This window comes from Pseudorca crassidens, chromosome X, assembly GCF_039906515.1.
Source record: "Pseudorca crassidens isolate mPseCra1 chromosome X, mPseCra1.hap1, whole genome shotgun sequence".
Classification (NCBI taxonomy): domain Eukaryota; kingdom Metazoa; phylum Chordata; class Mammalia; order Artiodactyla; family Delphinidae; genus Pseudorca; species Pseudorca crassidens.
Genome location: NC_090317.1, coordinates 21544304 through 21666199, shown reverse-complemented (window position 1 = coordinate 21666199; position 121896 = coordinate 21544304). Strand labels below are relative to the sequence as shown.

The 121896-nt window shown below is 45.6% G+C and overlaps 2 protein-coding genes across 5 annotated transcripts in view; one reads left to right on the top strand and one right to left on the bottom strand.

The window, feature by feature from the left end:
• The first annotated feature begins 3761 nt into the window (after positions 1 to 3761).
• On the top strand, positions 3762 to 60407 carry OCRL (OCRL inositol polyphosphate-5-phosphatase). Of its 4 annotated transcripts, none has more exons than XM_067724145.1 (24): positions 3762 to 3937; positions 4213 to 4283; positions 9813 to 9892; positions 12564 to 12602; positions 25886 to 25996; positions 26407 to 26496; positions 27165 to 27285; positions 27381 to 27542; positions 28744 to 28845; positions 29370 to 29484; positions 30600 to 30716; positions 30821 to 31008; positions 33741 to 33852; positions 35484 to 35593; positions 37118 to 37253; positions 41745 to 41855; positions 42489 to 42654; positions 42924 to 43159; positions 51950 to 51973; positions 55014 to 55130; positions 56053 to 56137; positions 56729 to 56856; positions 57610 to 57721; positions 57936 to 60407. In XM_067724145.1, exons 1-24 carry the CDS (start codon positions 3899 to 3901, stop codon positions 58058 to 58060), a joined length of 2697 nt encoding a protein of 898 aa, XP_067580246.1. In that variant the 5' UTR covers positions 3762 to 3898; the 3' UTR covers positions 58061 to 60407. The 4 variants fall into 4 exon arrangements, with proteins under 4 accessions (XP_067580246.1, XP_067580245.1, XP_067580247.1 ...); XM_067724144.1 differs by having other exon boundaries at positions 4204 to 4283; XM_067724146.1 differs by lacking the exon at positions 51950 to 51973 and having other exon boundaries at positions 4204 to 4283.
• Positions 60408 to 114337: 53930 nt separating this feature from the next.
• The window catches only part of APLN (apelin), a 9137-nt gene continuing 1578 nt past the window's right edge, over positions 114338 to 121896 (bottom strand). The window contains exons 2-3 of the mRNA XM_067722333.1: positions 117001 to 117172; positions 114338 to 116375 (exon numbers count right to left, since the gene is read on the bottom strand). Coding sequence (XP_067578434.1) covers positions 117006 to 117172 — 167 coding nt within the window. The 3' untranslated portion in view covers positions 114338 to 116375; positions 117001 to 117005. The remainder of the gene's footprint in view (positions 116376 to 117000; positions 117173 to 121896) is intronic.

Genomic DNA, 121896 nt, shown 5'->3' with positions numbered 1-121896 from the left:
TTTTTCTTGCAACCTTTCTGCCTCCCTCTTCTAGTATCTTAAACGTCCCCCTCTTCGTTAGCTCCTTCTCCTTTGCTTTAAAGAGGCTTCATGTTTTGTCAAGAATTTCTGTTCAACCCTTCTAACTAATTTAATTAAAATTGTATTTTTTTTATTTCCAAACTTCTTCAATATGTGGTCTCTCATCTCCATTTACTCAGGATATCATCTCTCCTCAATTCCCTGTAACCTTGTTGCTACTCTCTTACTGACCACTTATCAAAACCACTTATTTTGTGGTCTCCAGTGAATTCCTTGACACATCCAAGAAAGTCTCTCAATCTTCATTTTCCGTGTCCTGTTTTCAGCATTTGACACTGCTAACTCTCACCTCCATATTAATTCTTCATTTTTCATTTTCATTGATTGCAAACATTTTCAAATGTAGGAAAGTACATGGAATAACATAACCAGTATATGTACCCTCCACCCAGTTCTATCAAATCTGGCCAGATCCACTTTCAGATTGTGTTTAAAGAAATAAATATTTCAGATATAGTTATTTCTTCTATGCCCCTCCCCAGTCTCAATCCTCTCCCTCTCTTGAATTTGGTGATGATCCTGCCCTTTCACGTTTTATATATTATTACTATTGTATGTATGTAGCCATAAGCAACAGGTAATATTTTCAGACTATATACTGTACATGTTTTGTAATTTTCTCTTTATGCTCAACATTATATTTTTGAGATTTTACTCTGTTCATACATGTAGCTTGAGCTATTCATTTTAATTTCAAAATAGTATTCAACTTCATGAATACCATGATTTATTTATTCATTCACCTACTGATGGACATTTAATTTGCTTCCTTTTTTTTTTTTTTGAGATTACCAATCATGCTGCAATGAGCATTCTTTTACATGTCTCCTTGTGCACAAAGGTTAGAATTTTGCCCAGGTCTGTACCTAGAAATGGAATTTCTGGGTTGAAGGGTATTACCTATACAACTTTATTATACAATGTCAAATGGCTCTTCATAGCAGTTCTACCAACCTATACTCCTTATAGCAGTGATCAGAGTTCTATCTGTTCTACATTCTCAACAGCAGTTGGTATTGTCTGAATTTTTACATTTTTGTCAAAGCAATGATTGTTTCATAGTATCTCGTGGCTTGAATTTTTTTAAATTTTTACTGGGGTATAATTGATTTACAATGTTGTGTTAGTTTCAGGTGTACAGCAAAGTGAATCTATTATACAAGTACATAAATCCACTCTTTTTTTAGAATCTTTTCCCACATAGGCCATTACAGGGTATTGAGTAGAGTGCCCTGTGCTATACAGTAGGTCCTTTTTAGTTATCTTTTTCATATATAGTAGTGTGTATGTGTCAATCCCAATCTTCCAATTTATCCCTCCTCCCTTTACTCACTGGTAACCACAAGTTTATTTTCTACATCTGTAACTCTATTTCGGTTTTGTAGATAAGTTCATTTGTAGCCTTTTTTTAGATTCCACATATAAGCGATATCATATGATATTTGTCTTTCTCTGTGTGACTTACTTCACTCAGTATGAGTATCTCTAGGTCCATCCATGTTGCTGCAATAGCTTGAATTTTTCATTTCCCTGAGTAGTAATGAGGTGAAGCACCCTTTCATGTCCTTTTGGCCCATTTGGATTTCCTTGACTATGAATTGCTTATTCATATATCTTGTCAGTTTTTCTGCTAGGTTTCTTTCCTATTTTTCTCACTGATTTGTAGGGGTTCTTATACATTCTAGATACGAATTCATTCATTCATTTAATCATGGGACTTCCCTGGTGGTCCAGTGCTTAAGACTTCACTTTCCTATGCAGGGGGTGTGGGTTCGATCCCTGGTCAGGGAACTAGGATCCCACATGCCTTGCAGCCAAAAAACCAAAACACTTAATCAATATTTTTCTAGCATCTACTTTGTTCCAGGAACGGTTCTAGGCACTGGGAATGCAAGAATAATCCAAACAGATAAAAATCCCTGCCCTCATGGAACTTACATTCTAGTAGGGGAAGCTAAACAATAAACACAATTGATAAGTAAAATAGATAGAATAATGGATAATGATAAATCCTCTGGAGAAAAAATTAATAGGGAAGAGGGATAGGGAGCATGTGTGTATGGGAGTGGGAAAGGAAATTGTTGAACTGCAATTTTAAGTAAAGTTCTCTAGGAAGACCTCACTGAGAAAGTGAGTTTTGAGCGAAGACCTGAGAAGGTAAGAGTGCAGGCAGAGTGAACAGCAAGTGCAAAGGCCCTGAGGCAAGAGTGTGCCTGGCAAGTCCTAGGAATATCATGGAGCAGTGTTTGATTAAGCAGAGTGAGTTGGAGAGAGTGGTGGGAGAGGAAGTCAGAGAGGTGATGACAGCTAGAGTGTAGAACCTCATAGATTATCCTTTGTTAGTTATATGCATTGAAAACATATTTTCCCAGTCTGTGGCTTGTCTTTTAAGTTGTTTATGTTATCTCGAAGTGCATACATTTTGAAATTTAATGTAGTTAAATGTGTCAATCAATTCCTTTATTGTTTGTGCTTTTTAGTGTCTTAAGTAATCATTCTCGTTCCCTATTCCAAGGTCATAATGATATTCTATTTTCTTCTGAAAGTTGTAAAGATTTGCTTTTCACATTTAGATCTTTATTCCACCAGATATTGATTTTTTTTCTCTGTGGTGTGAGATAGGGATCTAATTTTATAATTTTCCATGTCGATTATCAATAGTTCCAGCACCATTTAGTGGATAATCCATTTTCCCTCACTGATTTGAAATGTCAAATATGCTGCATAACAACTTTCCATATATGTGTAGATCTGTTTTGGGACTCTGTATTTGGTTCCATTGGTCTGTCTACCTCCATACCACACTGTCTTAATTACTATCGGTTTAAATCAGTCTTGAAATATAGGTCATGGTAGATTCTTGAGCAAATGAATAACACAATTGAAACATTACTCTGGGAAGAATATTCTTATGACTGTCAACAGAGTAAAATGGTCAAAGGTGATATCACAAGGGCTTACGCTAAAGTGATGGCAGTTTGAATGGTGAGAAAACAAGGAACCTAAAAGTAATTCCAAAGAACATATTAACAAGATTTGTTGGCTGATTGGCTACAGAGCAATTAGGAGAGAGGAAGCAAGCACATGGCTTTGAAATTTCAAGCCCGGGTCACTGTGTGAAATAACGATGAGTTAGTTTTTTCATCCAATGCTTTGGTAACAATGGGTTATATTAGGCAAGGGATCTGGGCCAGAGATATATATTTGGTCTTTGCCTGCTTAGAGGTGACCTAGAGGGGGACCAAAGAAAGCAAAGGTCTGAGCTTTGGGGATTTTCCCTAGTTAGGTGGTGGAAGGAAGAAGTAGGGGGGGATATCTGAGAGGTATGGTAATCAGTACGGTGCATTCTATTAACCATAACAAGGATTTTTTGAATGGATGACGTAGGTCCTAGTAGCCCCAACACCTTTGAGTTCCCTCATTGGTATGACTGTGCTTTGGTTCTATGGCAATCTTCAAAGTCACCAGAACAAGTCTGTTGTCACAGGCAGCATTGAAAGCGTATCCCTTGCTGGATGTGGGGAAGACGCCCCCGGTCCGACGGGTCTCTCCCTGCAGTTCCGCAGGTTGGCCGCAGGGGGCGGAATCTGCGGCGGCCTGGAAAACTGGCGGGGGCGGGAGGCGCCGCTCTCTCTCGGGTCAGGCTCCCGGCTCCCGGCTCCCGGCTCCCGGCTCCTCGCGCCCGGCACCCCGTGCCCGGCACGGAGCCGTTTCTCTAAGGACGTGCAGCCGAAGCGAGGGGGTGTGAGGACGCGGGAGGCAGTGTCGTCGGATCCGCCCGCAGTCCGCAGCCCCGCCGAGCCTGGAAGCTGCCGGGATGGAGCCGCCGCTCCCGCTTGGAGTCCAGCCCCTTGCCGTATCCGCCTGAGAGAAGGGGGGAGGGGAGGCCGCGCGGGGCGGAGGCGGGGGTCCGCGGGACTGCGGATCGCAGCAGAGGGGCGGCTAGGGGCCGGTCAGGACCCGAGGCCGAGCCGAGCGGGGGAGGGGGGCCAGCGCGGGAGGCGCTGTCTCCGACCCTGGGGAGGGAGGGTGGGCTGAGGGGCGGGAGCTTCCCTCCACCCCACACCGCGGGTCCCCTTCCGGGCAGCGCTTCTAGAAGAGACCCTTGACTAGCGCCTGCATACTATCGAGGGTATGGAGATAAAGGGTCCTGTCCGGGAGCCCTGCGCCCTGACCCTAGTCCAGAGGAACGGGCAGTATGAGTAAGTAACCACCTGATACCCACAGAGAAGGGGAGCCTGCCATTACCTCCCAACCCCAAACCGCGACAAGCCACCCACCCTCCTCCCACTGAGGCTGCGCAGGCAACAGGTTCGGGCCCAGGTGTGACGTGCCATTGCTCTAACCACCGAGCTTTGTCCCCAACTTCCAAGCCGGTGGATTGATTGCTCCTGTCCTTGTGGCTCAGTGGAAGGACTCAATGGGCGGGGAAGCAGGAAGCCTGGGTTCTTAGTTCCTGCCCCTGCAACTGACATGGGTTGTGTAATCCTGGGCTAGTCAGTAAAGCTTTCTGGGCCTTAGTGTCCTCATCAGTTTAATAAAAACATTAACTGCTTTAATTTATAGCCTTTGGAGTTTTAACTGGGAGAATAAATGCGAAAGTGGTTTACAAAAAGTGTAAGTACTGTAGAAACGCTTCATTGTTAACCTTACAGAGGTGCCTTTTCTTAACCTCATTCAGCTGGTTCCTCCAGTCTCACCACCCCCTTATTCCATGTGCTTGGAGGCATATTCATTAATTCAGTAATGGTTTTGTGTAGGCCAGTAACTGCCTCACTTATTGACTTGACAGTTAGAAAAAGTAATGAAATGTGTAGAAATGTAGACATTTGACATTTCATCAGGGTGTGTTACCTTCCACTCTGCCTTGCACATAGGAGCTCAGTAAAGACTGTTGACTGATGGATCAAAAGATTTTGATAAGCCATCACTATACTGCTGATCTCCCTTGCCACTAATGCCTCATCTAAAGTATCCCTGATGACCATCACATATCATAGGTAGGTCCCTATCGCTGTGTGCCCAAGCCACTTCCCCTGGTTGTTCACTGGTTTCTTGACATCAGTGAAGAATTGTTGATCGCTGAAAATTTTTAAATTGTTGATCATTTAAATCCTGCCATCCCCCAACATTGGATTCTGCTTAAAAACAATTTTTCTCAGTCCCTGCTTTTAGATTGTCCAGACTCAGTCTTTATCTATGCTGTCCACTTTACAGAGAAGAAATTCACACTGGCCTAGCCTGCCCTTTTCTGAGGCTCTTGGTGCCACTCTCAACTGGACGTCAACTGGTTCTATGGAGGTAGCTCTTCCCTAGATCCTGCTTGGTCAGTTCTGTTGATGTGATAAATTCATTTTATTTTTCCCAGATTTCATCAAACCCTGGAAGACCAGTTTAATGAAAGTAAATTCAACAGAAAAGTGAATTGAAAAGTGGAACACCACTGCCACTTCCAAAGGCAAGAATAGGGTGGGAAGATGTAAGCCTTGGGCAAATCAGTAAATTTTTTGTGCCTCGGTTTCCTCTTCTTAAAAACAAAATTATAAGGATTAAATAAAATAGCTACATTGTTGAGATGACCACATCCCAGGATCTGGTCCCTTGGTTTGGTAGGTTTGGAACTCTATTCAGCTGATAAGGGAGTGAGCAGCTGGCCTTGAGGTAAAATGCCTCATTCTGTCTGGTCTCTTGTACTGGAAGAACTTTTAACCTTGCAGTGGTAGCTCTCCTGATTATTTGTGTCCTCCCCATAGAGAAATCAAATTCTGTATTCCAGTTCTGTAAAACTTAAGGGTATAGCACAACTAACACTCAATGGCTTGATGTGTATCAGGTACTCTTCTAAGCATTTCATGAATTAGTTCATTTAACCCTCATGTGAGGGTTACTGTGAAATTGTAATATCATCATCATCATCCCCCTTTTCTAGATATAGAAATTGAGGTGCAGAGAGGTTAAGTCATTTGTCTGAGTCATTACATTGTCTGAGAAGTTTCTTTTGAAATCATTTATTGGAGACACCTGATACTGTCAAACCATATATATATATATATATATATATATATATATATATATATATATATATATATATATATATATATATATATCCCTCAAATCCTGGTCTCTTGGGTGCCTTCTCTGACTTGAGTGTCCAGAACTTTTTTACTTTGGGCCTTTTTATCCTAGAACTTGAAGCCTATTGCATTCTTTAGTTCTGTAGTTCCTGCTATCAACCATGGGAGAAATTTACTTGAGAGACTAAAATTACAATTAAAGGTAAGGCTTTTTTGCACACAAGGAATCAAACACTAACATTCATTTTTTCAAGGCAAATGGATTATGATGCCACCTGTTGTTTCATCTTTAACCTTTCTTGAACAAATCAAAGTATTTCCTAGGGATAATGCTGGGTCTGCATTCACAATTTTTTACTCTTTTCTGTTTCCAACTACCAAATTCTGATTTCCATTTTTTTGCCATATACCTATTATTTTTCACCTTTCTGTGTTGAAAGGAATGATTAGATTTAGGTAGAATTTTTATTCTTATTCTTTGCCCTACTCTCTTGTTACAATTTATTTAGTGACTAACATGTAGTAGATATTAAATAAATATTTGTGGAATTAACTTAAATTCCCAGTTTATGTTTTGTGATGGGTATTTTTTTGGGGGGTTGCATTTCTTTTTTAAATTGAGAAATAATTGATGTATAACATTGTATTAGTTTCAGGTTTACAACATAATTACTTGATACTTGTATATATTATGAAATGATCACCACAATAATTCTTGCTAACATTCATCACCACACATAGTCAACAATTTTTTTCTTGTGATGAGAACTTTTTTTTTATAAATTTATTTACTTATTTTTATTTTTGGCTGCATTGGGTCTTCGTTGCTGCGCACAGGCTTTCTCTAGTTGCGGCGAGCAGGGGCTACTCTTCGTTGCGGTGCACAGGCTTCTCATTGCGGTGGCTTCTCTTGTTGCAGAGCATGGGCTCTAGGCACTCAGGCTTTAGTAGTTGTGGCACATGGGCTCAGTAGTTGTGGCACACGGGCTTAGTTGCTCCGTGGCATGTGGGATCTTCCTGGCCCAGGGCTCGAACCTGTGTTCCCTGCATTGGAAGGTGGATTCTTAACCACTGCGCCACCAGTGCAGCCCCGTTGTGATGAGAACCTTTAAGATTTACTCTCTCTCTTTTTTAAAAATAGATCTGTATTGGAGTATAATTGCTTCACAATACCCTGTTAGTTTCTGTTGCACAACAAAGCGAATCAGCCATATGCATACATATGTCCCCATAGCCCCTCCCTGTTGAGCCTCTCTCCCACCCTCCCTATCCTACCACTCTAGGTCATCGCAAAGCACCGGAGCTGATATCCCTGTGCTATGCTGCTGGTTCCCACCAGCCAATTATCTTTTTTTTTTTAAACATCTTTATTGGGGTATAATTGCTTTACAATGGTGTGTTAGTTTCTGCTTTATAACAAAGTGAATCAGTTATACATATACATATGTTCCCATATCTCTTCCCTCTTGCATCTCCCCCCCTCCCACCCTCCCTATCCCACCCCTCCAGGCGGTCACAAAGCACCGAGCTGATATCCCTGTGCTATGCGTCTGCTTCCCACTAGCTATCTACCTTATGTTTGGTAGTGTCCAGTTATCTTACGTTCGGTAGTGTATTGTATGTCGATGCTACTCTCACTTCGCCCTAGCTTCGCCCTCCCACCCGGTGTCCTCAAGTCCATTTTCTATGTCTGCCTCTTTATTCCTGCCCTGCAACTAGGTCCATAAGATTTATTCTCTTAAAAACTTTTAAATATACAGTACACTGTTATTAAGTATAGTCATCACGCTGTACATTACATCCCCATGACTTGTCTATTTTATAACTGGAAATTTGTACCTTTTGACCCCCTTCACCCATTTCATCCCCCCCACCACCACCTGCCTCTGACAACCACCAATCTGTTCTCTGTGTCTGTGAGTTTAGTATTTTGGTTTTTGTTTTTCGATTTCACACATAAGTGAGATCATATGGTATTTGTCTTTCTCTGTCTGACTTATTTCACTTAGCATAATGCCCTCAAGGTCCATCCATGTCATTGTCTGTTTTGTGATGGTTTTTAACAATACAATCCAGATGAATCTTTACTGCTGATGTTCAACACCATTTGTATACTATGTTACTTGGGAATTATATTGGTTTGTGTTCATTTTCCTCAAAGTAAGCTCATCCTCCTTGACCCTTGCTTTGTCAATCTTATCTACTTTCTGGTCTCCATCTGGGTTTATAGGATTCTCTGCTTGACTCATGAACTTTGCAGTTTGAAAAGGGTCTGCCCTATATTCTTGTAGTCACCTTAAAATATTAAACCCCTGCAAATTAGGCAAGCAGGATCAGAGCAGAAAGACAGCATCAACACTTTTATTTCCCTTAGTCCTGTCTAAGCAGTTCCTTTCCCCAAGTTAACTCCTTCAAAGTTAACACATTTGAAAAAAATTTCAAAAAGCTAAAACGATAAGCCTCCCCAAAAGACAACAAAATGGAAATCAAACCTTTCAGAACAATGCCTTCTAATATCACATGTTGAAAAGGTGTATTTAGAAATTCATCTGTTTATAGCTTAATTAAATGTTTGTTTATTCAACCAATATTTATTGAGCATCTATTAGGTAGGTGACAAAACTGAATATGATAGGGTCTTTGCTTTCAAGGAGCTCAAATCTGAGGGAAATAAATGTAACTATAACAGAATGTGTTAAGTGCTCTATTTGAGGGGCAGGCAAAGGGCATGAGGCCAAGTTTCACAGAGGAGGTGATAGTTGAGCTAGGTCTCAGGAACAAAAGAAGAGAGTTCCTGGCAAAAAGAACCACTTGAAGAGTGATTTGGGGGGAAGGTGGGAGATGTTCAGAATGGCCATTTACCAGTAGGTTATACCTTGACTGTGGGCCACTAAGAATAAGTAGTAAATGAAAATTAGTATTTCAGGAGTACATAGGAATTTAGAAATCTTGCATTTCATACTGGGGGGCCAAGTTCAGTCATGCTTACCAGAAGTACTATCATAAAATTAGAAACCATGGGAAAAACACAAGGGATGTAAAGGCAATCTGGTTGTGATATCTGCTACCTTATTGGTCACTGGGATTATTTTGACTGATTCAGCTGGCTGGGCACCTCCTCTTACTTCTCCATGAACCTGTATATTTGTTTGAAGAGATAGAATCATTCTTTGATAAAAGCCATGGGAATATAACCAGAAAGCTAATTGATGAAATTTATAATACATTTATTCAACAAACTTGAGTGACTACTATGTGCCAGGTACTGTACTAGGTGCTAGAAATACTATGGTGAAAAGACAGCCATAGTCCCTGCCCTCATGGACTTCACACCTAGCTATTAGTTCTTGTCTCTGGTATGCGTAATCTGAAGGTGTGTGCACTGTAATTCATGCTCTTAAGTTTGTAAACTGTTTTTAGGACATAGACTACTTTATGTTCTCTATGGCATAGAACTGTGGGTATTCAGATACTGATCACCACTAATATGCTTTTAGACCTAAAGCAATATCATCATGATACTCAGATCCAGGGAACAAGATACAGCAAGTCTAATAAATACAGACTAGATTTGTATAACAACACAGCAATGTATTTTGTCGTTAAATGTTTGAGTTTTTCAGTAGCTATTCGTTGATGCATTCTTCTGTTTCCTAGGCTAATAATCCGGTTGCACAAGAAGGAACAGCATGTTCAAGATATCATTCCTATAAATAGCCACTTTAGATGTGTTCAAGGTACTAGCTTTAATTGCTTAGCTAGTTTTATAATGTTTTTCCTTGGTCATTATTGCTTTGTATAATACCATACATATTTAAATTTGTCACTGCACATAAAATGAAATGTATTACACTCTGTGCAAAAAGATAACATTATTCATCTACCATTGAGAAGATGATAAATGCTTTGTTTAAGAACCCTGAAGGATTATATTGAAATATATATATTCTTACCTGCTACCCTGGCTGGGGTTAGAGATATATGTAGTCTGTTACCTATGTAGGTAGTCTTTTATGCTGATGAACCTATATGTGGATTTAAATCACATTCTTGGGTTTAACTGATACACTGCTCATTGTAAAGTATCAAGGTCACTTGAATTCACATGCGTTCAGCACTTTCTCCCCACACTATTTGAAATTAAAACATTTGGCAACAAGCCTTGCCAGATTGTAATACCTTACACTCAATTGTGCTGATTCTCAAACCTTTGCATTGGTGAATCATAAGAAAATCGACTCTGGGGAGGAAATATTTGGCTTCCTGCCTTCGAATTTGGGGAAAGAGAACAGAAAATCTGTTATTTCATCTGCTACAATGAGACTCAAAAATTGGGAGGTTTGTGTAGGAGGTGTTGCTTCTGTCATTTCACATTGCTCTAGAAAGGAAATAGATTATTAGAGAACAAATGCATTGTGTTTCCAGTGGGTTCATTGGCTTCATCAGACAGGCATTCTGTGTCAGCTGTAGCTTCTTGGAAAACTTGAATCCTACCTTGCATGGCTTCTTTCTTAAACTACATTCAACTTTTTTTTATCACCAAACTAATATATATATATACTGTAAAAAGTTTGGAAAGAACAGAAAATTATAAAGGAAATAAGTAAATTCACATCCTTCAGAGATAAACACCTAACATTTTCCTTTTTTCTACACCTGCAACTTTTAGGGTGGGTTGGACTCATTCTGTATGTAGATTTTTGTCTGTTCCACATGCCATCATATTATAAGTGCTTTTACATGCTATTAATAGCTGTATACTATTCCATTTTATGAATGGCCTATACTGTAGTTATTCCCGGTGTTTGACATTCAGGTTATTTTTTGTTAGTATAAATAAGTAACGAATCTTCCTGCATGTCTCTTATTTCCTTAGGATTTATCTCTGTAAGTAGAAATACTAAGTGGGCATGACCTTTTAAGAGAGCATGTATTAAGAATTAAAAATACCCACAGTGAATAGAATACACATTGTATAGAAGAATGAAGTCTTTTATTTAGCCATTTAGCCTGTCCTGTGTGAGAGAGACATATTGAACGAGGCACCTGCATGCTATAGTAAGTTACTGTGGTCACCTCACTTTTCATAGTATAGTACCCTTTGTTACATGCTCAGCCCTTTAAGGAGGAGAAAAGCCAAAGAACATGACGTTAGTATCCTATTAACTCTATACCTTTTTGTGCTATCAGTACTTCTAGAGTCTTGTTTACCCTGTTTCTCTTAGTCTTATTTTTAATAAGAAATAGATGGCAGGTTGCTAGATTGGAATCTAGGAAAATATGTGTGCACACACACAGTAGTTCCGCATGACAAAAGGAACGGTTACCTCCTTGAGTTTTCACATCCTTTGTTTCCCAACCTGTACATCTATTTTGAAAAGTCTCTAAGTACTTCGATTTTAAAGAATTAAAGTTATCAAAGAGCAGTTGTGAACATGTAATACCGATGCCCTGATGCACTGTTGTCCCTTGCTTCATTCATCATGCTAGTAAAAGTATCAAGACTATTCTCTAATATTAGACAACTTAGGTAATTATCAGTTGCTTCTGTTGCACCTGAGTAATGGAGCCAAATATACAATCCAGGCTAGTGAGGGAACTAGAAAAGGCTGAGCCTACTACATTTGGCCAAGGTAGATCCAAACGAATCCCAAGGAGTCAGTACCCAGAGTTTAACTAGCCAGGAGGGTCGGGCAGATGCCGTTGGCCAAATCCAGGGAAGTCAGAGAGGAAGAGATGGGTTGGGTCTAGACACTAGAGGTAAGGAAGGAAGTCCAGGTGAGCCATAGGAAAGAGGACTCTGAACTTGGAGACTGTTCTTTGGCCCATTTTATACTTCCGTGTTGGGTGTGGTAAGCCTTGGATCCACAAGTGTTAATGGTAGACTGAAGATAAAGAACTTCAAGTATTCTCCGCTCCTGTATGGGACAGGGGTGGAGGTAATGAGGTCCTTGGGAAATTTTCAGAGACTAGATTTGAGTTAAGAAGGTAATTCACCTTTAGGCCTTTGGGGTCACTTTCTCGGCTTTTTATAAGAATTATCTAAGTGATACAGTTAGATTATATTAAGTTAGTGTGTTATAGTTGAGGGGAATTAAACACCTTCACTTGGATTAACATGTTATATTCCCTACTATTGTCATTGCTTGATTTGCTTTGAGGCATTCCATGTGGTTACTTGTTCAGTTAATTTTTCTTTTAGTTGAATTGCTCATAGTCTTTAGAACGTAGTGCTGTTAAAATCCCCTTTAAAAATGCTAAACAAAAAAGCAAAGGATTTTTATAATGTGTTCTAAAACCTAGGAGTGGTGATTGAGAGAAGTAGTTATTTAGTTAGGTGTATACTTCTTTTGGTTGAAATGAATGGTTTTCTCTTCCCTGATTCTGTTCTTTCTTCTTTTCCTTCAGAAGCAGAAGAAACTCTTTTGATTGACATAGCTTCAAACAGTGAGTATCTTTCTGAATGGAGTTGATTTTCATTCAACAAATATTTACTTGAATACCTACTGTATTTAAGACACCTTTTTTGCACAACTTTTATCTTACCATTTTATCCTGTATTCTCCATTTTCTTAAGGCAGCCATACAAATTAGCATTACCTCCCAAAAACATTTAGCCTAAGCTTAAGTAAAAGCAGGTGGCTGGCAAGAATCTTTAAAAAGTTGAAAATATGATCTGCTTTTCTAATGCTGAACTTCTTTGAACTACCAGTATTGTTGCTATCAGTTAAGTCATTACTGTGGAATTGAAAATTGTAGGAGGGGCCAGAAAGTGTTTAAAGCACATAAGGTTTATGAGTGTTTTTTTCAACTGCTGTTATGTTTTAAGCTTTTCTCCCCCCATCCATTTTTTATTTTTGCATGTTAAATCATAATGTTTTCCTTTGTTTGTTATATTATTTGGGGAGACTACAGAGTCCCTCTTGTACCAGGGATACCTTTTTTTTTTTCTTAAAATAATTTTGGTCTTTTATTTAAGCCCATCCTCTCAAGGCATTTCTTTATCAGCGAGAACATGGTCTTCCTTCTCACTGTTTCTGTTCTCTCATTTTTATCTGTTTGAAGCAAATCATCACTGACTTTCTGTGCAAGCTGTTCTCCATTTATCATCTAAAATTGTACTCTGTTAACATAGGGAGGAGAAAATGGGCACTTGAAAGCTACTGTATCTACTCTGTGTTTGCTGTGGGAAAGAGTATATGACCACATGAATCTAAATCAAATGGGTTACCTTATCTCTTGGCTGAGTCCTTGGATGAGTGGGGCTTGGCCCTTAGCTTGGGACTATCAGTTTATACATAATTTTGCTTAGACACAGTCCCTGTCCTTGGCACTATTATTTTGTATTGCGAAGTTTAGATAGACTTTTTCTGGTTTGGGTTTATTAATTCTTTCTTTTGGTCATAGATTTTGGAAGTCTTAAGGGTTGATCCTGAAAGGCTGAGCACTTCCAGCTTCTAGCTTCTACTGCACATATCCAAGAGAGCAAATAACTTAATAGCTATGTCTTATTGTACAGAAAAAGCAGAAGGCAAGAACAGCACTAATAAAGCAAAATTTGAGCAAAGTTTGTTCAGCAGTGACTGACATTGCTGCTGAAATTAGATACCTAAATGTCCTGTTCTTAGTGTGGAAATAGGTATTTGATCCAAAGCTGAAAAGTTAAACTGAGCTGTGCCTTTACAGGTAATACATCCTCATTATGTACAATTTGGAAAATTCAGAAAAGTTTGGAGTATCAAATTAAAATTATGCTCCTGAGACTTAGAGATCACCACTGTAATTAACATTTTTATGTATCTCCTTCCAGTCTTTTATTTATATTTTTACATAGTTGGAATCCTCATATGTAGTTTTTATCCTGCATTTTCATTTAACAGTATATTGTGACCTTTTCTCATGTCATTTAAAATTATTTAAAAACATGATTTTTTTTCTTTTTTTTTAGTATTAGTTATTTTATTTGTTTGTTTGGTTTTTTATACTGCAGGTTCTTATTAGTCATCAATTTTATACACATCAGTGTCAAGCCCAATCACCCAATTCAGCACACCACCATCCCCACCCCACCGCGGTTTTCCCCCGTTGGTGTCCATACGTCCATTCTCTACATCTGTATCTCAACTTCTGCCTTGCAAATCGATTCATCTGTACCATGTTTCTAGGTTCCACATACATGCATTAATATACGATATTTGTTTTTTGCTTTCTGACTTACTTCACCCTGTATGACAGTCTCTAGATCCGTCCACGTCTCAACAAATGACTCAATTTTGTTCCTTTTTATGGCTGAGTAATAGTCCATTGTATATATGTACAACAACTTCTTTATCCATTCGTCTGTCGATGGGCATTTAGGTTGCTTCCATGACCTGGCTATTGTAAATAGTGCTGCAATGAACATTGCGGTGCATGTGTCTTTTTGAATTATGGTTTTCTCTGGGTATATGCCCAGTAGTGGGATTGCTGGATCATATGGTCATTCTATTTTTAGTTTTTTAAGGAACCTCCATACTGTTCTCCATAGTGGCTGTATCAATTTACATTCCCACCAAGAGTGCAAGAGGGTTCCCTTTTCTCCACACCCTCTCCACCATTTGTTGTTTGTAGATTTTCTGATGATGCCCATTCTAACTGGTGTGAGATGATACCTCATTGTAGTTTTCATTTGCATTTCTCTAATAATTAGTGATGTTGAGCAGCTTTTCATGTGCTTCTTGGCCATCTGTATGTCTCCTTTGGAGAAATGTCTATTTAGGTCTTCTGCCCATTTTGGATTGGGTTGTTTGTTTTTTTACTATTGAACTGCATTAGCTGTTTATATATTTTGGAGATTAATCCTTTGTCCATTGATTCGTTTGCAAATATTTTCTCCCATTCTGAGGGTTATCTTTTAGTCTTGTTTATGGTTTCCTTTGCTGTGGAAACTTCAGATGTAGCTTTAAAGTTTCATTAGGTCCCATTTATTTATTTTTGTTTTTATTTCCATTACTCTAGGAGGTGGACCAAAAAAAAAGTTGCTGTGATTTATGTCAAAGAGTGTTCTTCCTCTGTTTTCCTCTGAGAGTTTTATAGTGTCTGTTCTTACATTTAGGTCTCTAATCCATTTTGAGTTTATTTTTGTGTATGGTGTTAGGGAGTGTTATAATTTCATTCTTTTACATGTAGCTGTCATGTTTTCCCAGTACCACTTAGTGAAGAGACTGTCTTTTCTCCATTGTATATCCTTGCCTCCTTTGTCATAGATTAGTTGACCATAGGTGTGTGGATTTATCTCTGGGATTTCTATCCTGTTCCATTGATCTATATTTCTGTTTTTGTGCCAGTACCATATTGTCTTGATTACTGTAGCTTTGCAGTATAGTCTGAAGTCAGGGAGTCTGATTCCTCCAGCTCCGTTTTTTTCCCTCAAGACTACTTTTGCTATTCAGGGTCTTTTGTGTCTCCATACAAATTTTAAGATGATTTGTTTTAGTTCCGTAAAAAATGCCATTGGTAATTTGATAGGGATTGCATTGAATCTGTAGATTCCTTTGGGTAGTATAGTCATTTTCACAATATTGATTCTTCCAATCCAAGAACATGGTATATCTCTCCATCTGTTGGTATCATCTTTAAGTTCTTTCATCAGTGTCTTATAGTTTTCTGCATACAGGTCTTTTGTCTCCCTAGGTAGGTTTATTCCTAGGTGTTTTATTCTTTTTGTTGCAATGGTAAATGGGAGTGTTGCCATAATTTCTCTTTCAGATTTTTCATCATTAGTGTATAGGAATGCAAGAGATTTCTGTGCATTAATTTTGTATCCTGCAACTTTACCAAATTCATTGATTAGCTCTAGTAGTTTTCTGGTGGCATTTTTAGGATTCTCTATGTATAGTATCATGCCATCTGCAACCAGTGACAGTTTTACTTCTTTTCCAATTTGTATTCCTTTTATTTCTTTTTCTTCTCTGATTGCCGTGGCTAGGACTTCCAAAACTATGTTGAATAATAGTGGTGAGAGTGGACATCCTTGTCTCGTTCCTGATCTTAGAGGAAATGCTTTCAGTTTTTCACCATTGACAATGATGTTCGCTGTGGGTTTGTCGTATATGGGCTTTATTATGTTGAGGTAGGTTCCCTCTATGCCCACTTTCTGGAGAGTTTTTATCATAAATGGGTGTTGAATTTTGTCAAAAGCTTTTCCTGCATCTATTGAGATGATCATGGTCTTTATTCTTCAGTTTGTTAGTATGGTGTATCACATTGATTGATTTGCATATATTGAAGAATCCTTGCATCCCTGGAATAAATCCCACTTGATCGTGGTGTATGATCCTTTTAAAGTGTTGTTGGATTCTGTTTGCTAGTATTTTGTTGAGGATTTTTGCATCTATATTCAGCAGTGATATTGGTCTGTAATTTTCTTTTTTTGTAGGATCTTTGTCTGGTTTTGGTATCAGGGTGATGGTGGCCTCATAGAATGAGTTTGGGAGTGTTCCTTCCTCTGCAGTTTTTTGGAAGAGTTTGAGAAGGATGGGTGTTACCTCTTCTCTAAATGTTTGATAGAATTCACCTGTGAAGCCATCTGGTCCTGGACTTTTGTTTATTGGAAGATTTTTAATCACAGTTTCAACTTCATTACTTGTGATTGGTCTGCTCATATTTTCTGTTTCTTCCTGGTTCAGTCTTGGAAGGTTATACCTTTCTAAGAATTTGTCCATTTCTTCCAGGTTGTCCATTTTATTGGCATAGAGTTGCTTGTAGTAGTCTCTTAGGACGCTTTGTATTTCTGCGGTGTCTGTTGTAACTTCTCCTTTTTCCTTTCTAATTTTATTGATTGGAGTCCTCCCTCTTTTTCTTGATGAGTCTGGCTAATGGTTTATCAAGTTTGTTTATCTTCTCAAAGAAACAGCTTTTAGTTTTATTGATCTTTGCTATTGTTTTCTTTGTTTCTATTTCATTTATTTCTGCTCTGATCTTTATGATTTCTTTCCTTCTGCTAACTTTGGGTTTTGTTTGTTCTTCTTTCTCTAGTTCCTTTAGGTGTGAGTTTAGATTGTTTACTTGAGATTTTTCTTGTTTCTTGAGGTAGGCTTGTATAGCTATAAAATTCCCTCTTAGAACTGCTTTTGCTGCATCCCATAGGTTTTGGATTGTCGTGTTTTCATTGTCATTTGTCTCTAGGTAGGTTTTTATTTCCTCTTTGATTTCTTCAGTGATCTCTTGGTTATTTAGTAACGTATTGTTTAGCCTCCATGTGTTTGTGTTTTTTACGGTTTTTCCCCTGTAATTCATTTCTAGTCTCATAGCTTTGTGGTCAGAAAAGATGCTTGATATGATTTCAATTTTCTTAAATTTACTGAGGCTTGATTTGTGACCCAAGATGTGATCTATCCAGGAGAATGTTCCGTGCGCACTTGAGAAGAAAGTGTAATCTGCTGTTTTTGGATGGAATGTCCTATAAATATCAATTAAATCTATCTGGTCTATTGTGTCATTTAAAGCTTGTGTTTCGTTATTAATTTTCTGTTTGGATGATCTGTCCATTGGTGTAAGTGAGGTGTTCAAGTCCCCCACTATTATTGTGTTACTGTCAATTTCCTCTTTTATAGCTGTTAGCAGTTGCCTTATGTATTGCGGTGCTCCTGTGTTGGGTGCATATATATTTATAATTGTTATATCTTCTTCTTGGATTGATCCCTTGACCATTATGTAGTGTTCTTCCTTGTCTCTTGTAACATTCTTTATTTTAAAGTCTATTTTATCCGATATGAGTATTGCTACTCCAGCTTTCTTTTGATTTCCATTTGCATGGAATATCTTTTTCCAACCCCTCACTTTCAGTCTGTATGTTTCTCTAGGTCTGAAGTGAGTCTCTTATAGACAGCATATATATGGGTCTTGTTTTTGTATCCATTCAGTGAGTCTGTGTCTTTGGGTTGGAGCATTTAATCCATTCACGTTTAAGGTAATTATCAATATGTATGTTCCTATGACCATTTTCTTAATTGTTTTGGGTTTGTTTTTGTAGGTCCCTTTCTTCTCTTGTGTTTCCCACTTAGAGAAGTTCCTTTAGCATTTGTTGTAGAGCTGGTTTGGTGGTGCTGAATTCTCTTAGCTTTTGCTTGTCTGTAAAGCTTTTGATTTCTCCATCGAATCTGAATGAGATCCTTGCCGGGTAGAGTAATCTTGGTTGTAGGTTCTTCCCTTTCATCACTTTAAGTATATCATGCCACTCCCTTCTGGCTTGTAGAGTTTCTGCAGAGAAATCAGCCGTTAACCTTATGGGAGTTCCCTTGTATGTTATTTGTCGTTTTTCCCTTGCGCTTTGACTAATTTTTCTTTGTCTTTAATTTTTGCCAATTTGATTACTATGTGTTTCTGTGTGTTTCTCTTTGGGTTTATCCTTTATTGGACTCGCTGCACTTCCTGGACCTGGGTGGCCATTTCCTTTCCCATGTTAGGGAAGTTTTCGGCTATAATCTCTTCAAATATTTTCTCGGGTCCTTTCTCTCTCTCTTCTCCTTCTGGGACCCCTATAATGCGAATGTTCTTGCGTCTCATGTTGTCTTAGTGGTCTCTTAGGCTGTCTTCATTTCTTTTCATTCTTTTTTCTTTAGTCTGTTCCGCAGCAGTGAATTCCACCATTCTGTCTTTCCGGTCACTTATCCGTTCTTCTGCCTCAGTTATTCTGCTATTGATTCCTTCTAGTGTAGCTTTCATCTCAGTTATTGTGGTGTTCATCTCTGGTCTTTAATTCTTCTAGATGTTTGTTCTTTTATTCTTCTAAGTCTTTGTTAAACATTTCTTGCATCTTCTCCATCTTTGCCTCCATTCTTTTTCCGAGGTCCTGGATCATCTTCACTATCATTATTCTGAATTCTTTTTCTGGAAGGTTGCCTATCTCCACTTCATTTAGTTGTTTTTCTGGGGTTTTATATTGTTCCTTCATCTGGTATATAGCCCTCTGCCTTTTCATCTTGTCTGTCTTCCTGTGAATGTGGTTTTTGTTCCACAGGCTGCAGGATTGTAGTTCTTCTTGCTTCTGCTGTCTGCCGTCTGGTGGATGAGGCTATCTAAGAGGCTTGATGGGAGGGACTGGTGGTGGGTAGAGCTGACTGTTGCTCTGGTGGGCAGAGCTCAGTAAAACTTTAATCCACTTGACTGTTGATGGGTGGGGCTGGGTTCCCTCCCTGTTGGTTGTTTGGCCTGAGGCAACCCAACACTGGAGCCTACCTGGGCTCTTTGGTGGGGCTAATGACAGATTCTGGGAGGGCTCACACCAACGAGTACTTCCTAGTACTTCTGCTTCCAGTGTCCTTGTCCCCACGGTGAAACAGAGCCACCCCCCCGCCTCTGCAGGAGACCCTCCAACACTAGCAGGTAGGTCTGGTTCAGTCCCCCCCGGGGTCACTGCTCCTTCCCCTGGGTCCCGATGCGCACACTACTTTGTGTGTGCCCTCCAAGAGTGGAGTCTCTGTTTCCCCCAGTCCTGTCGAAGTCCTGCAGTCAAATCCCACTAGGCTTCAAAGTCTGATTCTCTAGGAATTCCTCCTCCCATTGCCGGACCCCCAGGTTGGGAAGCCTGACGTGGGGCTCAGAACCTTCACTCCGGTGGGTGGACTTCTGTGGTATAATTGTTCGGCAGTCTGTGAGTCACCCACCCACCAGTTATGGGATTTGATTTTACTGTGATTGTGCCCCTCCTACCGTCTCATTGTGGCTTCTCCTTTGTCTTTGGATGTGGGGTATCTTTTTTGGTAAGTTCCAGTGTCTTCCTGTCGATGATTGTCTGGCAGCTAGTTGTGATTCTGGTGTTCCCGCAAGAGAGAGTGAGAGCTCGTCCTTCTACTCCGCCATCTTGTTTCCTCCAAAACCATGATTTTTAATGGCTAATATTTCACCATAGATATGCACCAAATTTTATTAAATTAACTCCTTTATAAAATTAAGTCACTGTCAAGGAACATGGTATATCTATCTCTACTTACTCAGTTTCTCTTTATATCTCTCAGTAACATTTTGTGGTTTCTTCATAGCTATCATACATTTGTAGGTTAACTGTTTTTTGATGGATTTTATTTGTTTGCTGCTATTGTCAGTGGAACCTTTTTTCTCTTATCTTCTAATTGCTTATTACTAGTATACAGAGCAGCTGTTGAATTTTAGATATTTACCTTTTATCCAGCCACTTTACAGAAATTTATTTTTATTTTGGGGGGGCTGTTTATTTTCTTTTTTGGTTTTGATAGACAGCCCTAGTCATCTGCAAGTAGTAGTTTTGTCTCTTTCTAGTAGCTATAACTATTAGTTTTGCTTCATGTCTCATTACACCAACAAGAATTTGGAGATCAACGTTAAATAATGATGATGATTTATGTTTAGGTCCTGGTTTCAGTGAGAATGCCTCAAGTGGTGCTTCACTGTTGAGGATGTTGTTGCCTGTTGATTTGATAGGGTTTTTTAAAACCATGTTAAGAAACTGCATTTATTTCAAGTTTGTGTGGTTTTTAAAATGGTGAATGTATATTGAATTTTATCAAACGTCTTTTGTATTTATAGAGATAGTTATATTGTTCTTCCTTATTTGACCTATTGATGGACTGTATTACACTAATTCCCTAATATTAAACCCTCTTTTATTCATTATTCAACAAATATTTGTCGAGTGCCTTCTATTTGCCAGGCACTATTCTAAGTGCTGCACAATCAGTAGAGAACAGCATAGGTAAGGTTGCTCCTCCAGCCTTGGTTCTTGCTTCTGTGCTGTTTGATGCTAGTGTCACGTAGATGCCTATAACCCATTAATGCATTCCATAAACATGTGAATACCTTTCATGTGCCAGACGCTGTGTTCTGGGGATATAGCAGAAAGCAATGTAGTCATGGTACTTCATGAAACTTAGTGAAGGAAACAGAATTTAAACTGATAAGGTATAGTCGTATCATTGCAGGGGGGTTTTTTGGTTTGTTTTGGTGGGGTTATTTTGGCCACACCGCGTGGTTTGTGGGATTTCAGTTTCCTGACCAGGGATCAAACCCAGGCCCTCTGCAGTGGAAGCCCAGGATCCTAATCACTGGACTGCCAGGGAATTGCCCATAATTGCAGTTTTGATAAATGCTATCAAGGAGAAATACAGAGAGTTTATAAGAGTGCTAACTAAATTAGGCAGGGTACTCAGGGAAGGCCTCTTTGAAGAAGTGACATTTAAATTGAGACCAGAGGGGATAAGTAAGAGACAGGTGAAAATGGGGAAGAGTATTCCAGGTAAAAGGAACTGCATGTGAAAAGGCCCCAATTTGGGAAGTAGTTTGACACTTTCTTTGAAATGAAAGAAGGCCAGGATGCCTGAAAGAAGGCTCAGGCACAAGGTAGGACAGGCTAGGACCAGATCCAGTAGGGTCTCGTAAGCCATGATAAGGAATCTGGATTTACAGATTTCTAAAAATTGAAAGAATATGAAGGATTTTATGCCTATGTTTGGGTGCCAGTTAGGAGCCTCCTTCAGTAGTTTAAGCTAGAGAGTAAGAATGGAGAGAAGTGGACAGATCTGATAAATGTTTTTGGAGGTTAAATCAACAGAGGTTGGTGTGGGTGCAGGGGGTGAGCAGAAGTGTCAAGGATGAATCCGAGATTTCTGGCATGAATGTGGATGGTGGTACCATTTGCAGAAATAAGAACGTTGAAGGAGGAATGAGTTTTCCTGGGGTAGGGGTCACGAATTCAGTTTTAGCTATGTTTACTTTGAGATTTCTTTGAGACATCTGAGTGTAGGTGATAAATTGGCAGTTGAATGTATGCATCTGAAGCTCAGAAGTAAAGTCTGGGTCTCTAGCACATAGAGGGTATTTGAAACCATGAGAGATGATGTGACTGTATATAGAGCTGTGCTCTCAGATACCATAGCCACTAGTCATATGTGCCTATTTAAATTAGTTAGAACGAAATTAGAAAATCAGTTTCTCAGTTCCTCAGCACTCCTCAAGTACTCCTTAGCCACATGGGGTCATTGGCTACCATATTGGACAGTGCAGTTAAAGAACATGTCCATCATCACAGAAAGTCCTATTGGACAGTGCTGATACACAGTGAGAAAAAGGTTTAAGATTGAACTCACTCTACTTTTTAAAGTTCAGATAGAGGAGGAGATGCTTCAAAGGGCACTTAAAATTAGTGACCAAAGAGAGAGATAAACTAGATGAGCATGGTGTCATAGAAGCCTTTGGAAGAGACTGTTTCAAGGAGGGGTCAAGTGTTGATTTCTGCTGCTAGGTCTGATAAGATGACTGAAGAGTATCCATTGGATTTAGCACTATGGAGATCATTGGTGACCTTAACAAAGCAATTTCAGAGGGGTGGTAGGAGCCAAAGTCATATTGGAGTGGATTAAAGAGAGAAATGGCAGGTGAGCAGGTAGCAACTGTGTGTCTTTTAAAGCTTGACTGCAAAGGGGGAATGTAGAGGTGGACCGGAGTTGGAGGAAGATATGGGGTCCAGGAAGGTTTTTTGTTTTTTAAATGAGGAGGATTTAGAACATGATTTATTTTAATGCTGATGAGAAGGAGCCTGTGTGAGGAAGAGGTTAAAGCTACGTGGGGGAGGTGTCTAGAGAATGACTGTGAGATTCCTGAGAGAACCTGAGGGGTTGCAATTCAAAAAGAAGATGGCCTTTGATAGGAGGACTCCTCCTTCGTGCATCAGAAGAGAAAGGAGAAGATGAGTACAGATACAGGTAGGTTTCCATGTGATGGCTTCCGTTTCCTCTGAGGTATGAGGTAAAGCTCATAAAGTATGAAGAAGAGAGCTTGAGAAGAGGGGGATCCAAAGATTGAGGATAAATGAGAAGGTGTGAATAGTGGTTCCAAATAGTAGTGGGAGACAAGTGGACTATGGAAACTTAGATTGCTTCCTATCATATAGGGCCCCGTTGAGGTTAGCAGTCAATTTATAATGGTGTGTGTGTGTGTGTGTGTGTACGCGCACGTGTGTATGTATGTGTGTGCGTGTGTGTATGTGTGTGTGTGCGTGTGCGTGTACGTATGTGTGTGTGCGTGTGTGCGCGTGTGTGTGTGTGTGTGGTTTTACTCCCTGAGACGTAAGTACAGAGAAGGCAGTTAGTTTGATTTCTGAGGGTTGGGAGTTAGCCAGATAGGTGTTAGCCAAAACAGAGTGAGAGTGGTAAGGCAGTTCTGGGTTTTTGCAACAGAGTGAAACGATGGCATCTGTTTGATAAAAAGGGAAGTGAAAGCAGGAGGAAGTGAATGGATACTGAGAAAGTGGAGGGATCAGTGCGCTGGAGGTTCCCATAAGAGCAGGTAAGCTGGAAGGAGTAACAGTTCAGAGTGGGATATTTGAATTAGAGATTTATGAGGTGATGGTGTTTCTGTGATGAAAGGTCCAGGGTAGAACTGAGGCAGCCCCAGTAGGGACTGAGGGAGTAGGTGGCTGAGGTGGAGGGGCAAGGTCATTGGATGAGGAAGTTGAAGGTGTTGACTGAGCTTTCTGTGCTAATTTTTCAGGGACGCAAAGTTAAAGCAGGGCTGTGAGTGGAGAGGAAGTCTTAATCAGGCCTGGATTTGGAAGTTTCTGGGAAGTTGGTACATGATTCCATGGAGGAGGGAAGGGAAGAAGCTGGCATAGCCCAGTGGGTGAGCCTCAAAGGAGAAGGGATTTTTCATGAGGGAGGAGGAGAGGGAATGGTCTGGAGATGGCATTAGGACAAATAAGGACATCAGTCTTAAATTACATAGGGTGTGAAAGGCTATAAATAGCCTCTAGTTCAGAGGGCCACAGCGGGAGCTAGTCTCAGGGCCCAGCCAGTTTGCAGGTGACTCTGATTTTCAGTCTGGATGCACTAGACCACCTGGAGGAGTGTTTTAGAAACTCCCAGTGCCTGGGCTTCACCCCCAGAGATTCTGTTTTCTTGGCCTGGGATGGGGCCCCAAGTGGCAGTATTTCCTAAAAGCGCCTCTGGTAATTCTAATGCACGCTTAGTTGAGAACTACTGAGAGATGCAGGAGTATTCAGAGGAGAAATTGAAGATAGAGGAGTGTTTGCTGATCACAAAGAGGCCAGAGGGGCTGGAAGGGAGGAGAGTAGAAGGTTGCGTGGTGGGGGTAATTTGTCCTCTTTCCCATGCAACGTGGTGAGAGAGCATCTAGTGTTACTTTGTAAGCAATTTCTGGAATCTTTTGTCCGTTAAATGGGTCAGTTTATTTTTTATATTTGCTAAAATATATCTTTCAAGGATTGTGGGACAGAGAGAATATGTGTTCTTGTTCTAAGTCTGTATCAGGTAGGAACTGCTCTTTTTAAATTTTTTTCTACTTTTAATATAAATTATCTGAGAAAGAGAGGACTACTTGTGCCCTGAAGGAGGTTTTCCCATCGTATCTTCAAGGCTGCTCTAATTGACAGTCCTTATTCATGCCCCCTCTTTTTTTCTCCACTTTACAGTGGCACCCCCGTTAATTTTCTTATTGCTGGTCCTCTTGGGTGCCTTCTTTTTCATTTTTTCCTCTATGTTTATCTCTTTTATTCTGATCACTAAATATCTGTGAATACAGAAACTTAAAGAAATGCAAAGAAAGAGTCAAAGGTTCAGAAGTGGATTTCTACCATAAGAAACTAGGATTTTCATTTTATTTTCTCACCTCTTTGTTATTTACAAGTGTGAAAGAGTCCAGTTTGGGAGTCATTAAATGCCTTCTGTCTGTGAAGTCTGATGTCATTGTTATCAATAAAGTGACCGATGAGCCCGGTTTGCCTGGGACTTTCCCGGTCTTAGCTTTGGAAGTCTTGAGTCCTGAGAAGTCCCTCTGTCCCAAACAACCCTGGGAGACCATTGAGAGTGTTGTGTTGGATAACCGGTATGTGCAGCCTGCCTCTTGCCCTTAAGGAGCTTATCGTTTCCAGGGCCATGAGAAAGCAATAAATGTAATAAATCAGTTAAAATAAGAATGTAAACAAGGACATGGGTTTCCTGGGTCACCATATCCAGACAGTTGATGGTAAATAGAGGGCATTAGAAAAGGGGAGACAGTATGTTATATACATAAGAAACTAAAGTCCCAGATAACTTTGCTTCTAATTATACTGTTTTCCAACTGACTCTACTTGAACCAGACCACTCCTGGACATGGGTCATTATATTGTTTTTGTGAGTTTATTCAAGACATACATTTTTCACTTGAGGTAAATGAGGTATAGATGCTTCTTTTCAGAATAATTCAAACCAATCCCATTATGCTTTTTTTTTAATTAGCTTATAAATTCAATTGCCTGGGTACAGTCTGTACCTAGGAACAAACCATCATATTTCCTTTTTTCCCTTCACACTTCAGAGACTCTTACTATATGATTTGGATTTGAAGTGCTAGGAATTTCCAGCTAGGAGATGGGAGGAGGGTGGTTGAGAAATTGATCTTCTGCTAGATTTTGGAGGTTCCTACAGTGACATTTGAGCAATATATCAGAAAGTAGGAAACTGTGATTTCAGTACATACCATATCACTCTATCGGGCTGCTCATTTACACAGTTTATCAGCCTTCACTAGATTTTCCTCTGTGCATCACCCCCAGCACCACCACCACACCCAGTCCCTTGATCTTATAGGCATGCTTCACACGTTAGCGGTCTGGAATATTTGCAATCTGGACCTTCTCCTATTAAATTGGTAAGTTGAAAATATCCCAAGAAAACATTATTTTCCGTAGCTATATGTACATGGATTTCCATTCTTTTTAGGTGGCTGCAAAATTCGGATTCAGGGGGACTGGACCAGAGAGCGCCGCTTTGAAATCCCTGATGAGGAACGCTGTCTGAAGTTCCTCTCAGAGGTCCTTGCTGCTCAGGAAGGTAACTCAAGCCTCAGCAGTTTTCTTTCTACTACTTGCATGGGACATGCTGTACAGAGGCAAGTGGCCATTAGCAAAGTACCTCACCCCTAGAGCCTTGATAGGCGATTTTTTTTTTTCTTCAGGAATGGCCCCAGGGATAGGTTAGGGAATAAGTCTATTCAGCTTTAAGGACACTGAGTCAATTTCCAGAATCTTCAGTTTCATTCCTTGGACAGCTTACTGCAGACTGTAATCCTCCTTTGGTCCCCGATGATCCCAGAGCTGCCCTCATTTTCTTAGTCTCTCCCTTTGTGTTCAAGAATGGCGCTGGCCCCTGCACTTGAGTGCTGAGTGAATGGCCTTTGGTTATGGTATATTCCATTCAATGGAATAGTCATTCCATTCTGACTATGACCCTTATCTCTCCAGCGCAGTCACAACTTCTTGTTCCAGAGCAAAAGGACTCATCCAGCTGGTACCAGAAATTAGACACTGAGGACAACTCTTCTGTTTTTTCAGGTACTGAAAAGATTCTTTTTTTCCCTGGTTGCTATGATTATTGCAGAGTCAATAGATTTTATCTGGGCAGATAAGATAATGTGGATTAATGTCAGTGTCAGATACCTTCTCCTATGGAGTGGTTTTATCAAGTCCGTACCCACTGACTCACGTTCACTCCTGATCCTTTCTGTGGCACATTAGCTCTTTCAGTGCCAGCTTAGCAGAGGGGTAAAAAGTGCAGGCTCTGGAGCCAGACTACCTGGGTTTGAATCCCCGTTCTCTGACTTACTAGTTATATGACCTTGGTCCAATTACTTTGACAACTCTGAGCTTCTGTTTCTTTTTCTGTAACATAGGAAGATTTTTAATAGCACCTACCTCATGAGGTCTTTGTGACAATTAAGTGAGATAATGATATAGCTCCTTACTATCAACCAGGCATTGTGCTAAAAGTCTTCTATAAAGACTAGCTCTTATTATTCACGTTCCAAGTTAACGTAACTTACTGTCATTCTAGTTAATATGTCAGTGCTTCAGGGACAGATGTGCTTCTTCCCCCAATCTACGTTATCACTACTCTTATACCTTTCTGTTTGGTAACGCCACTGAGCACAAAGTCCTATCAATCCTGGATAAGTTGGATGTTATCTTTTCCCCCCTTCCACTCTGGGTTCTGTGTCCTTCAGGGCTTCTTGGATTTGAGGATAATTTTTCATCTTTGAATTTGGACAAGAAAATAAATTTGCAGAATCAGCCTACAGGGGTTCATCGGGAACCGCCACCCCCACCATCTTCAGTGAATAGAATGTAAGTCCTATGTTGAAACAGATTTCCCACGTGTGAGACACACATGGGAATTGTTTAAGGCAATTTCACTTTTGAATTCCTCATTTATTTGCTAGGCTTCCACGTGAAAAGGAAGCTTCTAACAAGGAACAGCCCAAAGTGACCAATACCATGCGGAAGCTCTTTGTACCAAACACCCAGTCTGGGCAGCGGGAGGGTCTCATCAAACACATCCTGGCAAAGCGAGAGAAAGAATATGTCAACATTCAGACTTTCAGGTTAGTCTCTCTTCTACTTACTGAGGCTAAACGTTAGTACATATAGGAAAAAATGGTCTTTGGGTATTTAAGGTATTAGTTTAATTAGCTTAATTCAGAATAAAAGCATAAAGAAGAGAATGGTGAGCTGATTCAAGCCCCTGTCTTTATGCTGGTCAATAACATACATATCCAAAATAATGCCAGTGCTACAATTTCCCTTGGATTTTCTAATTACTAATGATACCACCTCTACTAACCTTTCTATCCACTCTTAGAGAACCAAGTCAAGCTCACAAGTACTAGAGAATTGTCTCCTAGTACATTCCATAAGCAAGTGTGTTTATCTATCTGACCTGCTGAATTTCTTCTTGCCAATATTGGAAAATTAAGTCCGCCATTACCACTAGACTTTAATTTACCTACTTTGGGAAGTTAACTGAAGGAAGTTTCACCCAAGCATCTTGATTGGGAGGTCTATCTTCGATTCTTTCCTCTATTATATTTTTCATTTCATCTTGGTGATATCCTCTTTTCTGGACTCACTACGTGTGGTGTGTGTCGTGTATCCCGATGTTCAAAGCAGCAACGCTTTCCTTTGTTATTTTCGAACAGCATGTACCCTTTTAGTCCAAGATTCCAGTCCCATCTGCTATTCCATTATGCCTCATTTATTCTAATTCAGTCATGACTATATCCCTATGCTGAAACCTCCCGATCTTCAGATTTCCCGTGATGCTTATATTTGTATGTAAACAGTTAAGACAGTCATGAGTTTTCCCTTCTGCTTTCCCCCTTAATACTATATCTGTCTCAACAGAATTTCCTACACAGATGTCCTTGTAATCCTTCGGGAAGTGAGTTTTTGGATTTAACTACAACTCCTTATGGAATAGTTATCCATGTTAGACATCCTTATAGCATGAAGATACCTCTTTCCCATCCACAAGCTCTCCCTTCAGATATGAGTTTGGATGGAATGTAATAGGAAGGAAATGTGGTAGAGCAATTAAACTTGTGTTTTTTAAATAGAGACTTGGTTCCTTTCTGTAGGTTTACCTGATGTAAACTTTGGAGAGAATAAGCCCACTGCCTTTGTCTTCTACAGGCAAGAGGGTTTTGTGTGTGTGTGTGGCAAAACAGTTTGAGAAATTATGTTGCTTATTGTGACCATCCACACTTGACCTTTGTTTTTAAATTATGTTTTGGAATCATGTATTAGGTTCTTTGTTGGAACATGGAACGTGAATGGCCAGTCTCCAGACAGTGGGCTAGAACCTTGGCTGAACTGTGATCCGAATCCTCCCGATATCTACTGCATTGGGTAAAATGGCGTCTGGAAGTTCATTTTGGCTGTATGTTTGGTGTTAGTTTATGTGACATTTTGCTTTTTTCCCCCCCACCATTTGTAAAAACCTACTGTAGACTATATGTGAGAGTTAACTTGTGGGTCAAATTTGTGAGATCATAAAGGAACAGATACCTGAATTGGTGTAAGGAAGCATCTAATCCTCTCAAAACCCATAGAAAACTATATACTTCATAGAAACTGAGATTTGAGGTTAATTCTAACAGTGACTATTTCTAGGATATATAAGCAAAGCTCTACTGTTATCCCTTATGGAGGTTTTTTTGTTTGTGTTTTGCATAGCCTGTGCATATACCTGTGGCGGGGAGTCTTTTGAAAAGAAAACTACTTGTCCTTACTGATCACCTGAGTCAATAGAGCAGTTCTCTAAAATTTATCTTTTCCGCATTGTTTCATCTAATGTCTCAGAAAATGGGACAGGAGGTAGTCAGAGATAATTATGGGATGTGTGTAGATCCGACATCCTCTTGTTTTCTCAGATTCCAAGAGCTGGACTTGAGCACAGAAGCCTTTTTCTACTTTGAATCTGTGAAGGAACAAGAGTGGTCCTTGGCTGTGGAGAGGGGTTTGCATTCCAAAGCCAAGTATAAGAAAGTAAGCCGCACTGAATTATCTTTTTTAGTATACAACTAAGTAGAACTCACTAGAAGTTACTCTGTTATCTATAGCTTGTTCCAAAAGAGTGGTTTAATTGAATTCTTCCCCATGTGTAATACTGGAATAGGGCAGACTAATCCTTTTTATTCCTATTTCCTAGAAAAAGAATTCCCTAAGTTTCCCGATCTTATAGTTTCATTGCTTAGGTAGTTTTTAGGAGAAAAGAAGAATTTTATTGTCCTCATAGCAGTAATTAACTCAAATGCTGACACATAAGGTAAGTGATTTTTGCAATGAGAGTTTAAGATTGAAATTGTTCGCTGACATGGTCAGAACTGGCTGCTTTACAGAAAAGCAGTTTGAAGCATGTGGGTGCATAGGGCAAGCTTTGGAATTGGAGCAAGAACAGGAGTGTTGTGGAATTTCAATGAGCTCGAAACTTGGTTGTAAGTCAAGAATAGAGTTGACTTTAGCAAGGTGGCCCAATTTGTTGGTCTCTAGAAGGCACGTGGTAGAGGCTACCAGAAGAGTTATTTTAATTATGGGGCTACCATACCAAGCCCTTTAAAAGGAGTCATTTGTCTTAAGTAATTTTCATCTGCATCTTCTAGCAGCTGATATAGGTGATAAGACTCCTGAAGATGTTATTCCTCTCATATAGACTAATACACATTTCAGACATATTTCTAGTTCACAGACTTAAAAGTAAAAAGGAGTGTTATTTTATACATTTTAATTTCCTAGGAAATTGTAAATCAGAAACTAGGAAGAAGAGGCAAAAGGAACAAGCTGGGATAGAGGCTTTGTCATTATTATTCGAATTTTTTATGCTGCCTACTCACGGTAGGCTAAAAAGTGATTAAAATAATGAATCTAGAGCTGAGTGTACTCGTTGTCTCCAAAGACTTTTAACTCCTACTGGTCAGAGCCAGATTAAAGCTTTCCCAGAGAAGTTTTGTTTTCTCTTTATGAGGCCCACTGGGAAATTAGAGGATTTGGATTCAGATTAGGGCATGGTTATATCTTCTTGGTGGAAAATTAGTTGTGGGAATTCGATATGTGGCAAAGAGTGGTATTAACATGAACCTCTTCTAATTCCCTGCGACTCATAGGTTCAACTGGTCCGCCTCGTTGGGATGATGCTCCTGATATTTGCCAGAAAGGATCAGTGGCGATATATCCGTGATGTTGCTACAGAAACAGTTGGGACTGGAATCATGGGGAAGATGGTGAGTTACTTCGGAAATGAGCTCAATTATGATTTATGTCCATGTGAAGTTCAGGTGCTAGTTGCATCTTTGTACTAACTGTGGATCATTACTCTTGCTAACAGGGAAACAAAGGTGGGGTAGCTGTGAGATTTGTATTTCACAACACTACCTTTTGCGTTGTCAATTCCCACTTGGCTGCCCACGTGGAGGACTTTGAGAGAAGGAATCAGGATTATAAGGACATCTGCGCACGAATGAGTTTTGTGGTCCCAAATCAGACCCTCCCACAGCTGAACATCATGAAACATGAGTGAGTGGTTAAGTCTTCCTTAGCCTTTGAATAGTGGTGGTGAGAAGAGACTAAACGTGGTGAGAAGCTATAGAAATGTGAAGAGTGAAGAGATTATTGTTTAGGGATTGGGGTCACGAAGAAGGGGGCGGGTTTGAGGAATAGCAGATGAATTAGATTTTAGTCAGAGGAATTAGATTTGCTATCAGAGGAAAGGTTAGTTCTCTTAGTGGGCATCTAGAGTAATGGTAGAGGGGGGTCTGTCAATTGACATCAGTTTTTATTATTTTTTATTATAAAATAGAAATGTTCATTGTGAATGTAATAAAAGGTAAAAGTAAAAAATCCCTCATTTCTTACCTCTGCTCTCCCCAGCCAGTCCCTCCTTCCGAAGAAAAACACTGTGGACAATTCAGTGTGTATCCTTCCAGATCTGTGCTGTCCGTTATGACAGCCAGTAGCCATAGGTGGCTGTTGGGCACTTGAAAGTAGCTAGTCCAAACTGAGATGTGCTGTGAGCATATACACTGAATTTAGTAGGGAAAAAATGTAAAATATCTCAACTTTTTAAGTATTGATTACATGTTGAAATAACAAAAGTTTGCATATATTGAGTTAAATGGGATTTGGTTTTTTTTAAAGAAGGCATTGGGTTTTTTTTGTTTTGTTTTGTTTTATTTATTTTTGGCTGAGTTGGGTCTTCGTTGCTGTGCACGGGCTTTCTCTAGTTGCGACGAGCGGGGGCTACTCTTCGTTGCGGCACATGGGCTTCTCATTGTGGTGGCTTCTCTTGTTGCGGAGCACGGGCTCTAGGCGTGCGAGCCTCAGTAGTTGTGGCACACGGGCTCAGTAGTTGTGGATCACAGGCTCTAGAGCGCAGGCTCAGTAGTTGTGACACATGGGCTTAGTTGCTCTGCAGCATATGGGATCTTCCTGGACCAGGGCTTGAACCCGTGTCCCCTTCATTGGCAGGTGGATTCTAAACCACTGTGCCACCAGGGAAGCCCTGGAATTTGTTGTTAAAGTTATTTTCACTTGTTTCTTTTACTTTTTATATTCAGCTACTAGGCAATTGAAAATTACATTTCTTATGTGCGTCCTATGTCTTCTGTTTTTTTTTTTAATTAATTATTTAATTTAGTTTTATTTTTGGCTGTGTTGGGTCTTCGTTGCTGCGTGCAGGCTTTCTCTAGTTGCGGCGAGCAGGGGCTACTCTTCATTGTGGTGCACGGGCTTCTCATTGCGGTGGCTTCTCTTGTTGCAGAGCATGGGCTTTAGGCACACAGGCTTCAGTAGTTGTGGCACGTGGGCTCAGTAGTTGTGGCTTGCAGGCTCTAGAGCGCAGGCTCAGTAGTTGTGGCGCACAGGCTTAGTTGCTCCGCGGCATGTGGGATCTTCCCGGACCAGGGATCGAACCCGAGTCCCCTCCATTGGCAGGCAGATTCTTAACCACTGCCCCACCAGGGAAGTCCCTATCTGTTCTGAATAGTGCTGTTGTAGACTTTTGTCTATGCACACACAAACACACACATACTCATTATATAGGACTGTATTATCCTATTTATTGTGAATCTCTTTCCAAGCCAGTAAATATAGATCTACATTATTCTTTTTACTGGCTGTGAATCATTAAGAAAAGGGGCTGTGGAGATTTAAAGACACCAATGGATAATGTGAAAGGTTAGTGAAGAATGGGACTTAATAAGGATAGAAACAAAAATCAGTTGAGGAATGGATTGTTAGTAGAAAATGGTTATTTGTAGGGAAATTAATAGTAGTAATTGAAATTCTGAGAGGGTAATGAGATTTGGAATAGTGGTTTGAGATGTGAATTAGTAGGAAAACAAAAGATAATTTGTGGGTATTAGGATCAGTAGAGAGTGGGGTAATTGAGGAAAGAGTAGGGAAAGGTAGTGATGTTGGCCTCTTTCCATATTGTCTCAACAATTAGGATCATATAGAATTCTGTTTCACAGTGGTAAAACAAGGCCTTGACATCAGTAATCATAAAATTGCCCCGAAATTCCATAAATTTATTTACCCGGGACCTTAAAGATTGGCAAAGAGATCCATTTGGAACTTGAGATAGCTCACAAGAGAACCCATTTTGGTCTGGGAATTTCAGGGTCTCCCCTGGGCGGCTCTCAGCACACCTGGCGGTCTGTTGCTGTGATTGGGAGCCTGAGGCTCCCATGGCCTGCCATTCTCCTTCCTGCCTGGGACTTGGACTGCGGTTCTGGGGCAAGGGTAGACAGAGTGGCTGCAGCAGAAAGCCCTGGACCTACATTTGCTAGTGGGCCCTGCCCAAGAGAGCTGTCATTCAGACCATGCAGACCCTAGTGGAGAGCCTGCAGAACATCAGGGCTCAGAGAGGCAGAAAACGTTCAGATTCTCTTCCCCTAGAGACCTGGCAAGTAGCCAGGTGAAATTTTGAAGCTAGTCCAGCAAATAAACTACATGCTTCTCTCAAGGAGTTAACTCCTTGGTTTCTGAGTCCCACATATACACCGTATTTCCCTGTCTTTGTTCCTCATGTGTGCAGGCCCGTCCTCCTGCCTATTTTGTAATCCCTCGCCCCTCTCAGGTGTTGATAGTACTCGCCCCCAAAGGATAGTTATATCTTAAACCCCTAGTCAGATAGTGATAAATGAATGCTTATCAATAATCTCCCCATTTTCCTTCTCTCCATTCTCCTCTGATTGATTTTTATGCTCATTGCTGCTATTTCTGTTCATGTATTTCTTTATCCTCAGTGTTGTCATCTGGTTGGGAGATTTGAACTACAGACTTTGCATGCCTGATGCCAATGAAGTGAAGAGTCTTATTAATAAGAATGACCTTCAGAGACTCTTGAAATTGGACCAGGTAATAAAATTTTATTTTAAAAGGTACTTTCCTAGACAGCAGATAAAATTGTTAGGTTTATGAGTTAGACCCATGGGAGTTGTGTCTTACTCTAGAAGTAGATGGAAAGGTATCACTGTCTGGGGAAAACATTGTGACTAGTGATGGAGTGAGTACACACAAGGTTTGTAGTGCTTTTATTAAGTGCTTGGATGGGAGGAGAAGAGATAACGTTAGTGATAAAAAGTCAATATAACATTTATTCATTAAGTCTTTATCAAGAAGGGATTTCAGAGATTTGTATAAATGAGTTGGAGAATGGGTGGGGTTAATTGGAGAACACTTCCTGGAGGAAGTGGGCCTTCAGCTATGTTGATGTGGTTTGGCAGATGAAACAGGGAAAGCTGCTCTATGATTACTTGGCAGGCTCAGCAACAGCTTGGAGGTAAAAGAGGGAGGCCCTGTGAGGGGATTGGGAGGCACAGAAGAGAAGTTTGGGAAAAATAGCAGACTGTGGTCTAATGGGAACTGATTGAGAAGTTGGGGCTTGCTAGTTTATAGATGTTAAAACCTGTGTGAGAAGCACTGATATGGTAACATTTATATAAAACGATATTGAGGAACCTAGCTTTCTGTAAATTTGCCTTGGAGCCTGGCACAGGACTTGAATTTTTACTTTAGCATATGGATTCTGGCTGCTAAAAGTGAATGCTTCTTATTGAGGGAAGAAAATGTTTCAACTTGATTTGAATGTCTTTAAATCCTAACGTGAGACTTTTGACGTTCAGTCATAGTCAAAATTCCGGTGTTTTGCAGCAGAATGGTTTTTACAGTGAGCCTTTCTTGGCTGTGTCTATCTTCACATTGAGGTTGGCTGGCTAACTTTGCATTTCTTCCTCTGTCCTGCCTCCAAAGGGGGTACAATTGGAATAAGTTCTGAATCTTATGTAGTTCTGGTAAAATATTTGAGTGAGGGTAACTTTCAAAACGATCTATTGGCTTGGCCGAAAAGTTTGTTTGGGTTTTCCACAAGATGTTACAGAAAAACCTGAATGAACTTTCTGGCCAACCCAATATAACTATTCACTGAATTTGGCTTTTGGAATTATCCAATCAAAATTTGTGTGCTTTTTTAAAAAATTAAAACTGTGCCCAAACTATTATATATATAGGATGGATAAACAACAAGGTCCTACTGTATAGCACAAAGAACTCCATTCAGTATCCTGTGATAAGCCATAATGGAAAAGAATAGGGAAAAGAATATATATATATGTATAATTGAGTCACTTTGCTGTACAGCAGAAATTAACACAACATTGTAAATCAACTATACTTTAATAAATTTAAAAAAATCTGTGCTAACATCAGGGAACTTATGATTATTCAGGTTTCATTTTTCCATTTTACCTTGACCACCATTAGCAATAAAAAATTAGTGACATGCTCATATGAGCATCCTGTCTGTCGGTGAGCTTAGATGCTGTTGGAATGTCAAAATTTAATTCATAAGGCACAGAAATTTTATGTATGTGCTCCGACAGTTGCAAAAGATACGGAACTTAGATACTTAGAAATGGCTGATCAACCCAATTATCACTTCTGTTAAGATGGTGTTACCCTGCTTATATGATACGTTTTTCTATCTCTAGCTAAATATTCAGCGCACACAGAAAAAAGCTTTTGCTGACTTCATGGAAGGGGAAATCAAGTTTATCCCCACGTATAAGTATGATTCTAAAACAGACCGATGGGATTCCAGGTAAAAAAACAAGAACCTCCTCATGGAATAGGTTAAGCCCTGATCTTATTTCTGTCTCTCTGAATTGATGAAGGGCTGGGAAATTTTTAGTTCTTGCCAGAAACAGATAGAAAAACCTAATGGCTCAGTGCTATTACAGAAGAGGTTTCAGTTTGTGTGTGCTCACAGGTGAGCTCACCTTAGGAGAGTGTGGACTGCTCTGTCAGGCTGTTGAAGTTTTACGAGCTGCCTGTGATGCCTTATTTCTCTCACCTCAGCAGACTTGCTTCTTAGATTTTTGCCCTTCTGATCTTACCCCTATTTCCTTACCTGTTGCCCTGTTCTGGCTCTTTTCCCAAACTCTTTTTCAACTCTTTAACTCAGGATACCAGAGGTGAAAACAAAGAGCCATGAAAGGTTCTTCCAGAACAGTGGTTCTCGATCCTGAGTTCACATTAGACTCTTTTGCTGGACTTTTAAAAATACCGGTGCCTGGGCCTGACCTCCACAACTGCTGCAGAAAGCTGAGAATCACTGTCTAGGGGGCCTGTTGATTTCTCAATCACCCCTAGTAAAGTGCCCCTGTCAGTATGTGCCTGGTGACTGTTTGTCTTCTACCTACTATTTCTTCGTTTCCTATGGTTTCCTACCTGGCTGAGCCCAGAAGTTTGAAAGAAGAAAAGAATGCCTGGGCATAGTCAGCTTCTTTAGACTCAGAGAGCGCCAGGGTGGGGTGGGGAGGAGCCTGTCCCATCCTCCGAGGGAGCTGCTCAGCAAGTGAAATGTGACTCTGAGAGATCTTGTGCACATTGCCTTGTTTATTCCACTCACCTGACTTGAGAGTCAACTGAAGAGCTACTGATAAGAACTTTATTTGTGTCACCGTCTGGATCAGGTGTACAGGTGTTGCTTATTTTAATAGAATGATGAATAGGCTTTTTCCCTCCCCTTGGTATTCTTATGGGCTGTTATTTGTTCAGACTTGCATGCTTAGGTGTTAGTTCATCTTTATTAGAAGAAGCTCGACTTATCCATAAAAGTACAGGTTTAAAGAAATCTCTACTATTACCCATCTCCAGTGATTAAGCCCAGTCTAGGAATATAGGATTGGATTTTTAGATTTTATTAGTTGTCTATCTGTTGTGAAGCATCATTGCTGTTGATAGAGCAAATGAAGAGGAAGTGTTCTGAATATAATCCTGTCCTTCTGAGCGTATTTTAAGAAGGTGCTATTCTGTTTTCCCCTGGGGCAACAATATTGAAGATATAATCCTAATCTTAGGAGCACCGTTTATTCATTCATTAGATAACTATTCATTGAGCACCTACTTTACATCAGATACTGTGCTAGGGGCTGAGAATGCAGTGACAAACAAGCAGACACAGTCCCTTCACAGAGCTTGCAATATAGTAGGGAAGATAATAGCTGGAGTCGTTAGGGAAGGAGAAGCAGATAACAAGAGGGCCTAACTCAGGTCTGAACCAGTGTGGTAGGTATTCCGTTCTTGTGTGGTATGTTATTCTAATTCCTTACTTTTTTTGCAGTGGGAAATGTCGGGTTCCAGCCTGGTGTGACCGAATTCTCTGGAGAGGAATTAACGTTAATCAGCTTCATTACCGGAGTCACATGGAACTGAAAACCAGTGACCACAAGCCTGTTAGCGCCCTCTTCCACATTGGGGTAAACACTTGCTTGTTCATGCAGTCGTTTGTGTGTTAAGTATCTATTCTTAGAGCGTTATTTAGACTCAGAACGGGTCAGTAATTCAGTGAGCCATAATGTTTTCATAACCAAATTAACATTTGCAACATTGAGAAGTTAGTGCCCTTGACCCTCCTAAATGCTGTCCACATGGCCGTTTAGTGACACAGGTGTTTCTCATGCTGCATAATGGCTGGGTAGCACCCTTCACCTCCTAAAGTCATTATACATAAAGAAGAGTTCAAAGCTAGGTTTTAAAGGATGAGTAGGTCCTCATCAGATAAAATAGTAAGGAGTGGAAGCACCAGGAGAGAGGTTCCAGGTAGAGGGCTGGGGACAGCAGGAACAAAGGCACAGACCGGTCAGAATACAACATAATCTGTATATAATGTTAAGAGGCATATTGTTAGTTCTACTAACTAAGATAGTGAAGTCTTCCCATCCAGGAGCACAGGTTTGAAATTTCTCTTTAACTCTATTGCATCCTGGGCTGGATTAATGGCCAGATGTTTAATTTTTTGTCTCTGTTGTGAGTAAAGTTTTTGTTTTCTAGCTGTGTGTTATTAGTATGCAAGTTATATCTTGGGATCTTGTTGACTTACTTTATTACAGCTAGTACATTTAGATTATTTCTTGCAGTTTTTCCAGACCTACAGTCATGTAATCTGGCAGAATCTATATTGGGCAGTGCTTGATAGAATGGACGTTATAGCTAGACTACTTAAATTTGCCTCCCAGCTCAACCACTTTCTAACTGTAACAATGGAAAATTTATGTAACATCCCTCTGCCTCAGTTTCCTCCTCTATAAAATGGGAATAACAATGGTACCTACTTAAGAGGATTAATGAGGTAAGACATGCGAAGAGCACAGTAGGGTAGATTTCTTTCCTCTGGGTGTATGTTGATTATTTTGGCTTCTGAGATAGGTTCTCACCAATATGTCTTATCCTGCTCCTGTCTTAAAGGGGAATGACTTTGGGGCATTTCCTTTATGTACAAAATTTGTTCTTCATCTTAGAATAGATTCTAAATTTTATTGAGGCAATCATGACTTGACTTTATCCACTTTGAAATTTTAAAATAATAATAGTATGTGTTCCTCAAAAAGTAGCTAGTACGTGCCAGAGACTGTACTAGGCAATTTACACCCATCTCATTTACTCCTCACAGCAGTGCTTTGAGTTAAATATTTCTCATTTAACAGATGAGCAAGTGGAGAACCAGTGAGTTTAAATAAACTTCTTTAAGAGCATGCAGTTAGAAGGAGAGCTGAGATTCAAGTCTCTTAAGCCTGTTTAATTCCCAAACTTATAGATGTTCTTTCTCCTACCCCCACAATGCCTGCAGAGTTCCAGAGAACTTACGGACTAGATATACCTTCAGATACTACTTTTTTCTTTTTTTTCTTTTTTTTTTTTTTTTTGCGGTACGCGGGCCTCTCACTGTTGTGGCCTCTCCGGTTGCGGAGCCACAGGCTCCGGACGCGCAGGCTCAGCGGCCATGGCTCACGGGCCCAGCCGCTCCGCGGCATGTGGGATCTTCCCAGACCGGGGCACGAGCCCATGTCCCCTGCATTGACAGGTGGACTCTCAACCACTGCACCACCAGGGAAACCCAGATACTACTTTTAACCCACCTAATTTCTAGCTTGTGCTTGTGGACTGCCCTGTTTTCTTCATTTGAGTTCTCTTAATCCATTTTTAAAAGGATGTCTTTCCCCCAGACACTAACCGTTTTTGTTTCATCAGCTATGCTTAGCTTTTCTGTTTGTATTTCTTTTCAGAACCTCAGAATATTTGTAATACTCCATACATATTAATTCAGAGCTCCCAGCAGGATATTTACAATTTTTCCATGCTTTCTGTGTATTTTTGTGTATCTTTAATAAAGCTCTACCTTTCTAGTTTTTAATACTTTTTAAATCACACAGGAATTAAAATGTGTTTTCTCTTTAAAATAAAAATAGAAGTAAGCAAAATTCACAGATAAGGCTGAAGGTCTTCAGTGCCTCTTCTATCCCCCACTTCCACTTTTGCACTAAACCCCACTCCCTAGCCCGGCCAACTACCCTTATGAATTTATTTCTTTCTAGACCAGCACTGTCCAATAGATTTTCTGTGATGATGGAAATGTTCTAGATCTGTCCTGTCCCATCCAGTAGCTATTACCTGCAGGCAACTATTGATCACTTGAAGTGTGACTGAGAGAAATGAACTTTCAATTTTATTTAATTTGAAGTAATTTAAATTTAAATGTCCTTATGTGGCTACTGGCTATAATATTGGATAGCACAGTTCTAGACCTTTTCTGTTTACCCATACACAATATGGTGGTGTTTTGTTTGTTGGTGTGTATATATCATAAATGGTCTCATACTGTATGTGTTGGTCTGCAACTTTTTTTTTTAATTCAGTGGTGTATCTTGGAGAGCTATCCGTGTTATTACATAAAGATCTAGCTCATTGTACATATTTCTTAATTCCTAATTTTATTGGTAATCTCCTTCTCTAAAGTGGATGTATCAAGTGGTGACATTCTGTGGTAACATTTTCCCCTTCATTATCCTTACTGAACATTAAGGATTATGATCATGATAACCCACTGAGAAGAGCTTTGATTTTATTGGGTAACCACCCCATACTTTGGACTCTTGGGCACACTATGATTAGAGGCTTTAAGAACCACATTGTATTTCTTACCACCATTCACGTCAGTGACTGTTAACAAAGGGACCAAGTACTCAGGGGCCAATTAATTTCAGAAGACTTGCTGTGGGCTGGCTGAGATTAAGCTGAGATGGGGTTCCCACCCCTGCACTTGGTAATGGGATCTGTTGCATTGGTTCTTAGACTTTGGTGGACATCAGAATTGCCTAAAGAGCTTCAAAAGCATGGACCCCGCCCCCTGGAGATTGCTATCAGTGAGCTGAGGCATTTGTGTTTTTAAGACCTACCCCCGCCTCAAAAAAAAGACATACCCAAGTTGGTCCTGTCACATATCCAGTATTTTGGAAAGGGTCTTATGCTAGAGGTCCAGATATCACCTCTGCTATTAACTGTGGCAGTGAGCAACTTAGTTGATCTTTTTGTATCTTGATATTCTCAACTGTGAGAAGAATAATCCTTGCTTTGGTAGCCTCACAGGTTGTTGTGAAAATAAGATGACATATGTAAAATACTTTTTGAAATAAAAAGTTGCAAAGGGACTTACCTGGTGGTCCAGTGGTTAATATGCCACGCCTCCAATGCAGGGGTGCGGGTTCGATCCCTGGTCGGGGAACTAAGATCCCACATGCTGTGCGGTACGGCCAAAATAAATTAATAAATTTTTTTTAAAGTTGCAAAATGTTGAAAAAGAATTTAAAAAGTATAAAATTCCTCTTAATGTAACACTGTAGTGGGCACCCTGGTGACGCTAGTGATTGCTTACTCCTAAGTTCTCTAATCATTATGGTTCAGATATGTAAAAACCTCCACAGTCTTTGAGACTCAGCTTTGATGTTCTTATTTTCCACACTTTCTTTACAGCCTCTACTGCATACATCAATCTTTTTTTAAAAATTGAGTTTGTGAAGTTTTCTATTCTAAAAAGAAACTGGGGCCTTAATAAGTGAAAATGGTATGTTAATTATGTTTGTTTTGGGCATCGATTTGTATAAAGTTTTAATAGTAAAAAAAAAAAGCACAGCTGTGTCAGGAAGCCGAAAGTGCTGTGTCAGATGGGAGTTTTTTCGATCTATTAGGCAAGATGATTTGTTTATCATCATGCTTTTACTCTGATCTGGGACATTTTGTGTCGGCCGTTTTCTAAAACGGCCATAGGGTCTATTTACTAACATACTTTTATCATCATATAATCTGAGCATTGGTATTATATTGGTATTATGATTCTTGGCATCGTGCATAACAGCTAATAGAGTTAAATGCGTTAGTCATTTTTTCTGCTGTTTTAGCACTTTATGATCATTGTTAGAAAATGTGATAGGTATGTTTTGACACTATCAGTTTGTATAGTGCAGGAAATAAGTTTTAGCACAATCGTCACATTTTCTCCACCACCAAATTACTTAACAATGGAGCAAGAAAATATTCTTCCCAAATATTTATTATTGCCAAGCTTCGTAGCACAGAGGTTTAACTTTTCCAAGAAGTTAACCAATTAACCTTACCTTTACCTTACGGTGTGTGATCCCATAATTTATGTTTGTTTTAGTGGCCTTTTTAAAGATCGTTAGACTCTTAGAGATATATAAGTTGAGAGTACAAAAGACTAAAATAAGGATCTGTCTGTTTTTCTCAGGTAAAAGTTGTGGATGGAGCGAGATTTCAGAAAGTGTTTGAGGATGTTCTTTGCACCACAGTTTATTTGAAATGGTTGCTATAATGACCGGTTTTAAACTGTTAGGTAATCTTAAAGGAAGATGAGCTACACGCATGTAAGACTGAAAAGAGGGTTCATTTTCTTTCAGGTGAAGGTTGTGGATGAACGGAGGTACCGGAAAGTGTTTGAAGATATTGTACGCATCATGGACAGAATGGAAAATGACTTCCTTCCTTCCTTAGAACTCAGCCGGAGGGAGGTGAGGAAGCACACACGGCTGCCCATCTGCTGCCCATCGTGGTCGCACAGGGGAAACCATGTAACTAGGAGAAGGCAACACTGCAAAGTCATGAAGACTGTGTGAGCTGAAGGCAGACTGCCTCCACTTTGGTCCCAGCACTGCCATCTAGTAGACGTGTGGCCGTGGGCGAGTGTCTTACCCTCTCAGAGCCACAGTTTCCTTTTTTGGATAAAGAGGAGGTTGTGAGGATTACCCGAGTTAATACATGCAAAGCCCTTAAAACAGCACCGGGCACAAAGTAAGCCCTCAGATGTCAGCTGCTCTTATTTAATATTTCAGAGTTGCTGGCCAATTCATATCTCAGGAACCAGGACCTGGTCATGGGATGCATGCCCTGACCCCAGGTGGGGTTATACTCTTAGGATCCCAGGAACAATCAGAGTAGCCTAGAGAAGTAGCAAGAGCTGCCTGGCTCCTTCTCTGCTGTTGTGAGAGGGGACAGTGGGTAGCTGGCTCGCTTGGCGAGTGCATCCGGCAGTTAATAATGGTTAATAATGACCTCATTCTTTATTCATATTCTCTATGGAATAATCCAACTGACTTTCTTCCCCTACTAGTGATGCATGTTTGTGTCTGTCTGTTATTCCCCAGTTTGTGTTTGAGAATGTGAAGTTCCGGCAACTACAAAAGGAGAAGTTCCAGATCAGCAACAATGGACAGGTTCCCTGCCATTTTTCTTTCATCCCTAAGCTTAATGACAGCCAGTACTGCAAGCCATGGCTTCGGGCTGAACCTTGTGAGGGCTACTTGGAGCCAAGTGAGTTTTCCCTTTACCATTGTCTCTGCTCGCGATGTACCATCCCCTCATGACTGCCATTCCCTCCCTTTGATTAACTTCTTGTTTTCTAACCATACGTCTCTCACCTCCACTGTCGTTGTATTGGGGCTCCTCCCTCTTCCGTGTGTCCCATCTCTCCGTCATCACTTAATGATTTTTTTAGAGGACACTTCTTCTGTTGGTTCTCATCCCCTTTTTGCTTTTCCACTGGAAGTTTCTGTTATCATGTACCATCTCTTACATTTCAGATGAGACTGTGGACATTTCCCTTGATGTGTATGTCAGCAAAGACTCTGTGACCATCCTGAACTCAGGGGAAGATAAGATTGAAGATATTCTTGTCCTTCACCTGGATCGAGGCAAAGATTACTTCTTGACCATCAGTGGAAATTACTTCCCAAGTTGTTTTGGTACATCCTTAGAGGCTTTGTGCCGAATGAAAAGACCAATCCGAGAAGTTCCTGTTACCAAACTCATAGACTTGGTAAGAGGCATCCTAAGACATGCATCTCCTTTAGATAGAATTTTCGCAGTGCTTAACTGATGTCCTCCTTCTCTCTGTGCTTCCTCTTTTGTCAGGGCTGGCAGGGGAACTGGGGGGTGGATGGCAAGTGATAAATAAGAATAAGAATGTCACTTTAACACGCCTTTCATTGGATTAAGCCTAAAAGGAAAGAGGAGAAGGTAATATGTAATTGGCTCTTGTCAGGAATATGAGATAATACGAAGTTCACTGAATTAGATTAAAGCCTCCTTTCTCAAAGATTTATAACTTTGAGATATAAAGATATGCTTACTTGTTATGCTCTTCATACTTTCAAGTCATTTTTGTATAAATTAGCATGTATGTGAGGTCCAGTAACGGGGCGGGGGGGGGTGTGGTATTATCCTCATTAAATATATGAGAAAACTGAGGCACAGAGACAATAACTTGCCCAAAGTGGAATAAATTAGTGACAAATCTGTCACCCAGATTTTCTGATTTCCAGTCCAGAGCCCCTCACTATATCATCATATCTAATCCAAGTCAGACTCAGCTGCTTGTTGGAGCCCAGGCCATAAGTGAACCTCAGAGTACCTGCCTCAGAACCCCCAGAGATCCTTACACAAGTGCAGGCCCTTTCCCCCACTCACCTCTGGCAACGGAATCAGAATCTCAGGGTGCAAGGCCTGGAGATCTGCATTTTATCAGCATCCTGGATGATTATAATATGCACTGAAGTTTGATACAAGTTTAATGTGACTCACTCAAGAAAAGAAAGGAGGAGGATTTCTCTTCTCCGACACCAAGCTATAATATCAATGTCCTTATGGAGGAAATGCTTATTATCTTCAGGAACGAAAATTAATTTAGTAACAAGTTCATTCTGTTAAGAACCTTTCTTCTAAGTGAAAATATTGTTGGATTTGTGTGCAGACCTCTTCAGGCTATGAAAGTATACTCTTGGTCTTTTACCAAAGAAAATTAGATGGCATGACAGCCCTATGTTATCATTACCATTAGTATTCACATTGATCCTTTTGGCCTAGCTGGAGCAGTGATTGTATCATCTAGCGGGGAGGGCTAGACCGGCGGGCAGGCTGCTGGCTTGTCAGAGTGTGATCTGTTCTGTTGCCATGGAATTGTTTTAGTGATGACTCAGATGGCAGATTAAAACCCTTGAGTTCAGTCCCAGCATTCTTTCTTGGAATTATGCTTGTTTCCCTAGAGCCCTCATGACTGAGTGTATTAGCCCTGGTTGAGAGACAACCATTTTTTTTTCAGAAATTCATATCCTGACATTCTGTTATTTTTCATGATACTTATTTTTTCTTCTACCACCATATTCCTATCTTTTGAATGTATTATTTCACCTTTTAGAATATGTTCTAAATGAAGTAGTCTCCCTTTCTTTTCCCTACCCCTTGCCTCCATCCCAGACACCATTTCCCAGCTTTCTTTTTCCCACCTTTTATTATGAAAATGGCAAATGTGCAGAAGAATTGAAAGAACAGTACAGTGAACAACACCCACATGCCTTATACACATATACTGACATATACTTTTTTTTTTGCTATACCATTTGAAATTAAGTGGTGATGTGTCACTTCACCAGTGAACACTTTGGCCTGCCTCTCTTAAGAAAAAGAACAACTTCTATATCAGCACAGTGCCATTATGACACCTAAGAAAACTAGATACTCGGTATTCAGATTTCTCCAGTTGTCACAATAATTTCTTTCTTTTTTTTTTTTTTATAAATTTATTATTTATTTTTGGCTGCATTGGGTCCCCGCTGCTGTGTGGGCCCTCTCTAGCTGCAGAGAGCGGGGGCCACCCTCCGTTGCGGTATGCAGGCCTCTCACTGCGGTGGCCTCTCGCCGCGGAGCACAGGCTCCAGGCGTGCGGGCCTCAGCAGTTGTGGCTCGCGGGCTCCAGAGCACAGACTCAACAGCTGTGGCGCACGGGCCCAGCCGCTCCACGGCACGCGGGATCCCCCCGGACCAGGGACCGAACCCGCGTCCCCTGCATTGGCAGGCGGACTCCCAACCGCTGCACCACCAGGGAAGTCCCCCAATAATTTCTTTCATAGCTTTTGTAAAGCCAAGATCAGATCTGGGTTCATGCAGTACATTTGGTGAGGTCTCTGCAGTCTCTTTTAGAGTAGAACAGTTCTTTCCTTTTTCCTTTAACGACTTTGCCTTTTAAGAGTCCAGGGCAATTGTCCAGTCAGGGGTCTGACATTTCTTAAATTTGTCTGATTGTTTCCTCTTGGTAATTTTTAAACCTGTCTTTTTGTACTCCCTCCTCCCACCTTATTTCCTATAAACTGGAACTATTTGGTCAGAGTTGGCAGACGCATTATACTACCCTTTACTGCAATTGTCCCATATTAATTAAAGTGACAAGAAGGAGACTCAACCAGCATTAAAAATGTTTATTTTATTTAAAATATTATCAAGTAATTCAACCACATTTGACCATGAATAGGAAGTAGTCAAAATCTTTAGTGGAGTTAATGGCTCTATAGGAAGCCTTTTTTCTTCTTCTTGTGCACACATGATTCAAAGTTTTAAAAAATAGAACCCAGATCATTTTTCATTACAAAATTGCTGAGTTCTTCTTAAATTGTATGTGTGTGGTCACCATTTATTCTGTTAAAGCGTTTATTTTGTAGGATTTAGGGTTCTGATTCTTTTCACAGCCTGTTGCATTTAATAAATTCCTGGATCTCATTGATGAGGAAATTATCCATATTAGTGTGGGGCAGTAAACAAGAAATCTAAGATTATCTGTTCCCCATTTGTAATACCTTCCCACTGTGTTTTGGCTTGATTTTGACCTTCTGAAATGCTTTCTTAGGTTTGTTTATTCATGCTTGTTCCAAGACCCAAGATGATATTTCAAATCCCGTGAGACAAGGCTATTAATAATGATACCTGTTGTCCTTTTTTGTATTATTTACTCTAAAATTTGAGTGAAACCAAAAATGAGTTCAGTGCCTGTGTTGACTCTCCCTGTACTGTTTTCACAAAGATTCTTGTGCCACATGCTCTTCCCCCCAAATGCAGAATAAAGTAACTGGCATAAGTCCTTTTCATTCTTCCTGATAGTGACTTTGCCGCTACTAGAACTGTTGGGATTAGCACAGGTGGCAAACAGAGGAGAATCTGTTTGTAATTATCTTTATTCTTTTCCAGAATCAAGATAGATTCTTCTGGTTTATTAATTAGCATATTAAGTAGCATAAAATCGTCAATATTTATTCATTATACATTGGATGCAAAATATTATGGAGTTTATGTGGGTTCTTATAATTTAAGAAAGTTTACCTGTATGCACAATACGGCTAAATTCTAAATCGAGGTTAGTAGGGAGTTTGGTTACAGATAATCTAAACATTAACTACTTTTATTGGCTCATGTCCAGTGTGTTTAGTAAGTCAATATTTTGGAAAGTCACTTAGAATGAGAGTTGTGGAGCTTGTAATTTGTATCAACAATAGATTCCTTTCCTGTGCTGTTTACTCAAGCCCTTATATGCTATAAAAGCTTATTGATTGACCAGCTAATCTCTGTGAAAATCAGTCTCAGATTCAGCCTGTTTTGGTGGGTGAAGCTGGTTAAGTAGGGTGGGAGCAGTGGATAGAGTCTTTTTTTTAAATATTTACATGTTATTACTCTGTTTTATGTTTTTGGTTTTTTGTTTGTTTGGTGTTTTTTTTTTTTTTTTTTTTTTTTTTTGCGGTACATGGGCCTCTCACTGTTGTGGCCTCTCCCGTTGCGGAGCACAGGCTCCGGACGCGCAGGCTCAGCGGCCATGGCTCACGGGCCCAGCCACTCCGCAGCATGTGGGATCTTCCCGGACAGGGGCACGAACCCGTCTCCCCTGCATCGGCAGGCGGACTCTCAACCACTGCGCCACCAGGGAAGCCCAGTTTTATGTTATTTTTTAAACTCATTTTATTATATTTTATTTTTGGCTGCATTGGGTCTTCATTGCTGCACACGGGCTTTCTCTAGTTGTGGTGACCAGGGGCTACTCTTCGTTGCAGTGCATGGGCTTCTCACTGCAGTGGCTTCTCTTGTGGAGCACGGGCTCTAGGCGTGTGGACTTCAGTAGTCGCGGTGCATGGACTCAGTAGTTGCGGTGTGCGGACTGTAGGGTGTGCAGGCTTCAGTAGTTGTGCCGCACAGGCCCAGTAGTTGTGGCTCGTGAGCTTTAGAGCACAGGCTCTGTAGTTGTGGCACATGGGCTTAGTTGCTCCGTGGCATATGGGATCTTCCTGGACCAGGGATCGAACCCATGTCCCCTGCGTTGGCAGGTGGATTCTTAACCACTGCGCCACCAGGAAAGTCCCTTTTTTTCTTTTTAAATTAACACTTTTGCTCTTTTTTTTTAGTATTTATTATTTATTTATTTATTTTGGCTGCACCAGGTCTTAGTTGTGGCATGTGGGATCTTCACTTGCGGCATGTGGGCTTCTTAGTTGTGGCATGCAGGCGGGATCTAATTCCCTGTCCAGGGATCGAACCTAGGTCCCCTGCATTGGGAGTGTGGAGTCTTACCCACTGGACCACCAGGGAAGTCCCGGGGGATAGAGAGTCTTGAAGTCAACAGATGAGTTTATACTGGAGCCAGAGGGCATCTAGATCCACCGGAAGTCTTTAATGAGTTGTATGTGGCTGTAAATGGACATATTTGGAGGAACATTCTGGTTTGCATGTAGACTGGACTAGTGGAGAGGAGGCCAGGCTTGAACCCACCAGTTAAAGGTTTGGCTTGTAAATACAGAGGTGAAAAAAGTTGAGGGATGGGGGAACCAACTGTATTTGCTTGGGGACATGTCTATTAGGAGAACAATATCAAAAATTTGAAATAACACGAATAACAACTTGGTGATTAATTTGTTCCCAGTGATCTCTCCAAGTAGGTGTTTACTTTGTCTTACTGATCTAACAACACATTTCTTATCCTGTTAAGTGTATGGTTTGTGTTTCTTTTTATATTTCACATGAATGAGTCCTTTCTAGAACTTCAGTATCCATTCTGTTTTCTGCTTTTTATTTTTAAATTTGAATCTGCCTCTAAATGACTCTTTTTACATGATTTTAGCTGCATTTACTACTGGGAAAATTCCTCTAAGGGTGAATGCTGGGATGAAGAATGATTTGCAGTGCATTTGTAATATGCCAGTGTTGCCCCGCTGGGGACTCCTGAACGCTTTTCCCTTTTTTAATGTGATCAACACGTAGCCTTTTGCGGAAAGTGGGCAAGTCAGTTGAACTAAGTGATTAGCAGCAACCTTAGGACTACCTTAAGAGAATGCTCTTTATTAGTGAGAGCTAAGTGGTGTTTCTATTTTCAGAGTTGAACCTAGACTTGAAATAAATATAATTTACACCTACTTTATGCCTGAAGTCAGAGAAATAAACTCTCAGTGTAAATCTGCTGCCCCTCCACCAGTATCAAAGTCCTTTTGATTTCAGAGTTTTCTCTTGTATCCATTCATTTTTTAAAATAATTTTTTATCATATTATTTTTAATTGTATTTATTTTATTTTTGTCTGCGTTGGGTCTTCATTGCTGCACGTGGGCTTCCTCTAGTTGCAGCAAGCAGGGGGCTACTCTTCATTGCAGTGCACGAGCTTCTCATTGCGGTGGCTTCTCTTGCTGCGGAGCATAGGCCCTAGGCATGCAGGCTTCAGTAGTTGTGGCTCGCAGGCTCTAGAGTGCAGGCTCAGTAGTTGTGGTGCACAACTTAGTTGAGGGCTTAGTTGCTCTGCGGCATGTGGGATCTTCCTGGACCAGGGCTCGAACCCGTGTCTCTCCTGCATTGACAGGCAGATTCTTAACCACTGCGCCACCAGGGAAGCCCCATTCATTTTTGTTGTTGTTTTTTTTTTTTTTTTTTTTTTTTGCAGTACGTGGGCCTCTCACTGTTGTGGCCTCTCCCATTGCAGAGCATAGGCTCAGTGAGCCCGCTCCGCGGCATGTGGGATCTTCCCTAACCGGGGCACGAACCCATGTCCCCTGCATCGGCAGGCAGACTCTCAACCACTGCGCCACCAGGGAAGCCCCCCATTCATTTTTTAAAAAATATTATGTTCCCATTATTAGTTGAGGTGCTTGCTCTCTCCTGCTTGACCTACCTCAATAGCCTTTTAACAATTCCCTTCACCTCTATTTCTCTAGCCTTCTCTTTTCCCTCTTCAGGGCTGTCAGACTGATCTTTCTGTAATACAGCTTTGGGGCCTATCACTTCCTTGCTTAAAGTTAGGCATGCGGCTCCCCCATGCCTGCTGAATACGATCCAAATTGCTTTACCTGTCATTCAAGGTCCAGCAAAGTCTGACTTCAACACACCTTCTTAGATTTATTTCCTACTATTTTTCTTATTATCCCCTCCTGCTCCCCACGAACCAGATTACTAACTCTTCCCTAATCTCACCTTGTGATTTACCTTCTCTGCAACTTTGTTTATTTCTGTCCCCTCCCACTTGTAATGTCCCCACCCCATTTCTGCCCTTTTAAATCCTGTGAATCTTTCAAGGGCTAGTTAGGTTACATCACCATTGTGAAAAAGTCCCCTGACAGCCCCAGTTGAAAGCCATCTCTCTTTCCTTTGAACCCCTGGTTTTTTGTTTGTTTGTTTTAACCATTTATTGAGAACTCATATTGGTGAATTACAGTAGTGCCAGGCCATAAGTTCTGGGAATCCTTACCCCAATTCAGTTGTAAACCCGAGTCAGGGACCGTGTCTTTCCCCTCTCTGTAGCCTCACTTTTCATACCCCCCCTACCCCTCAAAGACATTTAGCTCACTGCCTTGCACTGGTAGGTAGTCAATGCCTGAAGAAAACCTTTTGGAGGGCTTGGTTTGACAGGTTAGTATATAAAAACTCTGCCTGGTTTTACTCATCATATCATGTGGCACATATTCATAGGAGGGAAAATAGAGAAGTCTGTCAGACAAGCAGATTCTCTCTTTGTTAATAAGTGTTTCTAAATTTTAAAAAAGGTTATGCTCCAAAATTTAGTTAAATTAGATGTTTGGCACTCAGAATTAACTTCCACATTAAGAAGTGTTATAATTACAATACTATGAATATTGTATACTTTTTAAAGCACTGTTACTCTGATTATTTTTATTTCATTCTATATATGGTATTTAAAAGTCTAGGTAAACCTACAAGAGCATGTTTAATTCATAATGTACCTAGTAATACTAAAAACCCTACCCAGCATATATAACAGTCATTTGGGACAAATACATTCAGCATTACTACTTGGAGTATCAGGGAACACATATTTCCCCACCTCCAACCTCCTGCACATCTGTGAAGGTAAGATCAGGATTTTTCCTTTTACTCTCAGACCGAGACGTGGGATTTATATCCAAGTTCTTGGTGGCCCATGGCAGGGTTGGAAGTTGCTGGGGAGTGCAGGGAACTTTGAGAGACCAGGCCTGCTGCTGGCATACTGTGTCACCACTGCCCCACACCCGCTGTGTTTTAGACTGCTTCTGTGTCCCTGTGAGGTACATGTTATTATCCCTGTTATAGAGATGAAGGAACTGGGGCTCTATGAAGTTTACTAACTTGCCTGCAGTCTGTACAAAATAATAAGAGGTAGCATGAAGATTTGTACCCAGGACTGTCTGACACCCATGCCTGTACTCTTTCCACTAACCCTGCTGCCTTATAACTGTCTTTAGCCTGCTGGGAGTAGAATACATTCTCCAAGCTTTCCCCTGCCTCTTTGTCTAAGAAGCAGTCAGTTTATCCTTTTCAAGTTATCTAAGGGAGCATAGTGGTAATGACTGTGGAGTCAGTCAGACCTGAGTTCTAATCCTGATTCTGCCACTTAATACCTAATAGTGTGACTGTGGGCAAATGATTTAATCTCCCAGAGCCTCAGTTTCCTCATCTGTAAAACGGGAATAATATCTACTTTGTGCATATGTGCAGACTAAATGACATTGTATAAGAGCCCATTGCAGTTACTGCTACATGGCAGATGCCTCCTAAGTGGTGGCAGTAGTTACTGTCGCTGTTGTCATTGTTACATTGTAATAATAGCACAAAAGACAGAGGCGATTAAAAAGGTACCTTTTTCCCTCTCCCCTGCTTCTCTTTTTTCTCTTATACTCTGTAGGAAAACCCAGTAGGGGATAATGATGGATCTTATGGTCCACAAAGGTCTGAAATGAAATGAATTTGCATTTCAGAGGGACTTCCATATTTGAGGACTTTAGGGGCCCTTGAGGAGGAGAGAGGGTACCGGGCGATGGAAAGGAGTGTGAGATACTGCTTGGGAGGCTAGCTATGGTGGTGAGAGGCATGGCAGTGGAGAGGAGAGAAGCTTACCATCTCCTGAATGGCCGCTGTCGGGCTCACAGCCAAATTCTTCCACTGAAGTGGCGTCAGGGTGAGCGAGATGCCACACAGCATAGCGGCAGGGCCTGCCTCCAGGCAGCACGGGAAAAGGAAGTATCAGTGGGTGTCTGGCTGGCTCAGCTGGCAGCTGCCAAAAGACACAAAAGTCTAGGACTGGACATGTATGTTTCTTGACCGATAGTCTCAATATACTGCACAAAATTTGAATACGCATGATAGAGAACTTTGCATATGAGAATGTGTTCCATTTTCAACAATCATGATTTATTTGAAGAATTTAAAATGTATCTAGTGAGGTAGTGCATTCTAATAATACTGATCTGTTTCTAATTCTGTAAATTAATTCTAATCATTTTCTATCTGTCAATGACTTTCTTTTCCTGCTCTGCTCTCAGGAAGAAGACAGCTTCCTAGAAAAGGTAATGCAATCCATTGGCGGTTATGTGTTTCCCTGTGCTTGATTAACATTTAGCCATGGTCCCTGGAATTTATCCCGAGGCTTTCCCATATCAGACACCTCTGACTGCATGAGAATCCCCCAAAGTCCTGCCAGCTGTCTTTAAGCGTGTCTGAAGTACAGGAAAGATATTTATTTTACTGCACCAGTCAAGTCATTGAGACCCAGTACGTAAAAGCAATAGGACTCAAGGTTTCAGATTTGTATTCTTGAAATAAGAAGTAACTAAAGAGCTGTCTTGATGTATGTGAAAGCTTGTGAGATGGAGGAGGGTACCGTTTGCCATTTTCCATTTCCAATGATAGTAAAAGCAGAAATGAATTTCTGTTGCATTAAGAGTGATTTGGGGGAAGTGATAATAGTGATTAATTACTGAAAGAATACACAGGTACGATCAAGAAACAGATCATAGACTAGAATCCTAGAGCTGAATGAGATCATAAGGGATCGTCTGGTAGAGCTCCCTGCCTTCAGACAGGGTAAGGTGTCTTCTCCATTCTAATAGACAACCAAGGCCCAAGAAGGTTAAAAACCTCGCTGAAGTTATACTGCTCCTGACATCAGGGGTATGGGGCAGAGGGAACTAGAACCTGGGTCTTCTGAATACCCAGTGAAGGAACCGAGTGAACGCTCCTTCTGCGGTGCTTTGCCACCTCCCCATCTTCAAGCTGGAGGGTGCCTGGCTCCACACAGGGCCATCCGGTAGAGAAACGTGGGCTTGAAAAACATTCTTAAAGTACTTTCACACAGTATCTAACGTGACCTCCCCATTTGGTGGAGTTTAATGCAGTTTGTTGGTGGAGATGGTGTACTGTTTTTGTGCTTCAGTTAATAGCACTAACGTTACAGAGTGTGAGCTTATCAGGCACTAAATGTGTCCCATTGAAAGAAGAAGACAAAGCATGCCTGGTTTCCCTTTGAAAATTAGAGTTCAGGATAATTTGTGGACTTTTTAAAAAAAGTATTGTTTCTTGTGCATAATCTTTCTCGAGACTTCAGAGATACAAGTATGACATTTCATATTATCACACATGAATTTGAAAATGGATAGTGGATGGTGTATATAACCTACTGGCATTTTATTAACCTTTTGAAACCACTAAGGATTGAGATGGCTCTGCTTCCCAGCCCTTCCCTGTTAATAGCAGGCCATGAGTCTTTTCATCTTGAACAGTGCCTTGTGTTGCCTTAATGCCTTAGTACAGGAAGAGTGCTAATTGGATGTCAGATTTTTTTAAAAGTACATGAATCAGTGCTGAATAATTTATATATGGTAAGTTTGAAGGTGTCTGCTAAGGAATCTGTACTTGTGTTGCACTTGGTCCAGAAAGTGAGCAGAGTGCATTATGGACAGTGTTTTGGCTCAGATATCATCTAGATGCCTGGATTTAATACTTGCAACTGGAAAGAAGTTAGTGGGTGAGCCACTGATAGAAGGTCTGGCAACTATAGGAAACGTGAATATCAAATGATAGATTCCCAGGGAAAGAAAGAAAGGAAGCAAAACGAATGTGAAGAAGATAGATTTTAAATGATAACCAACTGTCATGCTGCCTTCTCTTCCTTATTCCCTTAGAAAGGCGCACAGTGGCTTTAAAAGGTCACCAGTGCGTATTGAAGAACAGAACGTCAAGAAGAACCCTCTGCTCTGTTCTAGTGTACACACTATCTGGAAGTAATGAATTGCTTCTCTTCTTTCCCTTAAAGTGACATGGCTAAATAAGGGTTGTGGATCAAATTTACAGCATTTCCTAAATTTGAACATATATATGACCTTAAGCCGGAGGTGTAGGAGGGGGAAGATGCCAAAAATTGGTCACCATTTTCTCCACTAGATTTTTTATGAAGGCTGCCTTCAGATGCCTTTTAAGCTATTTAAGATATCTTTTCGGTATAATTTATGTTTGACTATATAAACATAAGGTAATTGAATTTATTCCCCATTTTCAAGTTCAGATTTAGTTACTGATCTAATTTAGGTCACTTCTGGGTTTTCCTCTGAGATTCTTTCAGGAGAATCTAACATAGAGTAGAAAGTTAGGTGAAAGGCGTCAAAGCCCCAAGAATTCTTTGCTGAGCTATTACTATAAAGAATAACTTCTGGACTCAGAGCCTAGACTTTTCATGGTATTTCTGGCTCTTGGTATGCTGTATTCAGTTTACTATTTTTGTATCTTAAGACTTTGAGTTTTAGTGCCTTAAGATTAGACCTTCTGGGCTTCCCTGGTGGCGCAGTGGTTGAGAGTCCGCCTGCCGATGCAGGGGACACGGGTTCGTGCCCCGGTCCGGGAAGATCCCACATGCCGCGTAGTGGCTGGGCCTGTGAGCCATGGCCACTGAGCCTGCGCGTCCGGAGCCTGTGCTCCGCAACGGGAGAGGCTGCAGCGGTGAGAGGCCTGCGTACTGCAAAAAAAAAAAAAAAAAATTAGACCTTCTATCAAGCCTGAAATATTCATATATGTAGGTCTAATGTGAATTGTCTTTCATTCCTGAGGACCAGAGAACGTCATTTAAATCAACAATGCAAGCTGTGATATTTGTGGTAAGATCTGAAAGAAGAATAAGTTAAAAGTCAACAACAACAACAAAAAGTCAGCAAAAACCTAAGTAGATGCTGCTCTCTCAAAGTGCTCTGTTGACAGTTAGTTGTAATTTAATGGTCCATGAGTCTCCGGTGGTGTGTGGGCTCTACCGTGACTGTATTGCTGGTTCTCAGTGTCACCCTTGAAAGGATTTACAGCACACAGTGCATCCACGTGATAAACATAATAAACCCAAGTGGAATGCTTAACGGTTAAGTGAAGCATCTAGAAAAGGAGATCATTTAACTGTGGGAATCCGTATCGAGTGCCTTCTGACCAGGAGTGTCCCAGTGAGAAAAAATGAAAAGTCTTAAGAGGTGAAGATCAGATTATACCCACATAAGCAGAATTTGAGGGAGATGGTTACACATAGAAATTTTCATTGAGACCCTTTTGATTCTCACCCCTTTTTATCATTAGGAGAAATCCCTGCTGCAGATGGTTCCCTTGGATGAAGGTGCCAGTGAGAAACCTCTTAAGGTCCCCAAGGAGATCTGGCTCCTGGTAGATCACTTATTCAGACACGCCTGTCACCAGGTGAGTGAGAGTGGGCCTGCCCTGCAACTTTGGAAGGTGTGTGAGTCCAGTGGGAAATGATAATACCTCATGTCAGTATATACAGTGCTTTTAACTTTCCCAAGCCACCTCCGCAGAGTAGCACTGTCATATCAGATTGCCTGGGCAGATGGAAGTATCCCCGTTTACAGATGTGAGAACTGAAGCATGCAAGCTAGGTGATTTACCTAAGACCACGGCATAAGAGTAATGGCGGAGCAGGGCCGAACTCCTCCCCTGTCTCCTGGCTACACATGCTTTCCCCTGGACTGCTGAGCACCTGAATCTGTGACGCCTGTTTTAGCTGTCATGGAAGCATTGCAGATTTCAAAGTCCAAAGCAAACTTCAAGCCCATTTCTTTAATTTGGTCCTCACTTTTCAATCCTATCTAAAATACCTGCCACCCCTAACCCATTCTTCCAAAAAAGAAAACTTTCTTGGGATTAAATTGAAAGATAATGTTGTCTCACCTATGGAAAAGTGAAGAACTTGAAGGCAAGGTTTGGTATGGACATGCCCTTTTAGTCCTACCCTAGCATTCTGTGTCTCAGTCTTTGAATGTGGTTCCATGTTTGGATTCTGCCTTCTACTTGTCAGGAGGCTAGAAGTGGGAACACCTGGTCTCCCCATGGAGTCCTCTGGTCCCCTGCCATATCAGGTACAGGCTGAAACCTTTGAAGATAATTTTCTAGTTTGAAATAAAATTTCAGACAGATGATAGAGATGATAAAGGGAAAAGGGGCCATTGTCACACCTTTTATATATTAGGAACATATTCGTGTTCCTAATCACGAATATGCACCTCACCCTGCCCTTTGCTTCCTGCTGCTCTCCTGATCCCTGCGTGATCGTCAGAACCTTAGTGCTGATGCTGTGTTCCATTCATTGTGACCTCTTTGGTAGGAGGACCTGTTCCAAACCCCTGGAATGCAGGAGGAGTTACAGCAGATCATTGATTGTCTGGATACCAGCATTCCCAAGACAATCCGTATCCTTTTCGACAAAGGCTTAGGAAGCTGGATGTGTACTTGCCCAAACTCTTCTTCCCACCTACATTTGATTTTGTTTTCCATCTTTATTTTCTTTGTAGCTGTCTTTTATTATAAGGTAATCATTGACTATACAGTTAATTCCTCTAAGGAACTTTCGACCTCTCTCCTTATCAGACTCTTACTAAAAGGAATCAAGGGTTAGATAATGGCGACTTTTAATTGGCATGGGACATAGGACCCACAGCCATGGGGCTGTTCTGCTTTAAGCCAATGATCACTCCTGTCACCAGGACAGGGAGGAGGATGGGAAACGGTGGTGACTAGTTTCCAGTGTGAACTGTCATTCTACAGGCCACATTCCCTTGACTTTCAAGTTGGGCCAAACCTCCCAAGAGTCTTTGATCAATTCTGTAACAACTCAGCTGCAGCATACCTGGACCAATAAAATATCAAACCCCAATTAGGATCAGGGTGCTCTGAATAAGAGGAAGGAAACCATCCCTGAGGGAGCTTGAGGAAGGGAGAAAATCGGGTCTAAGTGTGGCCTTTTCCTTGGAGCCTCTTTCCCTTGACGGGAGTCAATCCAGCTGGCAGTAATCACTCAGTGGCTGAGGCGCTGCTCATTTTCCTGGAAGCCCTGCCAGAGCCTGTCATCTGTTATGAGCTCTATCAGCGATGCCTCGACTCTGCTCAGGATCCCCGGATCTGCCGACAGGTGAATTTTATTGCTCTGAGAGTGCGTTTGAGGCATGTTCCCCCACAGAGAAATCATTGATTTTTACCAAACCAGCTGGGCATCCAGCTATGGGTAGGATGGGTCTGGATCTGTTGTTCATGGCAGGGCAGCAGCATTGAGAGTTGGGACCCTTAAATTTTAGGTTGTGTTATTTCCTATTATATTTGCCACCCTTTTCCAGTTGACCTATTGAGTAGGGTGGATACCTCTACTCTGGGGTAAGATTAGTGAAACAGATCGTACATGGGATTCTGGATGACATGACCAGGGAGTGTGGGTGACACTTGTGAGCCTTTCTTTTTGTCTTCTTGGTGTTTGTTTTTAATCTTGAAATGATTTTGATGCACAATAGCTGAGAATACCTCTGAATCAGACTAGTGAGTATCGGGAGGTGCTGCCACCCATGCTAAATGGCATTGCAGAGAAAACCACAGCCACCTGCCTAGGGAGATGGGAAAAGACCAGGCTAATACCCGTCTGCTCCTGAGGCAGGGCGTGCATGCGAATGTGTGATAACTGCGTGACCTGCTTATTGAGTGGACAGGGGCCAAACAGGATGAGCATTCTGCCTCGGGAGTTATCATTTGACAGGTACTATATTGGTCATGAGTAGATAAAGGAGGAGTCCTGTAAGGGTTGGATTATAAACTACTTTTATGGCAGCTGTGAGTTCTTCTTACTCCCTTCCTCCACCTGTTATCCTCACTGCCCACCCCCTTTTTTAAAAAACAGGTGATTTCCCAGCTTCCAGGATGCCATAGAAATGTTTTTCGTTACTTGATGGCATTCCTTCGAGAACTGTTAAAATTCACTGAGTACAACAACGTCAGTGCCAACATGATCGGTAAGAGCACTTCCTAAGAATGGCCACACGGGGGCGTTGGTCAGGACGGTCCGTGTACGGTGCACACGTGTATTCCCTCCCTAGTGTCCAGGCCTGCGGCAGTCACTTCCTCCCACTGCCCTCATCCCCTGGCCCCCCCAGCCCCCATCCCTGAGGCTTCGCTTAGGTTGTGTCTGACCAAGGGTTTTCTCCTTTTCTTTCTCTCGCCCTCTAGCTACTCTCTTCACTAGCCTCCTTCTAAGGCCTCCACCCAACCTTATGGCAAGACAGACTCCAAGTGACCGCCAGCGTGCTACCCAGTTCCTTCTGAGTTTTCTGCTTGGGAGTGATGAAGACTAATAATAAGCCTTTTCCTCTTACTACTCTACAAGATTCTAGAGGCGGAAGATCTTGAGCACCAAGTATTTCAGAATGATTTGAAAAGATATGCCACAGGAAGGGTCTGTTGCAGAATTTTGAGGCTGTTGGCATGAAAAAGTTCTGTTTCTAGTGCGAAAGGAAGCGAGTTTCCTAATCCCTCCCTTACCATACCCTACGCAGCAAGATACTTTTAGACTTATATTGCCAAGCCAAAGTTACCATATTTTGGTGTTTTTCTGTTCTCTCTTTGTAAGGCAAAGAAATCTGTATTTACACTTCTTTACCTGGGGATGTGTTTGTTGCCCTCCTGCCCAGCTGTCATGATTGTCCTTAGCACCTGAGGCCTAAACTCTGAGATGTTCCCATTCTAGGCCTACAAGCACTACTTGCTGTAGCTCAGACTTGTCTGTAGTCCTTCGTCTAAAGCACTTTGGCCCTACCCCCTCCCCGTATCACCCCCTTTGCTCTCTACTCTGCTAACACTATCATGTCAAAAGAAGTCTGGGTGAAGCTTAGTGACTCCTTGGGTGTCTCCAAAAGTGAGTTAACCATCTCCATGTGGCTGTTACATGCATTTGTGCATCTCTACTACAGTGGCATCTGTACATTGCTCTAACATTGGCCTATTATGCATCTGCAGTGGGTGGAACCATATTCTCTTGTCTCAGACCACACTTAGTAGCAGAATGTTAGGGACTGTTGGAGATGACATCTCATTGATGTGAGAGAATCACAGTCAGAGTGGAAGCACTTTGAGTGTTTCAAGAGTGAGAATATTCATGCTCAACAGGTCCTGCTTCCTACCATCCATTTTGGTTCTTATTCAAATTTTACATGTGAACCAATCCTGGGTGTCTGTGGGGCCCATCCCCCACTTAGAAATCCACCTCCAGAGCGACACTTGTACCACAGTCAAAAAGGGAGGCTGCACCTCAAGTGGGCCTCTCTGTAGAAACTGCTCCTTCCCCCAGCAGGGGCATTGAGGATAACCCTTAGAACCCCCCCTCCGGTCTTCTGAAGTACCAGGGGCAGATGTCACCCACTCCCTCATCAGGACTGATTCTGGGCTCTACAACCAGCTGCCCTTAGCTCCCAGTAACCTTCTCCAGTGCTGTGTAAAAGAGACTGTGCAGTAGGATGAACCAAGCACCTTCTCTCCCGCCCAAGACAACCTTCTGAGCTTGTCATTTACTCAAGCTCCTGCGGGGCAGCCCTTTTTAAAAAAAAGTAATCTATGTTGGTTGGCAAACCAGCCACCAGCCACTGACTGTAAAACTGCCTGATGCAGTTAGCTTCCTCCTGGTTTTCTTTCATTAAAACCACCCTGAGTTGACTCATTGTCACATGTTCACATGAAATCCCAGGAGCCTCGTGTATAGGCTCTGTGTGTGGTCTTGGGCATTGACTCTTCTACAGCATCAAAGGAGAGAGCTGCAGAAGCACCGCCATGAGTGGTTCTCCAATTCCCCCATCTCTTATGTGTTGAGTCCTTTGGGGGAAGAAAAGGTATGTATCCTGTGATATTCTGGCTAAAGCCTCTCCTGATTGGGAATTACAGAAGTAGGAGTCAAGTTACTGGTTGCCAAATAGCTGCAGATCTGTTAGGCCAGGGGCTGGGTGTTGAATTTAGTTAATGGCAGACTGAGCAGAAGAACAGTGTTGTCATCTCCACTAGTCCAGAAAGGGATCGCTGGAGAGGCAGATGATAGAAGCTGGGGCAGGGTCGTAACACAAAGGGAAATGCCTGTCCTAGACACATTTCCCAGTCTACTGCCACCTGGGGCCTTCAGGTGGTCAGGGATGTGGTTAGTGGGGCTGTGTGCGGCATCCGGCTCACTCTTCAGAAGGCAGATGCACTCAGTTGCTTTACTGCCTCAACCTTCCTTCCAGCTCTGGTCCTGGGATGTACACAGGGTTGAGGGTTTTAGACAATCTCTAGGGAGGGGGGACAAGAAATAGAGCAGACATAAGAGATCTGCTTCCCTGCTGTGCCTACTCCAGCCCCACCCTCTAACTCCTGAGTACCTCTCATGTACTATTTCCTAGCGCCTCTGAAGTAAGGAGTTTAGATCCAGCTGGTAGGGAAGGACTCTGAATCTATCGTTTTTAGGGAAAAAGCAGTTCAACCCCACGTGGTGGTGTTGCTATTAGTCTCCCTTTCACTGTTTCCTGATTCTTATTCTGTAATTGTTTGTTGTATTTCCCCCAAATGTCTTGGTCACTAGGCAAAGCTGCTAGTGGGATTCTGTATTTCATGTCATCTTTTTTATTATAATTTATTGCAAATTTTTTTTCTGAATAAATATATGTTGTGTGAAAAACCAAAGTGTGATCTTAGGAAGAACTGAGGAGGGAGACTTATGTTACTGGGTCCCACTTGACTGCTGCAGTCCCCACCGCTACGCCTGGACTGTCATTTCCTGTCTTACAGGGAAATATCGTAAGAATTCTCAGTATATTTGCCCTTGGAGAGGAGAAGCAGCCACATATTTTCAGAGGTTAATAAAGCAGTCACAGTGCTTTCAGAGGCCAGCCTAGGATTCTTGTTTTGACCCTAGGGATTCAGGCAACAAAATAACACTGTTAGGAGAAAAGATGTTGATTCTTAATATGCCCATAAATGTCACACTGGGTCAGATCCATGATCGCGCCAGCCCCAGGAATCTGACAAACTTCGCTGTCCACATTTTGGGAGAACCCAGTTGGCCTTGGCAACATAGCCTCAGTAGTGTAGACATGCCTCCCAAAGAGCCCGTTTTCACGTAATTCATTTTGCAACTTTTGAAAAATCAGTTTTGAACTTATATTACCTCTTGGGGTGACAAAGTCCATAAATTTAATTGTGTTTTTTCTTTTTTGGCTCTAATCTGAACTCTGAGACTTTAAGAGGAGATCCCTAATTGGAGCAGGTGCTTATTCCCCTGCCACCGCCGATCTCTAGTATGGATTTGGGCGTTCTGATTCCTTTCCCTTCGAGACCGAAGAGGCCTCGGCTGGAGGCTGCTTGACAACTAGGGCCTCTTACAGCCCCTTTGACTGTGAACTTGACCCTGGTGCTTGTGCTGATTCAGTGTTATGAACGGTTTTTCTAGCCCCACCCGAAGCCTTGGCAGAAGAAGGTGTTTCCTTTTGCGAGTGATTCCCCCCAGTGGACGGAGACTGACGGCCAGCAGTTTGTACACAGCAGCGGGCGGTGTGGCAGAGCAGCCTCAGTGACTGCCTTCCCAGAGGTTAGAAACCGCGTCCCTGGCTGCTGTTACAGGAGACCCGTGAGGGCTTTCCTGACCGCAGGGCAGGTTGAAGACCTGGCTCTTAGTGTAGCCTAATGATCTAAAGCTACATGCTGCCATGGCGAGATCACCATGAAATGTTAGGGAGAGAACCCTGGTGGTGATCTGATCCAATCTCGTTCTGATGGGCAAAGTCAGGCTCAGAGGGGACAATGAGTGACTTAATGTCATTTAGGTTAGTGACATGGCATGGCATAGTGGGAAAAAAAGAGCTTCAGCTTTGGAGTTAGACCTGGTTCTTTTTTCTATTTTTTTTACAAAATTTTTCAAACATATAGAAAAGTTGAAAGAAGGGAACAGTGAACACCCTAGACCCCTACCTGTGCTCACCAACTGTTAACATTTTGCCCGAATTGCTTTATCTTAGAGGGGGCGTGGTTTCAATCTGGGTTCTGCCACCGCCTCCTTACGCATGATCCTGGACTAGCTAACTTCTAGTTTCCTGGCCTATCAAATGGAGTGGGCATAGTACTGATCTTATATGACTTAACTACATCACTCTCATCACTTCCCTCTTAAAAACCCTCCAGTGACTTCCCAGCGCATTTAAGAAGAAAATCCAAACTTTCCCATGGCCCACCAGGCCTTGCATTATTAAATGAGAAAGAAAGGAAGTGCAAGCACGCTATCTGGCACGTAGTGGGTGCTAGGTAGATGTTAACCAGTCCCCGCTCCCCCCAGCTCCGCACCATACGGTATATGACCCTGGCTCTGCCGCACTGCCCTAGGCTTTTGGGACTTCACTTGATGTTGACAACCTTGTCAGCTCAGTAAATTCTAACCCCGTGCTCAGCCTGTCCCCCTTCCCCCACCACACACCATCGCGTCACCTTCCATACTTCCGTATTTCAGAGTTCGCCACCCATCTTTTGGAGAGGCGGGTGAAGTGTAAACTAAACGATGAATAATGAGCTGCCGTCACCAGCATGGAACAGCTGTCTGGTGTGAGCCTTGAACCTCGGGAGCCCCACCTGCAGTTCTGCCCGTCCCCGCCTCTCCCCATCAGCCTCCTTTTGCTCCTTCCTGCACCACGGTGCCCTGGCCTCAGTGCCAGGTTTCTAGCCCTTCTTCCTCTGCCTGCCCCTTGGATAAAGCCCCCCTTTAGTTTCCACCTTTGCTGCTCCTCACCCAAGTTCATTCTTTCCCAACCAATGCTCCCTTCTCCCTCGCCTCGGTCCTGTGGAAGCTACTCCCATGCCCCGGTTCCCTGAGAGGAGGCCAGGGCCTTGCCTGTTCCTCAGTCACACTTTGAAGCCATGGCTCTGTGCTGTTCAGTGAATGGTTCTCAACCTTGGCTACTCATTAGAATCATCTAGAGCATGTTTCTCAAAGTGTGAGCCCCAAACTAGTATCACCTGGAAATAGGTCTAAATCAGTGGTTCTCAACTCTGGCTGCATAACCTGGGGTACTTTACACAATACCAATGCCTAGGCTCCACCTTGGACTGTTTGAATGCCTACCAGTCACCCTCCCCCGCCCCCTGCTACTGTACTCTGACACTGTCCTTTCACTCCTCCCAATGAGCTAAGCTCTTTCCCACCTCAGGGCCTTTGCACATGCTGTTTTCTCTCCCCAGAAACCCCTTCCCTCACGCACTTCAGAATGCCTCAGCCTCCGTCTTTGCCATGCTTAATCCTGAGTCACAACCACCCACGTCTCCCGACCCATTCACTCTCTTTGCTCCCATTCCTGGGTTCCTGGCACAGCATGCTGGCTGGCTGGCTGCCCCTGGGCCTGCCATGTACCATTCATTCCACAGTCCTCCTCTTCATCTCTAGCTGACCCTTCATAGACCCGCACCTCAGGGACCAGGGAGGCAGGGAATTGTAGTGGTTCTTCACACAGGCTCCACCAGCCAGAGAGCCTGGGTTCAAATCCCAGCTCTGCTACATCTTAGATGTCTGACCTTGGGAAAAAGTTAATTGACTTCTCTGGACCTCAATTTCCAGATCTTAAAATGGAAGTAATGATAGTTCCTTTCCTCATAGAATTGTCAAGAGATGAAATGAGCTAATATGTTTAAAGGGCTTGGAACAGTGCCTGGTGCATAACTGCTAACTAAATGGCAGCTAGTATAATTATTCCAAAACCCTCTACTAGCCTCAAAAGCCAGACCCCTCTTCTGCTGCCCTTCAGCCCCCAGCAGGTAACTGCACCCTTTCGTTTGTGAAAATGTCTAAGCGGTCAGCCGAAGCAGCCCTCTCGAAGCCCTGCGCTGCATATAAAAAAGTCTCCAGCTTCCCCTCATCCCTCCCCTTCCCGCCTGTCTTGGAAGTAAGTGGTCCTCCTCCCCACCTCCTCCCACCCTCATTGGCCATGCTTCTGTCACCATCACCCCTCCTTTTGCATCTTCTACATCAACTATTCATTCAAGTATTTGTTGCGTGTCTCCTGTGCACCAGATGCTGTTCAAGGTACTGAGGATATAGAATTAAACACAGTAAAGTGGCTGCTCTCTCAGTGCTTTCTCTAGGAGGGTGGGGCGGGATGGGGGTAGACAGACATAAAAATAAACCGTGCACAAGGTAACTGGAGATCATGATGAGAGCTCTGGAGAAAATAAAGCAGGGTGATGTGCCAGAGGGCACGGCAAGGGGACTTCGTCAGCGATGGTTGCTTTCAGGTGGTGATGTTTGAGCTGAGACCTAAATCTCAGGAAGGCAAAAGATCCCGTACCTTGATTTGAATGAAGAATACACAGTATATACACCCACCTTTCCCACAAAAAACCTAGCTGCACAAGATCTGGCAAAAAACCTTCCAAAAAAAGGAAACAGCAAATGCAAAGGCCCTAAGGCAGCAAAGGAGCTTGCCGAGTTCAGGGAACAGCCAGGCAAAACACAGTTTGGGGTAGGAGGCGTGCTGGGCAAGAGGCAGGCAGGGACCTGATCACGTACAGAGCCCAGGGAAGGAGGCTGCCTTTTATTCGCTGTGCAGCAGGAAGGCATGACGGCTTTATTCGGGAGTCATATGATTTATGCTCCCTCTCCAAATCTTAATAATAGTAATAATAACAAATAACTATAGCTATCATTCATCCCAGGTGCTGTACGAATACACTTAACCTCACCTTTAGCCTTGAAAACCACCGTATAGGGTACTACGTTATCCCACTTTCACAGGTGAAAAAAAACAGGCTCAGAGACACTACCTAACTTGGTACTTGGCTAGTGGCAGACCAGAATATGACCACAGACCAAAATTTGTGTTCTGAAACACAGCCACTGGGGCGTGACCATGAGGAAGTCCCCTCAGCACATCCTTTACTATAAACCTGTTGGATTTTCCCCTCCTCCACTACTGATGATATATACTAATCCATCTTATTTTCCTCTAATAACCATGATGAGTGATAACTATGCTATCTGCAGGCCAGAGCTACAATGCAGCAAGGCTGACGAACCCCTCTAGGAATTAAGCCTGTTCTCAATCACGCTGGAGGTGGGGTGGGGGGGATGGAACCCAGCCTGTGACTTAATAAATAGAGATATTAGATCAGTTCATCATAATGGCGGATTCTGGTGACTACGACTGAAGTGTCCACATTTTAATCACAATAATAGCCATTAAGTGCATAAAATTCTCTGCCATTGCTGCACTCCGACGATGCAAAAATCCAGAGAGAGAAAAGTGGCCGCATCACTCGACAGTTTTCACTCTCTCATGAAGACTTACTGGAGGGTGTAAATGTGATGTGAGGACTAAGCTAAATCGTATGCCTCTGCTAAAGGAGTGTGGCACAGGGGAGTGCGATATTAATGCCGCCAGCAAAGTTAGCATAAAGTGTTCTTTGTTAATCAAATTAACAGAATACAGGCTTGTGAAATTAAGGCATGAAAATAGACACCATTCCGAATCTGGACAACACACAAAAGTAATTGCATAACAAGAGCACGGGCTGGACGTCTTATTGCCCAAATATTACCGTGCTGTTACCGGTGGGCTAAATCAGTGAGTTTCTTGGCCTAGGACAGTGATCCTGCACTTGAGAACCACTTGAGAGCTTAAACAACGCTGATACCCAATCTCCACACCCTGAGAGAATCATTTAATTGGCCCAGGGTGGAGTCCTGGGCATGGGATTTTTAGAAACTCCCCGAGTCCCTTGGTGGCCCGCCAGGATGGTGAAGCTCTGGGCCCAGGGCAAAGAGGCCCGAGGGACAAGTCAGACTGGTTTGGGCAACATACTCCACGAGGGGGCGCTCGGCTGCGTCCTTCGAAAAATAAAAGGGTGGGATTGCATGTTGTTTAAGGTGCATCCTGTGTCCCAACTGTTATCCTGTTTTCAGAAGAGCCTTTGTGAAATGGATAATATTCTAATCGTTTTCAAAGGGTTTCTTTTCAATTTTCTAAAATGTACACTATCGGGAATTCCCTGGAGGTCCGGTGGTTGGGATTCTGAGCTTCCACTTCAGGGGGCACGGGTTCCATCCCTTGTCAGAAAACTGAGATCCAGCAAGCTGTGCGGTGCGGCCAAAAAAAAAAAATCATAATAATAAAATATGAAATAAAATCTACAGGATCTTGGGATTTCAGGTTGAAAATTGTAGATTAAACACACCCATTTATCTCCATGCCATCCACAAAACCCCACTAAATGACAGTAAAGGAATGAAAAGAAAAATGATAAATTCATATTGACAAAAGTGGAAGAGCAGGCCTTCCCTGGTGGGGCAGTGGTTCAGAATCTGTCTGCCAACGCAGGGAACACAGGTTCCAGCCCTGGTCCGGGAAGATCCCACAGGCCCTGGAGCAAGTAAGCCCATGTGCCACAACTACTGAGCCTGTGCTCTAGAGCCCGCAAGCCACAACTACTGAGCCCGCGTGCTACAACTACTGAAGCCCGCGCGCCTACAGCCTGTATTCTTCACGCAACAAGAGAAGCCACTGGAATGAGAAGACTGCGTGCCACAACGAAGAGTAGCCCCCGCTAACCGAAACTAGAGAAAGCCCGTGCACAGCAAGGAAGACCCATTGCATCCAAAAATAAATAGATAGACAAATATATAAATAAACAAAATGTATTTAACAAATACAACCAAAAACAGCAGAACAGCTAACAGCAGCTAGGTGGTGACCAGGAGATTTTAATGCTTCAGAACACTGGAAAGGCTCAGGAATTCTAAGCTACCTCTGAAGGCCGAGGAAGAAATTGGTGTCAGGGTGGGCAACTGGCTGAGTCAGCCACAGTTTAAAGCAAAATGAAGCAAGAGCAGTAGAAGCGTATTATGAGATAGAGAAGCAGACAGATGAAACGGCTAAGGATGTAAAATGGTGGTTTCTGGGAAGTGGGAATTGGGATGGGGAAAAGCAGTTTGGGGTTTTGCTCTCCTGAAAGCCTTGCGTCATTTGACCTTTAAAATTAGGTATATACATCACTTAGATTTTTTTTTTAAAGCTGCTTTTGAAACGGGTATGGGGGGAAAGGCACGCAAATACTGCAGATGGCAATATAAACTTGTACAAGGTTGCCGAATGGCAGCTCGGTAATACGGATCAAAAATTTTCATGTGTGGAACATTCAGTCCAGCATTTCCACTCCTGGAATTTATTCTAAGGAAGTAATTGGACAACCGCTGCTTTGATTATAAAATAGAAAAATTGGAAACTATCTACATGCCTTGATTAGAACAAGTGATGGCTCATCCACACAGTGCAATTCTATGCCGACGCTTTAAACGATGGATTTGATACCTACCAGATGGTCAAAACTTGTGAAAGCCTGAGGGACTTCCCTGGTGGCGCAGTGCTTAAGAATCCACCTGCCAATGCAAGGGGCACAGGTTCGTGCCCTGGTCTGGGAAGATCCCACATGCCCCCGAGCAGCTAAGCCTGTGCGCCACAACTACTGAGCCTGCGCTCTAGAGCCCACGAGCCACCACTACTGAAGCCCGTGCGCCAAGAGCCACAGCTCTGCAACAAGAGAAGCCACCAGAAGGAGAACCGAGAGCCCCAGCTCCGCCACAAGGGAAGCCACCAGAAGGAGAAGACCGCGCACCGCAACGAAGACCCAGTGCAGCCAGAAATAAATACGTTTGTTTTTTAAAAAAAATTTGTAAAAGCCTGAAAACAGCAGGAGTTGCTCAGCATGTGAAAAACAACGTAATGTTGATATAGTGCTGGCGAGGGTACCCTGCTACAATCTCTTTGGACGAAAAAGCAAAAATTGGCATTAGAGAAATGAAAAGTGAAATACACACTTTGATCAATTTTTCTCACAGGAAGTCTGAAATGGTATGACTACTTAGGAAGAAAATAACCACTACTTAGTAAAATGGAAGCTAAATCGAAGGCCATGTCCGTCGTACCACTAGGTGGGACGTGCAAGAACATCTCTCATAGTGTTGAGAGGGCCTGAGGCTGCACTCAAGCCGAACGTCTATCAACAGAAAACGGAAATACAACAGTCCGTGATGAGCCGAGAGGCACACCGAACAGCACCACCCACAGTAACGCGAGAACATCTGCAGGGTTCGCAAACATTACATCTTGCGGAAGACAACAGGAAACCAAAGAAGGAATTCACCCATCTACATAACCTTCCACGTGCAGAAAACGACGTTACACGGAGAATCGGACTCGGGAGATTGAAAAGCACGAAAAGCAGTACTACCACCGCGAGAAATGCAGCTCCCGGAGCCTAGGTGAAGCCCGCGGCGCTTCCAGCACAAAGGCGTCATGGTAACGCCTGAGTCGCTGACAACTTCTCCTCAGGCTTTCTCTTAATTCCAGTTTCACCGGGTCGCGGTTGCGGCTCGCAGAGTGCTTCCGGGCGGCCAATGAGTCCCTTGCTTCCCAGGCGGTAGACCCACGCAGAAATACCTTCGTAAGAAAGCCAAACGAAACCAGAATAAACTCTGAGTCTGTGCACCGAAAGTGGCAGGGCTAACAAGTTGGCCAAACAGCAAGCTTTCTCGTTAGGTCTATTTTTTTTCACACACATCAACCCTGCTTATTTCTGCAAGGCCTCCAAAAATTAAGGTCTCTGTCTTGCTTTAGTCCTCAGCAGGCGAATCTTCTGAACAGAAGATTCACACGTGCTGAGGAGTAAGCATGAGGAGGTCTATGGCGAGCGGCCTCGGGAGACAATGCCAGGGAGATTGACCCCATTTGTACTGAGGGTGAACGTAAGCTCGGGTCAAGAGCTTGCAAAACTTCTTTCCGTTTAAGCGACTGAAGTCTCATTCTTTGAAATAATTGCTTTAAAGGAAAACTATGGCTTTCACTTGAACATATATCGCATTTCATTCTGGTTATGCAAATGAACGCTGAGTCCCCGCCCCCGAGATTCACGCCCAACGTGGGCCGAAGCCCGCTTCCAGTGGGCGTCTACCTGGGACCCTGACTACATGTCTTCTGCTCCTCGAGGCTCTGAGTGTGATTTCTTTGGGGTAAAGATGTTTCTTGACTGCTTAAGAAAACGTCGGAACTCTGCATTTGACACGAGAGACGGTTCACAACAGAATATTAAATGAAAGGTAAAAGACAACTACGAAACTATATTTAATATTAGACTTTTTCTTCCAAAAAGACATGTCTGTGTGTGCGTTGGGCATGTACATGCACAGAAGAGTGCTTACACCAAAATTATGCTTACGCTAAAATATGACTGGCCGTTATGCCTTTTGTTAACTCTTTATTTTCGTCTATGTTTTCAGAAATTTCTGTGCTTGACGTATGGAGAAAAAATAAGGAAATCAACAAAAAGATTTCATAATAAGCAAAGATAAAGGAATTACAAGGAAAGAATAATAAGCACAGTAGAAATAAAGACAAAGAATCAAGGAAGCCAAAATGAGTTTCAAACCATTTTTATTGGACTATAGTTGATGTACAATATTGTGTTAGTTTCAGGGGTACAGCAAAGTGAGTCAGTTATATATATATATGTATATATATATATATATATATATATATATATATCCACTCTTTTTTAGATTCCTTTCCCATATAGGCCATGACAGAGTATGGAGTAGAGGGCCCTGTGCTATACAGTAGGTCTTTATTAGTTGCCTGTTTTATATATAGAAGTGTGTATATGTCCATCGCAATCTGCCGATTCAGGCCCCGCAAATGATTTATTTTTTTTTTTTAAAGATTTCATCAAGGAAAAGAAGGCGCGAATAACACTAGGAATGAGATGTGGGATATAAACAAAGATACAAAAGTGCGGCCCGCCAGGCTGGCTCCACATCCAGTATCATTCCTCTCCTTCCTCCCTACTGAGTGTCTGCATGATAAGGGGCAGCAACGTGAGGTCATAGGTCAAAACTTCCTTACAAGTATTGGAAGATACAGTCGAGACCATCTTCTAGAAAATAGAGCCAAACAGGAGGTAGAAAGCTGGGAGCAAAAAGACAAAAACTAGGGGTTCGTTCCAGGATGTACTACATCTAACTAAAGGAAGTCCAGAAAACGAAAACAAAATAGAACGGAGAAAGTTAAGAAAGAATTAGGGTGCAAAATAGAGAGCTAGTGGGAAGCAGCCGCATGGCATGCCCCAGCTGGAGTGGGGGTGAAGGTGGGGATTCTCCTTAAAATTTCTCTCTCTTCTAGCTACATCCCAAGATTTCAAGTCAGCTGCCTAACCTGCCAGTAGCTCAGATTGACCCTGACATTGACCCTGCCCAACTTCCCCTGGCATCCTGCCGTCTTCCATCACCCAGGTTTGAATCCTTGGTTATTTTTGGCACCTGCCCTACTTCTAATCAGTCACCAACGACAAACAACAAATATTAATCAACCACCTGCTAAGTGTACGCCAGTATGCAAGGTTCGGAAGGAAACCAAAATGAGTAAGACTGGTCATCATAAGAGATATGTAATATTTTTTTGAAAAGAAGGAGAGAGGGAGAAAGGAAAGAGGGAAGGAGGAGAGGGGAGGGGAAGGGAGAAAAGGTGTTATGGGACATCCACAGAAGAGAGGCCAAGATCAAGTCGTTCAGTCCCCTCCATCCGGCCCCTCCTTGCCACTGAATTCAAACCCTCATTACTTCAGTCCTGGGGTAGCCCTCCTAATCCCTTTCTAACTAATTTCTCAGCTGCCAGTACTTCTCCCTTTCAGTCTATCCTACACACATCACTGCCAGACTTACCTTTCCAATGCACTGCTTTGATGTCATTCCCCTAATCATACCCACTCCAGACCCCTCACCCCCGCTTACCACAGAAGTACCAATTCAGCCTGGCATTAAAGCTCTCAATCTCTTCCGCCCACCTCTCCCCCAGAATGTCCCTCTCTTGACCTTCTCATGCTTGTGCCAGCCGCCTGGTCCAGCCCCTACCACTCCACCTGCCCAAACCCTATCACACCCAAATGTCACCTCCTCCTGGTAGCCTTTCCCCACGACTCATGCCTCCCCTGAATACTTAGAACCTTCCCTTGGTACCACTATTTTTAAAATGCCACACAACAAAGGGTGTTGTTGCCACTAGAAGCTTTTGCGTTTTCCCACAATGCCTCACAGACACCAAGTGCTCAACGATATTTGGTTAACAAATATTGTCCCTCAAAGCACTTAAAGACACAAGTCTGTATAAAATGGGTGTTCCCGAAATGTGTATACATTTAATTATTCATACTGAGCTCTTTTACCTTTGGAGGAGTTCACGTGTGTGTATGTACCTAGTAAATTATATTAATTTAGTCCAAGAAGATAATAGCTTTCAGCAGCTACACAGTACTATTTTTTATTGCTTTGTAGGCAACAGAATCAGCCTTGCTGAATTTGCTTACTAAAAGCGAATCTGAAAGTTACTCAAAAATTTAAAAATAGAGCTACCATATGATCCAGCAATCCCATTTCTGGGAATAGACCCAAAAGAATTGAAAACGAGGAGTTAAAGGGATATTTGTACCCCCATTATTCACAAGAGCCAAAACACAGAAGCAACCCAAGGATGCACTGACAGATGAATGAAGAAAAAAGACGTGGTATATACATGCAGTGGAATATTACTCAGCTTTTAAAAGGAAGGAAATTCTGACACATGGTACAATATGAATTAAGCTTGAGGAAGTAAGCCAGTCTCAAAAAGACAAACCTGTGTAATTACACTTATATGAGGCACCTAGAGTAGTCAGATTTATAGACACAGAAAGTACAATGGTAGCGGCCAGGGGCTGAGGGGAGGGAGAAAAGGGCAGGAAAAAAAATTAAGCAACAGTGATAAATTTTCTGTTAGTTTTTTTTACCACAATGTAAACATTTTTTAATTTAAAAAAAGTGATTCTCAGGACTTCCCTGGCGATCCGGTGGTTAAGACTCCACGCTTCCACTGCAGGGGGCGCGGGTTCCATCCCTGGTCGGGGAACTAAGACCCCACATGCCACGCGGCACAGCCAAAAACAAATGAAAAAGTGATTCTCAAAAGGCAAATTTGACCACACCACCACCCTTCTGTTTAAAACTTTTAGTGGCTCTCCGGAATTCTTCCCGGGACCTACAAGGCCCAGTGGGTCTGACTGTCACTGACTCTAGCCCCCTCCCACGTCCTGCCGCCCCCATTCTCTTGGCTTCAGCCACATGGGACTTCTGTCCTTGACTTCTCTCTGCCCGCTCTCAAGCCAAAGCCAACTCCTCCTGTGCTAAGCTCTCCTCACACCCTTTCCTCTCCCCCAGAGCACTCATCCCAGTTTGTAATTATACATTCATTATTTGATCAAGGTCGCTCTCTCCCACCACGTCAGGAACTCTGTGGAGGCAGAGACCACGTTCTTTTTTTAACTTTCCTTGCTATGGTGTTTCTAGCACGTAGTCTACTGCCTGGCATCCAGTAGCGTATGTCATTTATAACTCCAGTGCTGGCAAAGGCGAGGGAAAACAAGCATGTCTGCTGCTTGTCAAAGGGTAAATGAACATCACCTTGCTAGGGGCAATATGGCAATGTGTATCAAGAGCCTGGAAGCATTCATAGTAGTAATTCCGATCTTTGGAAATGATCCTAGAGGAGCACAGAGGCGGAAGTCCACAGAGGTTCATCCCAGCATACTCCATTAGGGCAAAAAACTGGAAACAAGCTACATAGCCTTCCTAACTGGAAGGTAGGTCAACACATTGCAGATTTTTATGGATAAAATACTATGCAGCCTTTACAAATAATGTTGCAGAGGAATGGTGACATGGAAAAATGCAAAGATGTAACATTGAGTGGAAAACGAGATATAAGCAGGTATGTACCGAATGTCCTAAATTTAAAAAATCAGATTTAAAGATAATACATAAAGATAAGACATGTAATGTACAGCATGATGACTATAGCTAGCAATACTGTATTGTATATTTGAAAGTTGCTAAGAGACTAGGTCTTAAAAGTTCTTATCACACACACAAAAAAATGCAACTCTGTACGGCGATGGACTTTTTTTTTTAGGCCGTGGCTTGTGGGATCTTAGTTTCCCAACCAGGGGTCGAACTGTGGCCCCCTGCAGTGGAAGTGCAGAATCTTAACCACTGGACCGCCAGGGAAGTCTCGTGTGCAGCAATGGATGTTAACTTATTGTGGTGATCATTTCACAATATATACAAACCTCGAATCATTATGTTGTACACCTGAAACTAATACTGTCATATGTTAATTGTATCTCAATAAAAAATAAATTTTAAAAAGGTAACACACAGGCACAAAAATGGTAGACAGCAGTCACCCCTAGGTGGTAGCACTGCAGGCAGCAGACCCTCCAGGAAGTCTATAAAGGAAGCTTTAGAAGCCATTGAAAGAAAGGCCAGGGACTTTCTCTTGAACTGCAAGCTGCTCTGCACAGCGAGCAGAGTTTTTCCTTAAACTGCATATGTATTTGCAGTGAGTTTTCGGGCGCTGATGGAGATTACGGTAAAGCCCCCCCAGGTCACCCTCTGGTGCCAACCTTACTTTTGTACTTGTTTGGTACATGTAAATGTTTTATAATGAGCATGCATTACTTTTTATATCAGAGAAAGATTAAAGAAAACATTATTTCATAAAAGAAAGACAGGTCTGTATGTCGGATGAACGGACACAGTGTCCTGTTCAGGCACACTATAGGCGGCTGGAGAGGGCCTCGCTGTTCCCTCGCATCCCAGGTCTGCTCTGTCCTTCGAATCTGCAGCCTTCTCTCCTCTGGCTTCTGGCACTTCAGACCAGAACACCACCAGGCAGCTGTGGGGCTCCCTGGCCGGCCAGGGTCCCATCTTGACTGTGGGCCTTGGTGCTCCACGAGACATGTCGCTCTAAGCCATGTCCACACACAAAGACACTTGCGAGGACCATTCAGTGATCCAGGGCCACTCCTCTACCTCTAACGGGGGCCCTGGCTCCAAAGAGCAAGGATCATTTACCGATTGTAGCTGTGGCCAGTAGATGGCAGAGAATGACTGTTCACAGTTGTAAAACAGGTATTTAAAGCTACAGTGACTTTTCTCGTTTCCTGATCATTTCTTTCTATTTTCAGGAGTTTGATTGACTATTCTTATAAGCTCTTACTTATGGCATGAAAAATCAACAAAAACATCTTTTTTCTTTTTTCTCTTTTTTGGCTGCATTGGGTCTTCATTGCTGCATGCAAGATTTCATTGCGGTGGCCTCGCCTATTGGAGAGCACGGGCTCTAGAGCGCACGGGCTTCAGTAGTTGTGGCACGTCGGATCAGTAGTTGTGGCTCGTGGGCTCTAGAGCTCAGACTCAGTAGTTGTGGCTCACGGGCTTAGTTGCTCCACGGCATGCAGGATCTTCCCAGATCAGGGCTCGAACCCGTGTCCCCTGTATTGGCAGGCGGATTCTTAACCACTGCACCACCAGGGAAGTCCAAAACATCTTTTCAAGACTGGATTGTAATCATCTAAAGTCCATGAAGGTGTCAGCCCTCCCTTTGGCTGAAAATCAGATGGAATTAAATAGCATTTTTCCTCTCTTGCCTCCTTCCCCGTCCCTCTTCCCAGTTATTTAGAAATTTTAATTGAGAGTGGGGAGATAATTTTTTTTATATACAGCAGGTTCTTATTAGTCATCCATTTTATACACATCAGTGTATACATGTCAATCCCAATCCCCCAATTCATCCGACCACCACCCCCATCCCCCACTGCTTTCCCCCCTTGGTGTCCATACATTTGTTCTCTACATCTGTGTCTCTCTTTCTGCCCTGCAAACCGGTTCATCTGTACCACTTTTCTAGGTTCCACATCTATTCATTAATATACGATATTTGTTTTTCTCTTTCTGACTTACTTCACTCCATATGACAGTCTCTAGATCCATCCACATCTCTACAAATGACCCAATTTCGTTCCTTTTTATGGCTGAGTAATATTCCATTGTATATATGTACCACATCTTCTTTATCCATTTGTCTGTCGATGGGCATTTAGGTTGCTTCCATGACCTGGCTATTGTAAATAGCACAGCAGCGAACATTGGAGTGCATGTGTCTTTTTGAATTATGGTTTTCTCTGGGTATATGCCCAGTAGTGGGATTGCTGGGTCATATGGTAATTCTATTTTTAGTTTTTTAAGGAACCTCCATACTGTTCTCCATAGTGGCTGTATCAATTTACATTCCCACCAACAGTGCAAGAGGGTGCCCTTTTCTCCATACTCTTTCCAGCACTTGTTGTTTGTAGATTTTCTGATGATGCCCATTCTAACTGCTGTGAGGTGATACCTCATTCTAGTTTTGATTTGCATTTCTCTAATAATTAGTGATGTTGAGCAGCTTTTCATGTGCTTCTTGGCCATCTGTATGTCTTCTTTGGAGAAATGTCTATTTAGGTCTTCTGCCCATTTTTGAATTGGGTTGTTTCTTTTTCTGTTATTGAGCTGCATGAGCTGTTTATATATTTTAGAGATTAATTCTTTGTCCGTTGATTCATTTGTGAATATTTTTTCCCATTCTGAGGGTTGTCTTTTCGTCTTGTTTTTAGTTTCCTTTGCTTTGCAAAAGCTTTTAAGTTTCATTAGGTCCCATTTGTTTATTTTTGTTTTTACTTCCATTACTCTAGGGGGTGAATCAAAAACGATCTTGCTGTCATTTATGTCAAAGAATATTCTTCCTATGTTTTCCTCTAAGAGTTTTATAGTGTCCGGACTTACATTTAGGTCTCTAATCCATTTTGAGTTTATTTTTGTGTATGGTGATAGGGAGTGTTCTACTTTCATTCTTTTACATATAGCTGTCCAGTTTTCCCAGCACCACTTATTGAAGAGACTGTCTTTTCTCCATTGTATACCCTTGCCTCCTTTGTCATAGATTAGTTGACCACAGGTGCGTGGGTTTATCTCTGGGCTTTCTATCCTGTTCCATTGATCTATATTTCTGTTTTTGTGCCAGTACCATATTGTCTTGATTACTGTAGCTTTGTAGTATAGTCTGAAGTCAGGCTGTCTGATTCCTCCAGCTCCGTTTTTTTCCCTCAAGACTGCTTTGGCTATTCGGGGTCTTCTGTGCCTCCATACAAATTTTAAGATTTTTTGTTCTAGTTTTGTAAAAAATGCCATTGGTAATTTGATAGGGATTACATTGAATTTGTAGATTGCTTTGGGTAATATAGTCATTTTCACAATATTGATTCTTCCAATCCAAGAACATGCTTTATCTCTCTATCTGTTGGTATCATCTTTAATTTCTTTAAACAGTGTCTTATAGTTTTCTGCATACAGGTCTTTTGTCTCCCTAGGTAGGTTTACTTCTAGGTATTTTATTCTTTTTGCTGCAATGGTAAATGGAAGTGTTTCCTTAATTTCTCTTTCAGATTTTTCATCATTAGTGTATAGGAATGCAAGAGATTTCTGCGCATTAATTTTGTATCCTGCAACTTTACCAAATTCATTGATTAGCTCTAGTAGTTTTCTGGTGGCATCTTTAGGATTCTCTGTGTATAGTATCATGTCATCTGCAAACAGTGACAGTTTTACTTCTTCTTTTCCAATTTGTATTCCTTTTATTTCTTTTTCTTCTCTGATTGCCATGGCTAGGACTTCCAAAACTATGTTGAATAATAGTGCCAAGAGTGGGCATCCTTGTCTTGTTCCTGATCTTAGAGGAAATACTTTCAGTTTTTCACCATTGAGAATGATGTTTGCTGTGGGTTTGTCGTATATGGCCTTTATTATGTTTAGGTAGGTTCCCTCTATGCCCATTTTCTGGAGAGTTTTTATCATAAATGGGTGTTGAATTTTGTTAAAAGCTTTTTCTGCATCTATTGAGATGATCATATGGTTTTTATTCTTCAGTTTGTTAATATGGTGTATCACATTGATTGATTTGCATATATTGAAGAATCCTTGCATCCCTGGGATAAATCCCATTTGATCATGGTGTATGATCCTTTTAATGTGTTGTTGGATTCTGTTTGCTAGTATTTTGTTGAGGATTTTTGCATCTATATTCAGCAGTGATATTGGTCTGTAATTTTCTTTTTTTGTAGGATCTTTGTCTGGTTTTGGTATCAGGGTGATGGTGGCCTCGTAGAATGAGTTTGGGAGTGTTCCTTCCTCTGCAATTTTTTGTAAGAGTTTGAGAAGGATGGGTGTTAGCTCTTCTTTAAATATTTGATAGAATTTACCTGTGAAACCACCTGGTCCTGGACTTTTGTTTGTTGGAAGATTTTTAATCACAGTTTCAATTTCATTACTTGTGATTGGTCTGTTCATATTTTCTATTTCTTCCTGGTTCAGTCTTGGAAGGTTATACCTTTCTAAGAATTTGTCCATTTCTTCCAGGTTGTCCATTTTCTTGGCATAGAGTTGCTTGTAGTAGTCTTTTAGGATGCTTTGTATTTCTGCGGTGTCTGTTGTAACTTCTCCTTTTTCATTTCTAATTTTATTGATTTGAGTCTTCCCCCTTTTTTTCTTGATGAGCCTGGCTAATGGTTTATCAACCTTATCTTGTCAAAGAACCATCTTTTAGTTTTATTGATCTTTGCTATTGTTTTCTTTGTTTCTATTTCATTTATTTCTGCTCTGATCTTTATGATTTCTTTCCTTCTGCTAACTTTGAGTTTTGTTTGATCTTCTTTCTCTAGTTCCTTTAGGTGTAAGGTTAGATTGTTTATTTGAGATGTTTGTTTTTTCTTGAGGTAGACTTGTATAGCTATAATCTTCCCTCTTAGAACTGCTTTTGCTGCATCCCCTAGGTTTTGGATCGTCATGTTTTCATCGTCACTTGTCTCTAGGTATTTTTTTTGATTTCTTCAGTGATCTCTTGGTTATTTAGTAACGTATTCTTTAACCTCCATGTGTTTGTGTTTTTTGCGTTTTTTCCCCGTAAGTGATTTCTAATCTCATAGCATTGTGGTCAGAAAAGACGCTTGATATGATTTCAGTTTTCTTAAATTTACTGAGGCTTGATTTGTGACCCAAGATGTGATCTATCCTGGAGAATGTTCCGTGCGCACTTGAGAAGAAAGTGTAATCTGCTATTTTTGGATGGAATGTCCTATAAATATCAATTAAATCTATCTGGCCTATTGTGTCATTTAAAGCTTGTGTTTCCTTGTTAATTTTCTGTTTGGATGATCTGTCCATTGGTGTAAGTGAGGTGTTAAGGTCCCAAGAGTGGGGAGGTAAATTGGTCACTGCAAGCTGAGGAGTTAGATCTTATCTGCAGAGGGGTCATCTGGGAAGGAGGGATGGAGGTGGTGAGGCAGCCGGAGGAGGGGGATGCAGAGACATGAATGGCGAGGAACAGGATGATCTCTGGCCAGAAAATTGGAGAGGAAGTGGAAAGAAAGGAGACCAAAAGGCTGGTTTTCAGTTGAATTGTGCACCTCCCCCCAACAAATTCATATTTTAGAGTCCTAATCCCAGGTACCTGTGAATGTGACCTTATTTGGAAATAGGGTCATTGCAAATGTAATTAGGTAAGATGAGGTCACACTGGAGTAGGGTGGGCCTTCCTCCCACATAACGATGTCCTTACAAAAGGGAGAAATTTGGACACAGAGACACACACACAGGGAGAACGCCATGTGAAAATGAAAGTGGAGATCCAGGTGATGCATCGACAAGCCCCGGAAAGCCGAAGATGGCCAGCAGATGACCGGAAGCTGGGGGAGAGCCTGGAATAGATGCTCCCTCACAGCCTCGGCAGGAACCAACCCTGCTGGAGCCTTGATCTCAGACTTCCAGCCTCCAGGACTATGAGACAATACCACCCAGTCTGGGGTCCTTTTTTAGGGCAGCCCTAGCAAACTAGGCTCTTTCGAGCAAGGGTCTTGGAGGCAAATGAGATGCTGGCAGAAATGGACAGAATTCCTAATCTCACCCACCCCAACTAGATGACATGATACAAAGGAGTTGCAGCTGAAGGATGGAAACCTTTCTGCTTTACCAATCTGTCCCCCTGCCCCCGACAGCCACACTTCTTGAAAGAGTCCTCTTCACCCTCTGTGCCCACTTTCTCACCTTCACTCACCCCTCCCCGCTTCCTGGCCCCTCCCTCTGACACTGCTCTTACCAAGGTCACCAGCAGCCTCTGTGTCGCCAAAGCCGAAGGCCATTTCTCAGTCCTCACCTTCTCCCACCTCTCAGCAGCATTCCACCCCTTCTCCTGGAATACTCCCTTCCAACTCACCCACCGCTCGGTCTCAGGCTCCATTGCAGGTTCGGCATCCTCCCTGCCCCGCTGATAAATGACAGCACATCCTTACTCTCTAGCCTCGCTCTGCAAACCCCACTCACTCCTCCATCTGCCACCTACGAGCCAGTGAATCCCCAGACTCTCTGAAGCAGTGTTGTTCCCCGCCACCTTCTACTTCTATTTACAGTGGTGTCACAGTCCATTCAGGTCTACATTCTACAGTCAATTTTAGGCAAAAATTGAATATACCCATAAAAATACCCCCAAAGTGAAATAATGTTCCCAGAAAGCATGGCATGCTCATGCGTGTGTACGTACACACACGCGCGTGCACACCCGCACACACACACACACACACACCATGTACAATGGCATCTTTAAATGCACAGCCCATCCTCAGCCCAGGGAAATGGTCCTACCATGACAGGCATGGGAGAACTGAGACCCGCTGAAGAAACAGCAGACCCACCAAACCCACCTCTTCGTCTCACATGCATTCCAGAACACGTTTGCTTGGCCGAAGGGGAGATAGAATCCCTAGAATACTTTCCATTGTCATTTTGTCTCTTCTTTAGCAGCGTGAGCAGAGTTGAATTTAGGTATATGAATGCTTGTAGGAAACTACCTGCTGGATACGTCCACTGGGATGTTCCACAGCCGTCTTAAAATCAATACACCCCAAACCAAACTCATCATACCACATAAACCTCCTCTTCCTATGCCTTCCATGAATGGCAGCACCGCCCCACCCTGGCAATCCTCACGTCCCTTCTCTCCTTAGACAGGCGGGGCGAGGGGTGGCCCAGGGTTGGCTAGTGGTGTGCTTAGCATCAGCCAGTGAGCTAACACAAACAGTCTGGCACAGTCAAGGGGCAGTTACCTATGTGCAATGGTCCTGGTTGAGATTTTTTTTTAACATCTTTATTGGAGTATAATTGCTTTACAATGATGTGTTAGTTTCTGCTGTATAACAAAGTGAATCAGCTATATGTGTACATATATCCCCATACCTGGTTGAGATTTAGACTTAATCCAACCACAGTCTAGGAGACCCAGAATGCCAAGATGGCCTGCTCTGTGAGGATGGGCACAGGACATACCGTTGAGGGACCGAAGCCAGATGCCCTGCCCACCTACCCAGCTACACAGGCCCATTTAAGATGTCCACGAAGACCCTCGATGACCCTATATTTCATAGGGCACTCTCCTGTGCGACTGATTCGTAATTCACCTCTGGAGAAGTCTTATAGAATTATGTCTCATTTGAGCTCCAGGGTTGGCAAACTACATAGCCCAAGGACCAAATCCAGCCCATCATCTGTTTTTGCAAATAAAGTTCTATTGGAACACAGTTATGCTCACTTCTTTACGTGGTGTCTATGGCTGCTTTGTGGCTGCCAACAGAGACCATATGGCCCACAAAGTCTAAAATATGTAAATCTGACCCTTTACAGAAAAAATTTGCTGACCCGTGCTCTAGACTGTGGTGATCTGAGCCCACCACCTCTGGAGGCTGGGGCCCGTTAGCAAAGCACCCACAAACCTGGAGGTTGGCCCTGATGGTAAGTACATATCACATGGCGTTTAACTTGCAGGAATTAACATAAAAGTGCTCAAACCAGAAAGAGAGATGAAAATCACTGTTTTGTGAAGCGATTTCACCCCCTACCACTCAATGAGCACATTGCTCGGATGAGCGTGACATACATGGGAGTCATGAGTCTGCCGTTCCCTCAATCTCAGTGCCCACGTGCTTCCCTCTGCATGAGCATCTCCCTCATGTTGAGCGCGATTCTAGTGTTTAGGCTTTGATCAGCCATGTTGGGACACCATACAGCCAGATCCATACTTCACACCTGAACCAAGACAAATGCTTCTCATGAGAGACTGAGAAATTCTTCCCCTGCCTGAGGAGGTCATTGGCCAGGTGGTCAGGTCAGAGACACGAATGGTGACTGATGCCTTGTGAAACCCAGTGATGGCAAGGAATTCACATTGACGGAGCTGGTCTGCAGCAGATGGACCCTTTGCCTGAAGAGAAGGTGGCCACCTTGGGCCTCCCACATTCATATCTCTCAGTGCCGACCAGGAAGTGGGACTAAAGCAACTGTCTAGGATAGAGTAGGCTGGTGGCTGACATAAGGTGAAGCCTCCGGAGCATATCTTGATGTCGCAGGCAGACCACAGCCCCTCAGCCCCGGAGGTCAGGCAAACTGCTGTTCATTATTTACTGGAAGACAACTGGGATGCTGCACAACTCAATGACCATGACCGTGGTCTCCCCCCACAACCCGCTCCGATCCACAGAACCTCCAGAGAGCCTCACTCTGAGAGACTCACAGCCCATGGAAAAGATGGGACGATTCCTGTTTCATTTTTCAAGTGGACAACTGGAGGACCCAGCGAGGAAGGGAAAGGGAGAGACCTTGAGGCACTTTAGACCCGAGCTGGTGTCTAGATCCTTGCAGAGACTCAATCTCAGACTCTAAGAAGTATTCACCTTAATAAAAACAACGAAACATGGACTAACTCATGTAGCTTTGAGGTGAATATTACCGTTATTCCCATTTTACACATGAGGCACATAAGTTGCATATTTCTCCAAAGTCCTGGGCCCTGGAAAATAGAGACCAGGGCCCCCAGAGGCCACGGCAGAGGCTGATGGCCCAAACCTGCTAGAAAGCAGAGGGTGTGCCATTCCTAGGGGGTAGTTCACCATCTCCAGCCAGATAGCGCTGGGCCCGTGGTTACTTCACCCTCCGCGCCACAGCCTGGGGTGTTCCCAGGCCCCCAGGCAAGTGCCTGGAGACAGAGGGCAAGGGAGGAGCTGCATTTCTGGAGCCGGGCTCCTCAGAAGACGTTTTCAATTCCTCCATACCAGCCTTGCACGCCAGCCTGCGAGGTCATCTGAGGCCCCATGTCTCTCACCTCCTCTGCTTGGGGCCCAGAACCTTGGCTCTAGCCACGTACTCACAGGCTCTGGTGTGGAAGAGAGAGTGGGTGGGACGTTTGCTAGTTTCTTTCTGACTGGCTGTGACCCCAGAGAAGGCAGTGGCGTGCTGGAGAGCTGGGCAGCCACCCTCTACGGCAGCCAGGCCCACTGTCCGGCCGGCAGCACGTGCACCGTAGGGAACCCATCTGTGAGACCTGCCTACCCTCCACAGGCAGGTATGGGGAAGGGGATCCTGAAGCACAGCTACCTTGATTTGTAGGGTGGTTTCTATCAGATATGGAAGGCTGGGGATTTAAGGGACTCTCACCCGTTCGACTCGGAGCGTCTTCCTGAGTCCTGCCAGGAACAGAGACCTCAGGGCCTAGTTGTTCAATCCTTCGGATGTCACCTTGGGCCACCTGTCTACCAGCAGCTCCACCAAACAGATGCGTTGTTTAAATCCATGAGAGCTGAGGGGTGGCCACCAGCAGGGGCAGGACCCCTGTGCCCTGCCAGGGGAGAGGTCGGGAGTGTAAAGATCTCCCTGGAAACCCGTCCAAACACCAGTGTCCCATCTCATCTCAGCCTGCACTATGCTGTGTGGCCACTGGGAGGCACCGTCGGCTCACAAGAAACTCTGAGAAGCCAGGCCACCATTCCAGTCCCAGTCTTCTGCGGGTGAGAAAGCCGCTAGGGAAACGTGCGGCCTTCCGGAAATGTTTGGGATTTTCCTCCCTGACAGGAAAGATCTGTCCTGGTCAGCCATGGAGGCCTGGGCTGGGCACCCCATGCCAGCCGTTGTGAAGCGTGGAGCAGAGAGAGGCAAAAAACAGAGGCCTGAAGTGGCCCTGGCTGGACTCCAGGCATCAGCCCGTGGCTGATTAGCCGGACCGAACAAGGGGTGAGACCAAAATGCAGAGCCAAGCAGGTATGGAAGCAAAGGAGCTGCAGACGGGGGGCTGCAGGATGTCTTGGCTCCTGGGGTCAGGGGTTCTCAGGGAGGTTTTAGCAAGGACCCTTGACCTCGATGTGTGTGGTGGTTGGGATGGGGTACGGTTAGAGGACCCGGCACAGAGCAAACGGCCCAAACTGAGACTGGGTGTGATGTTTGATATGTCCCTCTCATTTTCCCTCATCCATGTCGTCCCCAAGTTCTTCCACTTCTATCTCAGAATACTTCTTGAATTTTCCACTTCTTTCCAATTCTACTGCCTCCACCCTAGTCCAAGCCTCCATCATCTCTCCTTGATGACTCTGAGATACGGCTTCCAGATAAAATATGTGATGCCCAGTTAAATTTGAATTTCAGATACACAAACAATAATTTGTTGTATATCCCGTACAATATTTGGGATAGAATTATACTAAAAATTGTTCTCTATCTAAAATGTCAATTTCAGCAGGCATCCTGGTTTATTTTTTTTTCTTTTGATTTGTTTTTAAATCTGGCAACCCTCCCAAGAGCTTTACCAGCCTTACAGTCCTACAGCCCATTCTCTACAAAGCAGCCAGAATGAACTCACAGAAATTCACATCTAACCATGTCAGTACCCTGCTCAAAGCCCTTCAAGGATTCCCAATCACCCAGGGATGGGATCCAAGCCATCCACGTGGCACACAAGAACCCCTACACCCTGACCACCAGCCAGCTCTCAGATTCATCTCCCCCTGTGCCCCCAACCCACACTGTGGCCCCAGCGTATGAAACATTCTGTTGTCCCTTACATATGCCCTGTGCCTTCACACACCCATCTCTGTCCAGAAGGCCCTTAAAGAACGCCAAGTCAGTCATCAAACTCAACCACCACCTCTTCTTGCCAAGCTCTTCCTGACATGTCCCCTGCCTCTCCCCAAGCCATACATACCTTTAACAGAGCCCTTATTTAGCTGTATCAAAATGATCTCTCTGTGTGTCTGTCTGTCCTGCTAGACTGCAGCCCTGTAACCAAGGCCCAGCGGTGAGGCCAAGTAAGAACCACAGGACTGGAGATCTAGGAAACACAGCCAATATTTAATTCACGAATCACTCAGTTTACTGCACCCAGTTAGCACGCAACACAGGTTGGTCAGGGTAGGGAAAATAGAAAGGGGAGGTAAGGAAGCACTCCAAGGAGGAGTCCAGGAAGGAGACATCTCTGCACAAGCAACAATCTCTGGTCCAGACATGGGTCTCAGGACAAGCATGAGTGGGAGTCACCCTCTGCTCCAACAGGGCCTTGGGTCGCGACCCTCTGAACATCTCCCAGCAGTGTGGAGCTGGTCCTCTATCAGGAAGCCTTCAAGTCCCTCGGCTCAGTGGTCCCTTTGTAAGGAGTCCATCAGTAGGGTGTGACAGTTATGCACCAGGTGGTCTTGTCTCTATCAGTTGCTCCTGTTCCAATGAAGTCTTTTTGTGGACGTTGCCAAACAAACTTCATATCTAAAGTAACACTCTTTGATTTAAGACACTCTAAAACACTAGAAGTCCTATACCAGATGTTTCAAAACCACTAATATAGAAGTTCACATTGGCCACTGTGACTCCATTTAAACTACTTAACATAGCTGAACATAACTTAGATCCTATGCGTTTCACAGAAGATGAGTAGGAATCACATCATAACAAGTCCCCTTCAAGGAGGGGTCCTAGTGTCATTCACCTTTGTACCCCCAGTGTACAGCGTAGAGCTTGGCCCAGAGCGGTACCCTCAATTCATGTGTGAGACACGAGTGAATGGGTGAATGGCCGTAAGTGATTCTAGATCTCCTGAAACCTAGCTGGCGCTGGCAGTGACTGCAGTGGTAGAGGGGTCCACCAGGGGGCGGAATAACCTCAGTTTTGTTTGGCTTGTTGAGGGAGTGGCTCAGAAAGCGGCCTCCCTGGCATTCGGCTCCCTTCTCCAGTTCCAAGTTTTTGTTGGTGCCTTGTTTTGTTTTTAAATCATGGAAACACAGAACAGGAAGGGACCCTGAGAGAACATACAGACCAGCCCTCTGCTTTCAGTTAAAAAACTCTTTCTATTTCCATTTAATAATACCTGCTTTCAGGTAGTTAAAAACATTCTTCGGTTTCTTACAGATCAATCATAGAGAAGTTAGGAGACCTACTCCAAGTTCCACAGCAAGTGAATGGCGCAAGGAGGCCCGGAGCCCCCAGCTTAGCCGACAGGATCCCATTGCCTTGTCCTGCTGCCCTGCGAGGGAGGCTCCGCCATCATCTTACACCTGAGGACACGCCCAGAGAGGTTGTCATCTAGCTGGGTCACTCAGTGGGAGTGCTGGGACTTGGACACAGGTCTCCAGCCTTCCTTTCCAGCGTTCTTACCTCTGTCGCAGTCACAAAACTTTGCTTGGCTCTTTTGGGGTGGGTCGGGGTGGGGGGGATGCTCTTTCCTGGCAACTTAGCCGCAGGCGTCATCCAGACTCCCCCTGGGGAAAGTCTGTTCTGGGCCTGCCCATCTGAGTCAGGGTCGGTTGCTGTGCCAGCCCCAGACCCTGTTCTCCCTCCCTCCAGCTGCTGGCTCAGCCTCACCCCAGAGGGCCCACGAGGAGACCAGGGCCGCGAGAGCTCTTTGAAGAAAGCTCAGACGGGTGGCAGGTTTTCGGGGTCGGTGTTTTGCACCGTGTAACTGGTTCATTGTGGAGTCTCAGCTCAGTTGGGTGCAGAGCTCCTGAGGTGGGAGAAGCCCTTCGGCCATTAATTCTTCCAGCTGACTCCCCCACGCCCACATTTTCACCCACACTTTCCCACACCTGCCGCCCGCACTGACCACAAGGTCTTTGCTCCAAGGAGAAGGGCTAATTATTAACCAGTTAAAAGAAGCTGTCCCTACCCTCAACGAGCTTGCAGGGATTGGGGAGCAATTCGAAACAGACGATAACGGAGACTGAGCTCTGGGGGGTCAAGACAGAGTGGTGGTTATCGTAGGGGTCTTGGAATCTGATAGGCTTTGCTGTGCGACTTTCTTTGTTGGCTTTTTTTTTTTTTTTTTTTTTTGGCCGTGCAACACTTGCAGGATCTTAATTCCCTGACCAGGGATTGAAACTGCACCCTCGGTAGTGGCAGTAAAAGCGCAGAGTCCTAACCACTGGACAGCCTGCTGTGTGACTTTGGATAAGTCACTTTCCCTCTCTGAACTTGTTTCCTCAGATTTAAAGTAGGGGTGATCACACCTCCCTCAGGATCCAGAGGGTCAGATGAGATGGCATACAGGAAGTATGCCATCCTTGTATGCCATCCAAGCCCAAGGAGGGCTTGGTACATAGTGGTATACGATAAATGTTGGTTCTTAGGAGATCAGCAGACATTACAAAGGGAAGGGGGAGTAAGGGAAGGCTTCTTAGGGGAGATTAGGGTTGAGCTTGGCTTTAAAAGAGGAGAAGAATTTGGACGGTCAGATGGAAGAAGATGCTTGTAGGTAAGTCTTGCCAAGCATTTGAATGAATGAATAAAAACAAAGCCCCAAGGTTCACTTCCATCCTCTCTCATGGATGGTTTAGAGAGAGGGTCATGCAGGTGACCTGGCCCAAGAGGGGCATACCAGTGAGAAGTCACAGGGGAAGTCACAGGGGCACAGTCATGGTCCTGATGAAAATTCAAACCTCCCCATTGGTAGAGGAGGTGTAACCCTGGGCCAAGCTGTGTGGTCTGCCTGTAATTTGTGACCCCGGGTCTGAGACACTGGGCCTGTCCCTCCAGCCCTCCCCTGAGAAATCGATCCCTAAGAAAGTACCTCCTGGTTGTCAGTGGATAAATGAGTGACCCCTTCCAGGAAACTGGTCTGCATTTCAATGGGGGCTGTTTGGAGACAATGCCTTATCTCCCAGAGTTTCCCAACTTTTTAGCAGCCGGAGCTCTTGTTTTCTCACTTGAGGCCTCAGTGGGATTCCTTGAGCAGTTTACATCTTCACTGTTGGCTGAATCCCAGGACCCAGAAAGCAGAGTTCGCATCTGTCTGAATATCCAGGGCTCACTGGGTCCACACAAAGTCATGGGGGGCAAGCTGGGCCAGAGGGAGAAGCGCTAGTGGAGCTCCTCTGCTTCTGCTCTTGTTTGGACAAACATGGTACGTACCGTGTCCTTTTCTCTGCATTGCTCTGCATTGGTCTCTGTGCATTGCTCAAGGTAGGCTAGGTTTGCTGAAGTTACACAGAAACCCTGAAATCTCAGTGGTTTAATACAGGAAAGGCTTATTTCTTGTTCACACAAAGTCTGATGAGGATTAGACAACAGGTAGCTGGGCTGTCTGGAACATGTGGCCTCCAAGATCTCCACAGCACGGGGAGAGAGATGGGGAAGCACGTGTCTTAGTCATCTGAGGCTGCCATGACAAACTACCACAGACTGGGTGGCTGAAACAACAGAAATTTATTTCTCACAGTTCTGGAGGCTGAGAAGGTCAAGATCAAGGTGCCAACCGATTTGGTTCCTGGTGAAAGCTCTCTCCCTGGTTTGCTGATGGCCGCCTTCTCACTGCGAGCTCTCTGGTGTCTCCTCTTAGAAGGGTACCAATCCTATCAGATCAGGGTCCCACGCTCATGACTTCATTTCATTCATTTAATTAATCCTTCCTTAACCCTAGTTCAGCCACGCTGAGAGTCAGGGCCTTGAAATATGAATTGAGAGGGCGCGGGCACCACTCAGTCACAGCACATGACAGCTCTTAAGCACCTCAGCCCCCAAAATGATGCACGTCACTCTCCCTTGGTCAGAATTTGTTACGTGGCCCAAACAACTGCAGGGGAGGCTGGGAAATGTATGGGAGCAAGTGGATATCTGCTGAGCGTGATCTTTGCCACACACGGTCTTCTGGGCCGAGCCTGCTGAAGAAGAAACGTCTTGAGGGTCAGAACAACAGCGCTGAGATATAAGGTAGGAAACACACACTCCTTAGACTGTCTTCCAGGCAGGTTCAAGGAGCCAAGACCTGGAACCTGATTCTGAATAGGATTCTTGGGATTGGGGGTGGGAGGGTAGGAACCTTGTCCCTGTGGTTGGGATATTTTGAGGTTTACTATGTCTCCTGCCCAGGATGTGGACACCAATGTTTCCTCACAGATATGTCAATAGGGACTCAGGAAATTCAGATGAATTAGGCAGAGACCACACTTTGGATTCATTTATTTTTTAATTGACATATTGCATATTTCTCTCCCCGAAGCTGTTTCTTAGTTTCTGATAACTCATTTTCCACTACATATCAATAGGAAGAGAGCTAACAAAGGGCTGCTAAAGAGGGCTCTTCAGGAACCTGCTTTAACCACTAGATATTTGAGCAATATGTTCTGACAGCTTGTTTGAGGGGAAGGTCTCGGTCATGGCTTCCCTCACGGAGGCTTACAGGGCCCGCGCCTGCCTCTCCAGCCTCATCCCTCTGCCTAACGACCCAGGCACACTGGCCACCATTCTGTTCCAAGAGACCCCAAACCCTTGGCTGCTCTGGGACATGTGTTTGCTGTTCCCTCTGCCTGGAATGTTCTTTTTCCAGATCTTTGCAGTCTGCTTCCTTTTCATCTTTCAAGCCTAAGTTCAAATGCCACCACCGCATAGAGGTCTGACCACTCATATAAAACCATGAGGTCTCCCCTGCTCCCCCGGTCACCATATAGACAGATGCTCTTCATCATCAGCCCGTTTATTTCTTCGGTAACAATGATCACAATCTGTGCCTACCTGTTTGATTACTTCCTTCTGAATGGCTTGCAAGTGATTTCTCAGGGCTCGATCTACTGGACTGAGTTTCCCCAGGAAAGCAGAGACTGCGGTGTCTCTATCCTTTGTGTCCCCTATGGGAGGGAAGGGCACTGCTGACTCATGTATAAGAATATCTGAGCCCTAACATAGTGTGAGAGTTCCCAAAGCCCTGGGTGAAAGTCACACATGAGATTCAAGGGAGCACCTACCGTGTATGTTTAGTGCTTACTGTGTTCTAGAGCTGTAGGCAGTCCTGACCCCTGCCTGCCTTCATAGAGCTTGTGGTTCCTACGGAAGACACAACATCATCATCAACATTATACAAATAATAAGTGACATTTATATTGTGCTTATTACGCACCATGCTTTGTTCCAAGCACCTTACATCTATTCATTCATTTTAAGCCCTACAGTGACCCTATGAGGGAGGCACTATTATCATTCTCATTTTTACAAACAAGAATACTGAGGCTCAGAGAGGTCAAGTAAGTTGCTTGAGGCTGCCCAGCCAGTGAGTATGAAATGAGCCATTATTAGTTACTAGCCAGGGAATTCCCCTGTTTCTGTTGTGGTCATTGTTGACCTAGGTTGCTTAGGAAGTGCTGCATCAGCTCCTACTGCAGTTTAGGTCCTGTGTGCTGGTAGTTGTGGTAAACAACAATTCAGGAGGAGACCTGTGTGCGCCCAGAGCGCTCCTGAATTTTCTCATTGATTTTGTATGTGAATGAATAGCTTTGAACCTCAGTGAGGCCCTTCCTTATATGTGTAACTGATTCACTTTGTTATAAAGCAGAAACTAACACACCATTGTAAAGCAATTATACTCCAATAAAGATGTAAAAAAAAAAAAAAAGAGTGCCGATTGCAGTAACTGATCTTGGCTGCTGGGGATTGCAACATTTGCACTAAAGTGATGTTCCCAAAGCCTGGAGTGTGTGTGTGTGCGTGTGTGCCCGTGTGTGTGTGTGTACACGTGTGTGCGTTGGAAAGGGGGATGTATCTCAGACCCTTACACCTAATCAATCCACGTGTTGTGCTTCAAGCACAGGACTGCTGAGGTCGAAGCGGTGATTGCAGCTTCTTTCCTTCATTCCACAGTGTAATATGGGGTGATGAGCCTGACCCTAACATCAGACAGACTTGACCTTAAATACTAGTCCAACTGTGTGCTTGTGTTATGACCTCAGACAAGTCGCTTGTAACCTCTCCGAGCGCGCATTTTCTCATTTGTAAAATGGGGCGAAAAAACAGCGCTTTCCTCATCGCATTGTCCAGGTTAAATGAGATAAGCCTTGTGAGGCACAGTGCCAGGTACATAGCAGGTGTTCCAGAAATGGCAGCTCTTCTTACCGTTCATTGGCAAGGCCTTGCTGGGCGCGCGCAGTATGCCGGGCTGTGTGCTGAGTGGGGGACAGGATGAGGAGGGATTCAGAGATTAGTCCGACAAGGGCCAACCTGGCTCTATTCCTCACCCGGCCCCAGATCCAGCCAGGAGACCTTGCACTTGGACTCGCACAGAGTCCAGGCCAGAGAGAGTCACCGGATCAGTGCACACCCACACCCGCATCGCCCACCCTCCCACCGTTGCTGGAGCTGCAGCTGGGGCGCGGGGAGCTGCTCCCTCGTGAAGGTGGAGCCGGCACATGTTTCCAGCTGTGCATGGGACAGGGTGGGGCGCCAGCACAGGGACCATGTAACTAGGTCACCGTTTCTCTGTTCCTCTCCTCAGCCTCTTGGGCACAGGCAACATGCTATCACTTTCTACCTTTTCTTGGGACATGGCTTCCTCTCCTTGTCCGAGACTTCCTGTTATCTGTTGTGCCCTTTTCTTTTTGCCACCTGCCCATCCCCAATCTCCCACTCCCCAACCCCCATGCTTAGCCACCACTAGGCTCAGTGGTCAGTGGATCCCTCTTGTCGCTGGGGAGGCTCATGGGATCATATCAATATGTGTAACCAGGCACCAGAGCGTGGCCCGTTGTTGGGTGCTGTTGGCAAGAGGAAAGGAGGGGAAGGGAGAGGAAAGGAGGGGAGGGGAGGGAAAAGGAGGGCAAGGGGGAAATGAGAAAAAAGTAGAGGACTTGGTCTCCATCCTGGCTGATGATGGAGTGTGTCACCTCACACGGGAGGGCGGGAGGAAACCCAACGGGCATTCTGTCCGTAGCCCCGTGTGAAACTTTGCAGCCTGTACTTTATGCCATGGAAGAAGTGGGGAGAGCACGGGGGGCTTTCGCACAGGGAGTGGGGCTAGGGCTGGACCTTGAAGGAGACAAGGGATTGGGATGGGGCGGGTGGGCTCAATGCAGGCCTGGTTGGGATGCAGTTGTCTATCTGAGGGCTGGTAGGAGGCACCAGCTGGGTGGTGAAGAATGAAGGAGGTGTGGGTCAGGCACAGGCCAGGGATAGAGCAGCCAGGTGGGGGCCAGAGGTGGGGACAGCAGAAAGGCGCAGAGGGACCTTTGGCCAGATGGCTGCAGAGGCCATGGGGGTCGTCCTTTCTCTCCACCCCTCATTCTGTTCTCTTTGTAGCCTTTATCTTCTGCCTGCCCCCCTACTCTCTCTCACTCCTCTGGGTCTCATCCTCGTCCTTTTCTTCTCAGTTATTTCATCTGCCAAATAAAGCTATTCACGCTGGAGGTCGGAGACCCGTGGTGTCACCTCTGCTGCTTTCCATTCTGCCCGTTCTGAAATCTGATTCAATAAGCGCTGCTGCCTTAGGGCTGCAGTTGCTCCCCGGGCTGGATGTGGGGCACAAGCACCCAGACCTTGGGTTCCCCGCTCCTGCTTCCTTGCTGCGGGCTGTGGAACAAGCCTGTTTCACTTCTCACCCAGGCTGGAGACGGGCGAGGATGCCAAGTCTAGAAATTGCTTTTCTTCCAGAGTCAAATGGCTTCCTCTCAGCAACAGTCCCTTTAATATGAGAGGGAAGCCAGTAAAGGAGATCTTTGATGTTGTTCAACTGAGAAATACATCAGGTGGGAGCGAGCCGGAAATGCCGGAGTGAAGGGCTCTGTGGTCGCTTCATTGGCGGGAGCGCTGCCTGGACTTTGCTTTTTGATGGTAAATGTCTCCCAACATAAACACAAGCAGAGCAGGGGAAAAACAACCTTCAGTCCCCAAACAAACAAAACAGGAACGGGATCTGCCTCGCATGAGCAACGGCTCTTGCTGCGGTGATGCAGCTCAAGGGGCCTTCACTGTGGAATTTCCTTCCTTGAGCATGACGGATTTTCCATTCTTGTCCCCGAATGAACACCCGCCTTAGGGCTTAGTGGATGGCAGGGGCCCTCTGCAAGGCCCCCCGAGAAATGGACAGCACTGTGTCACCTGAGCATGGCTTCAGAGGGGTGTGCCTCCTCTCTTGAGTCGGATCTAAGATGAGTGCTACTGCATCCCTCAAAGCGCCATGAGACCCATTGCCCTCAGATGCCTGACCACTTAGCTTGAAACCACCTTCGTTTTCTGTCCCATCTTGGACTTCTCCCTTCATGCCCCAAACACTCCAGTCATAACAGACTCATCTCTTTTTTCCAGGAGAGGGCCATCTTTTCTTGCATCCCTGACTGTCTGCTTATTCTGTTTCTTGGACCACTCTGCCCCCACCCCACTTCTGCCCATCCAAGAGACATTATGGCCTAGTATTGACGAGCATGGACTCTGTTTACGTTTGATTCTGGGCTCCATTGCTTACCATCTGTGTGGCCTCTGTGCCTCCATTTTCACCTCCATTAAATGGGGTCAATAATGGCTCTTATTCCTAGGATTGTGATTAGCCCTAAATGAGTTACTCTTTGTAGAACACATAGAAGAGTGTTTGGTATATCATAAGCACTATACAAAGGGTTAGGAATCAATATGCAAATCCTACTCCCTTTCAAAGTTCAGCTCAAATGCCACCTCCTCCATGAAGTCTTCCTGATCCACCCAAGTGGAAATACTCTCTCCCTCCTCTAACTTCCCATAGCCTTTTAGCTGGATCTGTCCTGGGGAACTACTTGGTATCACAGGTCCCCGTTACCTGAGGGCTGGGACCCCTCCTGTAATTTCCACAGGGCCTTACACCCAGGATGTGCTCAATGGGTCCTTGGTGAATGATTGAATAAAGTTGAGAAGGGGTGATAATGGGACCCAGGGGGAGATCACAGCTGCTCCTCAGCCCTGTCCAGCGTCCCCATGGGAAGGTGAAGGATCCGTCACCAGGGAGTTGTGTGTTCGATGGTTGGGGCCGGCTCACGTGGATCCACCGCTACTCCTTGATCAGGTGCTCCTGGTGAGCAGTGGTGAGGCTGGGGCGCGGTGGACGGCAGACACAGTGGAGGGATACTCCCAGCAGCCTCCACCATGCTGGGCCCTGACAGTAGTGCTGAGGCACCCTGGACCACATCTGGGCTGCTTTACGCGCCCTCTAATCCTGGGACTCTCAGTCTACAGTACAGCCAGATTGATCAGGATCTCAGAGCCAAGTCCCACACATTTTCTTCCCCCCAAAATGCAACCCACTGCTCCCTTTCCTGCATGATTGACCCAGTTCCTGCTGACCTTGGGCTCCAGATGCTACCCACTCTCTCTCCCTCTTTTCCCTCCTGGCCAGCAATTATGGACACATTTACACCTCCTTGACTCAGGTCCATCATCCATTGGGGCTGGACTTGGGCCCTACCAGGGAGCTGAGCTGTTTTCTTGGTGGCCTCAAGCACCCTCATATACCTTTAACTACTCTACTCGGACTTTTGTTCATTGCCTGTGCCACCTCTTGCTGAAATGACTTCTCTGTGGCCTTCAAGCAACCATGGCTTTTCTGTACACTTCACAGCACCTAGCATGGTGGGAGTGAAGGTTGGCCTTGCACGTAGTACAGGCTTCCTTAATCCGTTTTTGCTTCAAATGCTGAATTAAGGGGTGGGAGGAGGGAAATAAAGCTCCAGTCACTCTGATCATATTCTTCTTAACTTTTAAAATTCTGACCATACTAGTGGGTCCCTGAGTTATCAGGTCCTTGAGATCTGAATGACGTTGCTTTGAGTCCTCCCACCCCCGCCCCTGTGCCATGACCCAGGCAAGTCAAGAGCCCGGTCCAAGATATTTGTGAATTTCTTGGGGTGGAGGAATAGGGAAGATTTATATTCTCATGGTCTCGTGTGCCGCCCAGGTTCCTGGAGCTTTGGGCATCATCTGTGCTTTCACCATATTGACCAAGAGAGGAAACGTAGACCCTTCCCACCAAGAAAATGAGAGTAAAATTTACTGAAGGTCTTTGGCTGATGGAATCCTGGGGAAGGAGTCACATTACACACAGCTCCCTGCCTCCTCTGTCCCTCTTCCTCTCTGCTCCGTACTCTTTCCCTCCAGGATTTCTAAGGTTGCTACAAATTCTGAAGCCTTTGGTACCCATTAAGGGTGTGAATGAAGGTCAGGGAGTGTATCACCTTCTACCCGCAAGAACTTATCAAGTCTTTACCAACATAGGTAGTTCTTGCCCTGTGGATTCTTGGCATTAAGTAATAAAATTTGCTGCACCTCATTACACGATCAAGCTTCTTTCCCTCTCTAGGCCTCAGTCTCATGATCTGTGAAATGGCATACAATCACTAGGTCAGCCCTGTCCAACAGAAGTATAGTGCAAGACCTATATGTAATTTTAAAATTTCAAATAGCCACATTAAAAAAAATAAACAGGTGAAATTAGTTCTTGTTTATCTTCTCAGGTAGCAATGGGGGAGCTACTAAAGAATTTTTTAACAGCATTACTGAGGTATAATTGACATATAATAAACTGCACATATTTAAGGTGTAGGGTTTAAGATTTGACATATGTGTACACCTGTGAAACCATCAAGTGTCCTCGTGCCCCTTTGTAATTATATATGTTTAATAGTATATTTATTTAACTCAATTTACCCAAAATAGTCCTTTTTACATGTATTCAATATGAAAAATTTTAATAAGGTATCTGACTTTTTTTTTTTAATACAAAGTTTTCAAATTCCAGTGTGGTTTTTTTCTCTTTTTTTTTAAATTGAAGTATAGTTGATTTAGAATGTTGTCTTAGTTTCAGGTGTACAGGAAAGTGATGCGATTTTATATATATATATATATATATATATATATATATATATATATATATATAAAATGTTCTTTTTCAGATTCTTTTTTTTTTCGGTATGCGGGCCTCTCACTGTTGTGGCCTCTCCCGTTGCGGAGCACAGGCTCCAGACGCGCAGGCTCAGCAGCCATGGCTCACGGGCCCAGCCGCTCCGCGGCATCTGGGATCTTCCCGAACCGGAGCACGAACCCATGTCCCCTACATCGGCAGGCGGACTCTCAACCACTGTGCCACCAGGGAAGCCCCTTTTTCAGATTCTTTTCCATTATAGGTTATTACAAGATATTGAGTAGAGTTCCCTGTGCTATATAGTAGGTCCTTGTTGTTTATCTATTTTATGTATAGTAGTGTGTATCTGTTAATCCCAAACTCCTAATTTATCCCTCCCCACCAAATTCCAGTGTGTTTTACACTGATGAGGCGTCTTGTTTCGCACCAGCTACATTTCAAGTGTTCCATAGTGACATGTGCCTGCTGGTGACTGTTTTGGACAGCAGAGATCTATGTGATCTCTCTGCACCCTTTCCTCTCTCTCATTGAAGGGCTCCCTGTGTCTGTATCTCTTCCAGGCAGCTCCTGACGCACACCCTCATGTTTGGTCTTCAGGTTCTACAGCACTCTGTGCCTGGATGAACCGTTTAGTTGGCCATCTCTGAATGGGCTCCAGGTTTGTGGCGCTTGCCTGGGAGGTGGCGAGCAGGCTGTTTCGCAGTGCTCTTTTTTTCTTTTCTCACTCTTTTTTTATTTCCAGTGTTCAACATGGCTTGAACCAAGCTGTCGCTGCCGTGTGCACAGCCCGAGCGCTGGTGCCCTGCTGCAGCCCGCCATCTGGACTCATGGTCACCCCCACCCTGGCTGAGACATCCAGAGGAGGGCCACTCATCGAACCCACTCTTACGCAATAAAATTCCAGAGCAAGGCTCTGGATGGGGCCATTTCCGTGAATAACGGAGTTAAGGCAGGTCAGCTGTGAGGTGTGACTAATAATAAAGCACCAAAGTTTGCAGATGAGTATCCTTTTTATGATAAACGAGATTGGATTCAGGATTATCCTTTTTAAAATAAGAATGGAGTCAGAGTTACTCCTAGAACAAGGTCACTTTCACACTGGCGGGCCTTCTTTATAAATTTATTTATTTATTTGTTTATTTTTGGCTGCGTTGGGCCTTCTTTGCTGTGCGCGGGCTTTCTCTAGTTGTGGTGAGCAGGGGCTACTCTTCACTGTGGTGCGTGGGCTTCTCATTGTGGTGGCTTCTCTTGTTGCGGAGCACAGGCTCTAGGCGTGCGGGCTTCAGTAGTTGTGGCGCGTGGGCTCAGTAGTTGTGGCTCGCGGGCTCTAGAGTGCAGGCTCAGTAGTTGTGGCGCATGGGCTTAGCTGCTCCGCGGCATGTGGGATCTTCCTGGACCAGGGCTCGAGCCCATGTCCCCTGCATTGGCAGGCGGATTCTTAACCACTGTGCCACCAGGGAAGTCCCAGGCCTTCTTAAATGGGAGAGAAAGGGTGGGGTTATAACTTCTGTGCTGGGAATCGCGCATGACCCCTAGCCTGTCTTCCCGCGCTTGAGCCACCACTGAGGATCATGGACAGGTGTGGCCATGATCACTACATATTTCTGTGTGTCGGGGGGTTGTTATCACAACTCAAGTATGTCGATGGGAGCATGCTTAGAGTGACTTGCGGTGCAAAAAAGATTGAGAAGTCCTGGAACCGGGAACCCAGGTGGGATAGGCTGTCCAGAGTGAGACGCTTGCATCTGCCTGCGACCTAGCGCTGTTCACTGAGGCACTGACATGAGGTGAAGACGGGGAGGCCAGCAATGCCCAGGGCAAGCACGAGAGGCCCCAAAGCCCTCAGAAGCAGCCCCTCTTTTGGCAAAGGCAGCATAAGCCTGCGGTCAGGCGTGGAAAGAGCTAGACAATCACCTCAAACCAGCCCAATTTTCCTTTAGGTCTACGGGGCGCCCTGCTGTGGGTTGAGGGAGCTGCGTGCTCTCCTCAGGGACAGGGAGGGAGGCCGGGAGTGGGACCCGACAGCTCCCAACCTCTAGGACGGCCATTTGGGGCCAGAGGGAAGCTGCATCTTTGCTTTTGCAGCTGCAGCGGCAGTGAAGAAAGCAGGAGGGCATCCTGTGGCGGGAAATGCCTATCGGTGTCATCCCCAGCTGCTTCCGGCTTCCTCCTTCACGGATTCCGAGGCTCCTCCGTATCCCCAGGTTCTGGCTGGCAGCTGCGCATCCCCCTCGAGGCCCACGTCACAGGGCCGCCTAGGGGCTGTCGGCTCCCCATTGTTCTCGGGGCTTCTCCGGCATTCCTTTGGCTCAGAAGGGGAAATGCCTGAAGCTTCCCCTGCACCTCCTCAGAGATGCTTGACCAAATAGTCACTACCATTCTCGGCCCCTCAAAGGACACTGCGGGGAGGGTCTGGCCAGGCTGGCCGCACCACAAGTACACCTGCTGGAGGCCAAGGACGAATCTGAGGCGCTAACTAGGTCTCTGCTTCTTGGGCTGACCCTAAAGGCCCCTCTCTCCCTCAGCACACAATCACCCCACAGTTACCACACACAGCCACGGCCCTGATTCCCAGTCCTACCATTTCCACACAGTTCTGCACACACTCTTGTACACACAGCCCTGCCCAACCCATTCCTCCCAGGAAGCCGTCTGGTGTGGCAGGGCCAGAAGCTACTCTTGCTGTGGATGTGACTCAAGGCCCTTTCGGAAGCCTTCCCGGACGATAGGCACACCTTCCTGGGTGCAAGCTACCCCAAAGCCCACCTACCGTGTGCCAGGCTCATAGACACTGCGAATATGGTACAGAACACACCAGACCGAAGCCCTGACCCTTTTAGAGTTTACGTTCTAGTGGGAGGAGGGGGAGAACAACAAACAAACAAGTAAAATGGATAATATGACACGTGATGCTAAGTGCTATTGCATAAAAAATAAAAGAAGAAAGAGGAATAGTGACTAGTAGAGGGTTTGCAATTGTTGTTTTGTTTGTTTGTTTGTTTTGCTTTTTTTGCGGTGTGTGGGCCTCTCACTGTTTTGGCCTCTCCCGTTGCGGAGTACAGGCTCCGGACGCGCAGGCTCAGCGCCCATGGCTCACGGGCCCAGCCGCTCCGCGGCGTGTGGGATCTTCTTGGACCAGGGCACGAACCCGTGTCCCCTGCATCGGCAGGGGGACTCCCAACCACTGTGCCACCAGGGAAGCCCGTGGGTTTGCAATTTTAAATACAGTGAGTAGGTAAGGTTGACCAAGAAGATGACATTTGAGCAAATACTGAAGGATGTGAAGGAGTAGAACACGCTGATATCCAGAAGAACATGCTGGGACAAGGGAGGAGTGAGTGCAAAGGCCCTGTGGCAGGAATATGCCTGGAGTAAAAAGAAGCCAGTGTATTTGGAGTGGAGGGCTGGAAGGAGGAGCAGTAGGAGGTGAGGCTGGAGACTTAATGGAGGCCAGATCCTGAGGGCCTTATTTGCCATTGTAATGAGGTAGATGAGAGCTACTGGAGGGTTCTGAGCAGAGGCCTGGCATAATCTGATGTAGACCGTAAAAGGATTATTCCAGCTGCTGTGTTGAGAACAGAATGTAGGGGGACCAGGGCAGAGGCAGGGAGACCAGTTAGGAGCCTCTTGAAATAAGCCAGGTGAAAGGCGATGGTGTGGCCGCAGTGATAACAGTGGGTGCGACGTGGCAGAATCTAGATTTATCCTGAAGGTAGAGTCGACAGGATTTGCCACTGGATAAGACGGGAGGGGTGGGAGGTGAAAGAAAGAAAAGAATCAAGGATGACTCAAAAAATTTCCACCTGACCCACTTTGGAGTTGCCATGTACTACACGGGGAGCAGGTTTGGGGGTTGAGGGAGAATCAGGCACTTGGCTGTGGCCATATTCGGTTTGAGAAGCCTATTAGACGTCCAAATGGGGAGGGCGTGTAGGCAGTTGGGTACATGAATCTGGAGCTCAGGAGAGGAACCTATGCCTTTCCCGTGCACATTTTTTATGTTTTTATGATGCATTGTGTGTATAAACAACTTCTAGGATTGCTTTATGAGTGTTCAAACTTTATATAAATGACACCATGTACCTATTTGAGATTTACCATGTTGAAACATACAGTTCTTTCAATTTAACTCTATAATATTTCATTGTACAGTTATGCCGCAACTTATGGACCCATTCCCCTATTCATGGACTTAGGTTGTTTGAATTTCTAGATATTTTTTCTGATTCCACGGAGTGTGATGCAATGCTTTCTGGCGCTGGGCACACAGATACTAAATGATTGACTATTTCTGTTTACCTCCATCTGTGTGTCTGGCATCATTAATTCCCAGGCATTAGGAAATAAACCATATCACTGCACCCTGTTCACTAAGCTGGGCGCAGCCAGGTTTCTCCCTGATGATATTTGGTTAGCCGTGTTGTACAAAGTGCTGGAAAGTAACAGCAATGATTTGAACTTTTTAAGTTACCCCAAAACTTCACAGCTGCAGACAACAAGCATTTTTATCTCATGGTTTGTGTGCGTCAGGAATGGGGTACAGCTTAGCTGGACCCTCCATCTTGGGGTCTCTCACAGGCTGCAGTCGAGGTGTTGGCCAGGTGCAAGGACCTAAAGGCTCGACTGGAGAAGGACCACTTCCCGCTCTCTTATGAGGCTGTTGGAGGGGCCTTCAGGCACTCACTAGCTCTTAAATTGAGAGCCTCTGTTTCTTGCTGACTGCCTGCCACCCTCAGTTCCTTGCCATGTGGAACTCTCCATAGGGCAGCTCACAACATGGCAGCTGGCTTCCACAGCTCCAGCAAGTGAGAGATGATGAGAGAGTGAAAGAAAGACAGGAGTCACAGTCTTATCATCTAACCTTGGACATGACAGTCCATCACCTTTGCCATATTCTATTTGTGAGGATTGAGTCGCTAGGTCCAGGCCACATGCCAGGGGAAGGACTAGACAAGGGCGGGAATCTCAGGAGGCGGGGATCCTGGGGACCACCAGAGAGGCTGCCTACCACGGAAACCCAGAGGGCTTTGGTGAGAGCGGGGTCAATGGGACCAAATGCCTGCAGAGACACCAAGGGGGGCGGGGGGGGGGGGTGGGCGGAGCCAGAGAGCTGGAGTTTGGAGGACGGTCTCTGGGCTGAGCCAATGAAGGCACCTGGCAGGGACCATTTATCTCGGATTTGGCAGTGAGAGTGAAGTGCATGTCAGCGGAGGGACAGGGAAGTTCCTAGCACATTTGAAGGCCAAGGTGAAGGAGCCCGTGGAAAGGTGAATGTTGCACATGGTGGAGGGGAAGGGGACAGTGTAGAGCCAGACCCCTAGGACAGGAGGAAGGGCACCTTGTCACCGCACACAGAGCATTTACACGGCGCACTGTAGGCTACAGGTGCTTTTGCATGTATGTTCTTATTTGATCCTCAGAGCAACCCAGCGAGGTTGGCAGAGCACGTTATAGCATCACCCCCATTTTACCCATGAGGAAACAGGTGCGGAGAGGGGATGTCTGAGCCAGGGCTAGAATTCAGGTATACCATCTCCGAATGTTTCAAGTCTGGTACTGCTTCCTCACTGGGTCCCAACACTCTCAGCCTGCTGTTCCACTGCTCAAGGGCCAGCCTTGGCTCCCTTGTGCCTGTGAAGTTGAGAAGCTCTCCTCACCCCAAGGGGACTGAATAAAGGACTACAGTTTCAGTTAAGGCAGGATGAGCTACAGATGGAAAGGAATAAGAATTCCTTGACTGTCAAGGGGGCTGTCACTCAAATTGGGCACCTTGGGGGTGTGAGTGTGGACTGGGGAAGACCCTGCAGAGTGGCCTTGTGAGATCTATGCCTCTGATTAGGCCCAGTGAGGCAGTGTGTGGAGGGGAGCTGCTGAGTCAACGTGGGCCAAGCAAGGACCCCCAAGCTGACTCTCCCTGTGGAGGGCTTGTCCCCGTGAGTTCCTCCCTCAGCCACTCAACGCAGCTGGCTCTCCAGACTTTGGCTACATTTGGAAACTCACTGGGGAGACGGTGGCCTCCCTTTAACACTTATCACTGCGGCCACACCATCGCCTTTCACCTGGCTTATTTCGAGAGGCTCCTAACTGGTCTCCCTGCCTCTGCCCTGGTCCCCCTACATTCTGTTCTCAACACAGCAGCTGGAATAATCCTTTTACAGTCTACATCAGATTATGCCAGGCCTCTGCTCAGAACCCTCCAGTAGCTCTCATCTACCTCATTACAATGGCAAATAAGGCCCTCAGGATCTGGCCTCCATTAAGTCTCCAGCCTCACCTCCTACTGCTCCTCCTTCCAGCCCTCCACTCCAAATACACTGGCTTCTTTGTTAGTCTTTGCTTACTCCAGGCATATTCCTGCCACAGGGCCTTTGCACTCACTCCTCCCTTGTCCCAGCATGTTCTTCCGGATATCAGCGTGTTCTACTCCTTCACATCCTTCAGTATTTGCTCAAATGTCATCTTCTTGGTCAACCTTACCTACTCACTGTATTTAAAATTGCAAACCCACGGGCTTCCCTGGTGGTGCAGTGGTTGGGAGTCCGCCTGCCGATGCAGGGGACACGGGTTCGTGCCCCGGTCTGGGAAGATCCCACATGCTGCGGAGCGGCTGGGCCCGTGAGCCATGGCCGCTGAGCCTGCGCGTCCGGAGCCTGTGCTCCGCAACGGGAGAGGCCACAACAGTGAGAGGCCCGCATACCGCAAAAAACAAAAACAAAAACAAAAACAAATGCATGGTAAATAAATGAGTGACTCTTGCTGCAGGGGTAGGGGAAGGACCAGGCCATAGGGGTTTAATACTCAGCCCTGCTCTGAGTCTTGCTGGGTTCACATCAGTGGGACTCGAATAGCCTGGCTGGGCTTTCTTCCCATGGGACACAACTCTGACTAGAAACTGGGGCAGGGACGATAGGATGGGGGGTTTACAGGGAGGGATGCCCACCCTTAACTGGGGCGGAGAGCTCCCTCCTTGCTTTCCCTTTAATTTTTATTGAGCACTTGCTCGGTGCCGAGCAGTATTAGAAACACACACACACACACACACACACACACTATCAACACCTCCATGTTACAGATCAGGAAACTGGCCGTGAGAGGTTCAGGACCTCGCCCAGAGTCTCACAGCTGATAGTGACCATCTGGTTTCAATGCCTGCACCCCTAAGGGCTAGACTACACAGCCTCTGGCTGTAGGTACAGCAGCGCCCTAAGGAGATGGTGCCAGGGTGGGAAAGTGTGAAAAGGAGAGGAAGTAGGATGCACAGGGCTGTTTGTCATTATCTTCATTTCTTTAACACTTATGAAGCGCCTACGACGTGACTGTGCATGAGGCAGGGGTTACTGCCATGGGCCAGAGAGGCCTGTCCCTGCAGTCACAGAGCTCCCAGCCTAGAGAGGGAGAACAGCTAGCCAGGAGTGACACCACTGTGGGACAGGGGCCAGCAGGGCAGCAGTAAGGGGGCCATGGGGGCACCAAAGAGTGGCCAAACCTAGATCTAGTTCAAGCCCCGGTCTAGCGTGCCAGGGAAGGTCTCCCCGAGAACTTGACTCTTTCAGCTGAGACCTTGTTTGATTCTTGCCACAGTCTGGTTTACAGAGAGGGCAACTGAGGCCCAGAGAGGTCAGCTGACTCGCCCGGGAACACACAGTCAGTGAGTCAGAGAGCTGGGACCCAGAGTCAGGGCTCAGACCCCCAGGCTCCCACTGCAGCAAGAGCAAATGCAGACAAGCTCCAGTGAAGGAGGGAAGTTGTGCCATGGAGGAGAGGTGTGAGGCAGGCGGAGTCGGAGGGAAAGGGATCCTCCAGGAGACGGAGTCCAAAGGAGGGTAAGGATGGCCAGGGAGACGGGTGTCCCCTGAGAGAGCTCAGTGCCCCTTGAGCCCCAGTGAAGCCCTGGAAGGCCTCTGGCTGCAGCCCCACACTCAGACAGTTCCTGGGGGCAGACAAAGGGGGGCCACACCCACCTGGCCACCAGCTGGGGAGGTAACTCCATCTGCTTGCTGCCCAGACCTTCCACGTGATGGACACGGTGCTCACGACACCTCCCCCTGAGTTTCCATAGCAACTAGGAATCACCACCACCCCCATCCCAACTCACAAGATGTTCTGCCTGTTGTGGCCAGCAGCTGTGTCTGGTTGTGGAGAATAACACAGCCTGGCCTTTGAGACTGGTTTTGCTGTCCAGTCATCCCTGATGCAGCAGAGTTAGATGTGGTTTTAGTTGGGGGGGGCAGGTGATAAGGGGTCTCTAATGCTCTGAATGCATCCGCCTGCCTCAGCTCAACGTCACCAGAGATAGACTGTGGTCAGCATTCATCCCAGAATCCCCTGCTGGAGCTAGTAAGGCGGCGTCCCTGCTGAAGAGATGCTCCAGGTTTAATAGACCCAATCTTCAGTTAACCCCAAAGCTTCCGTTTTCTCATCTGCTAAACGAAGAGAATTATGCCTGTCTAAATAGTTTGTTATAAAGAAATAAGATGACATCTAGCACAGAAAACATGTTCTAGCAAAATGCCTAGCACACAGTCGGTGCTCAGAAATGTCAAATTTGGAGGATCCATTCTAAGCATTTTTGCCTGTCCCCACAGATCCTTATTATAACCTCCATGAATAGGTAGAAAGACAGAAGCCCCAGCGGTCCTTGAGAATTCGAAGAGCCCAAGTTAGAGGTCACTAGAGGTTCATAACACACTGGTTTATTGAGAGTGGACTTACCGGCAGGAGAGTCCTGGGTTTTAGCCCCGGCTAATGACTGGGGCCTGCCCTAAGGCCCTGCGGGGCCTCAGGCAAGTCACCTGCCCTCTCTGGTCCCCAGTTAGTCTTTCCATCTGGGCTGGCCTAAGCCAGAGGTTTTTCAGATTATGTTCCACAGAAGCTTAGGTGCCTCAGGGGACACTGTGGTAAGGAGAGGGATAAGACTGAATAGGGGACACCCCCCCCAATCCTACTTTGATGGAATTCATATGTGCCACAACTTTAAAAGTAGTTTGAAAACTCTGGGCTCATGCTCCTGGATTTGCTGGGGGCCATGGCACCTTGGCTGCTTCCTCAGCCCCAGAGGGTGGCAGCAGCCACACCAGCAGATGTCCCCAACCCCAAAGGTGCCCCAAACTCCATTTTCTCCCATGCAAAACCAGCCCGAGCCCTCTTCCTGCCCTGGCCCTTCTCCCTGACAGTCCCAATGGCCCAAATACTGGCTGCTTCAGCCAGACATCCCAAAGCAGTATGGTGAAGGGCCCTGGGGCAGAGAGGGGGCCTCTGAGGGGGAACAAGCCCTGGCCAGCTGACTCTTCCCCTTGGGGGGAAACAGCAGGAGCCAAGCCCCAGGACACTGGGCCAGTGGCCTGCCTCCCAGGGTGTTCTTGCGGAGTGTGGTGGGTGGGGGCCTCATCTGCATTTGGGACAAAGCCTACCCGGTGCTTGAGTGTTGTTGCCATGGAGACTCAGAAAGGTGTTATTAGCATCTTTTCAACTCGGTGGCCCTGTGTGGTCCGGTCCCGTGCAATCTTAGCAGTATCGCACCATCACCCTGGCAACCCATTAGCCTAGTGTTGTTACCATGGAAACCCCAGCAAGGTCGATCAGCCCAGGAACTTCCCCGAGGAGATGTGCGCTGGGGGATCCGCCCATGGCAGGCCCACTCCTCAGGCCTCCCAGTTGACAGTGACCCACTCCATGGGCACTGAAGGTAGTTTAGGATCTTTTCTGGGGCAAGCGCAGAGTCAGTGTGACAGGAAAGAATTTGGCCCTGCAGAGTGGCAGATCTAGATGCTTTGTTACCATGGAAATGGTGCTTTTTAAGGATCTCAAAGCACAATGCAAAACTAACTCTTCCAGGAGATTGAGGCTGGCGGGAAAGGAGGCTGTGAGCCTCATTCACTTGTCCATTCATTCATTCATTCACCATCTATTGACTACCTGTTAATACAATGAGTTCTGTGTAGGTCCTGGCCTCTAACTATAGGACCATCTGCTCACTCGCTCACCCCATTTGAAAGAGGACTAATGAGATGGGGGTAACTATCCTACTTCCTGCTTCAGTCTCCATTTAAGGAGAAGGTATTGGCATGCGAAAGGGAATGGAATCAGAGGGTCTGTGTGTGTCCGGGGGTACAGGGAGAATATATGCTTTCTGTAGTCTCCTGTTTTTAACCTACACCCTGCTGGAGTCTTCAGGAAATCGGGATCTTTGTGTGGACTGGCTCACCAAATGCTTGGCCAGACACGCAAGAAGATTCTAGCAGCCACAGCCGTGTGAAGTCAGAATAGGCTACCTTGGGAAGTAATGAGCTCCCCATCACTGGAGGTATGCAAGCAGAAGCAAAACAACTGCTCCGTGACGATTGTATATAGACTGTAGAGCACAATGATTAAGAGCACAGGTTCTGGAGGCTGGCTGCCAGGCTTCAAATCTTGGCCCAATTGACTAACTATGTGACTTTGGGCAATTTTCTTAAGCTTATTGAGCCTTGGTTTCCGTGTCTATAAAATGGGAATGATAAGAGTTTCTACCTTGTGGGGTGGTTGGGATTAAATGAGTATAATATATGTAAAGCACTTAGAACAGTACCTAGTATATACTAAGTGTTCAATAAATAGTAGCTTATATTATCTACTGATGGCTCAAATAAGGTCCCTGAAAACCCCAAGATTCTATATGACTGTTGGTTACAAATCTTCCTGAGCACCCTGGGGATAAAAAAGGGATTCTGCCAGGGGTGAGACTGCCTGGCTGGGGAGCTGGCTGAGGGAAACACTCACCCCTTACATGCTTCTAGCAATGGTTTCTGTCTCAAAGTGCTTTTGGAATCAGTGTCTCAGTTGAGCCTCAAGACAACTCAAGAGGTGCAATGACCCTCCGCACGCTATAGATAAGGGAGGCGAAGCTCAGAGCGGGCGAGTGACACAGCTACCAAGTGGCGGAACTGGGGTGGAACTTCCCCTCTATCACACTGCCTGGGGGTCCCCAGGGCCGCCATGTGGGGAGGATGGCAGTTGGAAGGGGCGAGTCATGGGGCGGGCAGAGGAGGAGCCCTGCCCGGCAGTAACTTGTGGAGAGCAGCTCCCCACTGTTTGCCTTTCTCCCAGGAGGAGCTGAGGCCAAAGCCCAGGGAGCAGAAGAGGGTGTTTCCTAGAAATGCCGTGGGTGTGGCTGCTGCTCACTCCCCATGGGCAAAGGACAAGGCTAGGCCTGCTCGTGAGTACTTACTGGAACCTCAGCTTGACTCCTCCAGAGCTCCCATCCCTTTGATCTCACTCGGAAAGCTGGGCGTTTGGGCAAAGTCCAAGGGAGTCATTAGACTCTGATCTGACATTTCTGTTCTCAACCTAATGGCACAAGTATTTCACTGATGGCTGATGGCCTGACCAAGGGATTTTGCTTGCTGAGACTAGTAAGGTGGACTAGTGTTTTCATGCCATTTGGAGAGGCGACGAACAAGAGGACTGTTTAAAAAAAAAAAACCTTTCTGTTAGGCTGGAGAACAAGAGTAATACCCTAACTCATGGTCTCCTGAAGCCCCAGGTTAAAAAAAATATATATATATAACCTGGAGTGTAGGAAATAGACAGGGGTGATTGAAAATCTTTAATAACCAGCATGGCATGGGCGCCAACTGATCAGACTGTTCAGAAACACCCAGGAAGTCTGCACTGGCACACACAGGAAAAGAGCAGCCGTGGAGCGGGCCTTGGCAAGCGTCGGGGTGCTCCTTTGGGCCTCTCCCGGGAGCACATGCAGAAATCAGGTTTGCTGTTGCCTCCAGAGGCTATAGGAGATTCCCCCAGTAGCTGCGGGGGTGTCGGGGAGTACCTGCTAGGAGGAAAAGTGGCAGAACGGAAGGAAATGCTCTTTGGGACAGCCTGAGAGCCAGACAGCCTAGGAAAGTCTTGTAAGGATGCCAACAGGGCCTGGCCTGGACTCAGAGAGCTGGCTGCTGCCCTTTGCAGCCACAAGTTGGAGAATTTCACCCCGGCACATTGGGTGGCGATTTCTCTTCCTCCCCCAGCCACTTACCAGGCACAGCAGGTAGCATGCACACAGGCTGTAAACACAGCGCACGTCGTGGAGCAAATGCACATACGTGCCCAGTCAGTGTTCACACACAGAGCCCACATGTGCCCATGACCTATAGACACCCTCTCAAGTCATGGGACATCCACACTCACACCCAGACTCAGAGTCCTGAAGCACAAGCAACTAAAAGAGTCAGCTTTGACTAACTCCAGTCGGTTGCCCCTCCACACACACCTTGGTCTTTGCCCTTCCTCACACCTCCTGGGGAACAGGACAGCTGAGGTGGCCCGTGAGAAGTCCCTGCCATTCCCAGGCTCAGCCAGCAGGGGGAAGCCTCTCACGCCACACTGAATTTCACCGGAAGACTAAGGGGCCTGGAGACAGGGAGGCGGAGCCCAAGGAAAGTGGAACATCTAAGAAGTTGTACCGTGTCCAGCCAGCCTGTGAGCTGGCCCAGGCGCACCCAGCCACCCAGTCCCGTGGGTGTGGGGCCTCAACCCCTCCTGCCCAGCTGATGAAATCGATAGAGCTTTGGGCAAGTTACCAGGAGAGGATGTTTTAGTTACCATAGCAGGGCTGGGCTGTCTCTCTGCCCAGCCGAGAGCTCAGAAGGGAATCAGCCAGCACACAGGAGTTGAATGGAATCTCTCATTTTGCGAGTCATAGCCACTCTCAGGCCCCACTTCTTGTCTGTGAAATGGGTTTAAGAATAAATCATGGGGGACTTCCCTGGTGGCTCAGTGGTTAAGAATCCGCCTGCCAATGCAGGGGACACGGGTTTGAGCCCTGGACTGGGAAGATCCCACATGCCGCGAATGAAGCTAAGCCCGTGTGCCACAACTACTGAGCCTACGCTCTAGAGCCCGGGAGCCACAACTACTGAAGCCCACGTGCCTAGAGCCCGTGCTCTGCAACAAGAGAAGCCACCGCAGTGAGAAGCCCACACACCGCAACGAAGACCCAATGCAACCAAAAATAAATAAATGTATTTTTTTTAAAAAAAGAACATGGGCAGTTCCCTGGTGGTCCAATGGTTAGAACTCGGCGCTTTCACTGCCGTGGCCCGGGTTCAATCCCTGGTAGGGGAACTGAGATCTGGCCAAACAAACAAACAAACAAAACAAAACAAAGCAGATATGTATATCTCCATTAAAAAAAAAGAAGAAGAAGAAATCACACATGCTCACTACTCCCTCCTTGGCCTTTGGACCCTAGCCATGTGCTCCGTCTCCTAAGACTTCCCTTCTTCTGCTTTACCTCTATTCACCCTGACATCTCCCGCCACACACGCCTCCTCAGGGAAGCTTCTCTGATTCTCCTCCCCATGTGGATCCTGCACTCTCCCCGCGATAAACTTCCTAGAGTCCTGTGCTTGTCCCCAGAGCCCTGACCACAGTCCTGGTCAGACCAGCCTTTGTGGCTTTTCAATGACATCGGATCTCCCTCACCAGGTTGTAAGCAATGTGGCACAGAGTGGGCGATCAAAGGCGTTTGTTGAATGTTGAGAAATGAATTTCTATGGCCCTTTGCAGATGACAAAGCACTTTCACATGCAAACCGGGCACCCTCTGAGGTCGACATTGTTCACACCTGCATCACTTCTTTACTGTACCAAACCTTTTCACTTCAGAAACTTCACTTCAGCCTCACAACCAGACTGTGAGAAAGCTAAGGATTATTATTTCCATTTTACAAACACTAAAACTGAAGCCCAGAAAGGGGAAGTGTGACCCAGGCTTAGTACTTGGAGGAGCCAGGATTGTTAAGCCTCCAGATCCCTGGCCGGAAGCTGTGATCATTAGATTCCCCCGTCAGTCATCACTTTGGGCATCGTCACCCCCATTGTGGTGAAGGCCATGCTCAGTCTGGCAAGGTGTATGCTTGGCAAGGACATTGGCTTTGGTGGGGGAACAAGCCTGAGTTCCCATCTGGGCATCACCTGCCTGTGACCTTCAGAGCTGGAGGAGCATCCTGTAAGGCTTCATGGCGGAGGCGGCCTTAGCTGGCACTTGAAAGACTGGGGGAATTAGGGGAGGCAGAGAACCAGGGAAGGGAAGGCTGAGGATACTAGAGGTGCACTGGGAAATGGGGTTTTGGTGACTTGGGCTGAGGCTTTCCCAGCCTCTGCTTCCTGAAAGATACGTATGATGCTCACCCCTCACACTCCTGCTGGGGCCAGGGCAGCAGCCAGGACCGGTATAGAGGGCACCAGGCAGCAAGGGCTGTCATACCCTCGCCACGCACCCGTCCCTTGAGCCTCCCAGAGGCAAGGTGAGGAGCGAGTCTTCTCTGCTGTCTCTCACTTACTGTCCTACAAAAAGTAGGTGCTTTTTTTTTTAGCTTATGGTCCAGGTGAGTGATTCTTTTGAATCGGTCTTTGTGCAGGCAGAACGCCCTTTTCTTGTGCTTGGGTTCTGAAAATGTTAGCCTAGGTTGAGGGGAGGCGGAGCTACTTCTGAAACTTGCATTAAGGCATGGGATCTGAAACTTGACAGACAATGTGGGAGCAGGGGTGGGGGTGGAGAGGGCTATGGAGCTGGGCTGGGGGCTAGCCCAGAGTCGCCTTGGGGTGGGGTAGGAGGAAACTGAGATTGAAACTCCTGGGAAAAGCAGCGTCTGAGATCTCTGAGGTGATGGAGGTGGAAGGGACCAAGAGGTGAGCCCTCCCTCCTGAGACACCTCCTCCCCCCAATCCCTGTGTGCTCTCTCCCCTCCCACTTTACCTTCCTTTATCTTTTCACACCCCTCACACCTGAGGGCTTAGGAGTTCCCAAGGAGGTGAGAGGACTCTAGGCTGTGAAGAAATTTGGGGGTCTAGAGACAGGGGGATGAAACTATGCCAGGGTCACCGGCTCCTATCCCCACACTTGCTGGGGAGGGAGCCAGAGACACCCCTGCCTAGATGGAAAGAAGGCTTCTTTCCGGCCACGCCGGCCTCCCAGGTCTCACAGATACAAGCATTTTTGCTGCCCTGAGACTGAGGGCGCCAGAGTGAAGCCCTTGCCGTATCGGGGAGGGGACGGCAGCCCTTGAGTGACAGCTTGGCGCTTCAGTACTGCCTTCACCTTGCTTTAAAGCAATGTCACCTTGGTCCCCTCGTTCCATTACATTCCACAGAAGATCCTCAGATGAACTTAGCCTCTCTGTGTCTCAGTTTCCTCAGCTATAAAATGGGTTTGCGATGGGGACTAATTCAGCCAGGACAGGCGATGTGCTCAGAACAGTGCTTGGCACACAGGAAGCACTTGCTCCCTACCTGTCGTGTCGTGTCTGCCAGTTTCGTCTAGCTATGTCCCTTTAAGTGGGTCACTTTCCCTTTCTGAGCCCGACTTTCTTCTGTAAAAGGTCTGTAAAAATTAAGGGGCTCGGGAGACTGAATGGCCTCCCAGGAGCCTGCCAGCTCTGCCCTTCTAGGATTCTGTAAGTCTGAGGTAGGGAAAGCAGAGATTGTTGTCCTATGAAAATAGATGAGGGGGGACTGGAACCCCCAAAAGATGAACTGACCTGCCTAGGGTCACACAGCCAGTTACAGGCCAAGCTGGGTTTAGGATCCCGAGTGCTGAGCCACTAGCTTCAGGCCACTGGGCTATGCAGCCTGCCAATTCTTTCACACCCAGGGAAGGTCAGAAAGCATCTGGTTATGGGGGAAGTATGAAATGGAGGTCCCAGCAGCCTCTGGGGCCAGGAGAAGCTTGGGCAGACCCACGTAACCCAGTGGTGGCTTTCCTCACTGGCCAAGGGTCCCGTTTCCCACCGTTTCTTCTGTTTCTTCTCCCAGAGCACTGATTCCCTCTGGAGAGTGGCCTGAAGCAGTCTCACTGTTTGCTGGAACCGCAGCAAAGCCCTGTGCACAAGCAGCTGCTTCCCACCCACCCACTCCTTCCAGGCGGCCAGGCAGGTGAGGAGGTTGAGACCCAGAAGGGGCCAAGGGGCCCCTCCACGGCCAGCCCTGGGCAGAAGCAGAGTCAGGACTGAACTCAGCTTTCTGGGCACCTGGCCTCGGGTGGAAAGGAACCTGAGGGCCAGGCCGGTCTCCTGGAGCAAGTGCCTGGCCCCAAAATCCAGGATTGGGTGCTGCCCAAGCTAACGCTGCCACGGGGGAGAGTGCTGAGGGCCATCTGTCCCTGGGGAGGCCCTGTGGGCTGTCTAGGAGACTGGAAATTTCCAGTGCCCCAGGCACACTCGGATTGGGGAAGCAGACTCCTAGCGGGAGCGGGGCAGCTAACCCGAGCTGAGGATGGAGCCGGCTTTGAGGCTTCGCTAGCCAGTTAGTGGCTCTGTGAATCTGAACAAGTGACTTGACCTCCCTGAGCCGGTCGTTCCATCTATAAATTGGGAACAATGATGACTTCCCTGTCCACCTTTCAGGGTTAGAGTGTGGCTTAGTGGGGATAATATTACCTCCCACCAGGGAGCGCGCACCATGGGCCAGGCACCGTGCCCAACACTTGACCTGCATCATCGCATTTGGTCCTGACCGCAGCGCTCAGAAGCAGCCAGCGTATCCTGCCCGCTGCGGAAATGGGGCTCATGGAGACACCGGCTTTCAGGCCTCACAGAGAAGTAAACGGTGGTGCTGGGAGTTGAACCCTGATCTGACTCCAGACTTCCCCCTCCACGGAAAGCCCTCTATTAGTATAATTACTGTCAGATAGCATGGCATAGAAGGCAGCTCATAAGCAGTTTACTAAATTCTCTTAATTCTAGACCTTGCTGCAGAAAGGAAGTCTTCTCCTCGGGCCCCAGGCAAGGGTTCAAGGGCTCAGCTGAAGGGCTTGCCGATGCTTCGCATGAGACAGGGTTCTGTGGCCCGCCATCTGTTTTTATAAACACAGCCACAGTGTTCATTTACATTTTGTCTAAGGCCACTTTTGCAAGACAATGGCTGACTTGAGTACTTAGGACAGAGACCTCACAGCCTGCAAAGTCGATTTACAGAAAAAGCTTGCTGATCCCTGATTTGAAGCATGCAAGGAAATGTCCTAGATGCAGCTCCGGCTTTTGAAGTCCAAGGCAGCAAGCCAGGGGAGTCCCTCTCTGAGCACTGGTCAGTATGTAGGAAAACTGGTTTTTCAAAGGAACCCTGGAGACATCTTCCATTTGGTGGGGGGGGCGGGGGTTCCAGAGAAACGCTGGCTGAGTCAGTAGCCCCTTCTAGGACCAGAAAAGAAGATGGTAAGTCTTCTCTGCCATTCCCTTTGGCAGTCAGCTGGTACAGGCCCACTCTGGTCAGAAATCTGGGGTTGAGAAATTTCAGCTGAATAACCTTCAGTCCTGAAAAATAGAATTCTATAAGCACCTCAGAATGGCTGCTTGGGTCAGCCAGGACTTGTGGGAGAATCTGAAACGTTAGGCATCTAAGTAGCTATGGCTCATTTTATACCAGGCCTGGGGTCCTGAAAAAGCCTTGTGTGTGGCCTGAGTCTGTTTGCCTCCCTTATCTCTTTCATTTCAGGGGCTGCCTAATTTCTAGGTGGATTTGAAGCACTGTTGTTTTTCAGGTTCATCTGCCCACCCCACCCCCTAACCCTTCCAGGTCTTGGTCCAGAAGTAATCAGTGAACAAAAAGTGAACTCCTTTTTCTTTTTTCCCTCTGTATTTTCAAAAACAGCCCCCTAGGGGGCTTCCCTGGTCGCGCAGTGGTTGAGAGTCCGCCTGCCGATGCAGGGGACATGGGTTCGTGCCCCGGTCCGGGAATATCCCACATGTCGCGGAGCGGCTGGGCCCGTGAGCCATGGCCGCTGAGCCTGCACGTCCGGAGCTTGTGCTCCGCAACGGGAGAGGCCACAACAGTGAGAGGCCCGCGTACCGCAAAACAAAAACAACAACAAAAAAAACCACAGCCCCCTACTCTGATTCTATTGTATTTATTTGGTCAAGATATCTCCAGATGGTGGCAACCCATATGTCCTGGCTTCTTTTGCTTTGATGTCTAATTATCTTTACAGAAAGCCACCAGCTTTCCTTCCCCTCATCCTCTGCCCCAAGGAGGTCAGACTTGCCTCTACCCACTTGCATACCGTGACTACAGATGCCTGGAGAACCCTGGTGGCAACTCCCCTTCCTTGTCCCCACATCTACTGTGCACCATCCTCCTGCCAACTTAACCAAAGGCAACTGGGTCTTCTGGGGCCGGTGTAAAGCTGGTGTCTCTGTGAGCCTTTCTCTGATCCCACCAGTCCACACCACACCATCTATTTCCAGTGCACTTACTGGGATTTAAGTACATTTTGTACTTAAGTCTTCTCTCTAATTAGGGGACCTTCCATAGTACCATAGAAAGAGTTTACATTCTAGAATTCAAAGTCCAGATTTTAGATTCACTCACTGGCTGTGAGCCTTTGGGCAAGTTGCTTCAACTCTCTTAGCCTGTTTTCTCATTTGTAAAATGGGGATCTGTGTCGCTCAGTTGTTAGGATAATAAAATGAGTTGATATTTTTTAAAAAGAGCTCTGTAAACTGTTAAAGGGCTACACACTCACGGATCGGTATTAAGTTGCCCTGCCCTGCCTCCGCCCCCTTCTCCTTGGTTTCTTGTGAAATTAGAGCTTTGGGGGTGATTAGGGCCATAACGGACCAATCAGCATAAAGCCAGCCCACCCAAAACCTCCTTGCCTAAAACCAGTTCCTCTGACAACCAGTTTGCCTAAAAGTCAAAGTAGTAATTTTGAAAGAAGGCATTTTTGTACCAATTTTCCTAAGAGGCACTTCCAACACAATGTCATATTTTTAAATCACTATGTCACAATCTGCAACATTTTGTCAATGATAAGATTGTTGTGTAGCTTGTGGGCGGCATTTTCTATTTTATCTTTCATTGAGCAGTTTCATGACTTTTTAGCAAGTGTCTGAAGACCCTGTCTTCAAATCGTATATTTCTAGAACTGAATACTCGTCAGATCTGTAGAATTTCCCACAAGACTTAGCGAATGCACCTTTTGGATCACTCCTGTCTCCTTTCTGCTGGGTTATACTCTGAACCGTGTATACCTGTGTGCACCTAATGAGTTGATTAACCAAATTAGCATGTACGCAACGTTCCTTCCTGTTCTCCAAGATGTTGGCATTTTGACAAGCGTGAAGAGGTGAGACAGATGGGGCAGAACTGCATCGAACTCCTTGCATTTTATTTCTCAGGCTATCTCGTGCATCAAGCAACTCTACTTTGTGAAACACATACGAAGTCATTACCAAATGTATTTATTGCAGGAAACAGAACATTTCTCAAGAACGGTAACTGGCTACAAAGTCCCGAGAGTGTTCAAAAGTAGATAAAAATAGAAGAAGACACACACCAAAGATATAAAACAATTTTTAGTAGAAATCCCACCTTTAATCAGAATGTTCTTAAATAAATTTTTTTAAAGATCCTTCAAAGGACACTGCAAAAAAAACCAAAATTAGGACACTCAGATGCCAAAACACTTAAAAGTGGACTGCATTTTATGTGAACTGGTCATTAAGCACAGGGATTCCTTTTGTGAGTTTGCGGCAAATTAGTTTGAAGCCATTGGACCTGGAACCGATTTAGGAGGCAGACACTTCCCTCCCTGCACATGAAGTTCATGGGCATGGGGCGGGGGGGGGGGGGGGGGGGGGGGGGGGCGGGGAGGGCGGCCGGCCATGGATCTCAGCAGAGACGTGTGCCCTTCCTGAACGTGACCTCCAAGAGTAAGGGCGAATTGTCAGCTTTTAACTCTTTATTATAAAGACATATTTACACTGAACAATCTTTACAAACACAGTGAACACAATTAGGGGAAAGGGACGATTTCTTAATGAAAAGCGCCTTAATAACTTTGTATAAATTAGTAGAAGAATCATACACAACCACTTTAAATAAGACGGCCCATCAGCACCTCCACTGCCCTGCGTCTCCAGACTTTCCCAGCCGTCCCTCTCCCACTGCCCACAGCCCACCCACGCCCTTCCCCCTGGGCCGGGCAACCGATGCGACAGGAGATGCAGAAAGGAAGAGGGGGAAGAAGGCCCAGCCCCAGTGGGGACATCGGTGGCAGAAGAGGCTTTCTGGACACTGGCCAGACCCCACTCTGGGCTGAGGGGCGTTTGGGGGGGTGGCAGGTGCCCAGCCTGGCTCCCCAGGGTGGCCTTAAAGCAGCAGTAGCAGCAGCGTTAGCAGCAGTGGAGGGAAGGGGGAGGGGCGGGTAGGCAAACGTTGGGGTTGCTCTGGGACTCCGGGGGCCGTGACTCCCCCTGCCCCACACGTACATAGGTGGCCATCAGGCTCCTGTCTTCCCTTTTCTCCCTCCCACGAGGCCTTTGAGAAGAAAGCCTGCTGAGATCTACACTTCCTCCCATCTTTCCTTCCTTCCTTCCCCCCTCCCTTCCTTCCTTCTTTGTTTCCTTCTTCCTCTCCCCACTCCCTGCCTCCTCAGGGAAATGCCACTGGGAGAAGAAGGTCCAGTCAACGTGAAGGGAAAGCCATTGAGTCCAATTGGTTAAGGCCACCTCCTGATTCCTGGTAGTCTCGGTGCCCGAGCTGCCCCTATGAAAATACCCAGGGTCTGGGAGTGCTGCAAGGAATTGGGGCAGCTGGCCAGTCACGGAACTTTCCAGGCCGGGTTGGGGAATGGACCAGAAGGGGCAGGCCAGGGAGGAGGGAACAGCTCCGTCCCACCATGGGGCAGTTCACAGCCGGCCCCCTCTCCCTTCCTGGCCACCCCCAGCCCCAACCCCGGGAAAAGGCACTTAATGGGTTTGGAAGACATCGTCAAGAAGAGGGCATCATCACGTGGGAGTTCGGAGACCTGGGCCCTCGTGCTGGCTCTGCAGTGGCACTGGGCAGGTCACCATCCCTCTCCGAGCCTCCGTTTCTGCAGGAGTTTGCATAAGGAGGTGGCGCTAAGTGAACTCCAAGTTCCTTTTGGCTCTGATCGTCTGTGATTCTTGGCAAAACCAATCATCCTAGTTGGCTTTTGCTCCTGGGAGGGTACAGAGCCACCTGAGGCGCATACCCTCCCCTCCTGAGTTGGAGCTTGAACCAACTGGGGGGGGCGGGGGCGGGAGTGAGTGGGAGGGACTGCTAGGCGGCACAGTGAGGCGAGAGAAGTGACAAAGTATTTCGCGGCCCCTCTCCTTCACCTCTTCCTCAACCGGGCCAAACATGGGGATGAGGAAGAGGCCACAGTAGCTATTCCTCCTCTTCTCCGCTGCTTCACTCCCCCTTCGCCAGATCGCCAATCCCCCGTTCCCATGCCCCCAAGGCACCCTGTCTGCATCCCAATGACCCCGTCCCTCTCACTGGAGTCTCTCATTGCTCCGCTCTCTATGCCCCTCTGGAGGCCTGGGGGGGAAGTGCTGATGCGAAACCGTGGAATCTGCTGGAGCCCATTAAAGAAGGGCGGGTTCCACCCAGCCCCCAGGGCATACCTGAGGCAGGAAGGGCCGAGAGAAGGGTTCGATGTTAGGGTATTGGACACAAGAGGTAGGGACTAGAGCAGAGGGAGGGCTGCGGAGAGGAAGGACGGCCTTCCAGTGCAGGGTCTCCCAAGTCACGAGGGGGCACTGAATGGGTCCTTGCTAGGGGCAGGAGCACGCCAATCCATTCGGGGAGGCTGGTGGGGGAGAAGAGCCGGACCGTCAGCAGCTAGAACAGGGGCCAGATGAGGCAAACGGATGGGAGGGCTCCAGAGAAGCAGGCCGATCGACGGAGGGGTAGAGAGAATCACGGGGGGCGGACACGTGGTGGCCCCTTCAGTCCTAAAGAGGAAAAATGACCAGAGAGGGGTCATTGACGTGTCCTAGGTCAAAGGAACCGCCTGGGACAGGAGAGGAGACAGCCTTCACCCGCCCTCCCCACAAGCCTGAACCTAAAGCCCCAGGCTACTGAGTCGGTGCCACCCTGTCCCGGCGACAGGGGGAAGGACAGCAGGCCAGGCCTCAGGGGCAGGCTCAGGCCCTGCTCTCTCCTTCCCACATCTCCCGGCAGCTCTCTTCCCGTTCTCTGCTAGCGGCTACCCCCAAGGATCCCTGCCTTCCCTCCCGCCCCGGTGAGGGTCCACACTGCACACCTGCACAGATACCCTGGGGCACCTCTCCCCAGCTCATCAAGGCCCTCCAGAACACTCCAGCTGGGCCAGCCAGCCCAACCCTAGGCAGCAGCGTGGAGGGGAGCCAGCACCTAACTCCTGGGGAGCGTCAAGCCCCTCTCCGGCCTTGGTCTCCTGTCTAAACTGAAGGTGCTCTGTAAGCCCCGGTGTTATGCATGGGGCCGGCACTGCCTGGTGCAGGTGTCTGGCCAGCGGTAAGCAGCAGGGCCACCCGGCTTCCAGGCTGTTCCTCCCCTGCCCTTTCTGTGCCGCCCACTGACCAGAGGCTCAAGTACCTGCTTCAGAAAGGCATGGGGCCCTTATGGGAGAGGCGCGGCCGCTGGCGGCGGAACTTCCTCCGACCTCCCTGCCAGGGCCCTGGGCCGCTCCTCGGCCCTCTGGGCTGCACCAGGTGGCGGATGGTGCCTTCCTCCATCCCCTTCCCGTCAGAAGTCTGCAGCAGGGGCCCTGCAGGAAGGAGAAAGCCTGTCATCCCAAAGGCTGATGCAGATGGGCCAGGGCCCCAGAGGAGGGGCAGCCTCTTCATGAGGTGGCGCTCTCAGAGCTTTTGTTTTTCCTCTTCCAATCAGTGAACCGATGAACCACTTGCAATGTTTACACTGTCCTGGGGCAAACAGAGCCCACTACTCACATTTACAAATTATACACCTGACTAGATGTCCTTTTGACAGTCCTATCATGTTTCTGATGGGTACAAACATGTTCTGTGCTCAGAACATCATCGGGGGGTGCAGCTTGGGGTATCATGCCTGCACTCAGGCTGGGGCACAGCAGACAATAACTTCCCACTGCACCCTTGTGACTGATACACTTAAAACATTTCAAACACACAATATTTCAATGAAAACAACTCCCCCCGTCACGTGCCTATCACCCAGATTCGACAGTTATCCAGATGGAGTTACATATGCTTTGGTTCTCCTGTTTCTTTCTTTGCAGAGATATTTTAAAGCAAATCTGGAACATGATGTCATTGTACATCCTTTGATACGCAGGTGACCCACTTTTGAGTACTAGAGCTCTCATAGCTCACCCCTGGGCATCTCATCAGTGTTTGGCCATCTTGGGGCTCACTTGTTCCTGTGGCCTCCCTGTGGGTGTGGCTGGGGGACTGTTTGCGGGGCGTGGGGGCGAATCTCTGACTCTGTGCCTTATTCTGGGATCTAGTCAGCCCGTGACCAGATTCAGAGGCCAAGACATATTGTACAAATGAATGAGTAAACAAATGAGTGAACGTCACCTGAAGCAGCAAGTGCATCGGGAAGGGGGTGGGCTGCTAGTATTGCCCCCCCATTGCCCTACTCCTTTCACCTCTAGATCATACCCTCATCCTGTGCCTCATGCAAATTCCTTCCATTCCAATCCCAGCTGGCTCCTTTTCTGCTCTAGGGGGCTCTTCTCTACATCTGTCCACATCTGGCTTAGAGGAGAAGCCTCCTGATGCCAGATCAGGCCCTGCCAATAGAATCCAAGTGGCGCTGGGTGTTCCTGGGTGCGATGAGGGAAAGACACACGATGAGGCCCCAGTGGTACAGCAGGCATGAGAAGAGAGGCACAGTGCCCAGATGGGGAGGGTATCCTCTGCAAATGCTGAGACCCAGGACTGTGAGTGGTGGTGGCAGTCAGGGAGGGCGGGCTGTTGGGGGGAGGGGTCCCTAAGAGACAGGGGAGGCCCAGAGCCAGGATGAGGAACACGGCTGGTGGGCTCAGACTCTGGCCAGCGAGACGTCTGGACTCTAGGGCTGCAGAGAAGAGCTACCTAAGCTGACCGAGCTCTCAGCCACCTCTCATGGAGGCTGCAGTCCAGCCAGGTCAGGCGAGCTGGCGCTTCACAGACAAGCCAGCCGCCGGAGGCAAGCAGAGCAGGGAGATGCGATGGTGCTGGGCAGGAGGCAGACAGGCAGAGTGCTTGTGCGATGCCCGGGATGGGGCTGGTCTGCAGAAATACAGCTTCTGAGGCCAGTGATCATGAAGCCCAGCCTCCCTCTCCCCACACCATTGGGTTTGCCTCCAGCTATATCCCTGTCTCTCGAAACCTGTTTCCATCCATCCAGGAGTCTCCACCACTAGCTCACAGTTTCCATATAACAACCCATTGGCTGCTCGCCCCCCAACCATACCCCTGGCGGCTCTTCCTTTCCTTCCTCCCTGCCTCCAGCATCCCCACGCTCCGGTTCCTTCCTTGGCTGTTTGACTCTTGTGATTCCTCCTCCACTTGCACACAGTTTCCAGGCATTTATCCTCCTCTTGGGCCAAACTCAGGCAAGGATTGTCCTTAGGGCCCTCCCTGCCCAGGCCCCTGGCGCCTGCTGCTGTCCACGCTCTCTCGCCCAGACACGCGCGCACACACTCTCTAGCCCTCCACCCTCCCTCCCAGAGAGAACGTCACAGGCCCATTAGGACCCCTCTGTTTACCAGCCACCCTTCATGCTTCTTCTGGTCGGGGGTGGGTTACTGTGTCAGTTCCTCCCCTAAACCCATCACCTAATGTAAATTAAAACACGAGTTGTGTTTGCACTTTGGGGCAGTAGGTACGGACAGGGGCAAGGAGGCTGCTTTCGCCTGTCATAGGGCTACCCTCTGAGTGCTATCTGCAAAGGGGCTGCGCCGGGGAGGGAGAGGAGGGAAGCCCCTTCACTAAGCTCCCCACCGCAGCTGCTTCAGCTTCTGCCTTGTGTTTTGGAGGCCCCTCAAGGCTGTTCTGCCCTTTCAAGAGGACAGGAATGATACTGATGAGAAGTTGGTACCAGAGAAACTCTCAGGACGAAAAGGACTGTGCTGAGGGTGTGGCCAGGCAAAAGGAAGGCCCCTAAGGGCCTTGAAGGTGTCAGTGAGGTCTTGGTTCTTGTGTTGCAGGGATGGCCAATGGCACAGGCTATGGCCCCAGGGGTAACAGCAGGCATGAGAAGAGAGGCACAGTGCCCAGATGGGGAGGGTATCCTCTGCAAATGCTGAGACCCAGGACTGTGAGTGGTGGTGGCAGTCAGGGAGGGCGGGCTGTTGGGGGGAGGGGTCCCTAAGAGACAGGGGAGGCCCAGAGCCAGGATGAGGAACACAGCTGGTGGGCTCAGACTCTGGTCAGCGGGACGTCTGGACTCTAGGGCTGCAGAGAAGAGCTACCTAAGCTGACCGAGCTCTCAGCCAGGCCCTGGAGAGCAGTCACCCAGAAGCCCCTGGCACCTTGCATCCCACTGGATGGGGGGGCTCACTCTCCTCCTTGTATCCGGAAGTCTGCAGTTCCTCCCCCACCCTGATTCCATCATCCACCTGTTTCCTACTTTTGATTCTGAGTCTGGTTCACCCTAAGATAAGCTGACACCTGAAACCCTGGCTTTGTCCTGTCCAAAGGGACAAATCAGAGGCTTTTGATTCTCATCACTGCAGAGGTCCCGGCAGTGATACAAAAGAATTCCCCTGTAGAAACGGGCCATCCCCAGTGTATTTAAATATTTTCTCTAACGCATCTGCTACTTACGGGAAGGCTGGGGCAATCCCGCAAAGAGTCGCGAGCCTAGAGGGACCGAAGCGCCATCAGCAGTGAAGCCACAGCATCTCCACCGTGAAGCGCAGTCAGGGGTAAACAGGGCTTGCTTTTCACACAATCTAAACGCCAGCCCTGCCCGTTCACAAAGAGGTGCGTGCCGCTTCTCAGGAACACGGCATCCTCACTAGGAATGAAACATCTTTTTTTCTTCCCTCTTGCCATCCGGCCTGTCTTGTGATTGCTTTAAAAGCCCATACAAGTGCCCTGGTGGCACTGGCCATGTCCCCTCCACTGCTCTGGGGTCCTGCATGTGTCTCCAGGATGAAGCGCCCCTCCTTTGTCTGCCCAGCCCAGTGCCCTGAGCCGTCTTCCCACGCCAGCCGTGCTGCTGTGGACACATCACGCCCTGGCAGCCTGGTCATCCGCTTCACCTGCATTAGTCCTTTGCCGCTGAGAGGCCTGACTCAGGTTACCTGGGTGCTTAGTTCTGAGGCATTGGGGATGGAGTGGAGATGCCCCCTCCCTGAGTGGGAGGGGTCCAGGAAGCTGTCCTCACGCTGTCATTGTGGCTGCAGGCCTCAGCTGGGGCCGGGGAAGGGCAGGAGGGGGACAAGGAAGGACACAGAGGTGCTCAGACAAAGACCAAGGGCTACTTGGCCCTGGTCCAGCAGCTCTCAGACTCAAGAGCAAAGTGTATCCCAGGTCAGGAGGCAGTGGAGGGGTCTGTGTGTGGTGGCGGGAGCGCATTCCAAGTCAGGACACGGCGCGTCATGAGGAAGCACGGATTTCAGGCCTGGAGCTGACCGGGGACTCTGGCTGGGGAGAGCATGCAAGTCCGGGCCAAGGGCAAGGTGGTTCCGAAAAGGTCCCTTGTTCTGAGCCAGGACAGGAGGCAGGAGGAGCAGGACATGTGTCCCCAGACCCACAGAGGTAGCCCCCTTGGCCCCAGGACAGGATGGGGGTGGGGTGGGGGGACGTGGCAGGGGGAGGTGGAGAGGCAGGGGGAGCTTTGGAAGTTTCCAGTGCTAGGCTTAAGCATAAATGTGAGGGCAACGAATTTACCCAGATCCGGCTGTGGAGCTAGGTGACCCAATGCAAAGGGTGAATGAAGCAGGGCGCGGTAGGGTCTGATCCAGATGCGGCGTCCCCTCCCCTTGAAACCGGCTCCCCCTTTACCCGTAATGCCCCAACAGCTGGACCCTGAAAAGGTCTCCCCGTAGGCTCTGGGGGAGCCGCAAGTGCGCAGATCAGGTAGGCCCAGCTTCCTCTGGGATGCCCTCTCTGCACCACTGTTTGCCAGTGGTGGTGTCCCGTGGGTGTCTTATCTCGCCAACTGCCCTGGATGGCAGGCTCCAGGAGGGCAGGCCCGTGCGGTCCTTCATTCCTATCTTTGGCTCTCTTTCTGCCATTGCCTGCCTGACAGGAGTTTCTGAGGAAAAAGCCTGCTTCCTTCTTACCAGTGAGGTGGCTGAGCCAGGACTCGGGCCTGAAGAGAGAGATCACTGGACAGCTAGCTAAAGGCAGGTAGTGCCAGACCCAGCCAGTGCGCCTTCCCAAGAAGCCGGGCAGGGCTCCCCGGGCCAGGGCAGTGCCAAAGGCAAGAGCGGAGAAAGAAGGTGACCTACAAAGAGAGGTGGAAGCCCCACCAGGCCCCTCAGAGGCTCCCGGGCTGCATCCTGTTCTGGAG

Excerpts from the sequence above, each read along its gene's own strand:
- OCRL (XM_067724144.1), top strand. The coding sequence starts at position 3,899 with ATGGAGCCGCCGCTCCCGCTTGGAGTCCAGCCCCTTGCC. Across the intron at positions 30,717-30,820 it reads CTGGAATCATGGGGAAGATG|GGAAACAAAGGTGGGGTAGC; the intron begins GTGAGTTACTTC and ends TCTTGCTAACAG. Across the intron at positions 43,160-51,949 it reads TTACCAAACTCATAGACTTG|GAAGAAGACAGCTTCCTAGA; the intron begins GTAAGAGGCATC and ends CTCTGCTCTCAG.